Consider the following 121,896-nt stretch of genomic DNA (forward strand, 5'->3'; position numbering starts at 1 on the left):
TTTCCATCTATTCCATTGGGATGGCATAAGGGACTTTCAAAACGATTTCTTAATGACCAATGAAGAATTGGTAATAGAAAGTTGTGGTGTTATAACATTTGAGACTCTTGGGTCTCATTTATTGTCATGACTCCTGTGCTAGACATTACAGGACAAACTAGCATTTCGGTGTTTTAATAAAAAAGTTTTTAATTAGTTGGTTTCCAATTTACATCAGCAATTATGCTTTTTAATCAAAGTAGGACCTGCGTTCTTCTATTTTCTGCCTCACCTCTCTCTCATTTTTTCTCATTTGTCAATTCATCTATCTACCTTTATAAAATCACTGAGCTTTCTATTCAGCATTGACTAGCCTATGGGTTTTAAAAGCAGCAAAACACTCAGAAGGCACCGTGTTTTCTTGCTTTCCTTTTACATCTTTCCATGTGTCAAGCACTCCTGAAGCACCTTACATAGAATGATAAAGAAATAGCTCACTTTCCTCATCAAGATACATGCTTGTAAGTGCTTGAAAGCAGGTATCTAAACTGTACAACCATTACCTCACCAGGGTCATACAACTGTGTCCTTCATAGCACACACAAGATGAGATGGATGGATGGGAGGGCAGGCCTGATTAATTACTTTGTGTGTTTTTTTAAACCTGCTTTTAAGAAGGATTGCATTGCCTTATTTTAAATATTTTATTCTTAAAATGGGAAAGATGCCAGAATAACCTTACCTGGGAGTAGCGGTTCGGGGAAAGGGGGTTGTTTATCTGACTGTTACTAGGCAGGCTGCTCCCATAGCAACAAGAGGGTAACCATAAAGGTGTACGAGGAGCTGTCCAGAACATGCCTGACTAAAAAAATGGCGAAATACCCTGAAAACAGGCCTGCTCAACATTTGTTTGGACTACATACAACTCTCCTACAACAAAAGAATGTGAACAAGAATTCAGTTTTGTTCTTCCTTTTACGATTTATGAAATTAGCATTTCATTTGACCTTGCCAACACTGTACTGCAGGCAGGACTGGCATTATCAGCTTCATTGATAAAATATAACTGTGATGAGACAACAAGGGCTTCTCCTCCTCTCCCTCCTCCTCTTCCTTCTTGTTATAGGACAGTAGCAAGAAAAAAATTGATTCTATTTGAAAATCAAGAAGGAATCATTTCTCAATTAAAAATTTATCCCCAAACATAAAACAGAAATATAAACTGTCTTCAACACAACTAGAAGTTAAGTGTAACCTCAACCACAATATATGAGAAATGGATGACATACGCAGTCAAGCTCAAACAGGATGATGCCTGGAGAGGAGGCTTACAGCTGCAGATTTCAAAATCACTAGACCAAAAGACTCCAAAATAGATGGCATAACTGGAGAGGTAAAAAGCCAGTTCCTTGTCTGAAAAAAATGCAAGTGGGCTGAGTGCCAGCAGGAGGGGATTTTCTGACTACTACCTGGTACCACAGATACATGGGAATGGCAAAGCCAAAGGGGGAAATACAGAGACGCCACGTACGTACAATCAGCAGTGAGTGGATGAGTCAGAAGCGAGGAAAGATTCTGAGGTGAGGAGCTCTGTAGTTGCCAATCCCTATTGGCTGGAGAGAAAAAAAGGCTCAAATAGCTTCTCAGACTCACAGTCCTGTCCTAAGGAATTTCACTGTAACCCAGGAAGAACTATTAATCCAAAATGGTGCCCTGTCCACCATATGAATTAATACTGAATAGATGAGTCAGAAAGAAACTGACCTCATTTAAAGAGTAATTGATGAGAATAACCTTGCATGGTGCTCATGTAAACATTCCAAGAAAAGGAACAGGAGATAAAAGCAGATAAAATCACTCAACAGAGAAAATGAATTCACTGTGCATACAAAATATGGGACCAAACATACCATCAAACATCAAAAAATTTAGGGAAAAGTTCATCCAGATATCCAGGTGATCAGAAATTAGATGGCAAAACCACCCAAGGAGATGCAATGTGAGTAAGAGTTCAGAAAAGAAAGAGAAAAAAACAAAGACATTCCAGAAATAAGGTCCCACCAGAAGGAATACAGACTGAGAGCTAAACTAAGAGAAGGCAGAGAGAACATAAAGTGAAATGTTTTATCTTGATTAACCAGGGGTTCAAAATACAACACATAAGTTGATATACATGTAACAAGGCATGAAGAATATTTATCAAGTTAAACACAGGAAGAACCAAGAAAATCAGCCAACACTGTGCAGTGGAGAAAAGGTAGAAGGAAGTATACTGATGGGACACTGCTCATAGCAGGGGGTCAATAGCACCTAAAAAGTGTATAATTCAAAGTTATAGCTAAAAAGAAAACTACTAGTGGAACCAAAGAAACCAGAGCAAACGTGGATAATATAATTGATGGTGCACAGGGTGTATCAATTACTTATTCATTACCCATCCCCTCACCTCTTCTTCCTATCAGAACCCTAATTGTGTTCATATATCCATCCCTCCTTCCTGCTGTCATGGGCCCTAGGACATTATTTCTTAACTGAAGGTGCTTCTGCCCCTCCGGGGGACATCTGATATCGTCTGGAGAGGTTTTTGACTCTCACAAAGAGGTACTCCTGGCATTCAGGGTAGAGGCCAGGATGAGATGACTTGCTCCAGGCCAAGTCCTATGTGTGATCTTTCAGACCTTATCGCAGGCCACTACAAAGTCTTTGCCTGGCAGGATTCATGGGGAAAGGCTGCCCTTCCCACACAGTTCCCCAAAGGAATGACAGTCAGTACCCTCTGGGCCTGCGTGGTCAGAGGCGTATCTGTATTCCTAGCCCAGACACCTTCATTCCCAGGCCTCCTCAGGAGACCATGGCTGAGGCACATTTAAGGTCTCTCCACTGAGACCCCCTCAAAGGGAGGCCTTGACCAAGACACTTTTCTCCACATCGACTCACTTTTTTGACTCCTAGCCTTTCCTCTGGTCCCCTTGGTGCATAAAGTGGCAGGAACCTTTTGCTCCAGGCTCTCAGCAGTTTCCTCCATCTGTGCTACCATCGTTTGGCTGGCCCTTGCGCAGCGCCACCCTACAGCGAGTGGCGGCTGGAACAGTGAGGCGCAAGCTCTACTGCCCTACTTTCCTTTTTGGCCTCTCACTTATCACGCTAAACAAATAAAGACTTGTTACTCTCATTTCGGCTTACTGTCTCATTTTTGCAGCTTGGCACAGGGATACTGCAAAACATCCTAGCATGCACATAATTGCCTCCCAAAGTGAATTACCCACTCCAAGATATCAGTGGTGCTGAGGCTTTGGGAGGAACGTGACCCCATCACCAGCTCTAAGGTCAGAGAATTCTCCTGGTTACTGTTATTTATCTAGAAAGTGGACAGATGACCAAAGAAGTCAGCTCAATCCCACTCAAGTAGAAGACTTACAGTTCCATGGCTGAAGGAGACTTTTCCTGTTTCTGTTGTGCTGGACACGAACACGGGAACATGCAGCCAACCTGTGAACATGAGCAAAAACAACTCTGGGGTAAAGTTTACTCAGAGGAGACCAGGAGGGAACCTGGCCGTTGATGACAGGCCTGATAGAACTGTGGTTGGAGCTCACCAACTTTGTACCTCCAGAAATGTTTAAAACAAATTTCCTTAGAATTTTAAGTTAATTTCATTTGAAGTTTTTCTTCAGTTCAGTTCAGTTGTTCAGTCGTGTCCGACACTTTGCGACCCCATGAATTGCAGGACTCCAGGCCTCCCTGTCCATCACCAACTCCCAGAGTTCACTCAAACTCATGTCCATTGACTCCGTGATGCCATCCAGCCATCTCATCCTCTGTCGTCCCCTTCTCCTCCTACCCCCAATCCCTCCCAGCATCAGGGTCTTTTCCAATGAGTCAACTCTTCGCATGAGGTGGCCAAAGTATTGGAGTTTCAGCTTTAGCATTATTCCTTCCAAAGAACACCCAGGACTGATCTCCTTTAGGATGGACTGGTTGGATCTCCTTGAAGTCCAAGGGACTCTCAAGAGTCTTCTCCAACACCACACTTCAAAAACATCAATTTTTCGGCACTCAGCTTTCTCCACGGTCCAACTCTGACATCTATACATGACTATTGGGAAAACCATAGCCTTGACTAGATGGACCTTTGTTGGCAAAATAATGTCTCTGCTTTTGAATATACTATCTAGGTTGGTCATAACTTTCCTTCCAAGGAGTAAGCGTCTTTTAATTTCATGGCTGCAATCACCATCTGCAGTGACTTTGGAGCCCCCAAAAATAAAGTCTGACACTGTTTCCACTGTTTCAGAAAGCATAACTTAAGAGCAAAGATATACTACATATAAATAAATACACCTAGACTATTCTAATGTATGAAATAAGATACTAAAATAGAATCACAAAGCAAAATCTACTACATAGTACTGTATATTAAAATAAAATCCCTAAATCAATCAACACAATATAAAAAATAAAATGATAAATAAAGGTGTATCAGGCAAATGCAAGCTAAAATAAACAGGTCATAATCGTAATATCTGGAATTTCAAAAGCATCCAATGAGGAAAAAAAAATATAAAAAATAAAGGTAAAACTTACAATGGAAAGTTGAAAATTGTGAGTTCATAAGCAACATATTATACAGAAAACATAGCCACATATGGTACAGATAAAAAGTAAAAAACCAAAGAAAATAAAAGGAGAACTTGATAATAACCTGTAGTGGAATGTTTAACTTACCGCTCTCTCAAATCATGACTAAGCATACAGATCAAAAAGGCTATAGAAAATCGAAGTATCTTTAATCCTGATATAACTCATATATAGTATAAAATACATACATTTTATATAGCCCTCCATTCTCTTAAGTGTCCAGACCTTCCACAAAAACTGACCTATATAAAGAAAACTTGACATGGCAATAATTTGATACCCAGGACTCCATACAAAGGGACAGCAGTTTATTCTTAGACTCCTGATCACAAGGGACTCCAGGAGCGTGAAAATTGTTCCCATGGGCATGAATGCTGCTGTTTGTGGTAAGAGCAGGTACAAAGAAAGAGAATTAGAGAGGGGCCAGAGAGGGCATTGCTGGGCCCTCACAGAAGTCACCCCAACCTGACCAAGGATGACACAGCAGCCTTCACTCTCCAACTAAGGCAAGGGTAAACTGACAAAAAATGCACAAATGATCTATGCAAGGCAACCTGCGATGAGCGCAAAAGACAGAACCTTGTACCAAAGTGCATTACACAAGACAAAAAAGTAAATTCTTTGTTCAAACTGGCATGGAATTAAATAGTGGAAGTGTAAGCAAGAGAGTTCCAGAAAAACATCTATTTCTGCTTTATTGACTATGCCAAAGCCTTTGACTGTGTGGATCAAAACAAACTGTGGAAAATTCTGAAAGAGACAGGAATACCAGACCACCTGACCTGCCTCTTGAGAAATCTGTATGCAGGTCGGGAAGCAACAGTTAGAACTGGACATGGAACAACAGACTGGTTCCAAATAGGAAAAGGAGTACATCAAGGCTGTATATTGTCACCCTGCTTATTTAACTTCTATGCGGAGTACATCATGAGAAACGCTGGACTGGAAGAAACACAAGCTGGAATCAAGATTGCCGGGAGAAATATCAATAACCTCAGATATGCAGATGACACCACCCTTAGGGCAGAAAGTGAAGAGGAGCTAAAAAGCCTCTTGATGAAAGTGAAAGAGGAGAGTGAAAAAGTTGGCTTAAAGCTCAACATTCAGAAAATGAAGATCATGGCATCTGGTCCCATCAATTCATGGGAAATAGATGGGGAAAAAAGTAGAAACAGTGTCAGACTTTATTTTTTTGGTCTCCAAAATCACTGCAGATGGTGATTGCAGCCATGAAATTAAAAGACGCTTACTCCTTGGAAGAAAAGTTATGACCAATCTAGACAGTATATTCAAAAGCAGAGACATTACTTTGCAGACTAAGGTCCGTCTAGTCAAGGCTATGGTTTTTCCTGTGGTCATGTATGGATGTGAGAGTTGGACTGCGAAGAAGGCTGAGCGCCAAAGAATTGATGCTTTTGATGTTGGAGAAGACTCTTGAGAGTCCCTTGGACTGCAAGGAGATCCAACCAGTCCATTCTGAAGGAAATCAGCCCCGGGATTTCTTTGGAAGGAATGATGCTAAAGCTGAAGTTCCAGTACTTTGGTCACCTCATGCAAAGAGTTGACTCATTGGAAAAGACTCTGATGCTGGGAGGGATTGGGGGCAGGAAGAGAAGGGGACGACCGAGGATGAGATGGCTAGATGGCATCACGGACTCGATGGACGTGAGTCTGAGTGGACTCTGGGAGATGGTGATGGACAGGGAGGCCTGGCGTGCTGCGATTCATGGAGTCGCAAAGAGTCGGACACAACTGAGCAACTGAACTAAATTCAACTGAAGGTAGATCAGTCAGCAGAACCTCGAGAAAAATCTGGGTGACTTGAATTAAAAAGAAAAAAAAAGACTTCTTTTGTCTAGTTTTAACAAGACAGTTCTTGAAGAACTGTCACTTCACTTTTCTCTCATGATGCCGTCTGCTGCCCTCACTCTCGAGGTACATGTATAAAAAGTATAAAGTCACACGTTCTCTGTCCACCATGCTCTCCTGCTGCCTCCATTTGCTGCTCAAAGGAAACAGGATATAAACTGTTCAGCACACTTCTTCCCCATAACCCGAGACTGTACAATATGCCTAGAACATTTGCTGGTGGTTAAGAATGGAGTTCGAGAACACCTCCAGAACGTTAGCTGGTTGTTAAGAATGGACTCCAAGAACACCCCCAGAACGTTTGCTGGTTGTTGAGAGTGGCCCGCAAGAACTCATTAGAACCACAGCAGCAGGACTTGCTGGCTCTGGACTTCAAGGGCAAAAATTGGGTCTGGGTTCACACACAGGGTTTTTAAGGGTGAAAAGATTGAATAACACACTATGGAGACTAACAAGCCAGGATAAAGAGACAGTACCTCAGGCTGCGCCTTCCCATCTCTCTGCTGGTTGGTTGGAGGATTAGGCTGTGAGAAGAAATATCTTCTAGTATTTAAAACAAACAAAAAGCACACTTTACAGGGAGAGAAACAGTGAGAAACAGAGAGAAACAGATGCTTCAGTCAAACTTCCACTGAATGGTGATTAACTATAATTTCTTGCTTTGATATAGAGACTTTTTGTTTGTTTTGGAAAATCAATCTAAGATCCTTGTAAATAAAACTGTCCTGCTTATACAGCAGTATTACCAAGTTCGGTGACTTCAGTGAAATCCTAGTTCCTGTGCAACCATGGGAAAACGTGACTTGTACTGAACTTCCTAGTTAATTTCTAGGGAAGATATTGCAACAGCTATGGCTAATACTATGAAATTTTATCTAAGATGAGCACTGTTGAATATTAAAATAGTTTCCTTCGTTCTTTCTACTCTGAAAGCTAAAAGTAAAGGGACAAAGAAAAGAATAAAAAAATAATTTGCCATTTAAGTCATCCTCTGATTCCAGAAATAAAGTATTTTAATTCAATTCCACTGAAAAAATAAAAGCAGTTTCTTTACTCCAACAATGAGCACATTAACCACATTTTCACATACAGAAAGCTTAGGTACATTCAACTGTTTACAAAACATGTCTCCATAATACATTTACATTCATGTGAAGTACTGACATACTAACTTATACAATTGTACATATTTGTGACTTTTGCATCTGGTACCTTTTAAAATGAACCTGTAATATGCTTAATTTCTAAAAGTCAGTTCATATATGATGATTTAAGGTTAGGAGAGTTTCTATGAAGAATTTTAATAGATGCATTCATACAAGAATTCAATAATTTTTCTAAACCTAAGTCTCAAACTAAAGCTTTAGCAACGTAAGTTACCTGACTAGTAATGGATGAATTCTTATCAAGATGTACTGTTTGGTTTATAGTTTAAGTCATTTCAACTGGTTTATAATTATTTGCGCATCAGGGGAAAATAAGCACCAAGGATAATAAATATTTTTCACATCATAGATGAAATCACAATACAATAATCTTAATGTCCCTCCAAAATCTAATAATTTAAAATAAGCATTTATTTCAAATGCTCAATCTTTAAATTATCTAGTGAGATTAACTGATATTCTAAAGATAAGAATGGAAATGGTAAAAATAGGTGCCACAAATAATATCTATTGACAGCGGAATTCAGATATTTTCCTTACACTGATGAGGTTCATTTTAGAACTCAGTTTTTCAGATCTAAAAAGAATTCTGAAAATAACTAACACCTATAAACTTGTCAACTATATCTCTTAAAAAGAAACTCTAAAGATGTCTTTCTTGTCAATATATGAAGCAAAAATTTTCCTGATGAACAAAAGCACCTTATGTAAAGAAATATATAGAGAAAATATTTTCTACAAGTTAATGTACAAATTTATGTGCATAAAGGTATAGTTATCCCAGATGCACATATTTTAAATAAAACACAATAAAAAATTCAAAGCACAGATTGAAAAAATAACCCATATGCCAATACTCCAGTTATTAAATATTGCAGCATATATGTAATTATAACAATTGGGGGAAGAAAGTTTCTACTCTAAACTGTGGTCAGTGAAATCTCTTTGGAAATATGCTTTTTAAGAAGTCTCCAGTACAGCCATCAGATTTCAAGCTACAGGACTTTACAGCCAAGATGCAACCCCATGAAAATGAAAATGTACAGACACCACCTCACAGACTCTTCAGTAACCATCACCACTGTGTGACATGGGTAGGCTTTCACGTTCTTTTTCTTTACTGCAGGCACATGGCAAATATTACATTAACAACAGACCTCTATCACCCTAAGTTTTGCTACTCATAAGATGCTAATAAACATTGTTTTCAAACATTTCCAGATGATGACAAAAATTCTCTACCTGAATATATACAAAGAATTCTCTCGATTTAATCTATCTTTAAATGAATACAGAGATGTACAAGGAGACACAAATTACTTGCTTTGATATTTTTCAGTCAAGGTTTATTACATGCCTTTTTTTTTCCTACCGAACACATGATTTTTACAAGGAGTTTCAGCTTCTGCTTAGAAGATTTCATTTTTTTTTCGAAGTAATTTTTTTGTGTTCATGCATTTCTGTTTTGCTAGTCATGCCCTTTTTCCGCGATGAGGTATTAGGAACAGCTGTATTAGAAGGTCCACTGGGAGCTATACAAAAAAAGAAAAAGAAAAATTATGGCTTAGATTTTCACAAGCAATCCAAGTTCAAATAATAAAAAACAATCAACAAAAGATCAAATAACACAAACTTCTCTTTTTCCCTACATTCTTCCTGGGAAACTAATTTCTTTGTGACCCCCATGGACTGCAGCCCACCAGGCTCCTCTGTCCGTGTGATTCTCCAGGCAAGAACACTGGAGTGGGTTGCCATGCCCTCCTCCAGGGGATCTTCCTGACCCAGGGAATGAACTCGCGTCTCTGATGTCTCCTGCATTGGCAGGTGGGTCCTTTACCACCAGCGCCACCTAGGAAGCCACAACGACTTTGCTGCTGCTGCTGCTAAGTCGCTTCAGCCGTGTCTGACGACTATGCTAACAGCCTTCAAATTTCTACTTCTGGCCCAGGTCTTCTCCCTTACCTCAAGATCTGTATATCCTACTAGAAACCTCTATAGATATATTGGATAGGAAATATAAACATGTTTAAAACTGAACTCATCAATTTCCCTACAAACATTTATTTTCTTTGGTATTACTTATCTTCAGTTCAGTTCAGTCACTCAGTTGTGTCTGACTCTTTGCGACCCCATGAATCGCAGTACGCCAGGCCTCCCTGTCCATCACCAACTCCTGGAGTTCACTCAGACTCACGTCCATCAAGTCCGTGGTGCCATCCAGCCATCTCATCCTCTGTCATCCCCTTCTCTTCCTGCCCCCAATCCCTCCCAGCATCAGAGTCTTTTCCAATGAGTCAACTCTTTGGCATGAGGTGGCCAAAGTACAGGAGTTTCAGCTTCATCATCGTTCCCTCCAAAGAAATCCCAGGGCTGATCTCCTTCAGAATGGACTGGTTGGATCTCCTTGCAGTCCAAGGGACTCTCAGGAGTCTTCTCCAACACCACAGTTCAAAAGCATCAATTCTTCGGCACTCAGCCTTCTTCACAGTCCAACTCTCACATCCATACATGACTACTGGAAAAACCATAGCCTTGACTAGAAAGAACTTTGTTGGCAAAGTAATGTCTCTGCTTTTGAATATACTATCTAGGTTGGTCATAACTTTTCTTCTAAGGAGTGTCTTTTAATTTCATGACTGCAGTCACCATCTGCAGTGATTTTGGAGCCCCAAAAAAAGTCTGACACTGTTTCCACTGTTTCCCCATCTATTTCCCATGAAGTGATGGGACCAGATGCCATGATCTTCATTTTCTGAATGTTGAGCTTTAAGCCAACTTTTTCACTCTCCTCTTTCACTTTCATCAAGAGGCTTTTTAGCTCCTCTTCACTTTCTGCCCTAAGGGTGGTGTCATCTGCATATCTGAGGTTATTGATATTTCTCCCGGCAATCTTGATTCCAGCTTGTGTTTCTTCCAGTCCAGCGTTTCTCATGATGTACTCTGCATAGAAGTTAAATAAGCAGGGTGACAATATACAGCCTTGACGTACTCCTTTTCCTATTTGGAACCAGTCTGTTTTTCCATGTCCAGTTCTAACTGTTGCTTCCTGACCTGCATATAGGTTTCTCAAGAGGCAGGTCAGGTGGTCTGGTATTCCCATCTCTTTCAGAATTTTCCACAGTTTATTATGATCCACACAGTCAAAGGCTTTGGAACAGTCAATAAAGCAGAAATAGATGTTTTTCTGGAACTCTCTTGCTTTTTCGATGATCCAGCAGATGTTGGCAATTTGATCTCTGGTTCCTCTGCCTGTTCTACTTATCACTGTCTAAAAAGCTGAAAGATTAGAAAACTAGAAACATTCTTGACTCAGGAATCATCCTTTTATATCCAAACCAACCTCAAGCCCCAGTGAGTTATCAAAAAATTATTCTAAGCCAAGTTACACTTCTGTATGGATGGGTAAGCTCCTGCAGATGAATCTTCCTGAAAAAAAATTATCTGAAGGCACTGAAGAGGGAACAAAAGCAGAGATATACTAGAAAAGAATCAATACTTGGAAGAAGTGAACAACATGGAATTAGTTTCCCTGTCCTTTTTAAAAGAAAAAAAAAAAGGTTTGGCTTAAGGATAGGGTCTAGTGTGCACCATGTAGAATGCCTAAAATTGCAACATAAAACTCAGTCTTTCCAGTACAAAGCACCAGAAGACAAGTACCGAGGCAAAAACAATGGCTGGAAAGCCAGGTAGGAAATTCCAATTCTTTGTGTGAACACTGATCCAATGTATGAGTTCAGCAGAATAAGCTTTAAAGAAATCCAGTTCAGACTAAAGCCAGTGAAGTGAAATGTGAGCTGTCAGTTACGTCAGGGGACATAGGATTGCAGTCTAAGTTCAGCCAAGGTTAATATTTTGCTTTAAAAAAAAACCCCAAACAACCTAATACTCTTTGTAGGAACATAAGAGAAACAACAGAGTCAAGAGTTGATCTAGAATACAATCCAAAATTCCTCAATATATGAAAAACATGAAAAAAAAATTCCTTCTTGGGAATGGTTAAGTTCATAAGAGATCAATCCTGAGAACAGCCTGACTAATAGACAGAATTTTAAATCAACTATTTTAACTACACTCAAGAGCAAAGGAAAATATTCATATAATGAATAAAAATACAGGAAATCTCTGAAGGAAAAAACTATAAAGAATCAAAACAAATGCCTAAAACTAAAGAATAAATACCTGAAATAAAAATTACTGGATGGTTTAACAGCAGAATGCAGATGACAAGTAAAAGTGATTATGAACCAGGATTTTATCACCAAAAAAAAAAAAAGTCCAAAGCATGCCACAGTCAAACTTCTGAGACCCAAAGATAGAGCAAAAACCTGAAAGTTGGCAGAGAAAAGAAATCCATTAACCCACTGCATCAGTTCAGTTCAGTCGCTCAGTCGTGTCCGACTCTTTATGACCCCATGAATCGCAGCACGCGAGGCCTCCCTGTCCATCACCATCTCCCGGAGTTCACTCAGATTCACATCCATTGAGTCGGTGATGCCATCCAGCCCTCTCATCCTCTGTCATCCCCTTCTTCTCCTGCCCCCAATCCCTCCCAGCATCAGAGTCTTTTCCAATGAGTCAACTCTTCACATAAGGTGGCCAAAGTACTGGAGTTTCAGCTTTAGCATCATTCTTTCCAAAGAAATCCCAGGGCTGATTTCCTTCAGAATGGACTGGTTGGATCTCCTTGCAGTCCAAGGGACTCTCAAGAGACTTCTCCAACACCACAGTTCAAAAGCATCAATTCTTCGGCGCTCAGCCTTCTTCACAGTCCAACTCTCACACCAATACATGACCACTGGAAAAACCATAGCCTTGACTAGACAGACCTTAGTTGGCAAAGTAATGTCTCTGCTTTTGAATATACTATCTAGGTTGGTCATAACTTTTCTTCCAAGGAGTAAGTGTCTTTTAATTTCATGGCTGCAGTCACCATCTGCAGTGATTTTGGAGCCCCCAAAAATAAAGTCTGACACTGTTTCCCCATCTATTTCCCATGAAGTGATGGGACCAGATGCCATGATCTTCGTTTTCTGAATGTTGAGCTTTAAGCCAACTTTTTCACTCTCCACTTTCATTTTCATCAAGAGGCTTTTTAGCTCCTCTTCACTTTCTGCCCTAAGGGTGGTGTCATCTGCATATCTGAGGTTATTGATATTTCTCCCGGCAATCTTGATTTCAGCTTGTGTTTCTTCCAGTCCAGCGTTTCTCATGATGTACTCTGCACAGAAGTTAAATAAGCAGGGTGACAATATACAGCCTTGACGTACTCCTTTTCCGATTTGGAACCAGTCTGTTGTTCCATGTCCAGTTCTAACTGTTGCTTCCTGACCTGCATACAGATTTCTCAAGAGGCAGCATACATAAGAGCAAGTCTTCAAATTAACAAGGACTTCTCATCAGAAACAAGGGGAAGGAGAAAAAAGTTGAACAACATCCTTAAAGTGCTGAAAGAAAAAACTTTAGAGATTCTCTGTCCAGCAAAACTACCTTTCAAGAATAAAGGTAAAATAAAGATTATTTTCAGATATAGTAACAAATAAGAAGTATAAGAAATAGTAAAAAGATTCAGGTAGAATCCTGGCTGAACAGAAAAGCAAGAGAAGAAAGTCCATAAGTCAGTTTAGAAAACTGTATCAAATATATTTTAACATATGTCAGGGGAGGGGGGATAATTAACACAAGAAAAAACACCTCAAACATATCAATAGGCTACAGTAACAGATTTCCTAGACTGTAATCATCCTACTTAAAAACAGATTTTTACACCTACAAAGCAAGCTATTACTACTCCTCTAATTGCTATACGGAATCCACAAATTCACACACACGCCTAACCTGGTTTGCTGCTTGCTTTGGTACTCTTGATGCTAGCTGGTGGCGTTGGGAGGATCTTTGCAGGTGTATATGTATTTAAAGATACTTTTCTTCTCATTACTGGACTGGAACGTGAAGTTAAAGAGGCTGAAAAAGAAAAATCAAATGAAGTAATTCAATAATTTTCTGAAGCAAGTCTATCAAATTTAAACTAATCAGATTATGAATAATTGAGTCAGACTGTCTTCCTATTAACATAGTACCCAGATAAGATTTATTTTCATGCAAGAAAATGTTAAAGATTCTTTCTTCTTTCTAATTAAGGTGGGGAGATTGAGAAGTATGAAAAGAACAAGTAGGTACAATTCTTAAGTATGAAGACCTCTGGAATAGGACAGGCTACAGTAGGGGGTCCTACTGGCATGAGCTTTTGGGATCCCAAACAAATGATGGTGGAGGTAACAAAAGGCAGATATGTCAATTTTTGCAATTTTGGAAGAGGGCCTGATAGCAGTAAAGACTGTGTCTCTGAAAAATCAGTATGTGGAACAGATGTGGCAAATGTGCCTGCAGTGGTTGATAACCACACGGAACGAATATAAAGTTCACACTGGCAGAATATCAAAGTAGCCACTAGTGAAATAATATACAAGTGACAATGGACAGGAGTCTGAGTGAACTCCGGGAATTGGCGATGAACAGGGAGGCCTGGCGTGCTGCAGTCTACGGGGCTGCAGAGTCGGACACGACTGAGCAACTGAACTGAACTGATTAAAAAAGGTGCTTAAAACATCTCATAAAGCAGCACATCATTGCTTAGCTTTTTTCTGCTTACATCTTCTATTACAACTTCCAACCTCTAACTTAACCTGTTAGTATTCTGAAATTGAGGGTCAGTGCCTTGGTGTAAGGCAGGAGGAATACTGGAGTGGGTTGCTATTTCACACTCCAGGAGATCTTCCTGACCTAGATATTGAACCCTTGTCTCCTGCATCTCCTGCATTGGCAGGCAGATTCTTTACCACTGCGCCACCTGCGAAGCCCTAACTGGCACCCTATTTTCTTTAATATTCAAAGAGAATGAAAAAAGCCACACACTTTAGGAGACCTGGGTTTTAGTCTTGCTTGACCACTAACTGGTTGATTTCCTCAATGGTGTCTCTAAGTTTTTCCATTAATACAGTAAACTTCTCTCAAATGAAATCTTACATAAAATTGATCAAAGCAAGGCCTAATAATTCAGCTTCTTTCTCTTCCTCATGGAACTTCCTAAAGCTCTTGGGAAAATAGTGAAGACCAATGAACTAAATAAAATCTAAGGTCTATGCAGTTTTATGAACTGCATTAACTGTATTTATTTTCTCATTTAGTTCCCTTAGTAAGTAATAGAATGAAATTTTAAGAGAGCTAGAGGGATTGGGGTACAACTTGTATCTACGATATAGAGAAGAGTTAATGAGAAATGGAAAAGGAATTTAATATCTTTTAATTCATTAATATATCTCAATAATGCACTCTGAGGAACTGAACTCACTAACCACAGAAATGAAGCCATCATAAAACTACAATGCCACAGTATAAACAAAGATTATCGTTTTGTAAATATCCCACCAAAAGTCTCTTTCCAAAACAGGTGTCATTACTGCTACTTTAGCTTTAAGTCACTGACTGAAGATCTTCTAAATTCAAAACAGTTTTAATGATTACCCTAAACTCTTATTTACTAATTATGGTCTTTCTTTAATCTCTATTTTAAGATTATAAATCCCTGCCCCAAGGAAGCATAAAGTCAGGTAGAAGAAAAAAATGAGAATTTATTTACTCAGATCCTCTCTCGTGTTCCGAGGAACAGCACTGGCCTTTCTATTAGCTAACAGAGAAAGGAAAAGGAAAAATGTCCTTCAGTTTCCTCACTTTAGCTGTACAGCTTGCAGATTAGTTCATTTGGATTATTATCAGTTCTCAGTATCAGACAAATCATATGCACATTTTAAAATGGAAACCTACTTCTCCAAACCACTTCTAAAGTGAAATATTTTAAAACATTCACACCAAGATATCTTTCTGGTTGAAAGGTGACCTCTGCCACCAGACGTGAAAGAGAAAAGCAAAAATGCAGGGGCACTATGTGGACAGAATATGCTGTACAGACCTCTGGAGAATCACACAATGGGGTGGCCCAGGAAAGGGAAGAGAGTCACAGCAACACATGACGGTGGCTTTCATCCCAAGATCTCCAATTTTATTCTTCAGGAAAACACTTTTACAGTATTCTTCTTACGAAATACTACTTGGTATGTGCTTAGTCTCTCAGTCATTTCAGACTCTTTGAGACCCCACGGACAGTAGCCCACTTTTTCAGACATATGACTAAGACTAGTAAGACTCTTAACTCTCAGCAGAGCATTCTCTCCCAAAACGACTGCTTCCTAAACTGGAATTCCAGCGTCAAAGTATCCTACAGTGTTGAAAATGACAACAGCCAGCTGACTTCTTATACTTAAAAAGGAAGCCCTGAACATTTCCCAAACTGAAGTCCCTCAGAATAATTCTATACAATATTTAAATGTGTTACCAAAATGTTTTCTCAACAAATAAGTTTTGGAAAATGTGGTATGGAGTGTTCCTTATAATAAAGTTTCCAAAACTGGCTTAGCCACAAACCCCTTTACTTTACACAAAGGAATTAACCTCTTCAGAATATTTCCTACAGAACACAATTTGAAGAACTGCTGCCCTAATTTGCTCTCTTCAGTTAAGAGCTCTGAGTCAAAAGTATTGAGTGGATGAACACATGGGCATTAATGCAGACTAATATCCTGTCTTTTAAAAAAAGCTTATTATACAATGACATTAGAAAATAAGACTATGGTTTTGTATTATATATTGCTGATTTCTACTGCTGGGTCTTAGATTTCTTCCTCCTTTTGGTAAAAGAAAAAATTTGGGGGAAGAGTCAAGACAAGTACACTGCACATTACAGCACAGAATTCCAAACAATGTTCTGGTATATCCCCTTCTCCCCTAAAATTCTGCTTACTATCACTACTTGAATTTATATTTTCATAATTATTTTATATTCAGATAAAATCTACTGTCTAAAAATCAAAATAATAATAATTTTCCTACAAGTTTCAGGGGTCTTCCGTGGAACTTCACTTGACGGAGAAGCAATGGAAGCAAGAAATTCATCCACCTGCTTTAAGGACAGGGCATTATGAAGAGTTTCTAGAGGACAAATAGATGGCACCATCGAATACAATTCAAAACCTGAGGGGAAAAAACAAAAACAAAACCAAAACCAATAGTTGGATATCCTAAAATTCATTATTTTAAAAAGAAGATCATTGCTTAGAACTGGACAGTTTAGGTCTTTTCAATCTACCACATGCAAACACACAAGATCTCTGAAGTCATGACACCAGATGCTATGCAGTATGGGGCTGGAACAAGATGTAACAAAGACTTCATTTTAAATATAATCACAAGGTACAGCATGCACACGATTTCATTCTGCATTTGGAAAATCTAAGAGTAATACTTAGTAAACCTGGGGAATAATAAAAAACAAACAAACACAAATACAGTGTTTTCACGGTTTTTACTTTTTAAAATCAGGTCTATTTGATAGATGAATAAGCTGATGCCATAATGTGTCCCTGATGCTGGAATGCTAAAGGTGACTTCTTGTTGAAAAACAATTAAGTAGTTGCTTACGAAGAGTGATTTTAAATACTTTTTTAGTCATACCAAGGCGAACAACACCTCTAGTGTGACCCCAAAACAACATCCATTCATTTACGCTGAAATTAAAATTTCAAAACATATTTCACCTACCTTGACTGAATTAACACAATTAATTCTATTGTTGGAAATTGCTAGCTGAGTCAAGTCAGGCCAAGTAAAAAGCCATACAAAATACAAATATTTCTGCATTCAACAATAGCACAAATACAAAAATTTCATGAAACAAACCATGCAGGTATGTATCAATACCATCCATGAAATGAAAGCACTTAAATATACAGCTTCTTTAAACAAATAGGACATAGGTTATTTACTTTTTTATAAATATTGCTTATTTACATTTTATCCAACTGAATGGCTTTTAAAATTGTTTTTAGATACAACTAAAATACCAAGTCTTTCTGCATCTAATTTTTCAAGAATTTAAACTAATTCTCCTCCAAAAAGAAATACTTTTAATGTTTAGTTTCTATATAAAGTCTAATATTTTTAACTTAAAAATTAATTAAACTTAAGTTGATTGGAAAACTTTCTGCTTCAATAGAAATGTGCTCATTTTAACACTGACTTATATTTGATTTTGGGAGAAAATACTGACCTAAGAATTGTCTAATTCTTAGTTGGAATAGGGAAACTCTAGTTAAAAGAGAATCTAATTTTTCAATGAAAACAACCAAAGGATTACAAAACTGGTATGTCTGATTTCCAGGGGCAAACCAAAGCATGACAGAACATTACATATACTTAAAACAAAACTATAATACCATAATAGCAGCTAAAGCACCTAAGTTAAGCACTAAAGAAATTAGGCTTGCACAAGTATTACTTTTTTTTTTTTAATTACAAGATTCATGCAAAAAGGCGCAAACCCTTTCCTTGCATTACATAAAACATTGTGGCTTTTTTTAAAAAATCCTTTCCTCAGAATGTTTATTAGTTTTTTGTAAAACTATTTTCCTGCATTTGCTTGTTAAATTTTGTAACAGGCAAATGACAATATAATCGAGTCCCTTTGGACTGTATCTTTTTCCATCTATCTACAGTGAACTTTTTCTTTAATGCACAATGAAAGGGTTAGCGCAGCAATTTAAAAAGCCACCTTGCTGTCATGTTTAGAAACTATAGAAACATACCACTGGAGCCTAGAAACTCCACAGAGGAAACGGACCAGCACCTATAGAGGTGTAGGTGTTCTGCACAGAGGCCCAGAAAATAAGGTAAAGCACTGTCAGAAGATACTTGTTTCACCATGTTCCTTGAACTAAAGATGAAGGGCAGGGGTTAAGTCCATGATATGTGTTAAGATGGAAAAAACATGAAAGTTAAGGAAAATAAAAAGTAAAAGAAAGAGTCAAATAACAATTCATAGGACAGGTAAGACAACACAGCAAAAAAAAAAAAAAGAAAGAAAATAAAATTTGAAAACCCAAGAGAAATATTCCTAGAGTTGAAAGGGATGCATTTTATAAGCATCAAGTCACAATGTGTGGAAAAATCCACATTTTTTTAAAAAAGCCTAAATCAAAAGAATATAAAATTATTTTCTGTTAAACTTAACAAAGGCTTTTTTTTTAAGCTTCAATAAGCAAATATTTCTCCTATATAAAACTTGCAATACTGGCACAATAACACATAAGCACTCTGCACAAAAACTACAGTCAGTCTTAAACCTTCAACGCCTCTTCTTCAGAATTTTGCGATTTTTGGTTTTTCCTGTGACTTCAGTTTTCTTCTAAGAAGTTCTTACACATGTTGGTTCTTTAGAAGCTGTAGCTGTATCAAATAAGGATCTTTTTCTTCCAAAAGATGCATATAAACAGATACAATGGAGGAAAAGAACATTTAGCTTTAAGGCTAAATTTTCACTTGTTGAGAATTGGATCTTCATACTCCACCTTCAAGAAGTATTAGTGCAGTTACTTAGGTGTCCTCTTAAAAGAATTCAGAAGGAGGAAAATGACAACAAGCTTGTGTTCAATCCTTGAGCTTCATAAAAGTTTTTGAAAATCCTGACTTGAATTTTTGAAAGACTTACTTACAATTAAAAAGAAAAAAAAAGTTGTAGGGATTAAAAACAACTTCACTCAGAATAAAAGTGAAAAAATGCAGGCTTTCTTTGAAATTCTTTGATTGAGTTATTTTTAAATGATTAGTAAATATTCCCTTGTCCCATAGGAAAAAAACTCTATGTAAGAAAGCTGTAATAGTGCAAAATTCGGTGTGTAAGTAATGGCCACACAATTTTCCTCTTCAGGCTCAAATACTGAATTTAATTGAACTGGTTGTCTAGATTTTTAGCCTAATCTTCTTCCTGTAGGTAGCCCTCCAAATTCTAACATAAAGCAAGGTACCCTTCCCAAAACTGTTTGCTTGACAGTGGCAAACCATACTGCCATAGGAGGACAAAGTTAATGCTGAATAATGTTTTCAGCGTGCTCTAGACAAAACTGGGTTTTGTTTAGACAATCAGGGATCAATAATGTTACACAGTGAAAGCTGCATCCTCTGGTTCTCAAGAACTTTTCAAGGACATCTCATTTGGCTATTTGACAGGTATGATCCTGTATTTTAGATAAATAGCTCAATGAAACAATCATGTGATCAGAAGAGAAATTCAGAAGAAGATCATTAAATTATTAAGAATTAAAAAGAAAATAAATAATATTTATTGTTGCATTTTTAAAATTACGTAGATTGATCACTTGAGAAATCAGAAGGAAATTTTAGGTGCTAATTAAGTATTAAAACTCATCATTGTGGTCATTTAAAAGTTTGATGAGTAGTGCTAAATTATTGTGTAAATTATAGCTGAAAAAGGGAGTTAGACAGTATCAATATTTGGGGTGAACAGTAAGTTAGAATTGTATGCCAATTGAAATTAAGGATTGAGAAATGTATGATACTGTATATCCCACATTTTAAAATCAAAGAAAAATAAAAAAGGATGAAGCAGGGGATTATCTTTTAAAATAAAAGCAAAACGTACCATTGGTTGGGTGTCGAGCAAATGAGATAGAAAACCTTTTAACAGCAGAACCGCGTGTGGCGTCTGAGAAAGAGAAAAACAGGTACCTGAAATTCGTAACAGCTACCAAAAGAAGGACACTTAAAAAAAGAGGAGGAAAAACAAATATATAAGGAGGTTAGAATTAGGTGACATGCAGAAGGGACAATGAGAGAGGGAAATAAGCCAAATACTGGTTAAAAGAAGTAAAATGGCTTGATGATAGAGGCAAAGTGTTCAATAAAATATACAAAAGAAAGAAAAGCAGGATGAGCTGGCAATTCTGGTAAATCCGTGTTTTACTAACTAAAATAAACTTGTGGATACGTGAGAAAAAGTTTTAGATAAGCTAATTTCAAAAGGGCAAGTACTCCTATTAACAAAATGGGCACGCTTTGATGAGCCTCAAGAGACTTTCTGAATATTGAAACTCAAGGTGCATTAACAACAGTGAGAAGATTTCCTTCACTTGGGATCCTAAAATATTCTTATCTTATGTTTATTCTTAAAAAATAATGCCAATATGTTTTCTTATAAACATTCCATTCACTTTATTTATTTAGAAGTAAAATAAGGGTTAAGAATAAAAAAAAAGTTTAAAAGATGAAAGAAGTTTATTCTTTATAAAATGGCTTATTTAAAAGAATATACATGATACAGTTCTAAATTTCATATTTCAACGAAATACTCATTGAACAAGTACTGTAAGTCTAACTATAATTAACTGCTTGATGAAGCATGGACCTAAGTACTGGATAACAGAGCACACTGATAGTCACTTAGGCAAAGGGTGATGGGATTCCATTTGCATCCGTCAGTGGCCTTAGGCTTGCCTTTGAGTAATAGCATATGCTCATGGGTGTGTGCATGGGTGCAGGTATGATTCTGTGTGTGCATGTGTGCACATACCATCTATGCAGCCAGAAGAGGTCAGCTTTTTACGATGAGTACGAGCATAATCCTGTAGGTTAGGTGCGCTTGAAGAACCCCCGAGCACCGAGGTGCTAAACAGGCCCGCACAGTGAGACCCTGATGGGAGTTAGAGAAAATACATACAGCAACGGGTGTTCTTCTGTTCACATTGGGAATTCATGCAGCATGCAACAACATGGCTCTTACCACACATATCTGGCAGTGCCCTCAACAGGCTCACAATTCACTTATTATGTCAACTTAATACAGTCACCACCACCATTTATCATATGTACAAATGGAGGCATTTTACACTGGAGAAAATGTTCTTTGAGGAAAATAATATACCCACACAATAATTAGACATATACATATTAAAAGTATTAAAAAACACTATCATAAAAATTAATTTAGGATGATAAGGAATTTTGTCAATCAATCTGTATGAGTAGGCAATATTAAAAAACCTCTCCTAGCACAAATTAAATCTTATTAAATCAATATTTTTGAATGTATAACTGTGAATGAAGAAGCTTTCCTGATGCCCCTGAATGTGAGTTGTCAATATTTGTTATGAAATAAAGCAAATCAAAGTTTACTTATTTGCAAGAAGACTAGGTGAAACAATTTCTTTCACAATGTGGTCATTCCGGCCTAAATCACTCTAAATTTCTAATACTTAAATAACTTAAGATCTTAATAAGAAGCCCAATCTGAATGCTTAACTTGTAGTAAAAGTCTTCACAACTAAGGAAACCTTTTACTATTAGGTAAGGATTAAGTAAATTTTTATCAGATACATTACAATATATAAAGAAAGGAGTAATGTATGTGTGTATGTGTGTGTGTTTATCTGGCAAAATACCGTGGGGATATCAAAAGGTATCATTGTAACATATGTATAATTAAAGAAAGATTTTTTTCAAGTATGTAGGTATCAAGGGACCATTCATATACTTAGAATAGAAATAATAGTACATACATAGTTAAAACATTATGAAATTTGTTGTTATTAAACTGATTTAGACAATTATTTACAGAAAATGTCATCATCCGATGTAGTTTATCAATAATGATTTTAAAACCAAAATAAATTTAGAAAGGTTTTCTTCAACATTGCTTTGCTTGAGTGTTAGCAAAGAACCAATTATGTTCTATAGGTCAATAAAAAAATCAACACTGCCACTAAACATTAGTTTTGCTTTGGCTTTCCTTAAGAGATGACCAAAAAGATCACTAGTGTACCTAGACAGGTAAATAACTAGGTAAACTAATTTTAAGTGAAATATTCTCCACTTAAAAAATTTTTTAACCAGAAAAGTAGTTCTTTTTGTATGCAGTAGCCTATTTTCAACTTTATCAACTGGGAAATATGAAGTTTCCTTTCTAAATTAAAACATGCTGGGATTTTAACTTATAGAATACAAGATTAAAAATGAGCACTGGCAATGAAACTGAGCAGTTTACATTATGGGCATTCAAAAGTGTTATAAAACAAAATTAATGTCATTTCTTGTTCATTTCATCAAAACTTTACTGTATATTTCCAGCTTTACAACTCAACACTTCTGAATTAGTGCATGTTAAATAAAAACTAAAGCATAGCATTTGGTCATGCTTTCACCTCTGAAGAGTTTTACATGTGTGCAAAATATTGAGTTTAAGGTTTGGAATACAATTTCCTTCAGACCACATACCTACAGTAGGGTTCTGCTTCTGTTCTACAAGAGTTCTTGGTGTTCGCAAGTAATTAGCATTTTCAGATACAACCTGCACAAGGAAAACAAAATAAATGAAGTAAAACAGTAAAATAAACTAAAAAGTCCATACTTCATTTGCAGCCTGTTTCAGACAGACAAAGGTTAATAAGCTGTATGATAAATATTAGTATAAATACACAAGATATGAAAGATCATGCAAGATCCCCTTGTGAAGGGAGTCCATTTCATATGAGGTCCTTGCAATGAAGTGGTGCGAAGCAGGCATTCAGAATAAATGTCACGTATGAAACAAGACAGATGAAAAGAAACAATTAATATAGACTGATATAATTTCACTCTCTCTTAAAAGAAGCCAAATGCCCACTCTTAAACAGCTCCTGTATTTGAAGGGGGGAAAAAAACAATCACAAACAAAAGAAAAGACAGACAGAGACTGTTGAGATCACCATACAATTATTGATCCATGCACAGGCTTTATCAGAGTAACCTTTGAATATTCACAGCCTTAATGGATACCATAATCCCTTTCCCTATAATCAATGCATTGTATTTCCAAAAGGAAATTGCTGAAGTTCTTAGAAAGTCATGTGTAACAGCAGACCTTCCATTGTGAAAAACCCCCCAAACCCAGAGTATTTTAAGTTTCCAAATGTCACCACAAAAAGTCCTTCTGAAGTCATTTATTTTGACTCCTTTTGTTGGGGTATATTGTTGATGGGCACATATACATTGTCCCCTTTTATCTTAAAGAAAGTATTAAGACATTATACAGCTAAAAAAAAAAACCATATTGTACATAATTAAGATAATACTTTCAGATAATACAAAGTGAGGGAGAGAATCACCAGTATTAGATGTATCCTGCTAGTTAACACAGGGCCACATAAATATGGATATTTAAAAAAAAATTTTTAGGTTCTCAGCAAATTCCAAATGGAATCTATTTTTTAATTATGGAGGAAAACGTTATTAAATTTCCTTACTATAAAATTATATAACTTTATTTCTGAATATTTTAAAGGACAATTAAATTTAAAAAAATTTCTTTCCTTTTAAAAAAATTTTATTAACAAGCTAAAGTTCCAGGAATGTAAATTTTATTGACTAATTTTAAAATCCTGGATATTTAACCCCCTCCAGTAAAAATGCTAAACACAAGTAATGTAAGTGGTTTCTTTCCCTCAAAATATTGTCAGACATCACAAGTGTTTTAAAATGAATTCAAATTAAAAAATGGAAGGATTTACTCTGATGTAAAATATAAGGGATTAGATGTCCTCCAAGACAGCTGTTTGTTGCTCTGAATGCGGGGAGGAAAAATGTTTAATGAAGTAAAGTTTAAAAACCTGTTGCCATGAGCCAAAAATACTGGATGTGAAAGCCAATGATTTGGGGGAGACAGGGGAAGAAGTGATTTGTTCCCCTGATCTGCGTCTTCGACGCCCAGTGCCCACACCACTGGTGTAATGCAGCCAGGTACCAGTACCCTCTGGGCTAGACACACTCAGGGGGCTCTCTTCCTAGAAGTGAGAAAAGGGGCAAAAAAAAAAAAAAAAAAAAAGCAGAGCATGCAAAGTTAGATACAACAGAGCCAAATGATCAGAAAGAAAAAAAAATACAGTTTGTGCTTATCAATTTTTAAAAAAAAACTATTAAACAGTAATTTGGGAGCCAAATATTTTAATATTTGAGAAATTGATAGGACTCACTTATAAATCTAATTGTGAGTAATAACAATTATGAGAATTACTTTCTTATCTTAAAATGCAAAATATTTATACTGCTTAATAGTTGTCCCTTCTCTCTTAGAACTGGAAAGCTTTTAACAATTTTTTATCTTGGCAAAGTTAAAAATTTGAACATATTCTGCTTAATTTTAGATATTCAAGAGGTTTTATGCTATACTGGGTAAACTTTTCAACCCAAAGCACTAAAGAATCCTTCAAAGTGTTAGAGACTTCAGTGTATATGATGTATAAAGGAAAATTTGTTCGCCAGACAAAAAAAATTAGAGATCATCAGATGGACAATTCAAACTGCACTTGTCTACACTTATATGTTATCTATTTATTTACTCCTTCCAAAGATTATTTGTAGAGTTCAGTAGACAAAACATGCAGCAAACATTCTCTTTTACATGTTTGCATGTTCAGATTTCAGACAGTGAGGACACAGTAAAATCTACTTGCACAAAATGAAGAGAATAGTCTTTTTCTCTGTGTGTCTTTGGGAAGTACAAACTTCTGATATCCATGGAGATGATGGACGCTGAAAATGTCTTCAAGGTTTTACTTGAATAATTTCCCTTATGGAAGTAAAAGTTTAGCATGGCATAGAAATAATCTCTTGAAAGCAACTATTTAAATATTTATGAGAAAAAGGTTTAGCAACGTGTTTTGTGTTTTAAGAGTTAACAAAGGGCAGTGATTTTGTTGAAGATTTTACAAATACAGTTCTGTTGGAAAATGTAGTCAAGGAATACATTTACTGTAACAATGTTACAGAATTTTTTTGGAGTGCAGAAAAAAGTTTAATGGTGAAATTCTAAACAATGTGATAAATTACAGATTGCTTTGTTCAAAATCATCAAAATCACTGCCCTCACACAAGTTATATTTTAGGTTATATTAATAAATGTCATTTCCCAATTTTCTAAAATTAACCCCAGGTTTCTCATTCTTAAATTAAGCTATAACAGAATAAATAACTCCAAATCCTACAATTGTTAATCATCCTCTTTTATAATTAACTTAAAATATCCCATTCACGGGAAACCCTAACTAGTATGCACTTTCCATTATAAAACTACAACAATCTATTTTATTTAGATGATGCTTTTCCTATGCATAATTGTTGAACTGAGAATCAAAAACACATATATAATTTGGGGCGAGAGAAATGAGCATAATTCTTTTTTTTTGGTGTATATGTTCTTATTTACCAGCTGCTAGATAGTATACCTAACTTAAGATTTGGCGTATTTGATCATCAAAAAATATTTTAGCTTAAAAGTTGATGGTGCTTCCTATCTTTATACATTTACTTGAGAATTTAGAAAACATACGCACTGATTTCAGATCAGTGCTGAATCATCCTACAGAAAATATAAATAACCCAAAATGAAGGTATTTAAAGAATAAAAATGTATACAGATGTTAAAGATTTACTTAACAAACTTCATTCCAACTGCTCAACTTTCCTTTTCAATGTTATTTTAGTAGCTATTTAAATGTTACTTTGTTAGTGAGCATAACAATTAGCCTAAGTTATTTAATTATAGATCTAAATACACAGGTAAAGTTTTCAACTACAGCATCAAATTTTCAAATTCCTATTCTGACTTTTACAATCAGATTAACAATTTGGAATGTCACATCTTAACGTACAGTGTCACTGGAATCAGCTGCTGCTGAAGTGTCTCTGGCAATTCCTCACTACTTTTAACCAAAAATTATTCCTGATCCATCATATCAGATTTTTTTAAAAGTTCTTTATTAGACTAACCTAAAGTGACAAGGAAAAAAATGGATCAGTTTGTAGGAAGGCCTTATTTTACTACTTATATTCAACTTTGTTATGAAATCTATAAAGCTCAAAATTCTAAAAGTGATCTTTGTATTTTCTGCCTATACATTTTAAAAAAATTATTTGAAAAATTGATAAAGTTGACAATTAAAAATCTGGTAGGTTCCCAAGCTTAATAATTAAAGCTGTATTTTCTTTTCTGTTTTATTAAAATATAGTTAGTTTACTTCATTAAAAAAACATGCTCTGACAAATGTACTTACTTCATTTGTAGCCATCTTCCTAGATCTTGGAAGTGGAGACTTCCTGTGTATATGAATTGGCTCTGATACCATAGGCTTAAACAATATCACAGCTCGATCAACCTCATCTTTTTTAGAAGTATGTGGTTCATCATCACTATCAATTTTAAAAGCTCTCCTGCCTTCATTCTATGCGGAAAGAATATAACATAATAAAAATCAGATAAAACAAATCACTCTTTTTAGATGAACAAATTAAACCACCCATTGGTATGGTCACTTGAAGTACATATATACAAATATATTTATTCAAATGGACTAATAAATGAATTCTTATGAAAATCTAGTATTATTCTGGGTATTGTAAGACAGATGACAGAGTTCCTAACTTCAAGAAATACATATACTCTCTGGATAAATGAAATAATAAAATAACAATTAAAAAGCCACATAAAACAAAATGCTTAATAAAATTTCACCCAATGCCAAAATAAAGAAGCAATATTTATAAATGACAGTTAAAAAAAAAAAACAGAGGTCAGTTTTGTTACGAGTAATGTCATCAACTCAAGCACAAACTGAAACAATATCTGGTTATAGAAAATTCAAATTCTATTCCAAATATTTCCAACAAATGTGATGACTGCACACTTAAATAACAACCATTTGATGACTCACTGAATATTTACTGAGTACTACCATGGGTCAAGACTCAGATGAATAAGATACTGTCCCCAAAATATAAGAGTCTCACAGTATAGTACAGAAAACAGGTTAAGTTTAAAAAGGTTATATTAAATATTCATCTAAATAGAATGGATAAATTGGGGCATGGTCATACAGTGAAACACATATTTTAAAGCAGTAAGAATGGGCAAACTAAAAACCAATTACATCAGTGAACCTCACAAACACACGCTGGCTAAAAGAAGCCAAAGTATGTAAAAACCTTCATTAAACTAAGGGGTATAAAAAATAAACTTCTTCAACCCAGGTAAGGGATATCTAAATAACTAGAAAAAACCATCATGGTTAATGATAAATCACTGAAAGAGAAGAATGCCCATCATCACGAAATCTACTCAACATTTTACTGGACAACTGTCATCATTCAGAGATATGATCATGTACATAGAAAATTAAAGTGACTGGATAAATTATCAGAATGAATAAACAGCATACAGTAAGGCTGCTAGTTATAAAATCTTTATACAAAAATTGAGTTAAAATTCAATTGAAAATAGCAAACAAAATAAAATTTAAATGAGTCATTTATGGGAATATTAAAAAAGAATTTAGGAATTAAACTGACAAATAAAAGATGTTAAAACAATCTTAATTTTATCAAAAAGATATAAAGAACAGCCAACTAAATTCAGAGATATACATATACCAAGTCCTAAGACTAGAAGATTCAATTCTGAAGAAGTGTTACGTCCAGAGAAAACTAGAAGTGTTATATCTCTCAACATGATCTGCAGAGGTTATCTAATTTCAGTAAAAATCCCCAAACATTACTTTCTGCTTTACTCTGGGAATGAACAAGGATGCTTGCTATCAATACTTCTACTCAGCACTCTACTGGTCCTAGCCAGTAGCACTTCACAAAAAACACACTCAAGTGGCCAATGAATATAAGAAAAAGTACTAATCCTTACTGGTTGTGAGGATAATGTAAATTTAAGCCACAATCCCCCAAACAACTCATTAAAAACACTAATCATACCAAGTGCTGATAAAGACATGGCAGTATCTTTGGAAAGTTATTTGACTTTATTTTTAAAAACTGAACGTATGCAGACCCTATAACCCAGCAACCTTATACATTTATATCCAAAAGAAATGCATACATATGCTAAGAAAAAGGCCTGAAAAACAATGTTCATAAAAGCATCCATCTTCAAACTGCAAACAAACCAAATGATCATCACAGTGAAATGGATTAACAAACTGCACCATATTTATTTAATGTAATACTACATGGCAACAGAAATGAAGAACAGATGAATTTCAAACACATAATGAAAGAAGCCAAATCTACTTCCCATCCCTAAAAAAGCACATATTTTGTGAGTTCACTTTATATAAAGTCCAAAAGTAGACAAAATTAATCTATGTGCCAGAAGTCAAGATAGTAGTTATCTCTGGGAAGAAAGCAGGGCGGTTATGATATTGAGGGACACAATTATTTCTTCTCAAATGATATTGTTCTATGACCTGGCTAGTTGTTTCACAACTGTGTTTATTTTGTGATATATCATTAAACTACAAGCTTATGATTTAGGAATGTTTACCAATATGTATCATAGCTAAGTAAAAAAAAAGTTTAAAGCTGAATACATATTTACCTTTTAAGGTTATAAGAATTAAAATGCGGTAATTAACTCCAAGTGTTTAGTAAAGCATGGACTGTCCTCAAGTAAAACAATAGGCAGAAACAGAAACTATAGTTATCCATTCTAAATAATGATCTTAAACCCCCACAAAAATCTAGAGAAAGGATAAAATATAAAATGCTAATATGCTTAAAAATGTGTATCCATCCAAACCAATACCTCAAGAAGTTTAAACCATGCTATTTAGTAGTTGAGATAAGAATTACAGTATGTAACAGAAAATTCTTAAAGAAGTCACACTTAAATTTAGGACTGTAGTAACTATGCAATGAGAATTTCATCTTCGTTACCTCCCTTGAAGCTGGTCTATATCCGTAGCCAGAGGGTAAATTTTTGTCTTCTTCACATCCTTTGGCTCCTGGACTAAAATGTAACTCAACATGAAAGCGTTCCTCAGAGGAAAGATCCTAAAAAAATAGTATAGAACGTCTTCAAAATGAGAAACTTCAAATTATTGATTTACCTCTGGTAACACATGCAAGAATAAACAGAATTGTACAAAAAAGCTCTTAATGTCCCAGATAACCACAATGGTATGGTCTCTCACCTAGAGTCAGACATCCCAGAGTGTGAAGTCAAGAGGACCTTAGGAAGAATCACTATGAACAAAGCTAGTGGAGGTGACGGAATTCCATCTGAGCTATCTCAAATCCTAAAAGATGACGCTGTTCAAGTGTTGCACTCATGCCAGCAAATTTGGAAAACTCAGCAGTGGCCACACACAGCTGGAAAAGGTCAGGTTTCATTCTAATCCCAAAGAAAGACAATGCCAAAGAATGCTCACACAACTGCACTAATTTCACATGCAAGAAAGATAGTGCTCAAAATCCTTCAAGCTAGGCTTCAGCAGTATGTAAACCGAGAACTTGCAGATGTACAAGCAGGATTTAGAAAAGGCCAAAGAGATCAAACTGCCAACATACACTGAATCATAGAAAAGGCAAAGGAATTTAAAAAAACATCTAATGCTGCTTCATTGACTATGCTAAAGCCTTTGATTGTGTGGATCACAACAAACTGCGGAATATTCTTAAAGAGATGAGAATACCAGACCACATTACCTGCCTCCTCAGAAACCTGTATGCAGGTCAAGAAGCAACAGTCAGAATCGGACATGGAACAACAAATTGGGAAATGGGTACATCAAGGCTGTATATTGTCACCCTGCTTATTTAACTTACATGAAGAGTACATCATATGAAATGCTGGGCTGGATGAATCACAAGCTGGAATCAAGATTGCCAGAAAAAATATCAACAACCTCAGATATGCAGATGGGAGAAACAGAAGAGGAACTAAAGAACCTCTCGGTGAAGGTAAAAGAGGAGAGTAAAAAAGCTGTCTTAAAACTCAACATTCAAAAAACGAAGATCATGACATTCAGTCCTATCACTTCATGGCAAATGGATGGGGAAAAAGTGGAAACAGTGTCATTTCATTTTCTTGTGCTCCAAAATCAATGCATACAGTGACTGCAGCCACGAAATTAAAAAGACGCTCCTTGGAAGAATAGCTATGACAAACCTAGACAGTGTATTAAAAAGCGGAAAGACCACATTGCTGACAAAGTCTATATACTCAAAGCTATGGTTTTTCCAGTAGTCATGTATGGATGTGAGAGCTGGACCATAAATAAGGCTGAGCATGAAATAACTGACACTTTTGAACTGTGGTGCTGGAGAGGACTCTTGAGAGTCCCTTGGACAGAAAGGAGATCAAACCAGTTAATCGTAAAGGAAATCAACTCTGAACAATCACGGGAAGGACTGCTGCTGAAGCCCCAATATTTTGGCCACCTGACGCGAAGCACTGACTCATTGGAAAAGACCCTGATGCTGGGAAAGATTGAAGGCAGGAGGAGAAGGGGACAACAGAGGATGAGATGGTTGGGTGGCATCACCGACTCAATGGACACAAGTTTGAGCAAACTTAGGGAGATAGTGAAGGACAGGGAAGCCTGGTGTTCTGCAGTTCACGGCGTTTCAAAAAGTTGGACACGACTTGGCAACTGAACAACATATGCAAATCAAGAACTCTGTTACCTTGTTAGGATCCTCATACAGCATGATAACAATCTGAGTCATGTAGTTGAGTTCATTGACAACATTTAAATAATCCATAGCTCGTTTCCACTGTTCATCCTTTGATTCCTGAGCAAAGGTATATAGTAAGCATTTTCTCATATTACTTGAAAATCACTTTATTTTCATTATGACAGTTCGTTTAATCTTGACTGACATCACACAAATGAAATACTCCCACACACAATCTTTCAAAACAACCCCACTAATTTAACAAATCACTGAAGCTTAAATAATTTTAATTCTCTTACCAGTAGTATTAGAAACTCTAGTGGTACTTTTTTTTTAGTAACTCATAGACAGTAAAAATAAAGACTATCTTGAGATATGATACCTATTAATTGAATTTTGAGGTTAAGGGGCAGTTGTTAACCTTAAGTTCCAATGTAACTAATACAGTGTCATGCTTCATAAACAGAACACTATCCCACGAAAGTAACGACTATAATTAAATATCTCTCATTCCACTGTAGTTTTTTAAACTGTAGATATTTTAAAACAATTAGCAGGAGAAAGTACAGGCAGATTTTTAAAACCATCTCCTTCATTCCAAGAATCACTCCACCATCATTTAGAGAATCAATGGTCTTTAAACATGTAATTAAAGAGCATCAAAACTGAAAGAGACCTTACAGAACATGTATTAGAAGCATTCAAAGTAGAAAATTCTATCTCAAAAGGCAAAACTACTCAAAGTTCAAACTGTACAGTCAATAATCAACAAGGCCTACTGAGACTTTATGTACATCAGAGATAATGTCCTTCATCTCATGTCATAAACATTACAAATATATAAAAGCATCCAACAATTTTTTTGTAAGTAAGGGTTTTGTATACACACTGAGAGTATATAAGAGTTTCGGCTTTAACACAGAATGTGTTTTAAGAAAAAATAAAATTTGACATGCAAAAGCCAAAAGTCAAGACCACATGCTGATTTTTTAAAAATTCAACACGTATGTCCTTTTAAAATTTGGACATCATCTATCTCTGAGGAAGCATTCCAAGTTTTTGGAAAGTAAAGTTAGAGCAATATTCTGTCATTTGTGTAATTACATGTATAATTAAGTTTCATTGCAACAAATGGCTATTAATACATTTAAATGCTCTAGAGCAGTTGCTCCCAACTTAAGCAACACTCCACAGTAAAAACTGCATCTGTGTGTTTGTGTGTGTCTCTCTATGTTTGAGGAGGGGATATATGCAAAGATGTATGTACATTTTCTTTCAAAATTTATAGGAAAAACAAATTAGCATAGCATTACTGAATACCACTAGATGTAAATTATTGTAAGTGATGGGCTTAAGTTAAATACTGAAAATTTTCAAGATTGAAAATATCTATTAGATTCTGTGATATGGTATTATTAATAAGAACACCATGTAATATCTAATTCAGTGGTACAGATACACACTTTGCTAGGTCTGCTATAATGAAAAGATAAAACAAAATATTTTGTAGCATCTTCCTAAACACAATTAATATGTAAGAATTCATAAAAATCTTTTTTAAAGAATTAAGGATCATTAAATATATTCCTTGAAATCTTACTTATAATTTTATTTCCTCAATAAATCTTAAAAAAAAATCTACTATGGAGAGACAGATTCTACCAAGTTTACATTGAAAAATCTCAACTGGGAAGAGACCATACAAGGTTTTAATTATATTAGCTATAGGCTCTTATTAGGATAATATGAGCTGGGATAATTAATTGTTTCAAATAAATTTTTTAAAGTTTTAAAATCAGAAAATAGGACATCATTTTGGTATAGAGCTTAATTTTCACTTTAATTTTTTTAAACCCCAGAAGCCCAGATTTTTGACAGTGGAGTTGTTCAGCTTTTGTTTTAGAAATGTAGCTGAATGCAATATATACTACAGCTACCACCTTCTTTAGATCACTGTGAGACAGCCTCCTAACTGGTTTCCTCAATCTACTTCTACCTATCTAATGCCTACACAGCAACCAAAGCCATTCAATTCCTTGCTTAAAACATTTCAAGGGCTTCCCAATCCTGGAATGGTTCTCCAATCTTATCTGCTACAATTTTATCCATCATTCACTTTTATTCTCCAACCATAGGCTTCCTATCCATTCCCATATCCTTTGTTCTTTCTATCTTATAACTAAGTGCAAGGTTAAAGGGTGACCACGTAAGAAATGTATCTCTCCCTACCAAAAACAATTCCATCGTTATTAATGGATATATAAGCTCTTGCCTTTGCTAATTGAGAGTCATTTTTTTCTATTTCTTTTATTAAAGCTCCACTAATCCACATGGGTTTCCCAGGCGGCTCTGTGGTAAACAATCCATCTGCCAATGCAGGAGAGGCAAGAGACGTGGGTTTGATCCCTGGGTTGGGAAGGTGCCCTGGAGTAGGAAATGACAACCCGCTCCAGTATTCTGGCCTAGAAAATCCCATGGGCAGAGAGGAGCCTGGCAGGCTATGGCCCATGGGTCACAAAGAGTTGGACATGACTGAGCGATTAAGCATACATAATCTGTATATGTAATCAAGGGATGCCACTTTGCTATTCCATTAAGGAATTAAAAAAGAAATAAAAACAAGGCAGAAAGAACAGATGAATTAGAAAATTTGGTGGGAACAGAACACTTACACTGCCTTAGGGTAACTCTGTTAATAATTATTCATCAAGGCCCAATGATAAGAGAGATTAAGAATCAAGAGACATATGCCAAATCTTCATATACATTTCACTACCGTTTATTTTAATAAGTACAAAAGAATACAAAGTTGAATTCATTTTAAGGATTACTTTTTTATAGATGTGCATAAATGTATATACCTATATATATATAATTTTTTAAATTCTTATTTTTTGGTACCTTAGTGATGGCTGAAAAGATATTTTTGATATATAATAGAAGTGACAGTATATTCTAGATAATATGTGGTTTGAGTGTACTAAGAAAGGGGTATTATAATTTCTAAATCTGCTTGGTTAGCACTTCCACTGCTAATCTCTAAAATGTCCTTTTCCTCACTTTTTTAAATACAGACTTCCAGGGAATCTTATCTATAGCTACTGCCTCAGACATCATTAATGTGCTGGCTTCCCAACTCTTGTGCCTTCAGCCCATACCTCTAGTCTTACATATCAACATGCTACTGGTCATCTCCACTTGATTTATCTTCACTTGTTTATCTCACTATTGTATGTTGAACCTATGACAGACAGATAATTCGTGTCTTCATTTCATAGGTCTTTGAAATGAGATTGAGTTCTCTTGAGAACTAGCGCCTCAAACTAAACTCACTGCTTTCCTTCTAATACCTGATATTTCTGCAAATGTTACTCTTCTCAGTGAATGATGGATAATTTTGTAAATGATCCTATGTTGGTAATACGAGAACCTTCCTTGACTCTCCTTTCTTACTTTCCATACCTGTAAGCACAGGAAGGGCCTCAAGGAGAGTGTTAAGGAAAGTTAAGATGCCTCAAAAAGAGTGTTAATGAAAGCCTAAAGGACACTGAGGAGACTGTTGGTGAGGGATCATAGGAGGGTTAAAAAAACCTTATTGGAAACTATAGGATAAAAAATGCTTGCTACATAGTGGCATAAAATATAGAAATACTATAGCCTGTAGACAGTGTAATTCAATGAGCTAGCTACCAAGATTCCCAGAAAAAATTCTGAAAACACCATCAAGATTCTTCCCATTGCCTCTGATAAACATTGAGGAGAGAGAGATAAGCTGTAGGAAATGGTTAATTAAAAAGGAGCCAAGACTTGCAGGAATCAGAAATAAAACTGTTTATTTCCAGCCTCTCCAGAGTGAACAGTGCTATAATTAAAAGGTGGCTTTTAGGAAGAATGGAAACACAAGAATCTGTCATGGAAACATGGGTATGATGGTAAAAACACTTGCTAAGACTTCAGAAAGACTTAAGGCTCACAGATTTTTCAAAGACACAATGACTTTCTCAGGATCATATGAGCATGTCTCTCAGATACTCCCTATTAAACAATAAAGACTGCTGAGTACTCTCTCAGCAGCCAAAGAGGGAGTCCAATGTATAAATTGACTTATTCTTAAGAGATCTGTGTGTGTGAATTAATAGAGTAGTTTATGTATTCCTTTTTGTTTTTTTTAAATTACACCATCTTGAACTAAAAGTAAACAGACCTCTGGATCTCTAAACTTCTTTGGGTAGGAAGCAGGTTAAAAAACTACTTAGCTGCAAGCATGAGCTACTTTTTAAGGAGAAGGAAGGGTGACCTAGATGAAGCCATCAAGAATCAAAAACATAAAGCATGAACCATTAAAAACAACTCCTAGTAGCATGACAGAGCCCTGATGAAGGAATGGGCATTAAGTACCTAGGCACACTTCAACACTGCCATGGACCAGTGACCATGGTGTACCTTCTGTTTTCCCCTCTTTTTGAAAAGGTTGCCTACAGCAGTTATCCTATGCTTCTCAATACTGTATGTCAAATGTATGACAGACAGAAAACTGGTATCTTCATTTCATAGGTCTCTGAAATGAGACTGAATTCTCCTGGGCACTCAAAGGGTTCTACCCAAGGAGTCCCACCCATATCTGAACAATTTAGGTAATAAGATCCTGGAGGTCAAGTTTACACTATAATAGATAAGCCTGGAGGAATACTGTAGAGGAGATTAAGTGAATTCTGCACGTGGGAGAAATATGGATTGTATGGTAACATACCGTGACAGACTGTGTTTTTCAAATATGGCCACCAAAATATATCCAATCCCAAGGACTCATCTTATAGTGAGTGACAAGTGATAGTCCACTCATCTAGTACTATGGGTCTATCTTCCCTCCCTTGAACCTGGATGGACCTCTGTGACCACTTCCACCAAAAATGCTCAGTAAAAGTGAAAGGACGTAACCTCGTAAGTTAGATCATAAAAATACTTTATGCTTGCTCTTTTTTTCTCTTAGTGCACTTTCTGGAACTCAGCTGTTATCTTCTGAGGAATACACTGTATTCTGAGGTCACACGAAGAGGCCATGGTAGGTATTCTGGTCCATAACCCCAGCCGAGCCCCGACTTGACAGTCAGCACATCAAGATGTGAGATATGAGAAGAAAGCTGTGAGGTGATTTGAGCTCCAGCCACTGTCTGACTGCTATCTCATTAGAGACACAATGCAAAACTGCCTAAATGACCCAAGTCAAGCATTTAAACCATAACAAAGAAAAAAAAATGCCTGCACTTGTTTTAAGCCAGTGAGGTTTGGTGTTGATTATTATGTTACAGTAAAAGAGTCACAATGTCCAAACACCAAATCCTGTCGATTCTAATCACTAAATATTGCGAACTCATCAGATTCTCTTCATCTTACTGTCATCAGCTTGTAGATCACTTACAATATTTTGTATTATTGTTGGCTTAAAGGGATTTTCTCCAGAAGGAAGAAATCATGTCATTATCTCCAACATCTAGCACAATGCTTGGTAAACAGTAGACTCTTGACAAATGATGGCAGATAATGAATTATTAAAAACTGTACAATAAAAAATGATGTCAGTGATTTGATTACAGATTCAGTAACACATACTTGTTAAGCAGACTGATGTAACTTATTCTACTTACATCGCATAAGGCACCATAGCGAAGAATAGACAGTAAAGAATGTACATGACTTTCACTGGTGAAATATAATCTGGTACGGACATGACGTTCAGGTGAAAGAACACCTCTGGAATACCTAAAAGTCAGGAGCAGACAGTGTTAAAACATAACCACACGGTTAAGACTTATTAAGTACTGAAATTATTTTGTAAAATGGAATTTAATCTTTCTAGAAGTAAAAGAACATAGTAAGTGAATCTATCACTCTTTCCATCACAACTGAGGTGTTCTTAGTAGACGTTTCTCTAACATGAAGATAACTGAAACTAACTGAGACCACTGAGATTAGTCAAAGAAGAGTTAATATTAGTCAAGTTCACTGTAAGAAGGTCATTTAAGCACCTTTATTAACACTGAAAGAGATCACAGCACTAAAGGAACTCACAGATGTTAATGCTGCTGAATGAGGATGATCACTGATGATCGCATGTGAATGGTAACACACATCCCCTTTCCCTGCGTCCCTCAGTTTTTTCCTCCAGTTTGGAGCCAAAAAGAATACTGGTTGAAAAGTTCACTATTAGGAACATCTAGGTAATCTGTATTTCCACAGTGTACCAAGTGATACACTCCTGCCTTAGTCATAGGAACAACAAAAATTTAGATTTCAAGTATGCAAAAACAGATGCCTATAGACTTAAATACCAGCACAGTCTCTTACACAGGATGGAGTTTATTTACAGTGTCATCATCTTGTGTCCTTTGAAGATCTGAGCGGATTTTTCTCACTAGAGGAGTACAGTAGCCTTTGGCGATCTCCAGTTTCTCAGCTTTAGTTATACCATATTCCTGAGCAGAAAATACACACTATTAGAAAAAGGGTATAGTAATCAAGAACTCCAACAAAGGTATTACTAAATTTAAGAATTTTAGTGGGTGACAAATATTTTTATTAAGCCTTTTTTGAACATTACACAATTACTAATTTACATTTCTATAACTTCAAGTATGTTAGTCCCCACACTATTAAGTGTAATTAGAAGAATATTTTTTGGTGGAACTGAAAAAACAAGTAATTTCTAAAGAGGAGAGGATGAATGATGAATGCAACCGTTATGATAAGTATTCAACTCAATAAAGTTTTAAATGTAGAAACAACCCTAAAAGAAAGATGGATTAAGTGCACAACTAGTAAAGCATAGAACAAATAGTCAATAAACATACAAATTGAAACCATGAAATTTTTGTCTATTTGAATGCCAATGATTAAAAAGGTTAACAAATTATTTGTCTTTGGCCAATACAAAGTTTTAATGAGTGGTGAGCCAAAAATGCCATGAAATTATCAAATTTAATGACCTATATTGCCATTATAAGTTAATTAAATTTATGAGAAATTATAATCAAGTGTTAAGATAACAGTAATTATAATAGTAATAAAAATTATAGTTCTCAGGGACAGATGAGAAAATGACCTGACATGAAAAAATAATTTTTTGCATTAATTAACTGCTTTAATTAGGAAATTGCTATAATAAAACAAGTAACACTATACATTATTTTTCCAATGAGCTTTGGTTTGAGAAACTGAACAACAGAACTAGATCTTTAAGCTTTGACTCATGGCAAAGCTAGTAGTTCTCTGAAATCTGGGAGATGCATTAGCAAAATTAGACACAGCCCACCCTTCACCAAAATCCTGGAGAAAATTATTTCATGAATTTGGGGGAGTAAGACTGAACACTGGCTAGGATACGACTTGTTGAAGCCCAGGTAATGACAATAAACACTGGTACTGGTGGCAGGTAAGAAACTGTTGGACTGACCAACTACATATTTTATTAGTGGCTTTAAATTAAGAGTGAAATGCTTCATTGCGTTTTCTCAGAAACTGATCAAAAGATTGCAGTCCTACACAATTTGGAGACATAAGGTGGATGCTGGGAGACTAGAGGTCACTCCAGGTGTGGAATTTTGGAAAGTTGGTCCTTGGAGTGAATGGAACTGTGGCTCTGGCAGCAGATACGAAGGAATGATGCTCTGGAGAGGAGGTAGGGGGACACTGTGCGGTCAGCTGGGGGACAGATGAGGGTTCCACCTGGAGGTGGGATCTTTAATTCTATGGTCTGTCTTCCACTGCTCATGTCTTTGTTTTCATAAATGGTAACCGGACCATAAAGAAAGCTGAGCGCCGAAGAATTGATGCTTTTGAGCTGTGGTGTTGGAGAAGACCCTTGAGAGTCCCTTGGACAGCAAGGAGGTCCAATTGGTCCATCCTGAAGGAAATCCTGAATATTCATTGGAAGGACTGATGTTGAAGCTCTAATACTTTGGGCCACCTGATGCGAAAAACCGACTCATTGGAAAAGACCCTGATGCTGGGAAAGATTGAAGGGGACGACAGAAGATGAGATAGTTGGATGGCATCACTGACTCAATGGACGTTGAGTTTGAGTAACTCCAGGAGCTGGTGATGGACAGGGAGGCCTGGCATGCTGCAGTCCATGGGGTCGTAAAGAGTCAGACACGACTGAGCCACTGAACTGAAGAAAAAAATCTGTGATGAGTGTATAAATAGGAAGAGAAGGTTTGAGAGGAAGAAGGCAGAAATGGGGTGAAGGCAGAGGGAAGCAGGGACAGAGAAAGAAGCAAGAGTAGACATAAGCAGGGAAGAAAAAGGCATACATTCTCTCCCCAAGATTTTTCTGGGACACCTGCATTTGAAGGTTACATCAGGTACTTCCCAGATGGCAAAAAATCAATATGGACAACAAATCTTAAAACTGCCTAATAAAAAAAAAAGGTTGATTGATTACATATGGAGGATGTATAAAAATGGAACTTCTTGGGTCATTTATCTTTAAACACAAAAGCTTGGTTGGTTCGGTAATCTCACCAACATAAAGAAACTGGGCATGAAAAATATGAAATGTGTACGTAACTGCATATGTATGTGTAAACAAAAGGATAATGCTGAAATTTAAAATCATCAAAGGATACTTTTGTGTCATTATTGGGCAAGGTACAAGTAAATAGTCACTCTCATACACTGAGAGCCTGGAAGAAAGCTGGTAAAAGAGATCTTGAGCTAAAGAAGTCGTCTTGACTACACATAAAGACATATATATAAGGAAGTGAAAGAAATTAAAGGAATCCACATTTCCAAATGTGAGAAATTGGTTAAATAGTATTATTTCATCAGCTATTAGGAATAATGAAGTATATTTAGCTTTACTGATTTAGAAAAAACTTGAGGCCAAGAAAAAAAACATCAGGTTGTAAAACAGTATGCTTTCCTGGTTCCATTTTTGTGAAGAACATATTTGTTATATATGAATTTACAAAAAAAAAATGTCCATGAATTTAAGGGAAAAGGCATTTCAGAATTTTCTGCAACTATGAAATGTTTTTGTCTGATTGGTAATGCCATATTGATTTTTTTGGGCCATATATTTTCTAATTTTACAACAAAGATATAATTTTCATAGTAAAGACTTCTTTCCCTTCAAAACAGTGACGTATCTTGTGGAGCTGAAAAGCAAGTTGCCACAACCAGTTAGGACCAAATAATTAACTGTTAGATGCTCAAGTTCTCTTATAATATTTATGCCATAAAAAGAACTGACTAAAATACAGCTGAAGATATTTGAAAGTTTATTATGTGATACATTTAATAAGTATCACTGCAATTTATCAGAGAAGGCAATGGCACCCCACTCCAGCACTCTTGCCTGGAAAATCCCAAGGATGGAGGAGCCTGGTGGGCCGCAGTCCATGGGGTCGCTAAGAGTAGGACACGACTGAGCGACTTCACTTTCACTTTTCACTTTCATGCATTGGAGAAGGCAATGGCAACCCACTCCAGTGTTCTTGCCTGGAGAATCCCAGGGACGGGGGAGCCTCATGGGCTGCCGTCTATGGGGTCGCACAGAGTCAGACACGATTGAAGCGACTTAGTAGCAGCAGCAATTTATATTGCAAATACTATTATAAAGAACTCTCTGTGTTTCATTATCTACAAATAACCAAAGAAATGATCTTCCAACTCCAACAAATGTGTGCCATCTCAATTCTGTTCAGTTTAGTTCAGTTGCTCAGTTCAGTTCAGTCACCATCTTAATTAAGAGAATATTAATACTAAGTATAATCTTTTATTTTAAATTTAATTATATTTATTAAAATGTACATATAAAAATACATATAAAATATTATAAATTCTAAAAACTTTGCAAATGCTAAAGTATTTTAAACATTTCCAAAGGATAACTCAACTATATCAAATATTACTATAATCTTTAAATATCCTTATCTTCCACCATACCATTGATGCTATTTTTACTATGTAATCTATTGAGGTAATGTTGGTTTATAACATGTTTCACGCATACAGCTTCTGATTAAACTATAGTATGCTCAACACCAAAAGCTTAGCTTCCACCCATTACCATACAAATGACCCCCTTTATTCAATTCACCTCCTTTCCCTTTCAGTAATTATTACTCTTTTCTCTATAAATATGTGTTTCTTTTGCTAGGTTTGCTCACTTATTTAAAAAGTTTTAATATTTCACATTTATGTGAAATCATACAGTATCAATTTTTATCTGAAGGACTTATTTAATGCAGTATTTTCAAGGTCCATCCATGCTACCACAAATGGCAAGATGATACGTATCTTTTTTATGGCTGGGTAGTATTCCACTGTATTATATACCCTCCTTCATCCATTCATTCATCAATGGGCAATTTCCATGTTTTGGCTATTGTAAATAATGCCACAATGAACACAGGGTTGTATATATCTATTCAAATTACTCTCTTCATATGTTTTAGATAAATACCCAGAAGTGGAATAGCTAGATCATACACTAGTACTATTCTTAAGTTTCTGAGGAACCTCCGAACTGTCTTCCACAGTGGCTGCACCAACTTACATTCCCACCAACAGGGTACCAGAGTTCCCTTTTCTCCATATCCTTTCCAGTACTTGTTACTTCTTGCCTTTTTGATAATAGCCATTCTAACAGGCCTGAGATAAGCTCTCATTCTGGTTTTGATTTGCATTTTCCTAACAATTAGTGATGATGAGCACCTTTTCACAAGTCTCCTGGCAGTCTGTATGTCTTCTCTGGAACAATTCTTAGCTTTTCGGCTCACTGTTTAATTGGGTTATTTGGGTTTTTTGTTGAATTGTAGGAGTTCTTCATATATTTTGAATATTACCTTCAAATTGAATATGATTTGTGAACATCTTTTCTCATTTGGTAATTTTTCAATATTTAATGTACAGAAGCTTTTTAGTTTGATGTAGTCCCATTTGTTCAGAGAAGGCAGTGGCACCCCACTCCAGTACTCTTGCCTGGAAAATCCCATGGACGGAGGAGCTTGGTTGGCTGCAGTCCATGGGGTCGCTGAGGGTTGGACACAACTGAGCAACTTTACTTTCACTTTTCACTTTCATGCATTGAAAAAGGAAATGGCAACCCACTCGTGTTCTTGCCTGGAGAATCCCAGGGACGGGGGTGCCTGGTGAGCTGCCGTCTATGGGGTCGCACAGAGTCAGACACGACTGAAGTGACTTAGTAGCAGCAGCCCCATTTGTTAGTTTTGTTCTCTTCTTCAGTTGTTGCTCAGTCACTCAGTCATGTCCAACTCTTTGCAACCCTATGGACTGCAGCATGCCAGATTTCCCTGTCCTTCACCATCTCCTGGGGCTTGCTCAAACTCATGTCCAAGTCGGTGATGCCATCCAACCATCTCATCCTCTGTCATCTCCTTCTCCTCCCACCTTCAGTCTTTCCCAGCATCAGGGTTTTTTCTAATGAGTCGGCTCTTCCCATCAGGTGGCCAAAGTATAGGAGCTTCAGCTTCAGCATCAGTCCTTCCAATGAATATTCAGGACTGATTTCCTTTAGGACGCACTGGTTGGATCTCCCTGCAGTCCAAGGGACTCTCAAGAGTCTTCTCCAACACCACAGTTCAAAAGCATCAATTTTTTGGCGCTCAGCTTTCTTCACAGTCCAACTCTCACATCCATACATGACTACTGGAAAAACCATAGCCTTGACTAGACAGACCTTTGTTGGCAGAGGAATGTCTGCTTTTGAATATGCTGTGTAGGTTTGTCATAGCTTTTCTTCCAAGGAGCAAGCATCTTTTAATTTCATGGCTGCAGTCGCTATCTACAGTGATTTTTGGAGCCCAAGAAAATAAAGTCTGTCACTGTTTCCATTGTTTCTCCTTTTATCTGCATGAAGTGATGGGACCAGATGCCATGATCTTAGTTTTCTGAATGTTCAGTTTTAAGCCAGCTTTTTCACTCTCCCCTTGAAGCTTTATCAAGAGGCTCTTTAGTTCTTCTTCACTTGCTGCCATAAGGGTGGTGTCATCTGCATATCTGAGGTTATTGATATTTCTCCAGGCAATCCTGATCTCTTCTCCAGTAGGTGGCACTATAGCACAAGCTTTTGGTTTTTCTTACGCCACTGGTTGTATTTGAAAAACTACACTCCACTGCATCTGCTAGGGGTGGTCCCCCTGTGTCCTTGTCGCTGCTGTTACCTCCAAGGTTACTGGTGCCTTGTTTCTATGGGTGCTGCCAGGATCTCTGCCTAGGCTGCCAGGAAAGGAAGCCCCTCCACTGTGTCCAGAGTCTCCTAGGTCTCAGGCGTCACCACTACAAGGGGACAAATGAGGTGGGGGAAGGGAGCCAGGGTCACAGGTACCCCTGTCATATCCAAGGTTGTTAGTGTTCAGGAGCACTGCCACTGCGGGGCTGGTGAGAGCTGCAGCTCTCGCCTCCGTAATGGGAGGACCTCCGTGGCCGGAAGGATGGGGCCGCAGGCTCCACGACCGCTAACACCCAGTTCCTGGCGGCCATGTGGCACTGAAGCTGAGACGCTGGAGTCATGGGTGCCACCACTCCTAAAGCTACTGTGTCCTCCAAGGCTGAAGGCTCAGCCAACTAGGCACGGGGCTCTGGGAACACAGGCACGTCCTCTGTTTTCTAGCCCAGCTACTTCCAGGTATAAGATGGACAGAATTTTGTGGAGCCCTGGTGTGTTACGCAGAGGCACCTTTGTTGAGTTGTATATATTTTACCGGGTGTAGATTGAAGGGAATAGACAAAGGGAGCATGTTACACGGCCATGATGCTTGATGTCACATCCCACTGTGACTATTTTTACAGTAACTTCTTTTTTTTGGCTGTGCCACACAGCTTTCAGGATCTTAGTTCCCCAATCAGGGATTGAACCCAAGCCCTCAGCAGTGCAAGTGCCGAGTCCTAACCACTAGATTGCCAGGGTTTTTAGAGGACTGAGGCTGAAAAGTTGATTCTATCACAGCAAAAATACATACCATAATCATAACTATTAACTGTTAAAGTAAGTAAAAGTAGTAAATCATGTTTATCGTATGTAAGAAAAGACCCTGATGCTGGGAAAGACTGAAGGCAAAAGGAGAAGAAGGTGGCAGAGGATGAGATGGTTAGATAGCATCAGTGACTTAATGGACATGAATTTGAGCAAACTCTGGGAGGTAGTGAAGAACAGGTAAGCCTGGTGTGCTGTAGTCCATAGGGTTGCAAAGAGTTGGACATGACTTAGCAACTGAGCAACAACAATGTGATTAGAATTACATAATCCGCAAAGCATAGTTATAACAATTAAGGCAATGTAAGAGTGAAAACAGATTTTTTTTGAGGCATAGCAGAATACATATACATTTTTCTTACAAAGATACTGATACTCTCTCAATCTAAGTTAGTCAAACTAATACATTATTTGACTGAGTCATCAAGTCTCTAAGCTTGAAATATCTTTGTCAAGTAAACATATACATTTCTCATTTTTTTTCATTATAAACTACAGCTTCATTATAATTAAATGTTTACAACTTTAGTTATTTGTTCAGTGATTGAAAATGTCTATCTCTTATCTATGATTTTAGATTTATGAAGACTTTAGTAACAAAATTTAAGTAACTGAATTCAAATGTCCATTAAAAAGAAGAGGAAATTCCAAGTTTCTGTCATAATAAGTAATGTCAAACCAAATAGTTTGGGAGGTAAATATCTCAAATTTTTCTTAACCATTTCTAATCTTATAGTGTTTCTTTTAATTAAAAAGCTTTAAAAATTCATTATAAACATTTAAATTACAAGGACAGGGTGAAAATTTTCTTCATCTATGTAAGTAATGTACCGAAAACACATACACCATGGAAGGAGGAAAAATTATCATCCAAAACTCATTAATATGTAACTTTTCTTTTGAGCCCAAGTCTTAGAAACAAACTTTCCATTCCCAATTCTAGAATTCTTATACACATAATTGAGAAAGAAAAGGCTTGAGATTAAAGAAGCCATGTACAAGACATGATTATGCTAATAAATCATTAGTGTATCTATTTAGCCACCAAGTAGGTGAGATATTAAGATATACTGAAGGCCTACCTTGTCAAATGCATACAGCTACAAAAAATATTTTAGAGGGTCACATATTTACAGCTTATCTGTTAAAAGTATACTTTAAAATAATCTTCATTTTAAGAGTAAGTACAACTAAGATGCACTGAGCCTGGAATAATGTAAAAGCAATTCAATGCAATAAAAAAAAATCAGTCTTATGTATGCTTCCAGTGCAAACTAATTACATGCTTATCAGAATTAAGAGGAACCATTCTTCTCAAATTTTTCAGTAAGTAAAATCTGAATAAATTCTCTCTTGAATTTCATAACAAAGATAGATGCTGATTTAGTAACTTTACTGAAAGAGATATAATCAAATCAGTGTTAGTTCTATAATCTTCTATATGTATCATGTAGCTAAAACCGAGTTCTGCAGAATTTAGTGTGTTTATTTTGATATCAATTTTAAAATGTTATAAAAAACAACTTTTTATTGTGTAAAATAAAATTTGTTTTGCAGAATAAAACTTATTTAACAAATGAAAGATGCTGTCAGAGAGTCAATTCTTGTTTTCTAAGTCTGTGTTTCTTAAAATGAGTCCCAAAGTCATATTCTTCAAGTATAAGGTATTTTTACCCTCTTTTGAAATGAATTTTCAAATCACTGACTTATACAATATATTTATAATTATCTGCATTATATATACTGACCAAAAAGAAAAAAAGTTGCTCTTTCATACTGAAAGGATAAGCTAAACTTTAACAGGTACACACATATTTAGTTGTGAAGTCTCAATTCCCAATTTTTCAAAGTCTCTATAGTTTTTCATGGACATTCTTTGAATATTAGGAAAGGGAAACTGCAGTTTTAATTGTAGTAGATTTACAGTACAATGTTAGTTTCAACTGTGATTGAAACAAAGGGATTCAGTTTGATATATATATTTTTTCAGATTATTTTCCACTATAGGTTATTACAAGATACTGAATATAGTATCCTCTGCTATACAGCTAATTTGTGTTACTTATCTATTTTATGCATAGCAGTTTATATTCCATACTTTTTATTTATTCCTTCCCCTCTCTCCTTCCTTTTTGGTAACTGTAAGTTTGTTTTCTATATATATGAGTCTGCTTTCACTTTCTAATACTGATTCATTTGTATTTTGTTTAGATGCCACATGCAAGTGATATAACATTTGTCTTTCTGACTTAATTCACTTAGGACAATGTTCTCCAGGTCCATCCATGTTGCTGCAAACAGTAATATGTTATTTTTATGGCTGAGTAGTATTCCACATGCAAGTATACATGTATAAACCATGTCCTAAATGAATCATATGCTTATGGGCACTTCAGCTGTTTCTATGTCTTGGGTATTATAAACAGCACTCCTATGAACATTGGGGTGCATGCATCTTTTTGAAAAAAAGAGTTTTTATCTTTTCTGGATCCATGGCAGGGAAAGGGATTGCTGGCTCATATAGTAGCTCCAGTTTTAGTTATTAAAGAGCCTCCCTATTGTTTTCTATATATATGAGTATCTTTAAGTGAGGCTTTTTAAAAAATATACACTCCTTATGCTTTTTATGTACAGTGACTCCTGAACAACGTGGAGGTTAGGACTGCCAACCCTCCATGCCATTGAAAATTTACGTGTAACTTATTTGTGGCTCTGCATCCACAGCAGATGCAACCATTCGTGGACCTGCGGATCGCGCAGTACTGTTGTATTTACTACTGGAAAAAATCCACATGTAGGTGGATGCACTATAGTTCAAACCCATATTGTTCAAGAATCAACTGTACTTCATTTTCCTGTTTTTTAACTTCGGTTCACAGTTGGAAATGTGTGATTTACTCCAATCTCCCTTTTACAATATCCAAATAATCTCTGAGTAATGAAGGTGATAAAAGATCTCCAAACGGGAAAAAAAAAAAAAAAAAAATCTCCAAACGGCATCTGTCACTGTTTTCTCCTAACACACCTCCTATCTCAACTTGTTTTGTCACTTGACTTGTTATTATCAATCTGAATCTATGTCTAACCAATTTCAGTCATCTGAATTTTAGTACACCTTTATTTTTACTCTCCTATAGTGAAAAGACCCCTCTACCACACCATACAAATAACTATTTACATCTTGACCTCTAAATATTCTTTTCAAAATACTTTCACATAAAGTAAAAAAAAAAACAACTTCCAAAAGAGACACAACTACCTTTTTCTCCCACTCTGCACTCATTCCCATAGCACACCACTGGCATGTGCACAAGAAACGCTCAATAAATACTAAAGTGATTTATCCCACCATATTTTCAGTTGTTTGTTCTTTAATTATTTTTAATTATTCTTTAATTAAGAGTATCAATTCTTAAATTTTAAAAGGTCATTACAAACTATTAAAAAATCAAACAGTGATTTAATACAAGTTTTTGTAAATTCATAACGACTCAATTTCCCTTTTAAAGTTATAGGTTTATTGGGACACAGAAACCAACTCTCTCCTAACAGTGAATAGATATTTTAAAAGTATCTATATAACAGTACCATAAAATTGATATGTAGAAATTACTTACCTGAGGGATAACTATATCTGCTAATGCCTTTGAAAGCCTATACAATTCCATTGTGTCTTCTAATTTCAAGGAACCATTATGTTGGACATCATATTTTATACAGTCATATATGTCAGGGATCTTGCTAATATCATATCTTCCATTTTTTGTCTTAAAGTCTTTCTCCAACTTGGACCATCTACGGAGCATGAGCTCTAAGGTCTCACTATGATAAAGCTGAATATCTAAAACAGCATAACAATTTTAGTATATTAAACTTGTTAACAAGCTAGGAAATATCATCATAGGCATATACTATTAGCAACGATATATTTTGTAGATTTGAATAAAGGTATAAATACATGGGTTAGGAACTGCTTTTATAAAAGACCTTTTTCCATATGTTTCCATATGTTTTCCACATATACATCAGTTTCCCATGTTATTAACTGAGCCACTCTCAGCACCAGAGCACAGATCACCTTCCTGTTGCTTTCTCCTTATTATGCTGCCTGTTTGCTGCTCAACTGTATGGTTTTTTGTTTGTTGTTTACTCACTCAGTCATGTCCAACTCTTATGACCCCATGGACTATAGCCCATTAGGCTCCTCTATCCATGGGATTTCCTAGGCAAGAATACTAAAGTGGGTTGCTATTTCCTTCTCCAGAGGATCTTCCCCACCCAGGGACTGAACCTGTCTCTTGCATTGGCAGGCAGATTCTTTACTACTGAGCCACCAGGGAAGCCCCAACTGTATGGTAATACTACATAATTCATCAACTAACAATGTTTTATTACATTTCTCACGCTACCATAGTTAAAAGCAACTACAACTTTGCTATTATTCTTTTGCTGGATATATATTAACTCAAATACTACTTAGATATAGCAATAAAGTGTGGAAAATTCTGAAAGAGATGAGAATACCATACCTGACCTGCCTCTTGAGAAATGTGTATGCAGGTCAGGAAGCAACAGTTAGAACTGGACATAGAACAACTGACTGCTTCCAAATTGGGAAAGGAGTATGTCAAGGCTGTATCTTGTCACCCTGCTTCTTTAACTTCTATGCAGAGTACATCATGAGAAACACTGGGCTGGAAGAAGCACAAGCTGGAATCAAGATTGCCAGGAGAAATATCAATAACCTCAGATATGCAGTTGTCACCACCCTTATGGCAGAAAGTGAAGAAGAACTAAAGAGCCTCTTGATGAAAGTGAAGGAGGAGAGTGAAAAAGGTGGCTTAAAGCTCAACATTCAGAAAACGAAGATCATGGCATCTGGTCCCATCACTTCATGGCAAACAGATGGGGAAACAGTGGCAGACTTTATTTTTTGGGCTCCAAAATCACTGAAATCACTGCAGATGTTGACTGCAGCCATGAAATTAAAAGAAAGCTTACTCCTTGGAAGGAAAAGTTATGACCAACCTAGACAGCATATTAAAAAGCAAAGACATTTCTTTGCCATCAAAGGTCCGTCTAGTCAAGGCTATGGTTTTTCCAGTGGTCATGTATGGATGTGAGAGTTGCACTATTAAGAAAGCTGAGCACTGAAGAGTTGATGCTTTTGAACTGTGGTGTTGGAGAAGACTCTTGAGAGTCCACTGGAATGCAAGGAGATCCAACCAGTCCATCTTAAAGGAAATCAGTCCTGAATATTCATTGGAAGGACTGATGGTGAACCTGAAACTCCAATACTTTGGCCACCTGATGTGAAGAAATGTCTCATTCGAAAAGACCCTGATGCTGGGAAAGATTGAGGGCAGGAGGAGAAGGGGATGACAGAGGATGAGATGGTTGGATGGCATCACCGACTCAATGGACATGAGTTTTGCGAAACTCTGCGAGTTGGTAGTGGACAAGGAGGCTTGGCGTGCTGCTCCATGGGGTCGCAAAGAGTCGGACATGACTGAGCGACTGAACTGAACTGAACTGATAGCATCAAAGCTTTTTTATGATTGGTGCATCTTATTTTAAAATGTTTACAGCAATGGGATAGTGATTTTTATTTTCTGACCAAAGGAAAACAAAATATTTACCTGATGATTTGGGATCTTCCATTCGATGTCTGATTTGAGAAGTCAAACTTTGTATCAAGGAATATACCGTGTCACAGGTCTTTACAGGATTTTTAATTAAATGCATTGATTTGATAAGAGAAATGCTTCCAGATGGAGTAAGCTATAAATGAATAGAGTATACATTTTTATATCTAGTTATGCTCAAATGACCAAAAGGACAATATACAAAATTTTCTAGTAGTTGGAGTTTAAATTCAAACTACAAATTAAATCCCCAGATATAGAGGAGGAAATAAAAAACTAAAAATTTCATGTTAGAAAAATCCTAAGCCTTAGCTAACATTAGATTATCCACACGGAAAATCTAACAAAAATGCTCTATCTTACAAAGAGATAGATTCTAACATAGTGATATTTTACTGACTCACTTGGTATTTGAAAATATGGTTTAACCATCTGACACATATTGACAAGTAATAACCCTATGATTATCATTGCTTTTTCCAGATGAGGTACTTAAGAGAGATTAAAGCACCTTTCCCAAGATCAAACCACCAGTATGTAAACAGTGGCATAAAAAATCAGGTAACCTGGCTAGAGACCTGAGCTCTTAATCACCATGTAAATGCCTTTGTGATGAGATTTCTTCCAAGTCAACAAAAGCCATTAATGACAAAACAGTTTCAATTTTCACTGTTGAAACTTTGCTTGGCAATTTAACCCTAAATAAGTTTCTATAAATACAAAAAATGTAAAGTGGAATTCCACTTTCTGTTATGGTAAACTAGTTCATTTGGGTCAATCTAACGACTGAAGCTTGGACAAAAGTGAAGTCCAGGATTTCCAGAGGTAGAATTCTTGGTAAACTCTGCATTTGGGGTTCAAAAAAGTTATAAACTGTAGTCTGCATTTTTAATAAGACCTTAGATGACTCTTATTCAAGTATAAGTTTGAAAAACACTCTAGTTCTAGAGTCCTTGCCTTGTCCAGGAAGAGGGTAAGAGCATGATGTAAACATTCAATTGGTAGATGTCATTAAAGCCTACTGTTACCTCTGGGGTAATGACAAAACAAACAATAAAATCAAACACAATATTAAAACTACCAGGGAAATAAATAAATAAAAGGTACCAATTCCAATGAAGCAAGAAAGGAGAGAAAAATAAAAACAGGCAGTATAAATATAAAGCACTTAAAACGATAATAGATTCATACATAAATTTGAGTAAATAATTGCCCTAAACAAAGACTTTCATAACAAACTAAAAAAAAACTACATGCAGATTTTAAGAGATTCATCTAAAAATAAGTTTCAGAAAAGACTAAAAGAGATACGAAGGGTATTATACAAACACCAAGTAAAAGAAAAAACTTTTGCAGCTATATTAATCTCAAAGTATTCTGAGGCAAAAAAATATTCATTGGAACATACCAACTCTTAATTTGTATGCACTTAATAGCATGGCATCAAAACACATAACAAAGATTAAGACACTACAGAGACAAGAAAAACCCACAGTTACAGGTGGGAAATGTGACACACCACAGGAAAGAAAGAAAAACAGACCACAAATATCAGGAGACTGTTTCTACCAAAATGATATAAAGTTAGAAATAACAAAAATATAACTTAAAAATGTATAGTTTTGGAAATTAGTATACTTCTAAATAACCTATAATCAAGCAAATCACAATTAGAAAATGCCCCAAATGGCATAAATCTCAATTTATGAATACAGTCAAAACAGTGTATAAAGGGAAATTTATGATATAGAATGTGTGTTTTAGGACAGACGGAACATTCATGATTTAATAAGCATCCTCCTAGGGACATCAGTTTTTAAGAATTAGAGCAAAATAAAACTGTAGATGTGGAAGGAATAAATTAAACAATAAAAATTAATAAAACTGAAAACAAGTATATAATTTTAATGAACCAATAAATCTGAAAGACAGTTCTTTTACAGGACTAGTAAAGGTGATCAACTATGGCAAAAGTGATTAAGAAAAAAAGGAGGGAGAAAGACTGTACAATATTAGGAAACAAAAAGGAGTATCTCTACTGGTCCTGCAGACATTACAAAGAACTTGAAGAGGACTGTATAAACAAATTTCTAGATGAATGTAACAATACAGACACAAGATACAATAAATAAAAATTACTAAATTACTCTAGGAACCATAAGTACAAGCTTTCCCATAAAGAAAATGCCCATGGGATTTATCAGTACATTTTACCAAACATCCAATGAAACATATATACATGAATTATGCCCCCCAAGGAGGACTCCCGATTTTATGAAAACAGCATAATCTTGATATTGAAAGCAGAAAAAGACAACAGGGATAAAAAATAAAGGTCAATTGACTCTTGAACACAAATGTAAAACTCCTGACCAAAAATATTAGTAAACCCAAACCAGTGATAAAGGTATTTTTGAAATGACTTTATTCTAGGAACCAAGGTAGACGCTTTCCAAAATCATATATTTAACAGACAGAAAGAGAATATAAAATGTAAAAACTTGTCATGACAAAAACTTTTAACAAAAATCTACAGAGATTATACTTAATGTACAGTGTTAAGAAGGCTTTCCCTTTGAGAATATGAACAAACACAGAAAAGCCACTCAATTTAATATGGCTTTGATGGTGCTAGCAATTAAAGTAAAGCAAGAAAAAGAATTAAAAGCATAAAGATTGGAAAGGAAGACAAAAACCTGTGGATATCCTTTGGAAAGTTTTTTTTAAAAACCAAGATAAATTACCAAGTTAATAAGTTTAACACAGTTGACGTATATAAAGTCAATATGAAAAAAACTTTGTACATAGCAGCAACAGACAGTAACCGTTTTAGAGGTACCGTTTATAAAACAAATATTTTTTAAAAAATATGTTTTTCCACAAACTAAAGATCTAATTCAATCTAAATCAATACCCCAATAAGACTTTTGGCTAGCTTATTTTAAAATTCATATGAGAATACATGAAAATCAAGAAAACTTGAAGGACCCATGTAGGACTGGGGAGATCTCATTCAATGGCACAAAAGCCAACAAAGAAGCATGTTCCAGAAACTAAACACATATGATAGAGCTGACCCTACAAGATAGCGGGGAAAGGACAGTCTTTTCAGCGGGTGGTGCTGAGACACCTGCATGTACATATGGTTGCAGGGAAAAGTCAACTTTGATACCTTATCTAATGGCAAACACAAAAGTCAATTTTTCACTGTATGGCAGATAAATGAGCAAGAAAAAACATACACGGACATATCCTATGACCCCCTTGTTAGAAAAAGGGTATTATAAAAAATACATTAAAATGCACTGAACCACAGAAGCTGAGCCAGACCTGCCTGTGAGTGTCCTGTGGAGGGATGGGTCAGCAGTGGCCTGCCATGGGGACAGGGGCTCTGGTTGCAGCAGATTGGGGTCACCGAGCGTGTGGCATAAGCCCTCTTGGAGGAGGTCATCACTAGACCCACCAGAGGGCTGCCGAGCAGATGAACCACAAACCGCAGAACAATTATACCAAAGAAATACTTGCACTGTTAAGAAAGTTCTAGGAGCCACAACAGATTTCCAAACGTGGGAATCCGGCAAAAGGACTGAGAAGCCCCAGGGAATTTGACTTTGGAGGACAGTGGGAGACTGAGCCAGATTTGCCTATGAGTGGCCAAACAATGCACGCATCAACAGAAAACTGGATTAAAGATTTACGGAACATGGCTCTGCAAATCAGAACAAGACGCAGTTTCCCCCACAGTCAACCTCTCCCATCAGGAAGCTTCTGTGTCTCTTATCCTTATTCATCAGAGGGCAGACAGAATGAAAACCACAATCACAAAAAACTAACTAAACTGATCACACAGACCAAAGCCTTGTCTAACTCAATAAGACTATGAGTTATGCCGTGTGGGGCCACCCAAGCTCTACATGGTGTCATAGGTCATGGTGGAGAGTTCTGACAAAACATGGTCCACTGTAGAAGGGAATGGCAAACCACTTCAGTATTCTTGCATTGAGAATCCCATGAACAGTATGAAAAGGCAAAAAGATAGGAAACTGAGAGATGAACTCCCCAGGTCGGTAGGTGCCAATATACTACTGGAGATCAGTGGAGAAATAACGCCAGAAAGAACGAAGAGACAGACATAAAGCGAAAAGAACACTCAGTTGTGGATGTGACTGGCGATGGAAGTAAAGTCCAATAATGTGAAGAACAATACTACATAGGCACCTGGAATGTCAGGTCCATGAATCAAGACAAACTGGAAGTGGTCAAATAGGAGACGGCAAGAATGAACATCGGCATTTTAGGAATCAGTGAACTAAAATGGGCTGGAATGGATGAATTTAACTCAGATGACCATTATATCTACGACTGTGGGCAAGAAATCCTTAGAAGAAATGGAGTAGCCATCATAGTCAGCAAAAGAGTCCAAAATGCAGGACTTGGATGCAATCTCAAAAACGAGAGAATGATCTCTGTTCGTTTCCAAGGCAAACCATTCAAAATCATGGTAATCTAACTTTATGCCCCAACCAGTAATGAAGAAGAAGCTGAAACTGAACAGTTCTATGATGACCTACAAGACCTTCTAGAACTAACACACAAAAAGATGTCCTTTTCATTACAGGGGACTGGAATGAAAAAGTAGGAAGTCAAGTAATACCTGGAGTAAGAGGCAAGTTTGGCCTTGGAGCACAAATTGAAGCAGGGCAAAGGCTAACAGAGTTTTGCCAAGAGAACTCACTGGTGAAAGCAAACACCCTCTTCCAACAATACAAGAGAAGACTCTACACATGGACATCACCAGATGGTCAACAATGAAATCAGACTGATTATATTCTTTGTAGCCGAAGATGGAGAAGCTCTATACAGTCAGCAGAAACAAGACAGGAGCAGACTGTGGCTCATATCATGAACTCCTTATTGCCAAACTCAGACTTAAATTGAACAGAGTGGGGGAAATCACTATACCATTCAGGGATGACCCAAATCAAATCCCTTATGATTATACAGTGGAAGTGAGAAATAGATTTAACAGACTAGATCTGATAGACAGAGTGCCTGATGAACTATGGATGGAGGTTTGTGACATAGTACAGGAGGCAGGGATCAAGACCATCCCCATGGAAAAGAAATGTAAAAAAGCAAAATGGCTGTCTGAGGAGGCCTTACAAATAGCTGTGAAAAGAAGTGAAAAGCAAAGGAGAAAAGGAAAGATATAAGCATCTGAATGCAGAGTTCCAAAGAATAGCAAGGAGAGATAGGAAAGCCTTCTTCAGTGATCAGTGTAAACAATTAGAGGAAAACAACAGAATGGGAAAAACTAGAGACCTCGTCAAAAAAATTAGAGATACCAAGGGAACATTTCATGCAAAGATGGGCTCAACAAAAGACAGAAATGGTATGGACCTAACAGAAGCAGAAGATATTAAGAAGAGGTGGCAAGAATACACAGAGAAACTGTACAAAAAAGATCTTCACGACCCAGATAATCACGATGGTGTGGTCACTTACCTACAGTCAGACATCTTGGAATGTGAAGTCAAGTGGGCCTTAGAAAGCATCACTATGAACAAAGCTAGTGGAAGTGATGGAATTCCAATTGAGGTATTTCAAATCCTGAAAGATGATGCTGTGAAAGTGCTGCACTCAATATGCCAGCAAATTTGGAAAACTCAGCAGTGGCCACAGGACTGGAAAAGGTCAGTTTTCATTCCAATCCCAAAGAAAGGCAATGCCAAAAAATGCTCAAACTACAACACAATTGCATTCATCTCACACGCTACTAAAGTAATGCTCAAAATTCTCCAAGCCAGGCTTCAGCAATACGTGAACCATGAACTTCCTGATGTTCAAGCTGGTTTTAGAAAAGGCAGAGGAATCAGAGATCAAATTGCCAACATCCGCTGGATCATGGAAAAAGCAAGAGTGTTCCAGAAAAATATCTATTTTTGCTTTATTGACTATGTCAAAGCCTTTGACTGTGTGGATCACAATAACCTGTGAAAAATTCTGAAAGAGATGGGAATACCAGACCACCTGACCTGCCTCTTGAGAAACCTATATGCAGGTCAGGAAGCAACAGTTAGAACTGGACATGGAACAACAGACTGGTTCCAAATAGGAAAAGGAGTACATCAAAGCTGTATATTGTCACCCTGCTTATTTAACTTCTATGCAGAGTACATCATGAGAAAGTCTGGACTAGAAGAAACACAAGCTGGAATCAAGACTGCCAGGAGAAATATCAATAACCTCAGATATGCAAAGGACACCACCTTTATGGCAGAAAGTGAAGAGGAACTAAAAAGCCTCTTGATGAAAGTGAAAGAGGAGAGTGAAAAAGTTGGCTTAAAGCTCAACATTCAGAAAACTAAGGTCATGGTATCCGGTCCCATTACTTCATGGGAGATAGATGGAGAAACAGTGGAAACAGTGGCTGACTTTATTTTTCTGGGCTCCAAAATCACTGCAGATGGTGACTGCAGCCATGAAATTAAAAGGCGCTTACACCTTGAAAGAAAAGTTATGACCAACCTAGATAGCATATTAAAAAGCAGAGACATTACTTTGCAAACAAAGGTCTGTCTAGTCAAGGCTATGGTTTTTCCAGTGGTCATGTATGGATTTGAGAGTTGGACTGTGAAGAAGGCTGAGTGCCGAAGAATTGATGCTTTTGAACTGTGGTGTTGGAGAAGACTCATTAGAGTCCCTTGGACCACAAGGAGATCCAACCAGTCCATCCTAAAAGAGATCAGTCCTGGATGTTCATTGGAAGGCTTGATGTTGAAGCTGAAACTCCAATACTTTGGCCACTTCATGCAAAGAGTTGACTCATTGGAAAAGACCCTGATGCTGGGAGGGATTGGGGGCAGGAGGAGAAGGGGACAACAGAGAATGAGATGGCTGGATGGCATCACTGACTTGATGGACATGAGTCTGAGTAAACTCCGGGGGTTGGTGATGGATAGGGAGGCCTGGCTTGCTGCGGTTCATGGGGTCACAAAGAGTCGGACACGACTGAGCGACTGAACTGAATTGAACTTTATCAAAGGGAATCATTAAGGCTCAGAGTAGATGGTAGTACTTACAATATGCATAACAAAGAGCTCATATCCAAAATATACAAAGAAATTTTATCATTCATTAAGACAAACAACACAGGCAACTAGTAGTAAAAAAAGGACGAATTAGGAGCAGGCTTCATGAAAGAAGGTATACCAATGGTCAATGGTAAACCCACAGTAAGGTACTACCATACATCCACCTTCAGAAAGTCAAAATTGAATAGTTCAAAAATACCAAGACTAGAGACTATGTAGAGCAATGACAGTTTTCATGGACTTCTGGTGGAAGTATAAATTGCTTAGTGACTTTTGAAAACTGTCTGACATCATATACTGATACTGAAATATACGTAGACTGCGGGGTTCAGCACTTGCCCTCCTAGAATATAATATACCAAGAGAAACATGCTCCTCTATATGAATATTTATGGCAGCATTACCTGTAACAGCCTCAAACTATAACAATATTGTAAAGCATATATAAATTGGACCATATTCATAAAATAGAATACAGATCAACAAACTATGGCCTGTAGGCTAAACACGACCTGTAATAGCCTATGAGCTAAGAAATGGTTTTTACAATTTTTAAGAGGTGGTTTTAAAAAAAGTAAAGAATAATGCAACAAGTAAGTATATGTGATCAGCAAGGTGTAAAAATATTTACTATCTGGCCTTTCACAGAAAAAGTTAGCCAACCTCTGAAAACAATACTACATAGAAATGAACATTAATCAACTATGGAAATTCTCAAAAATATAGATGAATTTCACAAACATAATATTGAGAGAAAGACATAAGACATTAAAGAAAAAATCCCATTACAGGAAGCTGAAAAAATATAAACCGAGACTACGAGAGTTACAAACGCGTACTTATCTGAATAAGCATTCTGGATATGAGTATAAAGAGCTAGGATAGTGGTTATTTCTAGCAGATAAGAAGAAACTGCAACTGGGAAGAGGTGCACAGAGCGTAGAGTTGTTCCAACATTCTGTCCCCCTGTATAGGGATTATATGTCCCTTTGCTAATACAACAAGCTCTGAGTTTATGTTTTATGCATTTTTCCGTGTGCATAATATTTGACAGTGTAGGAATTTGCTAAAACCCACCTTTTCATAATCTTCTGCAGTAAAATCTCTATCTCTTTGAAGTATTTCATGAAGTCTTGCCTTTACACGTTGCTGACAACTGCTCAAAGAATCACTATCACTATCCAAAAGGCCATTCATGTTTGCACTTTTCACCATCTGAACAAGAATGGGTGTAAGTTCTCCTTCTAGAGCTAACAGACCCTAAACACATTAAATAAAAGCCAAAAGAGATTTAAGAATTAGTATGCAAAACAGAAAGCATCTTAATTATTATTTTGTTACATGCAGAATTTCACAGGGTATATGCTTACTGTTATAACAAACTTTACTAATACAAATTGTCATGGTCATTTCAGGGTTTTAGTCTTAAGTCTCGATTTTAGAATATTAAAATATTACCTCAGTAAAAATCTTTTGAAATGCTATTATCAGATGAAAATTTTAAAAATTCTAAAAACATTTATTTATACCTTTGCAAAAGCAGCTGCAGTCATCTGAACTCGTCCTTCATCAGAGGCGTATATTTTAAGGTCATGTCGGTAGGTACTATGTAATCTAAGTAAACCACAACCAGGAAATCCTGCATAATCTCCTGAAAATAAATCCTCAAATCACTTAAGCTATATTTTTATCTCACTGTATTTCTATACTTAATTACATCTCAAAATGAGGATCTGGAAAGATGATGTATGAATTTAACTGAAGTAAAGAAACGCCAAGATTTACCTTGACCTCCAGGATACATACACCTGAAAGCTCTTCCGAGTTCTTCGGCTTGGACCCTGCCTGCAGGGGTTAGTTCTCCTCCCCACTTTAGAACCAGAAGCAAGGACGGCTCTTCTCGTCGGCTGTCTAAGATACATGTGAATGGATAAAGTAAATGTCAAGTTTTCTTCTTTTAAACAGATATATTTCATGATTACTTTTTTCTTTTTGTCTCTTCTGCAGTGGAATGCAGGCCTTATGTAGATTAATTTGTTCTTTAAACATATCTATCCTTTGTAGGCTGTTGCTTCTACTGGGAATATCACTCGCTTCACTTATTAAAATCTTACTAAAATTTCAGAATCTCTCCCATACTCTAGAAAGAAGGCTCTTTCCCAGTTTTCTGAAAGGAAACTTCTCCCTCCCCTGCTCTCAAAATGGTGCGAGAGCCCACGGCATTTGTGGGAGGTTTTAGTTGTACTAGATATGCCAGGTTAAGAGCTCCCTGATGGCAAGTTCAGAGCTGGTCTTTGCAGTGCTGCCACACGAAAGGTAATTTTATCCGAAGGGAAGAAGACATACACATTTTTAGGATTGGTAACCAGTGATGTGTATAACTCTTAAGGAGATCTAAGACAACAGAGCTTAATATTTATTATAATTTACATTAAGAGTGAGATATACAATAAAATATAGCCAAGAACAGCTTTTTAAATTTGGAGTTGTGGAATCTGTATGTTCCAGAACAAAGTATTTTCTCAGACACAAAGGACATCTGAGTTTCTATTCTGAATTTTGACCTACTCTTTATTATGTCCTAACATCTGTGTTGAGTTCCAGAAACCAAGGTCATTTTAAAAGTACCACAATAAACACTAAAGAATTTAATGATTCACTAAAAGTGATAGAAAATCATCCTTTACCCTGGGGCTAGTCAGTAATTGTATATGCTTCACCATGCAAGCCAACATTCACTTATAATAAAGGCAATTAATTGACTTTTTAATTATAGCTATGGAATGCTTTTGATATAAACATGAAAATATAGAAAATTAATCTGCACTGTTACTAATCACATGGTGTGACAAGAGAGCAATCTATGAACTTTCAGGATAAAGATCAACATAGTCAAATTTCTGCTTGCATTTAATCTTTACTTCAAGTTTTGCTCCTATAAATAGTGGGCCACTGTGAATATCCCTATAGAAGATCTTTCTCTCAAGATCTGACTATCCCACTGGGATAGATTCTCTTAAGTATAATTAAGGTCAAAGTATATGAAAACTTTCTGAAGTTTCCCCTACACCTCACCCTCCAGCTGCACCACGCAACGTGCAGGATCTCAGGTCACCGACCAGGGACGGAACCCACACCACCTACAGTGGAGGCGCGGAGGCTTACCCACTGGACACCAGGGAACCACCAAGGAAGTCCCATGAAGTTTTCGGTAGGTACTGCCAATCACTTTTCAAAGAGTTATTGTCAATTTACAGTCCTACCAGTGGATAAAATTCTGTCACACTGCATTTTCATCAGAATTCCTTATTACCATTTGAAAAAAGAATAAACAAGAAAACACTCTGCCAGTGTGACAGGCAAGACTGATTATTATTGTAATGGGCATTTCTATTTCTCCATAAAATGGCTCCCCAACCCCTGACCATTATTCTTTTGAAAAGTAAATAAACTTATGGATTTTTGTGCTCACTGCTCTTAGGAGACTCATTTTAAATGCTTATTCTGATTTAATGAGTGGAGAAAAGTATCTGCTTTAGAAACATGGTGATGGCACATTTTTTCAAATATTTTTTTCCTATTTCTTGAGTTTTCTTCCTTTTTTACCCTGTATGGGTTAGGGACCCATTAAGTAATAATTAGTTATAAAGAAATAAGCTCTCTAAAGAATAAAAGAGCACTCCCAAGCAGTTTTTAAAATAATAAAAGGTATCCTTTACCTAAAGGAGAAAAGGTAAAAGACCTTTTATTTTAAGGATAGAAAACATAGTTACCAAAGCTGTACATTATTTTTCCTCTCTTCAGCATGCCAACCCCTTAACTATTTGACAGAAGATTAAAAAGGTAATCAACAGTGAGTAGCAAGTTCCTACATATAATTAGAAACTAATAAGCATTAATAGTGACATACCCTCCTCTTCACTAGATGTTTTAGGACAACCATGAGGGAGATAGGTTAACTGGACCTTACGATTTATTCCAGAAAAATGGCCATACCTGAAAAATAAAATGGCAAATACAACAGACAATATTTAATAAGCACACAATACAACCTCCTAAAGAAAAACTAAAATCTACCTTCTTTAAAAATGAAAATAATTATTTTTTTTTTCCGAGTGGTCAAAGAAATAAATCTTGTAAGAAGAATACTGGTGGCACCAATTTCACCTGATTAAAACATAATGTCAAGTTATTTTTCATTTAAACAGCACTGAGTCTATGGTTAACCTAACAATGTGGCCTTCACTTTGTGCAGCACTTCACCGACAATCCAAATGTGTTCTCTTTTGATGGTCTCATCAAAATTAATACCATTATAAAACAGAACCTTCAATGTAATGATCTCTTTTCTCACTTGTAAAAATAAAAACTTACTAGACTTTCACTAATTTCACCTGATTTACAGTGAGAAAAAGCAAATAGATCGAACTGTGAAGGAAATTAACATGAAAAGTCACACATATTTAAAAAAAAAGAGCACTATAAGTAGTTATCAAAATTAAGGGTTTCAAAAAGATACTTACATCTCTAACACAGTCTTAAGTTGCTCAAGTTTTGATTTGTTTTCTTCAATTTCAGAATCATTATTTTGTCCCAGTTCCATAAGAAGTTGTCGTGCAATATCCAGCACTTCCTGTAAAAGGAATAAAGAACTGAATTTTTATGTAATTTTGCCATTAGTAGTTTAAAACCCAACAAGAAATCAAATGCACTCGCCTGTAATTGTTTCGGTTTTTTGAGTTTTAATTTCCCAGATTTATATCCATCACACTTTTCAAAGAGATCAAAGAATCTTATAAAAGAGACAGAATACTGTTAGGCATTTGCAATAATATTATCTTTATAAAACAAGTGACTATAATGAATGATAGATAAGGGTCTAAGATAATAATTAGTAACAGATAACGGACTTGGGGGTCTATGGACTTCCATACTGTGTGCCCTCTTTCACTCTACAGTATTACTCTTTTACTTGACTGATAAAACTTCCTATTTTCCTAAACCATATTAAGCTAATAATGACTAGATTAGCTGAATAAGTAATATACTTCCATTCTATTAATTTTCATCTTTACAACACTAAATAAAAGCTAAGTCAGGGTGATGACCATTTATGGATATTGCTACAGTAATTTTCTGATACTGATACACACAATTTAAGATGGATTTTGTTTTGATTTTAGTTTTTCTAGTGGTTTAAATATTACTGGTCAAGAAATAATGGCAGTCTTTCCGCATGATGTATTAATCAAAATAGATAAGCACCCATCAGAAATCTTGAATTATCACATCCTGTGAATTAAATTATTCCCCTTTAAACATACTTTTGATGCCTCACTTCCATTTTCATTTTTTGCTTTGGTGTTCGATCCCCATGACGAATGACGGCTATGACACATCTAAGTTCCATCCTTAAGTTAAAAAAGAGACAACATTCTCAATTTGTTAACAAAGATTTGTGTTATATACCTAAGATTAATACATCTAATTGTTTATTTGGAACTATCTTTTACCACTTCAAGTTCGTTCCCATTAAGAAAAGTGCTTGTAACAACTAGCTTTAATTTTATGAAGTCAATCCTAAAAAGAATTTAAGAGGCTGGAGGGTGAGTAATATCAAGGTATAAAATATTTGCTTCTTCTCCAGAGATGATTATACTAACTTTGGATACAAGCAAATGGACTATAATTCCCTAACTTCATTAATTATCTGCCTAGTGTGGTAGATCATTATACAGAGAGATTTCATTAAATCAAACAAAATAAAGCTGCTATATTTATTTTGCCCATGTAAGAAGAAAAGTATCTCAAATTTAAATTACTGGAAGATAAAACTGTCTTAGTAAGAATGAAAGAAAGTGAAGGTGAAAGTTGCTCAGTGGTGTTCAACTTTTTGAGACCCCTTGGAATTCTCCAGGCCAGAATACTGGAATGGGTATCCTTTCCCTTCTCCAGGGGCTCTTTCCAACCCAGGTCTCCCACGTTGCAGGCTGGATTCTTTACCAGCTGAGCCACAAGGGAGGGTTTAAACTACCATTTGTCAAATTATGAGACACAGAACACAACTCTCTAGAGTAAGTTACCCAAAAATGTTTGGAAATACTGGTTTAAAACCAGAATTAAGTATTTTTGTCCTCTCTTCTGCCCCAATCAGGAATCCTCGGAATATTTAACATGGTAACATAAAGTTCCTAGCTCACATGAATAACAAGTGAATTTCAGGTAGTAAATTTCACTAGAAATTTTATAAAACACTTTGGCAATACTGGTCTAATTAATTTACTTCATGATATAACTGTGTATTTTCCTTTACATGCTAAGAGCACCAAAACTGTAAACCACTGGCCATGAATCTTTAAGTAATATATCTGCTGGCACCTCCTTTATTCTTATGGCTTAATTGAACAGTTCTATAAGTATCCAAAAATTTTTCAGGATTTTAACAACAGAAAAGATCTTTAGTCTAAATGCGTGTGCGAGTGCTCAGTTCCTCAGCCGTATGCAATTCTTCGTGATTCTATGGACCGGCGCCTGCTAGGTTCCTCTGTCCATGGGATTCTCCAGGCAAAAATACTGGAGTGGGTTGCCATTTCCTCCTCTAGGGAATCTTCTTGACCAAGGGATCTGACTCAAGGGATCCTGCATCTCCTTGCATTGGCAGGAGGATTCTTTACCACTGAATCACCTGGGAAATTCCTCCATTCTAAATAGCCCATGTAAAAGCTTATAATCTAGTTTTCCATCTGGAAAGTGAATCATATGAAAATATACCAAGTAAAGTATTTAATATTATTCAGATACGTAATCTTTATTGTGATAGCACAGACCAACAGGGTAACACAAGGAATTTCTAAATGAAAATATTCAAACTTACATAGTTCCAGATGTAGTTGGTACAATTGGGATATCTTCAGCTTCTAAGGGTATTGACCAGGGGATATGAAATTGTGGAGCAAGCTCTCGCATTACAATATTCCTTCAAGACAAAAAAAGAAAACTTAAACTAGTTCATTTTAACACAAACCTGGGTGTTAATGACAAAAGAAAATCATAGAAGTTAAAGTCAAACTATCTAGTAATTATGTGAATACAGTACATAAAAAGTAAACTAAGAAAAAAATCAATCCTGATCAAAAAAAATTAGATCAGCAGTGCTAAACTGGTATATAGAAGATAGTAATGGGATATCATGAATTTGGAATTTACTTATTTACTTTTTAAAAATATAAATTACATTGGATGCAAGTAAGTTCCCTGGTGGCTCAGATGGTAAACAATTCACTTTCAATGCAAGAGACCTGGGTTTGATCCCTGGGTTGGGAAGACCCCCTGGAGAAGGAAACAGCTACCCACTCCAGTATTGTGGCCTGGAGAATTCCATGGACAGAGGAGCCTGGCAGGCTAGTCTATGGGGTTGCAACTGAGTGACTTTCACTTTCATGTCACTAGAGCTGCCTGTTTACTTCCATAGATTCTAAAACCCAAGATTATCTCTGTGGACACTGAGTATTTCTTACCAGCTTTTATTGATCACCTATAAAGCTATTTTAAATACCATTGTTCATTTTTAACAGATTTCGATTACAGTTTGCTCAAAAGGTTAACAAAATTTTATGTAATTATAGGACATCTTTTATTCTGTTTAAATTTAGCATTTATTCATGCTAAAATTTAACTGAGCCTCCTTAAATTTTACTTTAAGGGTAAGTTCACAAACCTTTGAAATATACTGTAATTGCTGACTCCAATAATTAAGATATATTTTAAAGTGTAAGTTTTTTATGGCTTTGACGTAAGTATCTTGTCATATATACTTTGAAATGGTTAAAAACAGTCTTTGTCAGGACTTCCCTAACGTGGGTTTGATCCCTGGTCTGGTGGACTCCCCCACCCAGCACAGCTAAGCCCGTGTGCCACAACTACTAAGCCTGTGTGCCTAGAGTCTCTGCTCTGCAGCAAGAGAAGCCACCAGTGAAAACCCTGCACAGAGCCACAAAGAGGAGCCCCTCCCTCCTTAACTAGAGAAAGCTTGCACACGGCAATGAAGAGCCAGCATGGCCAAAAATAAAATAAATAAATAATGTTAAAAATTGTCTTTCAAGTCTTCTAAATCAAGATGTATGAAAAGAAGTCAAAGAATACAAAAATGGCATTTCTGTACACAATAATTTCTTTTATGTTCACTTGATAATCTCACAGGATTATTTTGAGTAACATATGCTTGTAGAAAGTTGAATCATTCAAGATCTCTAAATTCCAATTATTTCTATTTTATTCTCATTACTTATTTCACGAATGTTAATTCTGTACTATTAAATACTATAATTACCTAACAAAAACCTGAGAAACAAGGTAATCTAATAAATCAGCCATTTTGATGAATGATCAACCATCACTGTGTAAATCATTGCTATACAGCATTTCTAAATCTATGAGGTTAAATACCTTTAAAAGTTTACACTGTACATAAATTAATTTGTCTTACATAACCCAAAGTGTAATTCAGGATTTGGGGATGTCATTTTACGAACACTGATTTTTTACTCTAGAGTGCTTATAAAGCCCTGATCATTTGATGTTTACAATTATTTGGTTTCTGAATAACAAGTATGCACTAACTATAACAAAAGTAAAGAGGAAAAACTATAAAGAAAAAAAATCTTACCCAAGTATTTTTGCACAATCATCATAATACTTCATGGAATTTTTCACAAAACTGAAGCCATTGACATCACAGACATAGGACTGTCCATTGGCCCGCAGCAAATCAAAGCCACAAACTGTTTGCTATTTAAAATAAATTATACACTTTAAAATTCCATTTAATTAAGACTGAGTTTTCCAGTCTTATTAGAATACAAATTTTATAAGTGCCCTTTACTTCAAAATAAGTAAAAAACAAGGAAGCTACTTATTTGTAATTTGAATACTCTAAAATATACAGCACACGCCACATGATTATTTAAATTCTTCTATGAAGTAAATATAAAACAAAAATGCTTAAGAGACTAGAGAGGCCAAGAACTCAAGAAGCTTTTCAATTAATGTTTAATTAAAATACAAAAGTAAAAAAATTTTAAAGGCTTTGATAAATTTTATGCTAGCAGAAATTCTAACTTTTTTAATTAAAAAAAAAAAAAAACAACAAAAACCAAAAAGAGAAAAAAGAGGAGAAAGCTTTGAAGACACAGCCCAGAAGAAATGTCCAATTATTCTTATGAATCTTTTAAATTCTGACAACTACACACTTGTGAGCCCCTGAAACAAATTTACTTTATTTGGGAGATAACAGTTAAAAAGGTATAAATGTCCTGCTTAGGCTCTAGGAATTTTCTGATCTTCTAGGTTTTATGTTCAAACCATCATGTATTAGTATAATATGATTTTAAGTCATGGCTTTTGGAATCCTGGCCATTACAAAGTTAAAACAGTTAATATAAAACCCAATTAATATAAAGCTATTAAAACATACTTTAGGTTAAGATTCCTTCCATGAGAGACTTCAAATTATTAAGACACAAAGAATTTATTATTTAAAAACTAGCAATATACACTAGTTTTAAGTTACATATCCAAGACAAGGCTTCAACAAGGTAAAGTTTATCCTCTATGAGATGCAAGCTGTACTACTTCTCTTTTAATCTTTACTGCACAGTATATCAAACCCTAATAATACACATTGAGAGATAAAGTCAAATATCTAAGTAAAAAGTTTTTTAAGTGTACTAGTAGTTTTCATGAACATATTTTACTATATTTAACAAGCCAAATGATCAACTGTGAAAGGTGGAAGACTTCCTTAAAAGAAAAAAAAAAAAATCGTATCAATTCTATGAGTAAATACTTACAACCAGTTTTGTTATAGGAGTATATTGAAAAAATACTCCTATAACTCTACCATTTCAGTTGTTTTCTTCTCTAATTGTAGTTTCTGAATAAACTGTCAGTTTCCTTCTATATAATGAAGAAAGAATAAGAAGGAAAGGCCTTCATTTATCATATATTCTTATTAATGGCACTGCAAGAATCCTTTGTAAAGTTCAAAAAAAACTATTCAGATATACCACTTCATATTCTCTACTTTTCTCTCCTATTATAAGCCCAAACAACATCTCTTTCACTCAAAAAAGAATATCAAATTTTTACAAGAGTCTACATGGCCTGCATAATATCTTACCTTAAAAGCAAGGCAGACTTTCCAAGCAATTAATTTCTCTCGTGCATTGAGAATAACAGGGTATCTTACTTCTTTTCCTTCACTATCTCGTTCCACCTTGCCATCAAGTGCAGGAGATTTTCGAGCTTCAGCATGCGCATAATCTGGACCCACTGTATAAACCTTTCAGAAATGTTAAAATATATACATTACTTTAAAAAGATATATATGTAAATATATAACGGCATGCAACAAATTTTTAAAAAAATACCTCTGTTTCTAGGAGGTATTTTTTGACACTTTGTTCTATTTTCCATGTGAAAATTCTCAACACTGGAAGAGGTTATAAGTAATTATACAGTAAAACTGGTAAAATGAGGTTCTGTTCTCTCTAAAAAATAATTATACTGAACATTATAAGGGAATACTAGAATGCATAATGCTGTGATCCTTCTCAAACTGCTTTAGTTTAACAAAAGGTATAAATGACTAAAAAATTATAGAAGAAAGTAACAGCCAAAATAAAGATCTAAGCGTGGAAGGAAGATTTATAAGGGCAGTGAGAATTCAAAAGCAGACAAGAGAGGGAAAGGCACTCTAAGCAAAGCTAATAAACGCAAAGGGCAGATGAACGAAACAGCATGACATACTCAGGTGAGAGTACGTTATTTGCTATGGTTTCTACTGTAAGAAATAAGGTGTGTAGTACAGAGGGCAGGCCATGAAGTACCTTGTATGCCAGCCTTAAAAGTCTGATTATTACCTTGTGGTCAATGAGGATCCACAAGAGAATTTTTAAGAGGAGGCTCATGATTCAGTTTACACCTAAGAAAGAACTCTCTATTAGACTCAGAGAAGCAAAGGGCAAGGGAAAAAGGGAAAGATACATTCAACTAAATGCAGAGTTCCACAAAATACCAAGGAAAGATAAGAAGGTCTTCTTAAATGAACAATGCAAAGAAACAGAGGGAAACAACAGAATGGGAAAGACTGGAGATGTCTCGAATAAAATAGAGACTTTAAGGAAACATTTCATGTAAAGATGGAAACATGAGAGGACAAAAAGCCCAAGAACCTAACAGAAGAAGAGATTAAGAAGAGGCAAGAATACACAGAACAACAATACAAAAAAGGTCTTAATGACCCGGATAGCCATGATGGTGTGATCACTCACCTAGAGCCTGACATCCTGTAGTGAGAAGTCAAGTGGGCCTTTGGAAACATTATTACGAACAAAGCTAGTGGAGGTGATGGAATTCCAGCAGAGCTACTTAAAATCCTAAAAGATGATGCTGTTAAAGTGCTACACTCAGTATGTCAACAAATTTGGAACACTCAGCAGTGGCCACAGGACTGAAAAAGGTCAGTTTTCATTCCAATCCCAAAGAAGGGCAATGCCAAAGAATGTCCAAACTATCATACAACTGCACTCATTTCACATGTGAGCAAAGTGAAAGTGAAAGTTGCTGAGTCGTGTCTGACTCTTTGAGACCCCAGGGACTATTCAGTCCATGGAATTCTCCAGGCCAGAATACCGGAGTGGGTAGCCTTTCCCTTCTCCAGGGGACCTTCCCAACCCAGGGAATGAATCTAGGTTACCCCCCACTTTATAGGCGGATTCTTTACCAGCTGAGCCACAAGGGAAGCCAAAGAAAACTGGAATGGGTAGCCTATCCCTTCTCCAGTGGATCCTTCTGACTCAGGAGTTGAATCTGGTCTCCTTCATTGTAGGCATATTCTTTACCAACTGAGCTATCAGGGAAGTCCACATGCTAGCAAGGTAACACTCAAAAAGTATTGTCACCCTGCTTATTTAACTTCTATGCAGAGTACATCATTCAGAATGCTGGGCTGGATGAATCACAAGCTGGAATCAAGATTGTTGAGAGAAATTTCAACAACCTCAGATAAGCACATAATACCACTCTACTAGCAGAAAGTGAAGAACTAAAGAGCCTCTTGATGAAAGTGAAAGAGGAAGAGTGAAACAGCTGGCTGAAAACTCAACATTCAAAAAACTAAAATCATGGCATCCAATCCCATCACTTTGTGGCAAATAGAAGGGGAAAAACGTGGAAACAGAGACAGACTTTATTTTCTTGGGCTCCAAAATCACTGTGGACAGTGACTGCAGCCATGAAATTAAAGATGCTTGCTCCTTGCAAAGAAAGCTATGACAAACCTAGACAGTGTAATAAGAGCAGAGACATCAACTGACATCAATTTGCCGACAAGGGTCCACGTAGCCAAAGCTATGGTTTTTCCAGGGGCCATGTACGGATGTGACAGTTGGATCATAAAGGAGGCTGCATGCTGAAGAATTGAGAGTCCCTGGACAGCAAGGAGATCAAACCAGTCCATCCTAAATGAAATCAGTCCTGCATATTCATTGGAAGGACTGATGCTGAAGCTGAAACGCCAATACTTTGGCCACCTGCTGCAAAGAACTGACTCATTAGAAAACATCCTGATGCTAGGCAAGACAGGTTAATGTAGAAGAGGGCAGCAGAATATGAGATGGTTACACAGCATCACCAACTCAACGGACATGAATTTGAGCAAATTCCAGGAAAGAGTAAAGGACAGAGGCGCCTGGTGTGCTGCAGTCCAGTGTCGCTAAGAGTTGGACACAACTTAGCGACTGAACGACAAGTTACACACAGAGTGGCTAAAGGTGAAGTAATTAAGACCTTACTTGCCACCAACAGAAATCACACCTATTTTTCTGTAATCAATTACAGTTGTCAAAGCTATCTAAACATTTTTTACACTGATTGATGCTTAGGAACTGTGGTGGTTATTAGACTCTAACCCACTATATTTTGGATTTTTAAATATTTTGATTATTTCAATAAGATTTGTCTCCACTGTAATCCTGTGTGGTTTATTTTAAGCACTGAGGAATATTATTCTATAAAAAGGATCCATATGCTTAGATTGCCAAAGACATTCATAATGTAAATAGATTAAGAATCTCTAGTTATAAAGAAAGAGAAACAAAATAGAGGTCAGAGATAGCTAACTAAATGGACGTCCCATATGGCTCAGCGGTAAAGTATCTGCCTGCCATGCAGAAGACCTGTGTTCAATCCCCGGGTCAGGAATATCCCCTGGAGAAGGAAATGGCAACCCACTCCAGTGTTCTTCCCTGGAAAATTCCACTGACAGAAATGCCTGGCAGGCTACAGTCCATGGAGTTGCCAAAGAGCCGGACATGACTTAGCAACTATACAACAACAACAACAACAGCTACTGTAAACTCTTTTTCTGATATCACTGGTAAACTCAAAATACAAACTTAAAATATACTTTAATCAATCCTACCTTAACATCAGTACCATCTGTAGGCATAAACTCTTCATATATATATGAGCCTGTTTTTCGTACACTGCTTTCTGGGGAGTAAACACTACTTCTACTGCCAATCTGAAAATAAAAGAAGTCTATCAATGTAAAAACCATTTTATTCTCTTTATAAAATATTCTCTTTTACCATTTATTTATATCATTGATATTCTAAAAATTTTTTTTACTCTACAAATATTTAACAATACATTATGTAGTTGACACTACATTATTTTCTGCTATAACTTAAATAGCATAAAAATAGAATGAACACTTAGAACAGTGTTTCTAAGATTCAACCATATTGCTGAAGGTGAAATCTGCTTTGTCATTACTATAGAATTTTCCTCTGTATAAGTATTCAGTAATTCATTCATTTGCCTATAATGTATATCTAAGCTGTTTTCTAAGATTTAGCTAGTAAAGCAATGTTGCTTCAAATGTTCTTTTAAATATTCCTGTGACAAGTATGTGCAGGAGTGTTCTATGGCATATATTCAAAGTGAAACCGCTAGTGATAGAATATGCTCACATTCAACTTACAAAATAATGCCAAAACCTTTTAAAAACCATTTTGAATTAATTAGAGTCTCTCCAGCAATGTGTAGGTGCTCCCACTTATCTATAATTATCTACAACTTGGTATTGTCAGACTTAATATTTGCCATCCCAATGGACAGAGAACATGTACCTCGGTGTGTTCCTGCTTTGCATTTCCATGACTGCTTATGAGTACATGTGCACTTTTAATACTGACATACTGCTAAGTTATATTTTAGAAGAAATAGTGTGATTTAACAACATCTGGGCTTATGCTCATTTCCCAACTACCTTAATCTTTTTGATCTTGCTGATTCAAAAAGTCATTTAATGTCATTATCTTTTAGACTTGATTTACTTTTTTTTATTATGGGTGCAATTTTGAGCATACTTTCATGTATTTAAAAGACCACTGGTATTATTTTTTCTAGGAACTATTAATTTGTAGGCCATTTTTCTAAAAAAATGTTGATCTTTACCTGAAATTCTCATATGATAGATTCATAAATGCAAGGTAAAAAGAAGATCTAATAACTTTCTTGGTATTCTGTACGTAAATTTAATAACTAGAATGATGCCTTGTTTCTCTAACAAATGATGACATCAAGTTTATTAATTTATCTCTCAATGATACATTCTTAAACATAGTTTTACTAAATACTTGATTACTTTTAGTAAAATTTATGCAACAATGTATAAAGAACAGTAGTCACTAGGCTAACAAAGGTTTACCTTTCGAAAAAGTCTTTGACTTCCACCGCCAGCAGAGGTTGGATAATAAATGTAAACATTGTGATCTTCTGCACTGACTGGCTTTTCTACAAATGGCTTTTGGAAAACTTCCCCGTTTACTTCTACATGATCTTCCCCTTCAATCAGATTGCATTCTATAAATCAAACATAATAGCAAGAAAAAAGTTACATACTGCTCAGTACCTAGATATAATATAACCACAATATTATTATTGAGGACTTGTTCACTAGAATAGAGGTTATAGAGAAACCTAACAGCGGATGATGCACTGATTTGTGTGTGTGTGTGTGGCTGCGCTGGGTCTTCGGTGCCACACGCGGGCCTCCTCTCTCAGCTGGCTTCTCCTGTGGCGGAGCATGGCTCTGGGTGTGTGGGCTTCGGCAGCTGCAGTGTCTGGGCTCAGGAGTTGCGGCACACAGGCTTAGTCGCTCTGTGGCACGTGGAACCTTGGGGAATCAAGCCCTTGTCTCCTGCATTGGCAGGGAGATTATTCACCAATGGACTCCTTGATTTGATTTTAATTAAAAATATTTATGCAAACATATACCAGTATTTATTATCTTTGATGACATAAGGAACTATTTTCTTCAAAAATCTAATGGACCTGCTATAATGTTGGTATCTGGGTTTTAATCAAAGTTGCTCTAATGTATAACATGGTCACTAAAATTCCCCAAAACACTGTTATCAGAACATTCAGTATTAAAACAAATAAGCATTTATCTTGCCCTTTTACACTATGTGTAACTTACATGCTATGCTGTAAATAAGCAGGAAAATGAAGCAAAAGGTGCTTTAAAATATTAATATTTCAAAATTCTTACTCATCAGAAGTTTAGTTGTGGCATACTAGCATAAAGTTGGAGAAGGCAATGGCACCCCACTCCAATACTCTCGCCTGGAAAATCCCATGGATGGAGGAGCCTGGTTGGCTGCAGTCCATGGGGTCGCTAAGAGTTGGACATGACTGAGCGATTTCACTTTCACTTTTCACTTTCATGCATTGGAGAAGGCAATGGCAACCCACTCCAGTGTTCTTGCATGGAGAATCCCAGGGACGGGGGAGCCTGGTGGGCTGCCATCTATGGGGGTAGCACAGAGTCGGACACGACTGACGCGACTTAGCAGCAGCAGCAGCATGAAGTTATGTTATAGACTCACTTACCCCAATCAAAACAAATTTATTAAGTATGTAAAAATTCTTCCTTATGATTCTCAGATATATCAAATATGGACCCAATAAATACATGATATACATCTCCTAGTTATAGTTAGCCTTCTGGCTCATAATGTCCCATTTTAACTGAAATTTAATTGCCTATCTGGATCATTTTTAAAAAATTGAATAGAATGCGTAAGTTGTTTAAATTCTATTTAATTATAGAGGAGAGTGGCTCAGAAGTGTTTGTTAAAAGACTTTTAAAAAGAGAGCTTGTTTGAAATCTCTTACTCTTACCTTTGGGATTATTTGGGTCACGGTTCAAAATTGCATAACGAGGAAGCAAAATACCTTCAGCTTGAAGAATACTATACACTTCTCTCCTGAAGAAAAAAGAGAATACCCTTATTGTTTTGCTAATGTTCCATGATAAGTATGTTACTGTACTATTCATAAAGTATATTACTACTTTTCTATCACTAAAAAAGTCATGTATATAGTCTTCCTTTATAAGTAAACAAATGTCATTTAAAATACTGAAGAAATGTATTCTAAGGAAATATTCAGTAATATCAGAATAAAAGTGTATGCACAAAACTTTCTGTGGCATATTAAAATACTAATTTTTAAAAGTGGGAATGTAAATGTATAAAAGAGAAACGGCTAATTAAAGTTGCTATATCACAGACAAAATATCACCTGAAGTATTAAAAATCTTATATTCAAAGAATATTTAATGACACAGAAAAATGTTTATGGTCTTTAAAGAGAATATTGATCCTAATTCTGTAAAATGTGAGTGCATATATGTATTGCTTTCTATATGAAAAAATATGGTAGATGCAGTGGCAGGGTTAAATTAAATGCCTTTCTTCATTTTATTTTCTAAATTTCTCAAAATGAATGCAGACAAAGACACACACACACACATATATATGCACTCCCACATATATTTACATTTGTAATATACAGACATCTATTAATATGAAAACCTCGGAAAAATGTTATTTCAGATATTAATAACATTACTAAGAAAGGAAAAAAAACAAATAGAAAAATAAAAAACTATAAGACCTTATACTTTATATAGCATTTTCTTATATATAACCTCTTACTGTAATGCTAACACAGAATAAAATAGAACACTAGTGAAATTATAAGGGTAGCCATTAACAGCATCAATTAAATGCAATATATGCATTTGTATTTTACAATTTCTCTTAGAAATCTATGCTTTTGATCTGTTAAATGAATTGCTAAGATATACAGTAACATATTTCTCAAAATGGTTCCACTTTACCATAGTTTCTTCATCTATAAAACTGGATACAAATATTTATTACTAAGTATTATTTCAAGGATACCACAAATTTTTATATATTGGTACCATGCCAGCTTAGGTAGATACTAAATAAATGTTGATTTTCCTCCCTTACTTCAGCCAACTTAACCACTCACCTATCTTGTATGAGATACTGCATATTCAAGTCATTGATTACAAATGGATTCCTGAGTTTGGCATAGGCAACTGCTTTGTCCAGTGGAAATCCTAAGAATACATATTATTAACATACTCTGTACAATCTCAAGGTAAGTTGACATCTCTAACTTAATCAACTTTAATTTATGCCACATCCCATAAAAGGCTAATTTCATTATGCATATAGCTGGTTTTTATAAGACATAGAATAATAAATACATAAAACTTGATTTATCTTGTACTACTAAATAAATCTTATTTTTTCTTAATTTGATTGGTAAGGCACAGCAAGCCAGTGGTTATATAACTCCATTTAAAGTATTGATATGTTTAGTTGACGCTTCAAAGTCAGCTGATAGCAGGTAAGACTACCTCATACATAAACAGAAACCTATACATAAATAACACAATTGTATTACAATCATCTGGTGGTCTTTTTAAAAAAGTTTATGTGACTCCTCACTAAAGATATTTTGATCCTATACGCACAAATTAGCTGATAATTCAAAGAACTGAGGCATCTTTAAAAACAGCAAAAGAAAAAATTAATTTAATTCATATTAAAATTAAAAATAATAAATAATATAAAAATTAATTTATATTCAACAGACATGCTCTAAATATAAAATATATGAGCAGAACATGCTTGCTGTTATTGATACTAGGTCAATGTTCACACAACAGAAATTAAGTTCTTAAAATTTCTAGACTTTGGTAAAATTACTAATTACAATGAAAAACAAATCAAAAAGCAGATTTATAATAAGGGATTTTTTAAAAATCTAAATTATTTTAATGGTTATACTTCACTTTCTGTATTGACACTAAAAGACTCCAATTTTATTCATCAACATGTATGATTAAGAATGGTAGGATACAAGAGAAGTTAAAAGCATAAACTAGGTCCGAACTCTATCTTTCATTAGCTGTGTGACCTTGGGCAAGTTTATTTCACATCTCTAAGTCTCCAATTCCCAGATGTAAAGGAATATGTTAAGTCTTACCTAGAAAGGTTTTTGGGAAATCAAATAGTCCATATGAAACATTTATTATAGTATCTGGCCTAATAACTATTCAATAAATGTTAAAATATTATTCCCTAAGTAACTATTTTAATACATATCTTTTCTAAGGAAAAGGGTAACAGCAGGCACACAATATTTAACTATAGTATGCTACATTGTATCTGTGAAGATACTATTTTGTAGCATTATCAGAATAGTTAAGAGAGAAAGTGTTAAACCTGAAGTTAAAAAAAAAAACTATGGTTAAAAAAAAATTTATTTCTAAATTAACATTTAAATACTCTATACCAAGAATCACTTGGCCACAAATCACAGACCCTTCCAGTTTTATGACTAAGAATTCATCACTTATTGTAAAGATATCACAATGTCTATGGTTTGAAGCCTTCTAACAGAATTCAGGAAATAAGAAAACCTTATATAGTCATTACCCTGCTTTTGCTGCTGTTAAAGAGACAGCATACGGAATACGACCTTAGGTAGTAGCTAGATTTTATAAGCAAATAACTAACTTTCACTTAATAAGTATAAAGAACCATGTGATAGTAAGGGAAGAACACCTTACCCTCCAGGTTAAGCAAACTTTTAAGATTCTCTGAAATGAGTATCTTCAGTCTGTAAAGAAGACCAGGGCTTTGGCTTCTACATGAAATAATGAAAATCGATACATATCTCCTCTACAGGAATACAGTTTTAACCTGCTGCACCCCCTTAGTGCTAAAGGCAATGCTTTTTAAACACCTAACTACAGTGAAACTTTAATACAACTGGAGCTCACATAGTTTGTTAACAGAAATGATTTAATGTGAATACATTTATTATATGAGTGCATATATTTTAGAGTTCTAAGTGAAAACTCAGATTCTTCGGTTATAAATTTTAAGATATACACTTAATAACTTTTGATTAGTGCACTTTGTCTGACTCTGCGACCTCATGGACTGTAGCCCACCAGGCTCCTCTGTCCATGGGATTCTCCAGGCCAGAGTACTAGAGTGGGTCACCATTCCCTTCTCCAGGGAATCTTCCCAACCCAGGGATCGAACCTGGGTCTCTGGCATTGTAGGCAGATTATTTACCATCAGAGCCACCAGGGAAGCCCAAACCATGAATTAATACTTAAGCTTAATTAATATTTCAGTGTGATTTATAAAAAACAGCAAACAAAAATTCAAATATTATGTTCTTAAGAAATAAAGCCTGAATAAGTATAGGAGGAATGACAGATCATTTTCAGTATGGTAAAACATATTGGTTTATAATACTTAGAAATCAGTAATTTTCTCCAAGAAACTTAAGAGTTGCAAACAAAGACATACATTCAAAAGTTCATCACAACTCTATTTTTAATAGTAAAAACTGGAAACCATCTTACTTTTAGGATATTGGTTAAGCACAATATATTATATCCACAGGATGATATATGATCATACCCTTAAAAACTAGCTTTTTTGACGAATGAGATAACAGGAGAAAACTGCTTGATGTAATTAGGTTAAAAATTAAATATAAAATTACAAATACATTATAACATTAAATGTGTTTTTAAAAAATAAACAGAGAAAAAAAGACTGAAAATATATCAAAATGTTAATATCATTTATCTGTGAGACTAGGTGAGTTTTATTTTATTTTTCCATTTTATCTATTAGTTTTATAGTCAGAGAGGTTTCCCTCCCTGTTTTTTTAATACCTTTAGAATGAAAAGAAATAAGACAATCACACAAAGGCCAGTTTTCCACTGGTTCATTCAAAATAACATCCTCTTCAAATACTACTACTGTGATATATTTAAATAAGGAGATCCGTTCAAGAATTTCCTTCATTGGTTTGGATTTGGATTTCTTTGCCATGGAACATATTCCAACCACAATCTGCCTTTCCGGAGGCTAAAACAAAAAGAAAACAAAAATAAGGTTGACTTGATAACATCTCCAAGGTACAGCTATCTTAAATCTCTCTCAGCAGTAGATAAAGCATGCAATGAATCAACAGAAGTGACAAATTAACCAAACAGACATTTTTCAAGATTATATTGTTATTACAAAAAAATAGGTTTATACAAAGGTCTGGAAATAATTTTTTTGAGTTTCAGAACACCACGACAATTTTCATTTAGTTTTCAAACTTAAATACTTCTTTAAGTGGCTCAGGCATTTATTTGCCTTCTTCACACCAAAACAGAGCAAGTAAGGCCTAAAATAAAAAGGACAATGGGAGAGAGATAAAGAACTCTCTTCCCTAAAATAACATGTTCTCATTACAAAGCTATGCAGTATTAAACTACTTTTGTAGATTGAGTTTGAATGTATGTTGATCACCAATAAAAACTTAAAAGGAAATTTTAGAGAAAGCCACACTGCTAAACAGAGGTGTCTATGCTCTTGACACCCCAATCTCCATACTCAGCATAACTAGTTTACAGTATTGCTCATCTCTGGCACCCTTGTGACAGCTCAAATGCCATGGCATGATTCAGCCTGAAATTTAAAATGCAGAATACAGAAACAACTTATAAGGTTCTATAATTATTCAAGATTCATCCTAAGGTCTTTGCATTCAGATACTTTGGGCTTATCAAATATAAAGCAGTGTCCACTTTTCCGTTTCAGGTCTTTTATCTTCTGTATTTCATATGACATTATAATCTGGGCTCAAAAGTGTTTCACTAGACTCTCTTATTATAAACCTAAAAGTAACACTGGATAACACCTGAATTGCTGTTCTTCATGCTTAGCATTGTTTGTTTACTGCCTCCTCTCATGAAATTTAGAGTTCAAAACTGGTACTGGATTTGATGTTACCGAAGACTGTCAATCCTAACCTCCCTAGGATCTGCTTTCACTCTCTGATCATTCACTTTTATGTTCTTCTTCAATTCTTTCCTGATCCAAAGCCTTGACACAGTTCATTATGATGTTCCTAATGTAGACTTCCCCAGACAAGAAGAGTACTCAACCTAATATCTTTGATATCTTAAAAACAGAACAATCTAGAACGTATCATTTCTTCAACCTATTGGTCAAATGAACCAAATCAAGAAGTAACAGCTATGCACTACCAATGTGAACTCAGTTTAATTAATGCTGGTCTTCCAACAACTATGCTAGACACTGAAGAGTTATGTATATAGGAACTCCCTGTCCTCAAGCGCTTTGAATCTAACAGGGAACACAGTAATACAGTTCATAATGATAATAGAAGTACAGACGTCAAAGTACAGAAGTAGTTCTGTTGAGAAAACATTCAAGTTCCTCATGGGAAAAAGAGCCAAGGAGAGGGGAAAGAATGAACAACATGAAATCTGAGGTTTCAAAGAATAAAACATCATTCACAAGGTATCCAAAAAGGAGAGACATTTCATAGAGGTCAAGGAGTACTTAAAATAGTAAAGAGGTACAGGACAAGACGGAGTATTTGGGAAATAACCTAATATTGCTGAAGCACAAAAGATAGAAGAGAAGACAGACCAGTGCAGTTCCAGACACAGGAGAAATAAAAGTCCTTATATGGAGAAGACGCGGCATGGTGTATCAGTGCCATTCTCAATGCGCTCAGAAGAACTCTAACAAAGAGGTACAGGTAGCAGAGGCAGAATCAAGAGTACTTTCCAGTCTAAGTCAGTCAGGGAAGCTCTGCTTTTATGTTACTGGACTTCTACACTCTAGATGAAGACGTTTTAGCTGATATGAAGTTTGAAAATCATCGGTTTTCTCCTAGGGGTGAGATGTGGGGTGGGGTAGATTTTAAATGGGTGACAGCCCGATTTTGCATTTCAAATATATATAACTGCACAGTGAAAGCTGTTATTAAATAACTATGACAATATTTGAAGTCATCTAATAACTATTTTTAGTACGTTTACTACTTAAGTATAACACATTTTTGTTTTAAAAGGAAATTCTCTTTTCAATTGGCAATATAGGAAAAACATATTTTATATAAGTTTGTATTTGAAATCAGTTCTGTACATGTAAAGGGACAAAAATGATGAGCAATAAAAATACTGAGCTAACCTTAGCAAAATAAATATAATAAATATTTATTAAAGATTTGGTATGGTTTACACACATACACATACCAACTCACATAGATACTTGAGGTAGTTTCTCCTAGCTACACAGTTTAGACTTCTGAATAGTTAATAAATAGGGGTATCTTCAGGTTAATAAGCACCATTTGTGTTGCTGCTGCTGCTGCTGCTGCTAAGTCGCGTCAGTCATGTCTGACTCTGTGAGACCCCATAGACGGCAGCTCAACAGGCTCCTCTGTCCCTGGGATTCTCCAGGCAAGAACACTGGAGTGGGTTGCCATTTCCTTCTCCAATGCATGAAAGTGAAAAGTGAAAGTGAAGTCGCTCAGTCGTGTCCAACTCTTAGCGACCCCATGGACTATAGCCAACCTGGCTCCTCCGTCCATGGGATTTTCCAGGCAAGAGTATTGGAGTGGGGTGCCATTGCCTTCTCCGGAACTCTTTTCCTTTATGGCCCTGATTACTCTTTCTCCTTGTCACTTTTTCTCCCCAGCCCTGTGTTATACTAGGCATATCACTGAAAGATACTAAAATAGTCATTATGAAACAACTTAGAAATGTGACCTCTAATTGTCTTCCTGAAGCACTATAGTCAATAGTGTTACTAATGAAACACAGTCCATTTTTTCAGTTTAAAAATTTCCAACAAAATTCAATGTGGGGAAAAAAAAAGTCTTCCCTGTTTAAGACAATGTATCAATTCCCCTTCACAATGATCAGTAAAAAGCTTACTGGTCTTCAAGCAAACACTTACAGACTCATCCTCCTCCTCCTCATCTTCATCTGCATGGTGGAAGAAGTGTCGATAATTTCCAGCGTTTATTTCTGTATCTTCAGGTCCAACAAAGAATCTGGGGGCTTCACTCATTTTTATTTCATTTGACATAAATATAATTTAAATGTGCTATGCTAAAACTGTTTCTAAATAAACAGTACCTGAAAAAAGCATTCTCTCTATACTAACTGACACATGGGTCTGTTGCAGCTTGTTTCTGCTTATACAATCACTTGAACGTGTGATGACAGTTAGTTGGCAAGTGTTCATTTGTTCTCAGATATCATTACTTCATTGTTGATGCAGTTTAAAAGACAAAGATAGTGAGGCTACTTCTTCAGTGAGTTGATATGGCAATCCTTTTACCTAAAAAGCAATGAAAAAATTAATTTTGGAGACTGTACTTCAAAAACACTCAAGTAGAAATAACTTTGACATTGTAAAATTATTACCAATAACTTGATTTATAAATGAAAACACTTTCTCTCATAAATTTGAGAAATTTATACTCTCATCTTCAATATACATATTGAATATTTGACAAAGATGACACAAAATAACAAGATTAAAAAAAAGACTACACTAAATTCCTCAAGTCTAAAAATCTCTAGTGAATTAACAAAAAATTACTCAAATTATAACAAAATCATAAAAAGACACAGTTTAGTAATATCTGGACACAGTTTAGTAATATCTGAAGAGCATGGCGAAGAATAGATGAAATATAATGCAAGCTTAAAAATGACTGACAACAATCTAAATTTACATTAAATCAATTTCTAAAAGGCTTCAATTTATAAAAGTTCAATCTGCAAACAGTTTTTTTGGGGGACCATAACCATTCTGCATTTTGGTCTCATATATAAATCAACAAAACAATATTAGAATGAAAACAAGATTTCATTATAACAGCAGCTCTTAAACTTTTAGAGTCAAAAACTCTTTTGCAATACTGTATAATAGCTATAAATGAAGTATAACTTTAAAAATTGTGAATCACTGTACTGTATACTTGAGTGGACTCCGGGAGTTGGTAATGGACAGGGAGACCTGGCGTGCTGCAGTTCATGGGGTCACAAAGAGTTGGACACAACTGAGCCACTGAACTGAACTGAACTTACATTAATTGTTGGTTAATCACTAAGTCATGTCCAACTCTTCTGCGATCCCACTGACTGTAATCCACCATATTCCTCTGTCCATGGGACTTCCCAGGGAAGGATACTGTTAAAAGTTAACCTATTATAGATGGAGAAACAGTGGAAACAGACTTTATTATAAAGTCAGACTTTATTTTGGGGGGCTCCAGAATCACTGCAGATGGTGACTGCAGCCATGAAATTAAAAGACGCTTACTCCTTGGAAGAAAAGTTATGACCAACCTAGATAGTATATTCAAAAGCAGAGATATTACTTTGCCCACTAAGGTCCGTCTAGTCAAGGCTATGGTTTTTCCAGCAGTCATGTATGGATGTGAGAGTTGGACTGTGAAGAAGGCTGAGTGCTGAAGAACTGATGCTTTTGAACTGTGGTGTTGGAGAAGACTCTTGAGAATCCCTTGGACTGCAAGGAGATCCAACCAGTCCATTCTGAAGATCAGCCCTGGGATTTCTTTGGAAGGAGTGATGCTAAAGCTGAAACTCCAGTACTTTGGCCACCTCATGTGAAGAGTTGACTCATTGGAAAAGACTCTGATGCTGGGAGGGGTTGGGGGCAGGAGGAGAAGGGGACGACCGAGGATGAGATGGCTGGATGGTATCACTGACTCGATGGACGCGAGTCTGAGTGAACTCTGGGAGTTGGTGATGGACAGGGAGGCCTGGCGTGCTGTGATTCATGGGGTTGCAAAGAGTTGGACACGACTGAGCGACTGAACTGAACTGAACAGTATTAGATGTGGCAATACAAACTAAACACGAACCTTTTTCTTAAGGAGCTTAAGGTCTAGAAGGAAGACAGCCAAGTAAATTAACATTTTCTGTTTTAGTGTGGTCAGTGCACCAACAAAGCTGGACAACAGAAATATGCAATAAGGTCTCTATTCATCTAAGGAGGCAACAAAGAGAGCTTTTTATCAGTACCTATAAAAGCATGTTCACTTACATATACATTATGTATGCAAGTATGTATGTATGTACACACTTTATGGCATTCCTTTAAAATTGTACTTTTTCCCTAATTTAGCTACTCTAATGAAAGCAATAAAAATCCTGTTCTACAGGCAGAGTTGAAAATTAATTTTCAAAATTAGCTAGTGTCCATCATGAAAAGTCTAGAGTACATAAAAATGAAATTTTAGAGATCAATAATACCATGTCCCAGTGGCAGAACTACTGAATGCAGTTCCTAGTTATGGAATTTCTTGGTTGCCATTTCCACTGGAGTGGGTTGCCATTTCCTTCTCCAGCGGATCTTCCCGACCCAGGGATCGAACCCAGGTCTCCCGCATTGCAGGCAGACGCTTTAACCTCTGAGCCACCAGGGAATCCCAATTGTACCTATCTTTCAAGTCCTTTGACAGATTAATTTATGTTTTAAAAGGTCTTATATCCACTGGAGAAGGAAATGGCAACCCACTCTAGTGTTCTTGCCTAGAGAATCCCAGGGACGAGGGAGCCTGGTGGGCTGCCGTCTATGGGGTCGCACAGAATCGGACACGACTGAAGCGACTTAGTAGTAGTAGTGGTAGTATATCCCACTGCTCAGGCAATATTCCATGCCAATTTTATCAAAACATTTGGGAGAAGGGCCCAGATACTTTTATGGCTCCTCAGATTCTAATGTGCAGCCGATTTTGAGAACCCGTGTACAACTCAAAAACAGAAAGGGGAGTGTAGAACAATGGAAGCACATAGTAAGCAAAACAAGTGTTTGCTCCTTCCAAGAGCATGCTATTATTATAGGAAATCCGATGATCTGATAAAAAACGAAAGTGATGAAGCAGAGGCTTGTCTTCTCAATGCTTGGCACATCAAACATCAAGTACCTAACAAATATTCCTCCACAAACTTTTTCTTAACAATTTCCAAGATTTTTTCTCTGAATCATTCCCTTTGACCTTTGGTCACCCGCAACCTTGGCACTATTTAACTGTTTTGGTTACGTATATCCCTTCAAAACATGATAAGCTTCAAGAGAACGAACATTTATTCAACATTGCTACCTGATAAGTAATTTGTTAACTCAGAGCCTCCCAACACATAGCCTCATCATGAATCAATACTTTAAGCATATGCCCAAAAAATTGCCTCAGCATTTTTGGCACCTGGAACCCCCTGGCCAGTTGCCTCCAACACTGCTCTCTTCAGTTTCTCCTGGAAACACTGCACAAACACTTATCATTTGCTATGCATGCTCTAACAAGAAAGAAGTTTGGAAGCAGTTATGACTTTGTGATTTAGCAATTATTCTCAGCAATACTAGGATTAGAGATATTTTCCTCATTTGATAAATGCTTGCAGTACAGAAATGTCCATCATTATAAATGAGGTTCACATGAAGCAAAGAAAGTTCAAGAAATTCAACTGTAATCACACAATCAATGAGTTGTAAAAACAAATCAAATCCAAGTCCAAAGACCATCATAAACACTTAAGGGCCAAATCAGGACTCCACAGTCCTTATCACAGAATTATAGTGAGTAAAGTCACTCAGTCGTGTCCAACTCTTTGCGACCCCATGGACTGCAGCCTACCAGGCTTCTCCTCCCATGGGATTCTCCAGGCAAGAATACTGGAGTAGGTTACCATTTCCTTCTCTGGGGGATCTTCCCAACCCAGGGATCGAACCCGGGTCTTCTGCATTGGAGGCAGATGCTTTAACCTCTGAGCCACAGGGAAGCCCTATCACAGCAGTACACATACTTAATAAATACTTATAAAACTAAAAGTATGAAATCTATTTTTTGTTCCCCCTTCCCAAGTGGAATGTATACTGAAGCACAAGATGAGATTGCATGGGCATGACAGGAGAGCCAAGACATTCTAAATGAATTGCTATTTCACCCGAATCCCCGATAAACCAAATACAGCATATGCATTTCCACATTATAGAGTATTTCAATCAACCTGCACCCTCTGTCGTAAACCAAAACACGTAACTGTTTGACTTTAAAGACATTATATTATACAAATATTAAAGTTGAGCCTTTCCCATTTTTAAGATTCTTTCTATAGCAACAGTCCCATAAAGGACTGGCTACATCAGAATTACCTGGGAATATCTGTAAAAACCAAAGTTACCAGACCTACCACAAATCTTCTGCAGCAGCATTTCTTAACCAGATAATCTATATTTTAGCAAATCAATGTACAGCCAGATTTGGTAATCTGTTTATTTGTGCAAAACACAAATACCTCTTAAGGCTGACTTCTAGATTTGAAATTAGTACATGCTACTGAAGTATCCACACTCAAAAGCACTGGTTCTCAAACTCTATATTGCATTGCAATCACTTGGAGGGCTTGTTAAACCACTAAACTAAGAGCCTGGAAGTCACACCTCTGCCAACCCTCAAACACCCTCTCCCATCCTTTATGCTCCATAGCATTCTGGGTCTATCTTAATGTTTCCACTAGAGTTATGGTTTTCCTCCCCAGGTTTTTGTGAAAATTTTCAAATATTCAGAGAAATGGAAAAAACAGCTTACTATAAATTCCTATATACCCACCACTGGACTCAACAACGGCTCTACCATCTAAGCTGTTGACTTCAACACATGCCACCTCTAAATACTTTAGTATGCATCTCCTAAAAGCAAGGGCATACTCTTACATAACCACAATATCATTTCCACATAAGAAAATCAATGGTTCTACCATACTATTCAAATGTAGCTGAATGGATGCTTTTAGAGAACAAAGATGTCATCTATACACATTCCCAGTACTTTTACATAGCATTTATTTGGGTGAGGAGTAAGTGTTCCACCAATTGCTAAATTTAACACCCTCACAACCACCCTGCAAGTCAGGAGTTTAAAACTTAAACAGCAAGATTTGATTTGATACAACCTGCACCTTTTGCCCAACCATTTAATCATTTGCTATTTAAACAAGGCCATGTAAATTATTCTGGCTTCTGAATTATTTAATTCTGCCTCAGAATAGTAAAGCTCCGTGAAAACAGCTTGTGTCGGTCGTCAGACAAAAGTAGAAATCTCAAATATTTTTCTTAGCAATACTTTCAGCTACTGAAAACGTTAGTGAAGAAACTGGAAGCCATGACGCATACTGGTAGGACAAAGGTAATGTAAAAGCCGGCTTTTCAATACAGGTTCGAACGTTTACTAGCAGCAAAAATTTACTAGGGCACGTTAAGTGAGGCTTAGAGATGAGCCTTAGTTCCTACCTCTGTCAAATGAGAATAATAGTCTAATTCACCTCATAGAATCGTTCAGAGAAGTACAAAAGAAAAGACGTGAAGCACTTGGGACACACAAAAACTCAGTGAATTGCAGCTATCTTTTTTTAATTTGCTTGAAACCAAACCTTTATTTTTCACGCGGAATTTTCAGCAGCGAAGCAAAACCCTGCCCCACTGCAGAGCTAAGGTCAGCAGGGAGGCTTCCCATTTCTACAGCCAAGCCTCCCCGCACGCGGACGCCGAGGCTAGCGTTCTGCACAGGACTGCAAAGGTCGCAGGCGCCAGGAAGCCGCGGAGAACCTGGTCCGGGGTCCCCAGCCTTCAGCCCTTCTCCCTCGGAAGCGCGGGGACGCCACCCTCTCCCAACCGGTTCGGCGCGACAGGGACCCGCAGCCTCCTCCGCGGAGGAGGACGGGGCTTTGGTCTCCTCGAGCGGGGCCTCGAGCGGGGTGGAGGGAGGAGGCGAGGGGCAGAGGGACGAAGACTGAGGAGGGAAAGGGAAAACAGCCGTTGTCTACCTCCCCTCCCCAAACTCGAGATTGCCGACCCTGGTGGAACGAAACCGCCAGAGCCTCGCTAGCGCCTCGCGAGCTAAGGTGAGACCTCCGTTATCTCAAAAGCCGAGAAGAGGGAAGGAATGGAGGAGGAGGAAGTCGCGGAGGAAAAATGCAGACGCCGAAGGATCCCTTCCAGGCTGTGACGGCCACTCCTCCACACCCGGGCGGCCTTTCTCTCTAACCACGCGCCCCGCGGAGAAGCGGCAGCCAGCGGTTTCAAACAGCTGCCCTGCGGCGGCCGCAAACCTCTGGGGACTCGGCTCCGCATCTCCATTCTCCACAGTTCTCCATTCTCCTCAGTTCTCGTCTCCCCCAGCCCCCCGCACCTGCCACGGCTGCGGTCGTCACGGGAACTGCAGCAGATGTCCGAGTCCATTCAGGGACTCCATTCCCCCCCTTAATCTCGGGGGAGCGGGGGTTGGGGGGCGGTCAGGATTGAGGCGCCCGTCAAAGACTCCAGCTGCTGGCAGGAACGTGGGTCCTCTCTCCTCAGCGGCCGCGGAAAGGCCCACAGACGCGGTACCGAAGGTCCTACCGCACCTCGCGAAGCCCGATCACGCCTCTTCTCCTCCCCCTCCGGGTCTCACACAGAAACCTCCCCGGGCGGAACGATTTCCGGCGAGAGCCAAATGGTCCGCACCTAACCTTTTCTGACCGCGGCTCCGAGACACCCGACCCCGGCAGAAACACGCCCTCTGTAAACCACCACGCGGATAGTTCCGCTTCCGGCAGCACCACATAAGTCGCGAGAGGAAGCTTAAATCTTGACGGTAGCGTTTTGGACCACTTCGGTGAGTGGTCCTTTTAGTGTACTCTCACAGCTGCTGATCGTTTTAAAATGAGGCGTGACCTGACTAATTTCAAAGCCGGGAGAGGCGACCGGTTTAAAGAAGGGTTGAATTGGCTTTGTGAAGATTGCGCAGGCGCCCTTGGGGCGGGAGGGCCCTGTTTGGGGCGTTACGCTGCCGCCGCCCGCTGAGCGGCCAAGGGGCGAGTTCCGTTGTCGGGCTGAGGCTCCTATCCAAGATGAAATTATTGGAGGAATTAAAAAGTATTAACAGGAGTATTCACTGGTTTCATTTAATGTTTTACCAGGGACAAAGTGTAAAAAAAAAAAAAAAACTGATTAACGGGTCATTTTCTTGCTTACGCTAAATTTAGCTGGACCTTGCTCCTAAGAGTTAGTTAACAACCAGAACGCTCTGGAAACGCCCAAAGTGGCGTCTGAAACCGAGCAAACTCGGAAGTTGAGTGTGGCATTTGGCTGAAAGGAAAGGATTCTTTCCCCGTCCCCCCGCCCCCCTTTATCCTGTTTGTCCTTTAATCAGATATTCCCCGTTTTTCCCCAGATCAAAAATCTGTGCGGGGAGAGCAATGCGAGCTTACAAGAGAATCTTGTCCTTTTGTTTTAAAAGAAAATTACACCTCTCTGGGTTTTCTTTTAAATTAGTATGTCGGAACCAAAATGGAAAAATAGTTTTTAAAAAAATTCATTTTTCACACGTGGCTTCATTTGCATATGGAGATTAAGGCGTTTTTAAGTGAAATTTGCATGCTGAAGCTAAGCAGGTTATAGGGAAGTGTCTTGTATAATTGGATTTCCCAGTCGTCTTCGTTAACATAAAATTGTGCTCTTTCAATTTTTCAGAGATTAAAATAGAGTAATGCAGGAATAAAATTAATGATCCCAAGTAAAATGCTCATTGAAATATTACAGATTTTAAGTTTTAAAGTTGAAACTCGTGCATGTTATAACGTTTTAAAGGCTTAAATTAGGTGGTCCTGATGGGTTTTGCCCTAGGTGAAACACAGTTAAATCCTAATTTTATTTAAAGTGGTACTTAACTCCTTTTGTTGCCCACAGATAAAATTACTAAAGGAATTAAGTAATAAGTATTCACACTTAAAAGAAGTATCCACAGGTTTCATCAAATGGAAATGCAGTACTTGGATGCAACCTCAAAAACGACAGAATGATCTCTGTTTGTCTCCAAGGCAAACCATTCAGTATCACAGTTATCCAAGTCTATGCCCCAACCAGTAACGCTGAAGAAACTGAAGTTGAACAGTTTTATGAAGACCTACAAGACCTTTTAGAACTAACACCCAGAAAAGATGTCCTTTTCATTCTAGAGGACTGGAATGCAAAAGTAGGAAGTCAAGAAACACCTGGAGTAACAAGCAAATTTGGCCTTGGAATGCGGAATGAAGCAGGGCAAAGACTAATAAAGTTTTGCCAAGAAAATGCACTGGTCATAGCCAACACCCTCTTCCAACAACACAAGAGAAGACTGTACACAAGGACATCACCAGATGGTCAACACCGAAATCAGATTGATTATATTCTTTGCAGCCAAAGATGGAGAAGCTCTATACAGTCAACAAAAACAAGACCAGGAGCTGACTGTGGCTCAGATCATGAACTCCTTATTACCAAATTCAGACTTAAATTGAAGAAAGTAGGGAAAACCGCTAGAGCATTCAGGTATGACCTAAATCAAATCCCTTATGATTATACAGTGGAAGTGAGAAATAGATTTAAGGGCCTAAATCTGATAGATAGAGTGCCTGATGAACTATGGAATGAGGGTCATGACATTGTACAGGAGCCGGGGATCAAGACCATTCCCATGGAAAAGAAATGCAAAAAAGCAAAATGGCTCTCTGGGGAGGCCTTCCATAATAGCTGTGAAAAGAAGAGAGGCGAAAAGCAAAGGAGAACAGGAAAGATATAAGCATCTGAATGCAGAGTTCCAAAGAATAGCAAGGAGAGATAAGAAAGCCTTCCTCAGTGATCAGTGCAAAGAAATAGAGGAAAACAACAGAATGGGAAAGCCTAGAGATCTCTTCAAGAAAATTAGAGATACCAAGGGAACATTTCATGCAAAGATGGGCTTGATAAAGGACAGAAATGGTATGGACCTAAAAGAAGCAGAAGATATTAAGAAGAGGTGGCAAGAATACACGGAAGAACTGTACAAAAAAGATCTTCACGACCCAGATAATCATGATGATGTGATCACTCATCTAGAGCCATATCTTGGAATGTGAAGTCAAGTGGGCCTTAGAAAGCATCACTACAAACAAAGCTAGTGGAAGTGATGGAATTCCAGTTGAGCTGTTTCAAATCCTGAAAGATGATGCTGTGCAAGTGCTGCACTCAATATGCCAGCAAATTGGGAAAACTCAGCAGTGGCCACAGGACTGGAGAAGGTCAGTTTTCATTCCAATTCCAAAGAAAGGCAACGCAAAAGAATGCTCAAACTACCGCACAATTGCACTCATCTCACATGCTAGTAAAGTAATGCTCAAAATTCTCCAAGCCAGGCTTCAGCAGTATGTGAACTGTGTACTCCCTGATGTTCAAGCTCGTCTTAGAAAAGGCAGAGGAACCAGAGATCAAATTGCCAACATCCGCTAGATCATTGAAAAAGCAAGAGAGTTCCAGAAAAACATCTATTTCTGCTTTTATTGACTATGCCAAAACCTTTGACTGTGGATCACAATCAACTGTGGAAGATTCTGAGAGAGATGGGAATACCAGACCACCTGACCTGCCTCTTGAGAAATCTATATGCAGGTCAGGAAGCAACAGTTAGAACTGGACATGGAACAACAGACTGGTTCCAAATAGGAAAAGGAGTATGTCAAGGCTGTATATTGTCACCCTGCTTATTTAACTTATATGCAGAGTACATCATGAGAAACACTGGGCTGGAAGAAACACAAGCTGGAATCAAGATTGCCGGCAGAAATATCAATCACCTCAGATATGCAGATGACAACACCCTTATGGCAGAAAGTGAAGAGGAACTAAAAAGCCTCTTGATGAAAGTGAAAGAGAAGAGTGAAAAAGTTGGCCTAAAGCTCAACATTCAGAAAACGAAGATCATGGCATCTGGTCCCATCACTACATGGGAAATAGATGTGGAAACAGTGCAAACAGTGTCAGACTTTTTTTTTTTTTGGCTCCAAAATCACTGCAGATGGTGACTGCAGCCATGAAATTAAAAGACACTTAGTCCTTGGAAGAAAAGTTATGACCAAACTAGATAGTATATTCAAAAGCAGAGACATTACTTTGCCGACTAAGGTCCGTCTAGTCAAGACTATGGTTTTTCCTGTGGTCATGTTGGACTGTGAAGAAGGCTGAGTGCCAAAGAATTGATGCTTTTGAACTTGGAGAAGACTCTTGAGAGTCCCTTGGACTGCAAGGAGATCCAACCAGTCCATTCTGAAGGAGATTAGCCCTGGGATGTCTTTGGAAGGAATGATGCTAAAGGTGAAGCTCCAGTACTTTGGCCACCTCATGCGAAGAGTTGACTCATTGGAAAAGACTGATGCTGGGAGGGGTTGGGGACAGGAGGAGAAGGGGACGACAGAGGATGAGATGGCTGGATGGCATCACTGACTCGATGGACGTGAGTCTGAGTGAACTCCGGGAGTTGGTGATGGACAAGGAGGCCTGGCGTGCTGCGATTCATGGGGTCGCAAAGAGTCAGACACGACTGAGCGACTGAACTGAACCCAGGGACAAAGTATAACAAATAATCAGGTTTGACCCGGACAGTTCATTAATTAGGAATTGTAATCAGCTTTATTGCCTTTTCTTACTACCAGGTATTTCAACACACAAACAATATTTGTCAAAGAATTCTTGAAAATATGAGCATATCCAAAAAAAAAAAAGATGAAGACGATGTAAGATTTATGTTATCTTCATCTTTATAACTCAAGCCGCCTAATTCTCCCTTGTAAATGATTTCTTTCCTTAATAATATTTGCAAACAGACATTTTGTTTATGTTTGTTCTGAGTATTACAGCTTAAAGCCATTTTCTCAAATTAACTGCTGGGATGGTTTCTAGAGACCAAGTAGTGAATGTACTTTCGAGAAGGGAAAAATTACTTTTAAGTTTCACCAGTAAGTAAATAGCAAACACGTGCAGGAAGCTTTTGGCCTTCCACTTGGACTTCCTTCATGACTCAGACGGTAAAGAATCTACCTGCAATGCAGGAGACCCGGGTTCCATTTTTGGGTTGGGAAGAACTGGAGAAGAGAATAGCTACCCACTCCAGTATTTTGCTGGGAGAATCCCGTGGACAGAGGACACTGGTGGGCTACAGTCCATGACGTTGCAGAGTTGGACAGGACTGAGTGACTAACACTGTCACTTAAAAGGCTATACTTTTTGTGAACTGATTTTTCTTTCTTATGCATTTCTGTTTCTTCTTGTCCTCTGTCTTTACTGACAGAACAGTATTAAGTATTATGGCTGATAAATACGTAAACATTTTAACAATAATTATATATTGCTTTACCATATGCAAAGAGCATTTCAAATCCATTATCTCATTGATCTTTATAATTGTGAAAAAGAAAGGATAAGTAATATTTCCGTTTTGTCAAACATGGATACTGAGACTTAGGTAACTGTTGCATGCTAGAAATTTTGACTCCTAAAAGCCTTGCCTTTTCAGATAGGCCCTTTGTGAAGTGAAGTAATTGTCACCTGTGGAATGTGTGCTCTTTTTATATTGAATGCTACCTCTCCTGTCAGGAAATGCAAGTAATTCTTGTTCATTTATAAATAGTTGAATAGCCACTGTGTCCCTATAAAAGTCATTTTATAGCTTTCTTAACAGAAGCCTGAACCAAGTATCAATGTTATGAAAGCTGAGGATGAGAAATAATTAAATTAGTGGGGAGGGGTGTTGAGGTTGGAAAAACATGAAATTTGAAACAACAGAGACCAAGGTTTAAATGTCAATGGATGGGCTCCCTTTATTGCCTTGAGGAAAGTGGATAATCTCTCTGAAGCTCCATTTTTTAATCTCTAAAATGTATGCAAAATTACTACCTACCCCTTAGGATGTTGTGAGGACCTTCACAGTATAGTACCATATACATGTTTGCAGCTGTTATTAAAATTTGCGTTTGTAGATATTTTTAAAAATTAATTTTTAAAAATTGTTTCCCATCTGTAGTTTTGGCTTTTCTAGATGTCATAAAAAGAGTAGCATGTAGTATGTTTGTAGCCTTTTGTGTCTGGGTTTTGCTTAGTACAATAATTTTGAGATTCGTCCCTATTAAATATATTTGTAGTTCCTTTTTGCTGAGGGGTATTCCAACTGTGTTTATCCATTTGTTTATCCATTCACTTGTTGATGAACATTTAGATTGTTTTTAGGTTTTGGCTGTTATGAATAAACATTCTAGAAACATTCACATACAGATTTTTGTGTGGACATGTACTTTCATTTCTCTTAAGTTAAAGCTGTTTTCCAACATGTTCACACCATTTTTTATTCTTACCAGCAGTGCTTTGCTTGCTTGGTAGTACTTAGTATTGGCAGATTTTTTTTTTTTTTTTTTTTTGCCATTTTGATGGATTTGTAGTGGTATCTTATTGTGATTTCTTTATTCTTATTGCTTGATTTCTTTCCGAATATTTGTTAAAGAACAGTTCTGTATGTTTCCTTGCTGTTGGAGTTCTCTGACAGTGTGTTTGCTTTCATCATTGGTTTTGATTTCCTGTCTCATCCTGTTGTCTGCTTAGTTGTCATCAATCTAGACCCGCTGCCCTCCCTCTCCCCCCTCCGCCCCCAAGGCTGTAGTTTACCCATCCATCTCCCTTCCCCCGTCCCCCCACTTGCTCTGGTCATAGCCGTGCTGTGGTCCACAGCGTGTGTACCCTTAGTCAGGTTTGTGTTTTGTCTTCATGTCTCATTAAATGGTGTTTTTCCCCCATAGCAGTAAGTTGAATTGGTGTATCACTGTGCAGTTACAGGAGAAGGCAATGGCAACCCACTCCAGTACTCTTGCCTGGAAAATCCCATGGACGGAGGAGCCTGATAGGCTGCAGTCCATGGGGTCACACAGAGTCGGACACGACTGAAGTGACTTAGCAGCAGCACCAGCATTGCAATTGGGAGCTTCCCAGGTGGCTCAGTGGTAAAGAATACATCCGCCAGTGCTGGAGATGCAGGTTCGATCTCTGGTCTGGGAAGACCTCCTGTAGAAGGAAATGGCAACCCACTCCAGTATTCTTGCCTGGAAAAACCCCATGGAGTGAGGCACCTGGCAGACTGCAGTCCATGGGGTCACAAAGAGTCAGACACGACTTAACACCTGAACAGCAGCAAAAACTTGTGGTTTTAATTTGTGTTTTTCATTGCATAATGGTGTTGAACGTCTTTACATGTTATCTGCTAACCATATCTTCTTTGATGAAGTGTCTGTTCACATCTTTTTCACACTTTAAAAATCAGATTGTTTGCTCTCTTATTATTGGGCTTTGACAGTTCTTTATAGATTCTGGACCCAAGTTTTTTTATTATGTATGACTGCAAATATTTTCTCCCAGCTGTGATTACTCTTGTTTCCTTAACAGTATTTTAAAAAGAACGTAAGTTTAATTTTTTCTTTTACGGGTGGTTCTTTATGTTTGCTATCTGGAAGTCATTGTCTAACTTAAGCTTACAAAAATTTTCTCTTTTACTGTCTTCTAGAATTTCTCTAACTTTAGTTTTTACATTTAGATCTGTAAACCATCATGAATAATTTTAATTTCTTTGTATGGTGCAAGGTGTTTGTTGAGATTCATCTTTTTTAATGTGGATGTGTAGTTAAGTTGCTTCAGCATCATTTATTGTAAACATTACTCTCTCTCTGTTGAATTACCTTGGCACCTATGTAAAAAAATGAGTAAATACCATTTCTGTGTAGCTGTATTTCTGGATACTATTTTGTTCCATAGATTGATGGCTATCATTTTGTTGCAGGAAGGGGGACCCCCTTCCAGGGCCCGAAATTGGGCTCTTGTCTAACACTTGGAAATTAATTGTCCAAGGAGACACATGTGCTGACAAAGCAAGAGATTTTCTTGGGAAAGGGCACCCGGGTGGAGAGCAGTAGGGAAGGGAACCCAGGAGAACTGCTTTGCCACCTGGCTCGCAGTCTCGGGTTTTATGGTGATGGGATTAGTTTCTGGGTGGTCTTTGGCCAATCATTCTAATTCAGAGTCTTTCCTGGTGGCGCATGCATTGCTCAGCCAAGATGGATGCTAGCGAGAGGGATTCTGGGAAGTGGACGGACACGCAGTGTCTCCTTTAGACCTTTCCCGAACTCTTCCGGTTGGTGGTGGCTTATTAGTTCTGTATTCCTTATCAGGATCTCCTGGCATAAAACAACTCATGCAAATGGTTACTATGGTGCCTGGCCAGGGTGGGCGGTTTCAATCAGTGTGCTTCGCCTAACAGTTTTGCCAGTACCACGAGGTCTTGATTACAATAGCATTAAAGTAAGTCTTGAAACAAGGTAATATACAAATTTTCAACTATATTCTTGTTTTCCAAACTTGTTTTAGCTATTGTGAGTCATCTGGTTTTCCATATCGATTTTTTAATTATTATTATTTTTGTCCGTGCCACAAGGCATGCAGGATCTTAGTTCCCTGACCAGGAATTTAGCATACCCCCAGCACCACTGGACTACCATCTCAATTTTAGAATCAGCTTGTCGATTACTACAAAAGAGCTTGTTGGGTTTCTGTTTGCATTGCATTGATTCTGTAAGTCAATTTGGGGAGAATTGACATCTTAGTGAGTTTATACAGCTTTTTTCATTGTTAGGGTGGGGAGTGTTTTTTTTTTCCCACCAGGCAGAAGCCTGTAGAGGAATTTTTTAATGCTATTTCAGAAAGGAATAATTTACTTCCATTGTTGAATATTATAATTTACCAGTCAATTTCAATCTAAATTAACCCCTTGAGGTCTTTTTTTCTTATCTGGAAAATGGGATATTGTATGGGCTTCCTTTCAGTGCTGTTTTAAAGTATTTTTAGATGAGATCTACTTTTTCATTGTGTGATGTGGTATATTTAATTTTTCAAAAATCTTTTCATCTTTCCCTACTTGAAGATTAAATATATTTTACTGTCCTTTTCTATATTATAATTGCGTGAAAGAATAGAATAATGAAACAATAGAAATAATGAAATGAAGTAACTCTTCTGTTAATGATAATTGGTCTTTCAATTTAGAGGGTGTTATTTCCTGAACATTTTGGAAATTAGAAATACATGTCATCAAGAATGATGTGTTAAAGAAGTATAAAAATTAATTTTACTAAGAGAAAATGAAATGGAATGCCTTTTTCTTCTGTGAAATTACCACCTGCCTTATTTTCTTTATTTAGGAAGTGCTTAGGAAAGAGATTGGAGAAGGAAATGGTAACCCACTCCAGTGCTCTTGCCTGGAGAATCCCAGGGATGGCGGAGCTTGGTGGGCTGCCATCTGTGGGGTCACACAGAGTCACGACTGAAGCGACTTAGCAGCAGCAGCAGCAGTAGGAAAGAGATACAAGAAAATGACCTGATAGGTGCTTTTTGTTATGCACTTAGAGAACTTAGTATTAACTTGTTTTCTGCCAGGTTTCCTTAGTTCCAGTTAAAGAAATGCTGGAAACTTTTAGTCTTTATCTCTAAGTGACTTATAATATCAGGTTGTTAGTCTACAACCTTTTCTTAATCTCTGAAAATTTAAAAGTCTAGTTTGTGTTTACTTATTAAATGCCTAATTCACAGTTGTCAAACTCTGTGCCAAGGCTTTCCAGGACATCATAGTGATTTCACAGGGTACCATGAAGTGTTTTAAACCTTCGAGGGAAACACAGCTATATTCAACGTCTATCAGATGCCTTGTGGACTACTAGTTCACAGTTTCAACATCAGGTCAAACTCCTTTCCTTTCTTTCACATCTTTGCAAAACTGGGTTTTGGATGTTGGCTGTGGTAATAATGCAAACACTGCATGGAAACCAGTATGGAGGAAGGAAAGAAGGTGACAGTGTTTAATCTGATTCCCAGGCTTGAGAAGTGGAGCACTGACCAGAGGCGCATGCGTACCATTAGTAAGAAACTCGAGTTACCTCCAACACTATATACTGAATATTTTGTCCCTCCAAAATTCCTATGTTAAAGTTCTAAGCCCTAATGAGATGGTATTAGTAGGTGGTGCCTTTGGTAGGTGATTAGATCCTGAGGGTAGACCTCTCAGGAATGGAATAAGTGTCTTTATAGAAGAGAACTCCGAGAGCTCCTGAACCCCTTCTACCATGTGAGGATGTAGCAAAGATGCCATTTATGAAGCAGGAAGCAAGCTCTCACCAGACGGAATCGACCACTTGTTCTTGAACGTCCCAGCCTCTGAAACTAGGAGAAGCAAATGTTTGTTATTATTAAGTCATCTAGTCTATGATACACTGCTGCTGCTGCTAAGTCGCTTCAGTCGTGTCAGACTCCACGCGACCCGTAGACGGCAGCCCAGCAGGCTCCCCCGCCCCTGGGATTCTCCAGGCAAGACACTGGAGTGGGCTGCCATTTCCTTCTCCATGATCCATTGCTACAGCAACCCAGATGGAGTAAGACACCCTGGAGAAGGGAAAGGGGGAGGGGAACGGTGGGAACTCAGAGAGGTTTCTAACTATAAGGGCAAAATATAGACATCACTGTGCTTTTTGCGAACATTTGTGTTTCCTCATGGCCAGTTTTCTCCTACCAGTTACAGTTACCCACATCCTCCTATGTTTCAGTGTGGTGAATCACATGGATTGATTTGCTTATGTTGAAGAATCCTTGCTTCCCTAGTATAAACCTCTGTGTTTTAAGGCCTGTACTTCCTTTGAGGTGTGAGAGTTTGGTCTTTTACTCCTGCAGGCTTTTCAGAGGCCTGATGAGACTTCTTCCCCTTTCCCTTAAAGTCCTTTAGGAAATTTTGCAACCTTTACTGGTCTCTGAAATGGAGGCAACAGAGAATTTTACATTTTAAACAAAATAAACATCTTCCTGCAGGTACCGTGCTCTCAGTGGCTAAACTGGGATGTTTTATTGAAGTTTTCTTTTAGATGATTTAGAATATTGGTGGTCCCAAAAGCCAGTAAGGGAAAACATGGGGTCACTGGGGGAATGACCCAGGGGTCACATGGGGAATGTGGGGTCATTTGTAATATATGATGAATTTTATAGAATATAGACCGTAATGATGTAAACTAAGAAAAAGCAGGTCCTTCTGTCTTTTAGACTTGGAAGAGCTTGTGTCAGTGTATCTTAGAAAAGTAAGATAGGAAAAAGATTTTTCTTGTTTGTTGGTAGTTTTTTTAAGAGTGAAGGAGAATTAATACAAAACTGGAATGACAGGCAAATAGATTGGTAGACTGACAGTCTATACTCCCTACTTGAAACCACACACAGCTTCCTAAATTGAAAATTGATGAAGGATGGAAGTTTGCTACAGGATCCTTTGGCAGAGGAAAGGCTGTAGACAGGATGGATGACATGAAAGTAAGAGCATTGAGGTTGCGGAGTAGCGCTTCCCCACAGTCAGTTGGAAAAGCACTGAGATTTAGAGCAACGCAGAGCTGGAGAACACCAGAAGTGTCTACAGGAAGGACTGAGTGCACACAGGGCAGACCCTCTTGATGCGCTTACTGTTGCCAGCTTCATCTAGGAGAACTTTTATACACATCTTTTGATGGTCATACACTCATTTCACTAGGATATAAACTTAAAAATAGAATTGCCAAGTCCTTAGGGTAGACATATGCTTAGCTTTAGAAGAAGCTGTCAGCTTTCCAAAGAGACTGTAGCCTTTTACACTTACACAAACAATGCATGAGAGTGTCCTCCCAACACCTGCTGTCTGTGTTTTTAAATTTAGCCTCTTTGGTAGTGTATAGTTGTAACTAATTTTGGCTTTAGTTTGCATTGCCCTGGGAGTAATGATGTTTGAGGACATTTTCACTTGCTTATTATCCCTTTGGGCATTCACTTTTTTTGAAATCTCATGTAAGGTATTTCCCTATTTTTTAATATTTTTATCCTTTTCCTTTTGATTTTGTCATAATTCATTGTATTTGCTGGGTATGAGTCCTTTGTTAGATATATATATATATATTAAAGTTGTCTTCTCCCAGTCAGTGGATTATCTTTTCCCTTTCTTAATGGTCTTTTGATGAACAGATTTTGATTTTAATAAAATCTAACTTGTTATAATGTTTTTCTTTTATGAATAGGACTTTTTGTTCCTGTTTCAGAGATCTTTATCTTTTCTCAAGGTTTTGAAGATCTTTTTCTATGTTTTCATCCAGAAGCTTTATACTTTACTTTTCATATTTAGGTTTATGATTTATCTGGAATTTTGTAGAAGATGTTGGTAGCTGGTTGATATTAATTTTTTCTGATACAAATATCCAATTGCTTCAGCATCATTTATTGAAAAGACCATCTCTTCTCCCATTGAATCAATGCCCTTGTTGTAAAGTAATTGACTGTATACATGTGGATTTAATTCTGGACTCTATATTCTATTTCCATGGCCTATTTGTCTAACCTTATGCCAAGACTTCACTGTTGTATTTACTGTAGTTTTATAAATGGTTTTAAAGTCTGATCCATTTATTTTTGAGATGTTTTAGAAATTGTAATAAGGTACATTTGTTTGATTTTTGTTTGTAACCATTTATTACAAAATAAAATTATCTATTAAGAATTTAATTAGAATAAACTGTTTTATAGAGATAATTAACCTGTTTTTTAGTTACGATAGGAGAGAATTAGCCTTGTAGAACATTTGTTTTTAAAATAGCCTACACTTTATACTAATCTAAGGTTAAGGGATGTTAGAAACATACTGATATTCCAGAGTTGTGAAAAGAAAGATCAGAAAGATGGTTATTAAATGTGCAAAGTGCTATTTCATTGGCGAAGAGACTTAATAGGCTATTTAAGACCTAGTTCATAGGCCTAGTCTGTTCTGCTTTGTTCTGACCTTCTCTCTGCAGTAATATTATAATATTTTCTTTTAGCTTTATTCTTAGATTTTCTGATGGTCAGTAAACGTCCATATTGATTTTGAAAATTCAAAATGTTAAGTCTTTGCATCAGTTAACATTTCTAGTGGGAAACAGAAGGTATACTCTGGTGGGATTTTAAAGAAAATTTAATAAAGCTCCTGTTTATACACGATCAATTTAGTTCAGTTCAGTCGCTCAGTCGCGTCCGACTCTTTGTGACCCCATGAATCGCAGCACGCCAGGCCTTCCTGTCCATCACCAACTCCCGGAGTTCACTCAGATTCACGTCCATCGAGTCAGTGATGCCATCCAGCCATCTCATCCTCTGTCGTCCCTTTCTCCTCCTGCCCCCAATCCCTCCCAGCATCAAAGTCTTTTCCAATGAGTCAACTCTTCTCATGAGGTGGCCAAAGTACCTCATTTAGCATCATTCCTTCCAAAGAAATCCCAGGGTTGATCTCCTTCAGAATGGACTGGTTGATCTTGCAGACCAAGGGACTCTCAAGAGTCTTCTCCAACACCACAGTTTAAATGCATCAATTCTTTGCCAGTCAGCCTTCTTCACAGTCCAACTCTCACATCCATACATGACCACTGGAAAAACCATAGCCTTTACTAGACAGACCTTAGTCGGCAAAGTAATGTCTCTGCTTTTTAATATGCTATCTAGGTTGGTCATAACTTTTCTTCCAAGGAGTAAGCGTCTTTTAATTTCATGGCTGCAGTCACCATCTGCAGTGATTTTGGAGCCAAAAAAAATAAAGTCTGACACTGTTTCCACTATTTCCCCATCTATTTCCCATGAAGTGATGGGACCGGATGCCATGATCTTCGTTTTCTGAATGTTGAGCTTTAAGCCAACTTTTTTACTCCCCTCTTTCACTTTCATCAAGAGGCTTTTTAGCTCCTCTTGACTTTCTACCATAAGAGTAGTGTCATCTGCATATCTGAGGTTATTGATATTTCTCCGGGCAATCTTGATTCCAGCTTGTGTTTCTTCCAGTCCAGCGTTTCTCATGATGTACTCTGCATATAAGTTAAATAAGCAAGGTGACAATATACAGCCTTGACGTACTCCTTTTCCAGATGGCAAGGGTCAAAGAAAGCAACATGGCTCCTGGAGACTAGCGACAGCAGAAAATAACTACCACCTCTAGGGCTGAAGCTTCAAGAAGGGGAAATGGTACAGACTTCCAGTGAGAGCAGGAGACACACACGATGGGCTTCCTAGTAAGGAGCTGTGGTTGTAGAGGGTTGCCGCTTAAATCAAGGAAGGACCTGGGAAGTAAATATCCTGATGTCTTCTGCTGCCTGATTTCACTGCTTGTACCTCCTGCTGGACAAGGCCAACCAAAAAACTGTAAATGCAATCTGTAAAGGTAGGTCTGTTAGGGTACAGCAGCAGGGAGAGTAAGGTCAAAAATATATCTGGATCAGTTGGGTGCTGACAGACAGAATAACCAGCACAGAATAGTTTGTTTCAACTGAAAATACGCAAGAAAAGATGTTTTTATTTTTAATGTAATGGTTTTTCATAATGCTTAGGGTCTAAAATAGAGAAGTTTTGTTTGGCCAGTACAGCCAGACTTTTCTTTATAACACAGAGAAAGTACACACAGAACAAAAATATTTTCTGTTCAAGAAAAATTAGCTCACATGTAGTTCAGAATAGTGTATGAAATCTAGCATAGCTAAAATCTTCTTTGTCATTTATCATCTGAACGTTTTAAAAATGGATCTTTTTCATAAATGATTTAGATTTTTTGTGACCATGAATATATTTAGAAGTAACATAAAACTACATTTTTCCTTTTATCACTTATGATTTATTTAAATGTCACATAACAGAACCATCCTATATAAGTAACATTTCAAGTGATGTGTAGTAAGAAACTTTAAGCAAAACTTTTTGAAGTATACTTGTTCATTTCCTTTTTTCCTAGTATGTGGAAATTTTTCAGTATTTCTTTTCATTTGGAAAGAGACAAGATATTGTGTCATGTTGTATCTCAAAAATAGCATTTGGATATTCTAGTTCATATACATCATACTGTTCCTTTTCTGTACTGCAGTTATTTCTTGTCACTGATAATATTCCAGGAAAGTTCAATTCACGGATAAGCACAAATATGACACAAGCCTGAACTGAAATAGCAACTGGATTAGTTTATCACTTAAATTGTATCTTTAAATACCTTTTACCTAGGTTCATGATGGTTCGTAGTGGAAAAAATGGTGACCTTCATCTTAAACAGATTGCATATTATAAACGAACTGGTGAATATCATCCAACTACACTGCCTAGTGAGAGAAGTGGCATAAGAAGAGCAGCAAAAAAATTTGTCTTCAAAGGTAAAATACCCGATTTTTAGTATAGAGCTTTATACAGGTGCTTCGCCATGTGGAGTTCTTTGTCGAGTTCTGAGAATTTCTGTAGCAATTGGTTGTTGCTTAAATTGATAATGCCATTCAGTCGAAAGCAAAATAAAAATCACATTGAAGCCAGCTGAAGGCTAGTAACCATGAAAGGGGCATTTCAAATCATAGACAGAAAGTGACAGCATGAAAAAAACCAGAACACTTGCCTAAATTAACACCGCTCTTGTCCCTCGGTGAGTCCTACTTTAGTGGTGGACTTGCAAGCACTCACGTCCCTCTCAATGAAGAACTGACTTGATGTCTAATATGAAAATGTTGACAAAGTTAACTTATTTACTCCATTATTTCCGTGGTTCCTCCCTCTTACTGCTGTTAAATGGTTTCATATTTATCTTTGAACTCCTAATCTCCCTGAGTGAATTAAATGTTTGAAAGGCAGTGGAATATTTATCTTGAAAGATTATGATCATTCTCCCTTCGTTGTCCTCCTCCTCCAAAAGGGAAGAGAAGTTTGAGATGGATAAGCAAAAAGTACAGTCACCAGATGGCTAAATGAATGTTGGTGTTATTAACAGGAATTTTGCCTGTAGGTACAGAATCAGGCTTTCCTCAAAGCAGGTCAAGAAAATTCTAAGATTATAAATAAATGCCTGCTTATTTCTCCCTGCGTACATCCCTTCCAGTAACTCCCTTAAATTTAAGAATGCTAAGTTGAGTTGGTCATGTCCTGCTCTGCGACCCCGTAGACTGTAGCCCGCCAGGCTTCTGTGTCCATGGGAATCTCCAGGCAAGAATACTGGAGTGGGTTGCCATTTCCTTCTGCAGGCAGTCTTCCCACCCAGGGATTGAACCTGCATCTCTTATGTCTCTTACATACCTATTACATTTTACACTAAAGAGAATTTGTTCATTCGTTCATTTATTGATTTATGCACCAGTTGTTTACTGGGTTCCTACTATGTGCTAGTCACATTTTAGGCCTTGGGAATACACTGATGAATGAAGTAGATTAGCCTCCTGGCCTCAAGTTGCTTACTTTCTAATTCAAGTAAGGAAAGTTCCACTCAGCATATTCTTAGCTAAGCACACTAATAATGGTGTCTTTTGGAGTTTGAATATTCATCCACACTGGAGAGGTGGCAGTTCTCTTCATGCCCTGATTACATTGCCCAGTCATAGACTCTTTTAGGTGTCTGCAAAGGAAAGCAGAACTGTCCTGTAGATTAAAGTTCTGCTCCTTTGTTGGCTTTACTAACCCTATTTCCTACTCAAATCCAAAAAAACTTAAGAGAGGTTGTGGCTTACAAAAATACAGCTCTGATGAAATGCTCTTTTGGAAAACGCTATTCCAGAAGTTGCTTATCTGTACATAATTTATTTGCTAATTCATGCTATTTTTAGGAGGTGCCTGCTGTTAGTGTTTTTCTAGTTTGATTACTCCCATAGGAAGATGATTTTATACTCCCATATTACCATGTGCTTTGGTAAACAAGCTAGCTCTACTTGATTTGATAGCTACAAAACTATAGCAGCTAGTTCTGCATATCCAGTAAGTATAACAGCTGAAGATGATTCAGATTGTTTGGTAGCATCATCACAAATATTCTATCTTAGAAGGAGAAAGATTTAACCAAAACAAAAACCCTCATGGTTTGAAGATAAAGCTGTGATTATCTTAAAACTATATAGATGTCTAAAAATTGCAATGATATCATTTTGGTGTTTTTTATTCCAGAAAAGAAGCTGTTTTATGTCGGAAAAGACAGGAAACAGGATCGCTTGGTAGTTGTTTCAGAAGAAGAAAAAAAGAAAGTCCTAAGAGAATGCCATGAAAATGACTCTGGAGCCCATCATGGCATATCCAGAACCCTTACTCTGGTGGAATCCAGTTACTATTGGACTTCCGTGACCAATGATGTCAAACAGTGGGTATGGCTTATGTCTTTAGAATATTTGAATAATGTCTTTACAGGATACATTCAGAATTCATTACTGCTCCAGATTAACTCTAGACATGACTTCTCATTAAGTACTTTTTGTATGGTCACTTCTCATTAAGTACTTTTTATATGGGTAGTTTTTTGTGCAGAACATTTAAAGAGTTTTATTTCCCTTCAAAAGTCTTCTTTAAAATCACTGAAATATAATTTGAACTAGAGCAAAGCATTATTTAAATATTTGAATTTACTATATTTAGATTATCTTAGGCACAGATTTTCATCATTGAACTATTTTGTGTGACAGAATTTAAATGGGGCTGAAGTTTCTTTGACTAAAAATAAGTCACTACATTTTTAGTGACATTCATACAGTCTTTTCTTGAGAAGAGAATATGTTCGTGATAAATCAAGCCCAGTATGTTTCTAATCTTTTGTGCCTTACTGTCTTGACATAGAAAATGTTAAGTATGACAGAAGCCCCCAACCAGCAAATCAAGTTGTGAAGATAATGAAGTTATTCTGAGTTTTGTAACGTTATAACCCATTCAGACCTTCAGCTGCTTCTGATAGAAAATTCAGGGATTCTCGCTGCTAGGTCAGCTGGTCCCTACTAGTGTACTCGTGTGCTCTCTGTAGCAAATGGTAGAAATTGCTTGGTTTATGTGTGAGGATCCTGTAATACTTATGATAGTGCATTAAAAGACTGTCATTTCAGGCATAAAAAATTAACATATTTAATTTAATCAAGTATCATTTGTGAGTCTGTGAAAGTATTCCAAAGACCTCAGTGTTTGTATTCACCTTTAGAACCTGCTACACACTCCTTTTCCAACATTCACTGAAATCTTTGTCAAATATTTGTCATTGAGAAATGATTTTTAGATGTAAGGTTATTTGTAATGAGAACTAGTTTAAGTTAGAAAATAAAAATTTTAATCAAAAGTAACTATATTTCAGTAAAATCATTTTAAAATTTTTGTTTAGGCCTTGATTTGAAAGTAGCTTCCAAAATAGAGTTCCAGAAATATGTTGAACAATGGCACCTTCCATAAGTTGGTCAATTTATATCTTCTCATCTCACTAAAATGAAAACTCCATGACAGCATGGGCTGTATTTTGTTCATACTCTTTTCCTAGGACCTAGAGGAATTTCTGGCATCTAAAAATATTGCTTGAATAAAGTTATATTTTAAAAAATATTATTGCAGTAGATGAATGAATGAACTTATAAGAGTGGTATCTTTAAAAGAAAAATCTTTTTTGCTTATAGAAATTATATACTCACATACTGATGTAAAATTATAGCAAATGTGTTTTGAAATCTAATCATTTAATAAATATTTATTGATTGTAAACCACAATTATGTTCCATGTGAATAAACCCATTAATGTGGTCATTGAATAGTAGTAGCAAGTAATATTTGATTATTCTGAATAGGTTTCATTTTATTCTGAGTACAGTCCAAAAGTTTCTCCCTTAAAAAATAAAGTACCTATATCAACCGTTACAAAGTTCAGATTTATAATACTGCTTTTTTTATATTGGATATATTAACACTTGTCTATCTTTTCTTTATTGTATGCCCATTTTATAGGTATATGCTTGTCAGCATTGCCAAGTGGCAAAAAATACAGTTATTCTAGCACCTAAACAGCACCTTCTCAAAGTGGAGAATCCATGGAGTATAGTTACTGTTGATCTGATGGGCCCATTTCATACAAGCAACAGAAGTCATGTATATGCTATAATCATGACAGATTTGTTCACAAAATGGCTTGTGATTTTGCCTCTTTGTGATGTTTCAGCATCAGAAATTTCTAAAGCTATTATCAACGTATTTTTCTTATATGGGCCTCCTCAGAAAATAATAATGGACCAAAGAGATGAATTCATTCATCAGGTAAGACAAATAAACTACTTAGATCTAGGAGCATATTTTACTCACTTTTCAGTGCACAGCTTATTATGTGATACTTAATAAGTTTAGATAAATTCCTACAGATATAAAGGTTTAATATTGTATAGGACAAAAGTAGTTGAACTGGAAATTAAGAGACCAGTATTTTAGTATCAATATTTACTATGCCACTAAATAATTGTAAACTTATCTTTAGTTTTCTTCAAACTAAAATAAGATTGGACCAAATAGTCTTTTTTTTTGCTACTAGCTTAAAAATTCTGTGATTGACATGTAGAGGGAGAATTGACTAAATGGAGAAGTATTATACATCATTTCATGAATGAGAATATTCAATATTAAAATATCAATTTTTCCCAAATCAAAATTAATTTATATAATTAATGGATTTTTTATCAGCATTAAAAAGGAGGAAGCATTTTCCATTGCCCTGGCCTTTTTATCCAGATTAAAGTTAACCTTAAAGAACAAGCAGACAGTAATATATACAAAAATGCTAACACAGGAATATAACTACTATACTTAGAGGTATATTATTAAATTTTTACAATTGACAGAAGACTGGTATAAATAACCAGACTGTCTTAAGTTCACAGCACCTTTGATATCTTGAAGAAGTGAAGTTGCTCAGTCGTGTCCGACTCTTTGCAACCCCATGGACTGTAGCCTACCAGGCTTCTCCGTCCATGGGATTCTCCAGGCAAGAATACTAGAGTAGTTTACCATTTCCTTCTCCAGGGGATCTTCCCCACCCAGGGATCGAACCTGGGTCTCCCGCATTGGAGGCAGACGCTTTAACCTCTGAGCCACTAGGGAAGCCCAGAAGAAATACCTAAAGTTATACTTATTAAATAGTTAGGGCTTGGGCCAGGGGGTTCCTAAGGTGATCTACAGGTTTTATATTAATAATTCACTAGGAGGACTCTGCAGATGGTCATACTCATGCCTAAGATTTATATAATTAAAGAATACAAAGCAAGATCAACAGAGAAAAGGCTCATGGGGATAAGTCCAAGGAAAAACCAGGAACAAACTTCCAAGACATCCTCTCCCAGTGGAGTCACACAGGACATGGTTAATTCTCCCAGTGAAGAGTTGTACCAACACATGTAAATTGTTGTCTACTAGGGAAGCCCATTACAGACTTGGTGCCTGGGATTTTAACTGGGAGCTGATCACATTGGTACCCAAAATTCTAGACTCTCTAAAGAAGTTTTCAGCATAAACCACCTTCTTTGTAAAACAGTTTAGGCGCCATGAGCCACCCTTAATCGGTTAGGGAATGGTAGAAACCGGCACAGAATCCAGGTTCCTAGTCATCAGCCAAGGGCCAACTTTGTAAGCAGGACTTTCACAGGATAGCAGCCTTAGTTCTGCTGTGTTAACTCTTTCTGCTGCTGCTGCTGCTAAGTCACTTCAGTTGTGTCTGACTCTGTGTGACTCCATAGACAGCAGCCCATCAGGCTCTCCCATCCCTGAGATTATCCAGGCAAGACTCTTTCTACACAGATCCAAACAACTTAGTGTTTATGTCCTAATCACTTAGCCATTTAAGAGAATAGTAGTCATAAATTGAAAGAAAACTATTTTCATTTCATTCTTAAATAGCTGCAGTTAGTTACTAATGGGATATATATACGTGTTGACCTCTGCTCAGTTTTTCAAACCTTGGAATCAGATTGAACACTGTAATCATTTCCTGTTTCACAATGATTTTTATACAATTGTTGCTTTTTATCATAGAGCATAGAGCAAAAGTTGCTTAGTCATATAAGACTCTTTGTGACCCCTTGGACTATAGCCTGCCAGGCTCCTCTGTTCTTGGGATTCTCCAGGCAAGAATACTGCAATGGGTTGCCATTCCCTTCTCCATGGGATCTTCCCACCCCAGGGATTGAACCTAGGTCTCCCGGATTGCAGGCAGATTCTTTACTGTCTGAGCTACTAGGGAATCATAACACCTATCAAAGAACAGTTCTATAAAGATACATCATTATTGAGAGGAATGTAGTCTTACCTAATCTAATGTTGAAACCGTAAACTACCTTAAGCTAGTAGTTTCCAAAGTGTCCAACAGATGCCAAGGGGGCCCTTTGGCACAGGGTTTGGTAATTATGTTCAAAATGATAGAGCTGGTATCACAAGAGAGTAGAGTTGGGGAAGGATTATTTAATACATTTAATTTAGTTAATAGCATAAATAAAAATTTTTAATTATTTCTTTATTTCTATAATATGATTTTAGGATTATTGCATACCAAAATTATTTTCAGATAAATTAAAATTTGGGGTTTTTTTAATTGAAACAAACAAAAATTCAATTAACTTAAAAAAAAACTCCAGAGACTGAGTTGACATTCCAGGCTTAGGGAATAGAGGCATAAATATGAATGGAAAAATCACCAAATTTGGGCTGTTTAAAAATTAGAAATTTGTATGTGGTAAAATAACCAACCATGAAGAGATAGCCCACATCCAAGATAAGAGAAACCCAAGTGAGACGGTAGGTGTTATGAGAGGGCATCAGGGGGCAGACACACTGAAACCATAATCACAGAACCTAGCCAATCTGATCACACAGACCTCAGCCTTGTCTAACTCAGTGAAACTAAGCCATGCCGTGTGGGGCCACCCAAAACGGACGGGTCATGGTGGAGAGGTCTGACAGAATGTGGTCCACTGGAGAAGGGTATGGCAAACCACTTCAGTATTCTTGCCTTGAGAACCCCATGAACAGTATGAAAAGGCAAAATGATGGGATACTGAAAGAGGAACTCCCCAGATTGGTAGGTGCCAATATGCTACTGGAGATCAGTAGAGAAATAACTCCAGAAAGAATGAAGGGATGGAGCCAAAGCAAAAACAATACCCAGTTGTGAATGTGATTGGTGATAGAAGCAAGGTCCAATGCTGTAAAAAGCAATATTGCATAGGAACCTGGAATGTCAGGTCCATGAATCAAGGCAAATTGGAGGTGGTCAAATAGGAGATGGCAAGGGTGAACGTCGACATTCTAGGAATCAGCGAACTAAAATGGACTGGAATGAGTGAATTTAACTCGGATGACCATTATATCTACTATTGCAGGCAGGAATCCCTTAGAAGAAATGGAGTAGCCATCATGGTCAACAAAAGAGTCCAAAATGCAGCGCTTGGATGCAGTCTCAAAAACGACAGAATGATCTCTGTTCGTTTCCAAGGCAAACCATTCAATATCACGGTGATCCAAGCCTATGCCCCAACCAGTAACACGGAAGAAACTGAAGTTGAACAGTTCTGTGAAGACCTACAAGACCTTTTAGAACTAACACCCAAAAAAGATGTCCTTTTCATTATAGGGGACTGGAACGCAAAAGAAGGAAGTCAAGAAACACCTGGAATAACAGGCAAATTTGGCTTTGGAATACGGAATAAAGCAGGGCAAAGGCTAATAGAGTTTTACCAAGAGAATGCACTGGTCATAGCCAACACCCTCTTCCAATAACACAAGAAAAGATTCCACATGGACATCACCAGATGGTCAGCATCAAAATCAGATTGATTATATTCTTTGCAGCCAAAGATGGAGAAGCTCTATACAGTTACCAAAAACAAGCCCGAGATCTGACTGTGGCTTAAATTGAAGAAAGTAGGGAAAACCGCTAGACCATTCAGGTATGACCTAAATCAAATCCCTTATGATTATACAGTGGAAGTGAGAAATAGATTTAAGGGTCTAGATCTGATAGATAGATTGCCTGATGAACTATGGAATGAGGTTCGTGACATTGTACAGGAGACGGGGATCAAGACCATCCCCATGGAAAAGAAATGCAAAAAAGCAAAATGGCTGTCTGAGGAGACCTTACAAATAGCTGTGAAAAGAAGAGAAGCGAAAAGCAAAGGTGAGAAGGAAAGATATAAGCATCTGAATGCAGAGTTCCAAAGAATAGCAAGGAGAGATAAGAAAGCCTTCCTCAGTGATCAATGCAAAGAAATAGAGGAAAACAACAGAATGGGAATGACTAGAGATCTCTTCAGGAAAATTAGAGATACCAAGGGAACATTTCATGCAAAGATGGGCTCAATAAAGGACAGAAATGGTATGGACCTAACAGAAGCGGAAGATATTAAGAAGAAGTGGCAAGAATACACAGAACTGTACAAAAAAGATCTTCATGGCCCACATAATCACAATGGTGTGATCACTAACCTACAGCCAGACGTCCTAGAATGTGAAGTCAAGTGGGCCTTAGAAAGCATCACTACGAACAAAGCTAGTGTAGGTGATGGAATTCCAGTTGAGCTATTTCAAATCCTGAAAGATGATGCTGTGAAAGTGCTGCACTCAATATGCCAGCAAATTGGGAAAACTCAGCAGTGGCCACAGGACTGGAAAAGATCAGTTTTCATTCCAGTCCCAAAGAAAGACAATGCCAAAGAATGCTCAAACTACCTAACAATTGCACTCATCTCACACGCTAGTGAAGTAATGCTCAAAATTCTCCAAGCCAGGCTTCAGCAATACATGAACCGTGAACTTCCAGATGTTCAAGCTGGTTTTAGGAAAGGCAGAGGAATCAGAGATCAAATTGCCAACATCACTGGATCATGGAAAATGCAAGAGAGTTCCAGAAAAACATCTATTTCTGCTTTATTGACTATGCCAAAGCCTTTGACTGTGTGGATCACAATAAACTGTGGAAAATTCTGAAAGAGATGGGAATACCAGACCACCTGACCTGCCTCTTGAGAAATCTGTATGCAGGTCAGGAAGCAACAGTTAGAACTGAACATGGAACAACAGACTGGTTCCAAATAGGAAAAGGAATATGTCAAGGCTGTATATTGTCACCCTGCTTATTTAACTTATATGCAGATTACATCATGAGAAACGCTGGGCTGGAGGAAGCACAAGCTGGAATCAAGATTGCCGGGAGAAATATCAATAACCTCAGATACGTAGATGACACCACCACTCTTATGGCAGAAAGTGAAGAAGAACTAAAAAGCCTGTTGATGAAAGTGAAGGAGGAGAGTGAAAAAGTTGGCTTAAAGCTCAACATTCAGAAAACGAAAATCATGGCATCTGGTCCCATCAGTTCATGGGAAATAGATGAGGAAACAGTGGAAACAGTGACAGACTGTATTTTGGGGGGGCTCCAAAATCACTGCAGATGGTGATTGCAGCCATGAAATTAAAAGACGCTTACTCCTTGGAAGGAAAGTTATGACCAAACTAGACAGCTTATAAAAAGCAGAGACATTACTTTGCCAACAAAGGGCTGTCTAGTCAAGGCTATGGTTTTTCCAGTGGTCATGTATGGATGCGAGAGTTGGACTGTGAAGAAAGCTGAGTGCCGAAGAATTGATGCTTTTGAACTATGGTGTTGGAGAAGATTCTTGCAAGTCCCTTGGACTGCAAGGAGGTCCAACCAGTCCATCCTAAAGGAGGCCCGTCCTGGGTGTTCATTGGAAGGACTGATGCTGAGGCTGAAACTCCAATACTTTGGCCACCTCATGCGAAGAGTTGACACATTGGAAAAGACCCTGATGCTGGGAGGGATTGGGGGCAGGAGGAGAAGGGGACGACAGAGGATGAGATGGCTAGATGGCATCACTGACTCGATGGACATGAGTTTGAGTGAACTCCGGGAGTTGGTGATGGACAGGGAGGCTTGGTGTGCTGAAATTCATAGGGTCGCAAAGAATTGGGCATGAGTGACAGACTGAACTGAAAATAACCAAAATATAAAGGCCAAGAAACAGGCCAACAAAAATAAAGCAGATTTGTGCAAGAAAGTGTTAATGCCTTTATTATAAAAGATTCAAACAAAAAATTGAGTCAGTGACAAATGTAATTCACAAGAGGGAATAAAAATATGAAAAAAGTATCCCACCTAAAAAGTAGTGAGTAAGTAACTCAGTTGTTGTTTATCCATTTCAATAAAAATAGTAATAATAACGATAATATCAGGTAGACTACAGATAAAATATAATACAGCTCTACATTCCTGGTAGTACTGCAACTCGAAACTAACTCTTATAAAACAATTTGCCAGAGATCCAGTAAGAGCCGTACAGACACACACACACACACATGCATATATCTCTTCTGGTTAAATTAAAAATCTGGGTGAAAGTTTTTGTTACATATATTATACATACATATTTTGTGTGTATAACTATGTAAAAAATATATGGAATCTGGAAAATGGTATTGACGAACCTATTTGTAGGGCAGCAGTAGAGAGAGAGACATTGAGGACAGGCTTGTAGACACAGCAGGCGAAGGAGAGAGTGGGACAGATTGATAGAAACACACAGATTACCACATGTAAAACAGACAGTGGGAATTTGCTGTATGGTGCAGGGAGCTCTACCCGGGGCTCTGTGGCAACCGTGAGGGGTGGGAGGGGGTGGGAGGTGGGAAGGAGGTTCAAGAGGGAGAGGACATATGTATACTTAGGGCTGATTCGTGCTGATGTATGGAAGAAACTAACACAACACTGTAAAGCAGTTATTCTCCAATTAAAAATAAATACATTAAAAAAAATTTTAGAACATTAAAAAAAAATAAATGTAAAGAAGCTAAAACAAAAATTTGTATGGTTAACCATACAAATTGTATGGGATTTTTAAGAGTAATGAGGTTACAGATTTTTTTTTAATTTTTCAGTTTGTGTTATCATTATGTTGCTTTTATAGCTTTTAGTGATTAAAATATACATAACCATCTGTTGTTTTGTGATTGGTGCTCAGCAATAACTATAGTTCTTCTAGCCTTCCAAATAGGCTGTCCTAGCCTCTTGCAGGTTAGTAAACCCAGGTAACACATCTGGCCAGAGAAATTAAGTGAATGAATGTGTGCCACTTTTAGCCCAAAGTTTTGAAAACGTCATGCTCAATTCTTCATTCTTCCAGTCTTATTCTGTCTCTGGAGAATCAACTGAATATTTTAGGTATTACTCTAAGCGATAGTGGATTTTCTCTTATCTGAGATTGTTGAGGTACCTAGGAGAGGACAGTTGCTTTGGAGAGACACCCTGACCTGTAGCTGGCCTTGTCCTAGCAAGTAGTAAAATTTTTGAGTTGAACCCCTGAGCCTTGATTGGGTTTTGTAACTTGCCTACCTTGACTAAGGTAGCAGTCATCTGCAAAATAAGGAATGACAATATTAGAGCTTTTGTTTATTTTTTCCATCCAATAAGAATGAAAAGAAGCTTTTACTAATATGTATAAACTGATAATAGCTCCTGAATCAACAAAGCAGAAGATTGTGTGTCGCACATGGTATGAAAATGTATCTTGGGAGAAAAGTGAGAATCTGCGACAGGTGGGAGTCCATAGTGGCCCCTCACTCATTTTTTTGCTTTACTGACAGTAATCTAGTCTCTAGATATTGTCCAGTTTTCACCAAACTACCCTTCATGGAATGGGCTTCCCAGGCCCTGCGGTAAATGCAGGTTTGATCCCTGGATTGGCAAGATAGATCCCCTGGAGAAGGGAAATGGCAACCCACTCCAGTATTCTTGCCTGAGAAATCCATGGACAGAGGAGCCTGGCGGGCCTACGGTCCATGGGATCACAGAAGAGTTGGACACGACTTAGCAACTGACACAGCAAACAAATGGTCAAGGAAAAGGCAAGATTTAAATTATTTTGAAACCTTTCCATCAAGGGGAAAATAAAATACAGACTTTTAAAGTCACTGTTGTTTTTGTGTATTTTTCAGATCAATGGAGAACTGTGTGAATTGTTTGGCACAAAGCAAATTGTTATTTCTCATGCCTCCCAAACAGTTAATCCAACTGAAAGTACACCTAGCACTATCAAAACATTTCTTTCCAAACATTGTGCTGACTACCCAAACAACTGGGATGACCACCTGTCAGCTGTTTCATTCGCCTTCAATGTTACTCACTTGGTATGTATCTTTTTATAATTCAGTACTTTTGAGTTATGATTATCTCTTGGCTGCATGTTTTATTACAAATTGTTGTTTATTTTTCTTGATAGGAACCTACTAAAAATACACCATATTTTCAAATGTTTAATCGAAATCCTTACATGCCTGAATCTTCTGATATTCATGAAGTGGATGGTGATAATAGAAGTATGTTTGCCAAAATTCTAGATGCAATTAAAGAAGCTGATAAAATAATGGAGAATAAGGCAACTTCAGTGGGCCAGGTGATTCTAATAGAAAAAAACTATAATTAAAAAGTCTATAAAATGATACAAAAATGTTTTTTCCACATATACACACACACACATACATATGAAATACACTGAAACCAAATTTTTTCTATTGAATTCTGCATGTCTTCATTAAACAGTGTGTTTATTAGCTATGAAATTCTGAGAGACATTAATAGGACCGTGTGTTTTGGAATGAAGGCGCAGCTGAATTGAAACCTCTGGTCTTGCTTCCCAGTTAGTTGTTTAACTTGGACCTGTTACTTCCTCTCATATTACTTTATTTTCTTTATAAAGTTGGGGTAATAGTGATTTTGAAATATTATTTTTAAAAATTACATGGGATTCTTCCGTATCTTTCAGTAGCACCTCAATAAGTAATATTTTTATTATAATATTATCTGTATTTGCCTTCAAGAAACTATAGCTCTTTCATCCTTTTTTTTTTAATACTTGCAGATGGAGAACAACAATTTTAATGAACTAAATAAAAGCAAAATCATTGTTAAAAAGAAACCAAGGCCATTAAATCCATTTCATCTGAAAGTGGGTCATGAAGTGTTAAGGCAGAGAAAAAACTGGTGGAAGGACGGCCGCTTCCGGTCCGAGTGGGTCGGCCCCTGTGTCATAGACCGCATCACCGAGCACGGCGGCGCTGTTCTGCGGGACAGCTCCGGGGCGAGGCTGAAGCGGCCCATCAAGATGTCCCACCTGAAGCCCTATGTCAGAGAAGCGGGCGAGCAAGGTAAAGGTCTGTCACCTCTCCACGTTGGTACTTTCTGTGAATGAAAAGAGAAGTTAAATTATCAGAAATCTCTCCTCCTCCCTGCCTTGCCTTTGGTTAGGTTGTGTTTTCCCTTTTCATTTTTATAAAATTTCGTACAGTGTTGGAGCCCAAAGAGTGTTTTTTTATTAGCATATGGTTTCTGAAACTGTCAGTCAGGTTTGTAAGAGATTTTATTTTGATTTCTAGTGTACTTTTCACACATTTCTCCCCACCGTTCATGTGCAAGACACTGGACATCTTTCATAGAGGGAAGAATTATATGTTCATCATTTTCACTTTCAGAATATTTTGTCACTTTTAGCATGCCATGATAGTAGCTAACATAAATAATGCCAAAACAAACACCATCTGAATTTCTGTTGTGAGATAAATATATTAGGGGACATTTAAAAATGTGCTTGATTTTTAATGTTGCATCTTATCACGGCCCTGGTAAATGCAGGGGAAGGTGAGAGTGAGCGGTTCTGAGAATGATGCGCCATTACAATAGGTGAACAGCACCCTAGACAATGCTACTTGCTCCACAGTGTGAATCTGAACAGTTAAGATATCCTGATCTTCTCTAATACTTTCTTTCGTGGACTAGAGCTAATTGACATGGCTTTCAGTTTAAATCCTACTTTACTGATGCTTTTATTTTGTCCTATAGTATCTGCTCTCTAGACTTTCTTTGAGGTAGGTAACTGAGAGGGAATAAATTGGTATCTTAGCTAGTTACTTTTGTTTTTTCTGTAAAGAAAGATAAAATAATTCAAAATTATTTGAATCTGAGTAACAAGAAAGATAATTTAGTGCCTTTTAAAACAGTATAAACAACTGTGTTATTTAATAGGCTTAAGTAAATAATAAATAATAATTACAAAAATAATGATAATAGATAACCCTCTTTCTTAGGATATGAAGCCCTTGAGGCTGCTCAACTGTTTCTCATCTGGGTCACAACTCTCATGTTAAAAGCTCTTAGTACCTTTCTTTCTGCTTATGACAGAACCAGTTGCTCTAGTAAACTTATCTTGGACCATTCCAACTCAGAAAGCTCCCAGTACCTTCATTTTCTGTTAAAAGAAGCACTTTTATTCCTTGTGCCTTCTCAGTTCTAAGCTACCCTTTATGATTTCTTCCTTTTGCAAGTAGAAACAAAAGATTATAAGGTGAAGGTTGTCCTTTCTTCCGATTTTCCCCTCAATCTTGGTGTTTAGGACTTGATTCCTTCTAATGTGTTAACCTTCCTAAATTAATGCAAAATCTCTGCTTAAAATGTTACTGCATCAGGATCGATCTGTTTCACCATTTTGTACCTTGCTCTTGCCAAAGAATTTCTTAAGGAGACCTAACATTCCGCTATGACTGAATATTTCAGAATCCAGCTGAATAGAGCAATTTCTAAACAGAAGCAGTACAAGTTTTGCTTTGTGCTTAAATTCTCTACAGATTATTCTTCAGTAATACAAAGGAAATTGCAAAATTAGTTCTAGTGTACATATAAGGAACCTGAGATTGATGAGTAAAATTGTTTTTTCTTATTAATCAAAAGAAGTACTAATCCAGCTGAAGTCTGGTTCCTGTTTACTCTGATCTGTTTTTGTGTGTTTCTCTTATTTGTAGAAATTCAAAACAAGTGTGATTTCTATCATCTTTTCCTTCGGTATCACATATTTTCCTGAAAATCTTCACCTCAAAAGCTGATTTTAAAGTCTTTGAACTAAATTTAAAGTAAATATAATGCCTCTGAGTAGTCACCCCATTGCTTTGACATAAATTTGAACATAGTGTAGCCGGAAGGACTGTGAATTTGCATTGTGGCTTTCACCAGCCTCGAGATGTCATAACTGCATTAAAGCTCACCAGCCAGAAGAGACAGGCTTCTGTTGCCAGCTTCTCATCCATTCTTATCCGGAACATAACAGAGGGAGCACATTCAGTACTAGGTCAGCAGTGTTTCTCATTGCTGTTTAAGCAGGCCTATGTGTCTGTGTGTCTAGTTCAGTTCCAGGCACCTTTTCAAGACTATTCTAACAAGAAATTTTATGCCATACCATCGTGTCTGTTTGTAATCATAATGTTTTCCTTTGAGTGGAAGAATGTTATTGACTTCCCATTATTGTATGTGACATAGATTTTGAGTAATTTTGTTTCGATTGGGAATTATCGTGATCAGTATGTGTCTGCCTCCCCTAAAAGCCTTGGTCTGATTGCCCCTCACAGTTTGAGAAATGGTTTTTATTTTTTAATAAGTTTCCCATTGTTGCCATAACAATTTACCACAAATTTAGTGGCTGAAAACACTTACTGTCTCTCAGTTCTATACTTAGAAATCCGGTGTAGATCTCAATGGGCTACAGTAAGGCATGGCAGGGCTGTGTTCCTTTCTGGAGGCTCAAGAGGGTGTTTTGTGCATTTTCCACCTTCTAGAGGCTGCTCACATCACTTGACTTGTGGTCCTCTTCCTATCTTAAAAGCCAGCAGTGGGCTAGAGCTTGCCTCACGTTACATCACTCCAGCCTCCTATTCTTCCTTCATCTTCTGCGTTTCAGGACACCTGTGCTTGGGCTCATCCTGATAATCCAAGATATCCTCTCTACTTTAAGGTTGATTGGTCAGTTGGTTAGCAACCTTAATTCCATCTCTACCCTAATCCTTCTTTACCATGTTAGGTAACGTAATCACAAGGTTCATGAATTAGTACATAGCTACCATTAGGGGTCCACTATTCTGCCTAACAGGAGAAGGAAATGGCAACCCACTCCAGTATTCTCGCCTAGAGAATCCCGTGGACAGAGGAGCCTGGTGGGCTGCTGTCAATCGGATCACACAGAGTCGGACACGACTGAAGCGATTTAGCAGCAGCAGCAGCATTCTGCCTAACACAGTTATGGTCTGCACTCACAATAGAAAACAGAGCTTAGTCCCTATATTAAATAAAGCTTGACTTTACTGTTAATGCACAGTCATCTGTTGGTATCCACAGGGAATCAGTTCCAGGACCCCTGTGGATACCAAAATCCAAGTGTGCCCAGGTCCCTTGTATGAAATGGCCCTGTTCTCCCTGACCTCCACATCCATGCTGCACACCCTGGAGTATGAACACCCGCTGTGGTTCCTGCACAGTGCCTCCCTTTGGCCTCTCAGTTCTGTCATCTCAAAATAAGAGTCATTCAGTTCTCTGTTAGTACTGGTTTATCTACTATAATAATTAGTATCAAACTACAGTTATTTATCATGAGAAAAGTACTAGTATGGCAACACATTATACTAGTTTTTGGATATCAGACCATGTATAGGATTAGTCAAGACACTTCATTTCAGAATGAAAATTATTTGTCCTGAAACCTTATACTTTTTCTATTTGAAAAAATAAGTTAATCCAGATCACTGAGACTTTTCTGAGGCCTTGGTTTTGGTTTTTATTTTTCTCCTTAGGGAAATGTTAATATTCTTATCTCACTTTGTTTTTTACTCTAAGACTAAATAAGGAAAAGTATGTCAAAACTGCTGATAACACCTTCCTGACATGTCTTGAAAATACCTCTCCTTCTGAGAAACTAAAGACTTACACAGTCAGTCTGGTCAAAACTGAAATAATGCTTTCATCAAGCATTTATATTAGTAACTAAATCAATAGAATGAGAAAATAAAAATTAAGTAAATTCTGTCATGTAATGTGGCTGAGTAGACTAGTCCTTTAATATGGTTTTGTTTCTCTCTCTTTATTTTGGGGGCTAAAACTTATCTTGTTCTTTACTTTTTCCGTAACTCAGGATTATTCTAGATTAGTACTGTCTAATAGATATATAATGAAAAAACTATGTAATATATAATTTAAAATTTTCTAGTAACCATGTTAAAAAAAGTAGGTGAAAATAATTTTAGTTATATATTTTATAATAATACAATATATCTAAAATAGTATTATTTCAGCATTCATTTAGGCCTCAAAAATCTCTTTCTGGTAGATCTTTGGTAATCTTTTTTGAAGTTAAAGAACATTTCTGTTGGCTGTACTAGGTTTAGAACAAAGCAGGATGGAAACATATTTGACCTTTCCAAATGAATGAGAATTGTTTTTTCTGTACAAAGGCAACTTGAAATCTCCAGAGTAGTTTTCCATTGCATATAGAGTAATTTTTGTAGACTTTGCTGAATATAATCCTGATTCGCTGCAGTTTTGTCACACTAAGTTACTTTAAAGCTTACTTAAGAAAGTGTGTGTATACGTTCAGATATGTATATTGGTTACTTACATATGGAAGCTCTTGTCTTTTACAAACAAGTGAGGTTGGTCAAGTCCTTTTGTTTCAAAGTCTTTGTAACTAGGAGGTGCTTACACTCAAGGTCTTTGAATGCATTTTTAGGAAATCAAAGTGATAACTTCTAAAAACTTTGCATCTATCCATAGTTTCCCTGTTGGTACATGTTTACTGGACATATCTTTCTATAGTAGACCTGCTTTATCTGTATGGAAAAACATTTTGAGACAGAAAACTTCCTTCATCAAAGATCTCTGCAAAGATCCAATTAGGAAATACTTAAAATGCTTACAGTAACTGCTGTCACTAATACATTGTGGCATTGTACCCTGAACCTATGAAATTCTCCATGACTTATTAGAAAAATTTTATCAGCAACATTTTTACCCTACCTAACTTTTCAAGTTCTTTTAAATGACTACCTAGCTTTCTCTGATATTAACAGACTAATAGCAAACTTTGATGTTGAACCTCTAGCAACACATTCTAAAGGTGTTTCAACTTCACTGATCCTGTTTTCCTCTTTCCTGCTACTATTGAGCATAGCACGTCTCACGGGTTGCATGATTTTTTTTTTTTTATCTTTCAGAATTGTTCTCTGGTTCAGCATTTCCTTGCCTACTAACATAGAAAAATCATTTTGTTATCACCTTCAATTATCCATACTTTTATTTCCATCATAACTATGTGTATCTTAACAGCATTTTCAATGTAATTACTGCTTTTGCATTAATAAGAATTGGTGAGTTAAACTTTGAAAACCTCTCAAAACTAAAATACCAAGTACACTTTCCCTGATGAAGAAGTAAATGGGCAAAACTAAATGTCCATACAAGCCCAAGTCTACTTATGCCACTTATTAGGAAAAAACAAAGCTTTGTTTGATCTTTTGATGTTTGTAAATTTAAAGTTCATAAATGTGTGACATACAGGGTTGGAATAGATTCAATTAGCTTTTCACATATTCAGTTCAGTTGCTTAGTCGTGTCCAACTCTTTGCGACGCCATGGACTGCAACACGCCAGGCCTCCCTGTGCATTGCCAACTCCCAGAGTTTACTCAAACTCATGTCCATTGAGTTGGTGATGCCATCCAACCATCTCATCCTCTGTCATCCTTCTCCTCCTGCTTTCACTCTTTCTCAGCATCAGGGTCTTTTCAAATGAGTCAGCTTTTCACATCAGGTGGCCAAAGTATTGGAGTTTCAGCTTCAACATCAGGCCTTCCAACATTAGTATGAGGATAAGTATGGTGGAATCATGTCCTGGGATATATTAGCACATTTATCTGCTCTGAGAAACTTTCATTGATCTCTAGTCTAAATGAGCTATTAATGTTCCTTTTGCTCTTTGTTGAACTTCAAATTTGAGGGTTCTTTAAAATCTTCATTAAAATCTTTAAGAGATTCTGTTAATGTTTTGGGAGAAAATCCAGAAAGAGAAGACAGGGGTCCAGGAAGCTAATCAGTGGTAGTTCAGGTCCAGGAAGCTAATCAGTGGAATAGTTCCTTGTTGTAATGAATTAAAATACTATGTAGGGTAGAATTCTTTTATCTACATTAACCTTTGTTTATAAAGATTCTGCTGCTTTGCCATCTGTTTAACCCTCATTTTAAACATTTTTTTCCCCAATAGTGAAGATAAATTTGCTGAAAATAGAAAAAAATGTTGACAAGGAAAATTCCTTGTCAGTATTTTAGTATGGATTTAGCTACACCTTGAAAGTTCATGAGCATTTTAATATTAAATTAGACTTAAGTAAGCTAATTAACCTAATCAATTGTAGCCTGCCTACTTGCACATACCTCTTATATGAACCTGATTCTAGGAACTCTATCTTCATTGTAGTTTATCACTTCATAGTGTGACAATTTGATGTTATTGTCCTAATATGAATTCTATAAAGATTAAAGAATTATCTAAAGTTATAAATAAAAGGATTTAACCATTCCATTTACTAAAGTATCTTTCAGGACCCCATAAATGCATCCAGAAATGCTTTGAGATATATATTAAGGATATCATCAACATCAAAAATATAGTTTATAACTTTTGTTTTTAACCTATACCATGATTCTCAGTGCTTTCCCCCTCACTTACACCTACCAAAGACAGATCAAGAGAATACTCTGTAATGGCCTATAGGGAAAAGAACCCCAAAAAGTTGGATATATGTGTATGTATATAACAGGTTCACTTTGCTGTACACCTGAAACTCACACAACATTGTAAGTCAATTGTACCACAATAAAATTTTTTTTTAACTTGTAAAAAAAAAAACCATCCCTTTATATTATTCCTATTTTTTTTAAAAAAGTCTGGCTCTCTTAATTCCTTGATCTCTCCTGAATTCTGTATGTATGAACTGTCAAATTCATATATCATTTTATTCATTCTTCTACATGTACTTATTTAGGAGATATGAGAACCCATCAGCAATTAATCTTGATAGTTAATTTGTATTACTTGGGATTTTATTCCTTATTTTATATTATTTCATTTTAAAGTGGTTTAATTATAGTTCTAAAAGGCAAACTTGTGTTCCTTCTTTCAGATAGTCTCCATCTCTTACACGGTTCAGTAGTGGCAGATCATGACTATGTTGGGATACCCGAGCTTCCAGCTGGAGCATACCAAGCAAGTATTCTGGTGGAAAATGCGGCTGTTGGAGTAGTTGACAGTGAGGTACTGACGTCAAGCAAAGATCGTGAACTATTAGAATACAGAAATGCCAAAATCTCTCCACTGATGGAAGATCATAATGCTCTTGAAAAGCAGACTTTTAGTCTCTTGGACTCTTCAAACCAGGTCCTTGAGTACTTAACTTAGTAAACACAAAAATTCATTTAAAGTGCTGTTTAGAGAATGCATCACCTTGAATCTTATCTTTTCCATTCAAAAAGATTACATAGAAAAGTATCTTGACAAACTCTTAATGACTAAATCCTGAAGGTTTATTTTGTAATTATTTATCTGAAGTTGTTCTTCTTTTGTATATATGTGTGTATATATACATTTAGGCAAAGGAAGCATGTAATATATGGATATTTTTTCTTCTACAAAGACAACAGGCAAAGCATGCTTACTTCTTAGGAAGTAAACTAAATTCCAACTCAAAACTTTGGTATTGTTACCATGTTTTCAGTTACAATTTTTTAAAAATATTCCCCCCTTTTAAAAACTATATGAACTACCTAGAACTGCATTAATAAATATTTATTGAATGTGTTAAATGAAACCTGTTCCTGTGTCATTGAAATGTCTAAAACTATTGTAGTTACTTAATGGGCTCCTACAGTGTATTGGTAAGTTCACCTTGTAGACAGGCTAAGGATTAGGATCTGAAACTATATATTGGATTGAAAACGTGTGCATTTCCATAGTATATATTAAAGTCAAAAGCATCCATGAATACATTTTTTTCTGCAGTCTTGAGAAAGTAAATTATAGAATAACTGATATTAAAGATTTTAAACTATAATATCTGTAATAGTTACAACTTTGCTCAACAAATATTTGTTATAAAGCATTTTGAAGAATGTTGTGGGATATATAAAAGCTATGTGTCTTGTCCCCAAAAGACTTACAGTCCGGTAAGGAATATAGATCATACAAGCCACATACAC

At 36.8% G+C, this 121,896-nt stretch overlaps 2 protein-coding genes and 2 non-coding genes across 24 annotated transcripts; 1 reads left to right on the plus strand and 3 right to left on the minus strand.

The window, feature by feature from the left end:
* Positions 1-7,476: 7,476 nt before the first annotated feature.
* Positions 7,477-86,634, minus strand: PPIP5K2 (diphosphoinositol pentakisphosphate kinase 2). 18 transcript variants are annotated; one of them, XR_005721002.1, is made up of 32 exons: positions 86,297-86,634; positions 80,029-80,415; positions 76,935-77,130; positions 74,195-74,285; positions 73,034-73,119; positions 71,556-71,710; positions 70,263-70,364; positions 66,960-67,121; positions 65,448-65,569; positions 63,657-63,758; positions 62,107-62,193; positions 61,499-61,574; positions 61,306-61,415; positions 60,693-60,778; positions 58,568-58,693; positions 58,312-58,433; positions 57,860-58,042; positions 49,683-49,824; positions 47,661-47,884; positions 37,392-37,519; positions 36,692-36,806; positions 31,056-31,163; positions 29,304-29,420; positions 26,639-26,806; positions 24,197-24,370; positions 22,827-22,899; positions 21,127-21,246; positions 20,200-20,262; positions 18,347-18,474; positions 16,596-16,736; positions 13,488-13,613; positions 7,477-9,184 (listed from the first exon to the last, which is right to left on the minus strand). XR_005721002.1 is itself a non-coding variant. In XM_040239703.1 (32 exons), the coding sequence occupies exons 2-32, from the start codon at positions 80,158-80,160 to the stop codon at positions 9,072-9,074; spliced, it is 3,807 nt and encodes a 1,268-aa protein (XP_040095637.1). In that variant the 5' UTR covers positions 80,161-80,415; positions 86,297-86,634; the 3' UTR covers positions 7,477-9,071. The 18 variants fall into 18 exon arrangements, 16 of the variants coding, with proteins under 16 accessions (XP_040095637.1, XP_040095636.1, XP_040095639.1 ...); XM_040239703.1 differs by having other exon boundaries at positions 18,347-18,406; positions 58,312-58,430; XM_040239702.1 differs by having other exon boundaries at positions 18,347-18,406.
* TRNAW-CCA lies at positions 83,816-83,888 on the minus strand. Its single transcript has one exon. It is a non-coding gene; the product is annotated as a tRNA-Trp (tRNA).
* A 26-nt stretch (positions 86,635-86,660) lies between the features above and the next one.
* GIN1 (gypsy retrotransposon integrase 1) lies at positions 86,661-121,684 on the plus strand. Of its 4 annotated transcripts, none has more exons than XM_040239719.1 (9): positions 86,691-86,761; positions 90,591-90,671; positions 101,029-101,174; positions 102,937-103,130; positions 104,737-105,042; positions 112,774-112,965; positions 113,058-113,231; positions 113,697-113,988; positions 120,825-121,684. In XM_040239719.1, exons 2-9 carry the CDS (start codon positions 90,661-90,663, stop codon positions 121,097-121,099), a joined length of 1,590 nt encoding a protein of 529 aa, XP_040095653.1. In that variant the 5' UTR covers positions 86,691-86,761; positions 90,591-90,660; the 3' UTR covers positions 121,100-121,684. The 4 variants fall into 4 exon arrangements, with proteins under 4 accessions (XP_040095655.1, XP_040095656.1, XP_040095653.1 ...); XM_040239720.1 differs by having other exon boundaries at positions 113,697-113,982; XM_040239721.1 differs by lacking the exon at positions 90,591-90,671 and having other exon boundaries at positions 86,661-86,761; positions 120,825-121,426.
* Positions 105,805-105,876, minus strand: TRNAW-CCA. Its single transcript has one exon. It is a non-coding gene; the product is annotated as a tRNA-Trp (tRNA).
* Positions 121,685-121,896: the final 212 nt, after the last annotated feature.

The sequence above is a fragment of the Oryx dammah genome, unplaced genomic scaffold (genome assembly GCF_014754425.2).
Source record: "Oryx dammah isolate SB20612 unplaced genomic scaffold, SCBI_Odam_1.1 HiC_scaffold_5, whole genome shotgun sequence".
NCBI classification, from domain to species: domain Eukaryota; kingdom Metazoa; phylum Chordata; class Mammalia; order Artiodactyla; family Bovidae; genus Oryx; species Oryx dammah.

What these genes read in the sequence shown, in the direction of transcription:
- PPIP5K2 (XM_040239702.1), bottom strand. Translation starts at nt 80,160, where the DNA reads ATGTCAAATGAAATAAAAATGAGTGAAGCCCCCAGATTCTTTGTTGGA. An exon ending in CCAACTACATCTGGAACTAT is followed by an intron (nt 62,194 to 63,656) that starts GTAAGTTTGAAT and finishes TTTTAACTTAAG; the next exon opens with GATGGAACTTAGATGTGTCA. An exon ending in TTTTTGGCTCATGGCAACAG is followed by an intron (nt 22,900 to 24,196) that starts GTTTTTAAACTT and finishes TTCCTTGTGCAG; the next exon opens with GTTGTATCTGAAAATGCTAA.
- GIN1 (XM_040239719.1), top strand. An exon ending in CCAATGATGTCAAACAGTGG is followed by an intron (nt 103,131 to 104,736) that starts GTATGGCTTATG and finishes CCCATTTTATAG; the next exon opens with GTATATGCTTGTCAGCATTG. An exon ending in AGCGGGCGAGCAAGGTAAAG is followed by an intron (nt 113,989 to 120,824) that starts GTCTGTCACCTC and finishes TCCTTCTTTCAG; the next exon opens with ATAGTCTCCATCTCTTACAC.